General features: G+C 30.1%; 7 protein-coding genes and 5 pseudogenes across 9 annotated transcripts; 7 read left to right on the top strand and 5 right to left on the bottom strand.

Moving 5' to 3' along the window:
• Positions 1-4,871: 4,871 nt before the first annotated feature.
• On the bottom strand, positions 4,872-5,434 carry LOC148194196 (ethylene-responsive transcription factor ERF098 pseudogene; annotated as a pseudogene).
• A 12,269-nt stretch (positions 5,435-17,703) lies between these two features.
• On the bottom strand, positions 17,704-18,417 carry LOC124834280 (ethylene-responsive transcription factor ERF096 pseudogene; annotated as a pseudogene).
• Positions 18,418-24,350: 5,933 nt separating this feature from the next.
• Positions 24,351-25,745, top strand: LOC124834288 (RING-H2 finger protein ATL16 pseudogene; annotated as a pseudogene).
• A 5,113-nt stretch (positions 25,746-30,858) lies between these two features.
• Positions 30,859-34,544, top strand: LOC124834317 (transcription factor bHLH104-like). The gene is made up of 5 exons (XM_047308983.2): positions 30,859-31,032; positions 31,836-31,898; positions 32,217-32,294; positions 32,771-32,933; positions 34,092-34,544. Exons 1-5 carry the CDS (start codon positions 30,941-30,943, stop codon positions 34,347-34,349), a joined length of 654 nt encoding a protein of 217 aa, XP_047164939.1. The 5' UTR covers positions 30,859-30,940; the 3' UTR covers positions 34,350-34,544.
• A 2,587-nt stretch (positions 34,545-37,131) lies between these two features.
• Positions 37,132-39,789, bottom strand: LOC124834328 (CASP-like protein 5B3). Its single transcript, XM_047308994.2, has 3 exons — positions 39,282-39,789; positions 37,900-38,032; positions 37,132-37,729 (listed from the first exon to the last, which is right to left on the bottom strand). Exons 1-3 carry the CDS (start codon positions 39,407-39,409, stop codon positions 37,535-37,537), a joined length of 456 nt encoding a protein of 151 aa, XP_047164950.1. The 5' UTR covers positions 39,410-39,789; the 3' UTR covers positions 37,132-37,534.
• A 2,186-nt stretch (positions 39,790-41,975) lies between these two features.
• Positions 41,976-44,344, bottom strand: LOC124834296 (1-aminocyclopropane-1-carboxylate oxidase homolog 1-like). The gene is made up of 4 exons (XM_047308965.2): positions 44,218-44,344; positions 43,419-44,010; positions 42,908-43,229; positions 41,976-42,333 (listed from the first exon to the last, which is right to left on the bottom strand). The coding sequence occupies exons 2-4, from the start codon at positions 43,916-43,918 to the stop codon at positions 42,085-42,087; spliced, it is 1,071 nt and encodes a 356-aa protein (XP_047164921.1). The 5' UTR covers positions 43,919-44,010; positions 44,218-44,344; the 3' UTR covers positions 41,976-42,084.
• A 5,892-nt stretch (positions 44,345-50,236) lies between these two features.
• LOC124834350 (uncharacterized) lies at positions 50,237-52,399 on the top strand. Its single transcript, XM_047309023.2, has 5 exons — positions 50,237-50,401; positions 51,477-51,591; positions 51,677-51,766; positions 51,931-52,029; positions 52,127-52,399. The coding sequence occupies exons 1-5, from the start codon at positions 50,334-50,336 to the stop codon at positions 52,226-52,228; spliced, it is 474 nt and encodes a 157-aa protein (XP_047164979.1). The 5' UTR covers positions 50,237-50,333; the 3' UTR covers positions 52,229-52,399.
• Positions 52,400-52,776: 377 nt separating this feature from the next.
• Positions 52,777-53,759, bottom strand: LOC124834343 (enoyl-CoA delta isomerase 2, peroxisomal pseudogene; annotated as a pseudogene).
• Positions 53,760-57,755: 3,996 nt separating this feature from the next.
• LOC124834359 (DNA repair protein RAD5B-like) lies at positions 57,756-64,164 on the top strand. Of its 2 annotated transcripts, none has more exons than XM_047309040.2 (18): positions 57,756-58,508; positions 59,101-59,234; positions 59,366-59,501; positions 59,579-59,632; positions 59,785-59,931; positions 60,029-60,180; positions 60,267-60,345; positions 60,440-60,649; positions 60,751-60,894; positions 60,975-61,127; positions 61,289-61,356; positions 61,458-61,580; positions 61,660-61,759; positions 61,984-62,096; positions 62,186-62,834; positions 62,911-62,982; positions 63,079-63,177; positions 63,663-64,164. In XM_047309040.2, the coding sequence occupies exons 1-18, from the start codon at positions 57,804-57,806 to the stop codon at positions 63,783-63,785; spliced, it is 3,261 nt and encodes a 1,086-aa protein (XP_047164996.2). In that variant the 5' UTR covers positions 57,756-57,803; the 3' UTR covers positions 63,786-64,164. The 2 variants fall into 2 exon arrangements, with proteins under 2 accessions (XP_047164996.2, XP_047164988.2); XM_047309032.2 differs by having other exon boundaries at positions 60,264-60,345.
• A 6,122-nt stretch (positions 64,165-70,286) lies between these two features.
• LOC124834308 (uncharacterized protein At4g14450, chloroplastic pseudogene) lies at positions 70,287-70,787 on the top strand (annotated as a pseudogene).
• Positions 70,788-88,745: 17,958 nt separating this feature from the next.
• Positions 88,746-91,631, top strand: LOC124834372 (uncharacterized). Its single transcript, XM_047309048.2, has one exon. It carries the CDS (start codon positions 89,420-89,422, stop codon positions 91,235-91,237), a length of 1,818 nt encoding a protein of 605 aa, XP_047165004.1. The 5' UTR covers positions 88,746-89,419; the 3' UTR covers positions 91,238-91,631.
• Positions 91,632-96,812: 5,181 nt separating this feature from the next.
• Positions 96,813-103,483, top strand: LOC124834383 (bet1-like SNARE 1-2). 2 transcript variants are annotated; one of them, XM_047309058.2, is made up of 6 exons: positions 96,813-96,998; positions 99,521-99,677; positions 100,632-100,688; positions 100,767-100,826; positions 100,922-101,007; positions 103,023-103,483. In XM_047309058.2, exons 1-6 carry the CDS (start codon positions 96,985-96,987, stop codon positions 103,048-103,050), a joined length of 402 nt encoding a protein of 133 aa, XP_047165014.1. In that variant the 5' UTR covers positions 96,813-96,984; the 3' UTR covers positions 103,051-103,483. The 2 variants fall into 2 exon arrangements, with proteins under 2 accessions (XP_047165014.1, XP_087951864.1); XM_088095738.1 differs by lacking the exon at positions 96,813-96,998 and adding an exon at positions 98,685-99,391.
• The last annotated feature ends 8,940 nt before the right edge of the window (positions 103,484-112,423 follow it).

The raw sequence follows: 112,423 nt of genomic DNA, 5'->3' as shown, positions 1-112,423 counted from the left end.
ACACATTTGAAATTTCAAATAAACTTAATAAAATTTTGTTAAATGATTAAATTCAAAATTTTAAAGACAAGAAACTAAATTAGTCCAAAGTTTCAAAGAAGGACTAATTTCAGTTTTAACTGAAAGTTAAAAGACAAAAAAAGATATGTAACTTTTAAAAATATAAGAGATATAGTATAAAGTAACTTGTAATTTAATTATCCATTGGACTCATTTTTTAGTAATCTAAGAATCTCTTTCTTAAGTGTCATTTTCTCTTTTAACAAACCGTAAATACTCTCTTATTGGTAGAGTTATTTCTTGTAATTGAACATAATAATGAAACAAAGGTTTAATTTACATATAAAAAATTGATATTATTTCAATAAATTTATGAATCTTTTATATATGATGTTTAATTTTTTATTTATTTTTATTTAAAGTAGAACATAAATTCACAACTAGATAACCAAATATTTACCTTCTTTATCTATTTTTTCTTTAGCATTTTGATTTTGACTATAGTGAAATTTTAAAATAACGAATTGACTATATAATTTTGTTCCACAATTTCCCATATATATATAATACTACTATTTGTTTGTTTTACATAAACTTTCTCTTACTTGTGTTCATTCAATTGGTAAAAGTACTCATGCATGAGTGTGTAATTAGATTGGGTCAAGCCCAATGGTTTCTTTTTCCTTCTTTTCTTTTTCTTTTTTATTTTCTTTCTTTTCTTTTCATTAAAAGAAACACTTCCTCTTTCTAATGCTCATCTTCTATAATTTATCTAAGTTTCTTACATTAATTTTGACCTTATTCAAAATCAAATTTTATGACTTTAATTGGTAAAAGCATTTATCGGTTACAATTTTTAAGTTACAAAAAATAGAAACTAACAGACAACATATTTCAAGTATATATTAATATATAGATTAATTATAGGATCCAATAAATTAAATTAAGCACTCACATTAGTAATCTCAATATTATAAATTTAGGTACAAAAAAAATAAAAAACCTACAAAATTAAGATAATCAATTTTAAGTTCTTAGATAAAATCTCTTAAATTTGGTAAGAAAGGGTTAGTGTGAAAGGTTTGATTAGAGATTATGTGAAGAGAAAATGAAAAGGACCCTTATTGTTTGTTTTTTCTTTAAATAATAAGTGTGTGATGAAGAATGATTATCCATAGAACATAGGACACATAACTTTCAATCACAATTGAAAGTGGGTGCATTCCCCTTTAGCCCATTTTCCTAATTTCACCAAATTTAAGATTTTGGTTAAGCTTTTAATATTCTCACCAATGGAATCAATGTCTTATTTCAAGGATCTTTCACTGTCAATAAGCATCTTTTGAAATTCATCACTTTTCCCATATCATGCAGCTTCTCAGAAATTCAAGTGCTTCATTTCAACTCATTGTTATCCAGATATTTAAAAAATATCTTATCATTTTAAAAATTAAAAAAAATCATAAATAAATTATATATATAAAGAAAAACAAATCTTATTTCAAACATATAATAGCAATATAAGTCAAATAAGAAAATGTTAAAATAAATTGTCATATAATTTTTTCATTAATACTTTTTTCATAAAATTTGGAAATTTATTTCTTTCAAAAAAAGGTTATACAACACTTCTCTTTAAGGGAATAACAAAAAGTAAGTAATAAAATAAATAATTATTCAGATAAAAAATATATGCTGTAAGAAAAATAAAGATTATAACGAATATCGAAAAGTACTAATAAATATAGTAAATTAATTCACGATGAATTTTTGTATAGTATTTTTTTTTGTCGTGGTCTGAACAGTATATCGAAACATATATAGCACTTTTTGTCAGGATCCATTGGTAACATTGTTAGTATATAACTGGCTTAATATAATGATCTCTATTTTTGTTAAGTATGTTTGATTTATTTTCAGTTTTTTTTTTTCTGTTTAATGTTGTTCTAAAGAATGTAATTTTTGTTCAATTTAGTCCTTTTTGTAGACAGCGTTTAAATCGTTAACGATCGACTGTCCAGCTGTGCAATAAGTGACACATCACCTTTGACACATCATCATCATCTCCTACTTCCAGAAACCCTAATTTTCCTCTAACCCTAACCGTCGTCGCCACGCTCGCGGCCAGCCACCATCTTCGCATCTCCATCATCAAACATTTTGAAACCCTAACCAGATGGTCGCGCTGCCACCACCGCTGTTCATCTTCTCCATCTAGCAACCACCCAAAAACACCACCATGACCATCTTCCCCTTCCTCCACCGTGAATTGTCATCAACATCTTCTCGCGACAACCATGACCATCGCAACGAGACAACGAGCCATGGGCGAGCTCATCTTCTCCGTCAAGTCTTCAACCTGCAAAGGGAAAAACAGAGAACGGAAAAGCCAAATTGAGCATAATCACTGCCGCAAAAGCACCATTCTCCATCAATATTCATCTTCTCCGGTCATCGCGAAGCTGCTCTCCAAACCTGCAAGTAGAAAGAAACCAGAGAAACCAAATCGCAGGCAAGCAACCATGAGCCAGATTCGCATCGCGACGCTCCTACATTTCGAAACCCATTCAATTTTCCTCTCGCGACGGCGTAGGCTTAAGGAAGCCTTTCCCCCTTACATTCATAAACCCTAATTTTTTGGGTGGGGAAGGGACTGCCACGTGACAGTCTCTCATTGGTTGCGTCATGTTTCAGTCAAGGCAGGTCAACAATGATATACACAGCTGCAAAAAGGACTAAATTGAACAAAAATTACATTCTTTAGGACAACATTGAACAGGAAAAAAAAACTGGGACCAAATCGAACACACTTGACTAAAATAGGACCATAGGGGTATTAAGCCTATATAATATCAAGATAATTCTTTTTTTCATTTAAAAACTCTTTTTTATATTTTAAAAACTTATATATTAATCTTCATATTTTTTATTTAAATTTTAGTAAACATATTACTTATTAAATAAATAAAGGAAACTTCGACTCTACTGACAATATAAAGCGAGTACTTCTTTGAAAACTGAAAGAAACAATATAACTATTTTTTTCCTTTTTCTTTGAAAAAAAAGTTCAATTTCTCCCTGTTCGAATAAAAGTTATGTGACACATAAGCGCACACAGAGTAAAAAAGACAAACAAATCTACACTCGCAGACACAAGGAAATATTATTATTTCTATTATTATTATTATTATATATGATATCATTTTTTAAATTTAGGAAAAAAAAAATTAAAAGTTCCATAAAAAATATCGCCAGGCACTTGTTATAAAACTGTCGTTAGAATGTGTGAGTAACAAATTTAAAATATTTTAAAATGAATTCGATGTAGAAAAATACGCGTATGTATACATATTATAAAAAACATTGTGTATCCTTAAAAGAAAAAGCATATATAAATAGGAAATTATTGTAAAATGGACTGTATTATAAAGAAACAAATAAATATTAGAGGTGCTAATTATAGAAAAATCAGTTTGGGCTCTGGGCTTAAAATAAAAAAGGCTATAAACAAAAGGATGAACTTAGTGTTTTAAGGGTGTTAATAGAGAAAAGCCTTTCATCTTCTTCTTCTTCTTTCTCAATTTTGTTTTTCCATTCAATCTCATTCTCACATAAACGAAAATCACACATTCTCTCTTCCATGGTTTCAAGAAATAAACTGATTTTGAGTAGGGTGAAAATTTTTGCATATGTGTGATTGGGAATTTTTTATTATATATATTTTTTTCTTCTGTACATATATTTCATTTTTTACTTAATTTTAAATTTTTATTATATATATTTATTTATTTATTTTAACTTGCTATATTACTTTTTCTTATGGAAAATAAATAATGATGAACGGATAGTATGAAGGAAAATTGAAGGAAGTATCTTGAATATCCGATAAGGGTGCATTTTCCAAATGACTAATATATGACTATTGTGTCATTCTTATATTTTTCCTTATGAGTGAAATGAGTAGTCACCATGACCAATTATGTTATCCCAATTCACTCTGGATGAATTTCATTCTATTTAATATTTATTTTTTTTCTTTTGTATAATCTAGTCCATGTATTCCTATGTTATTTTGCCTGTGAATCATTATTTGATGATATCTGGCTAGAAACAATAATATTTATATATTTGATTAAATTAATTAAATATTTTTATAAATGTTGAAAGTAAATATCAGATAACATTTTTTTTATTTTTATCTTTAGATAATTTATTATTTTTTATCTGTATTTGAATTTAGTTTATATTTATTCTATTATAATTAAAGAATTTTATGCTTATATTTAACACAAAGAATATTAATTTTACATATATTTTTTTATTATATTTAATATGATATCTAAAATCAGATTTTAAAAAAAAAATACTGTTACTTTTGTCCTATCCATTGCAGTGTCATTTATTGTTGCTACAACGCCATCGTAAAAAATAAAATCAATTTATAATATATTAAAAAATATAAATCTACTTTAAGTTTAATTTTCAAAAAGAAAAAAAAAAGCTCCTGATTAGAGATCAAACTTAAGTTTTACTTATCTTTGTCTTTATTATTTAATTTAATTATCTGTCAGAAAATTGTATTCATATTAATACCTTTTTTTTTTAATTTTACAATTTTATCAAGATTTCTTTGATATCAATAACTTGTTAAATTTATTTCCATTAGTGTGCAGAAAAAATATTTTAACTTTAAAACCTTTTTTTTTGGCTTTCCTTAATACGACTTTATTATGTAAAATGTATTTACTTGTTAAAAGTTTCCCTAACATAAATATAATAAAATATTAAAATTAAAGCACCGACAACATCCATCGAAAAGAACATCTCCCAAACACAGAAAATGACTAATACCATAACTTGTTCATCTTTTCTTGTATTTTTCATATTGAGCATCCTCTGTTGAAACACACTATAATCAATATTTTCTTGTTTACAAGGATTAAAAAAAGGAGATTACAAAGAACTCAACTTTCTGTGTTATTCTTCTCTTCAAACTGAAGAAGCTCCTCCAACACCTTATCATCCAAATACTCAAACTCGAAAACCTGTCTTTGCTGTCCACCATTTGCATGAGTAATGGATGATGATGATGATGCATTTTCATCAGTAATGGATGATGATGATGGTGATGGTATATGTTGAGGATAAACCCTAGCATGAGAACGGTACTCATTAGGAAAATTCAAAATTGCAACACGACCCCTCATGGTAAAAGCTGCATGATCATATGCCCTAGCTGCCTCTTCAGCACTCTCAAAGGTTCCCAACCACAACCTTGAACCTTGCTTAGAAGGGTCTCTGATCTCCGCCGCATACTTCCCCCACGGCCGCCGTCGAACGCCACGGTACCTGACTTTTTCCGCCGCCTTTGTCTCCTTCAACTTGTTATGCTCTTCCCTTTCGATCTTCTCCATGGAATATGCTTAGCTTTTTGGTTATCCACATCAATGTTCTTTGTGTTATATATATATTGCTACTTTTGACCTTTTGTGATCGTGTAGATGGAAGTACCTTTGATGAAAAATGTGAAAAAGGAGAATGGTAAGTTGTTTATTTATATTTAATAGTGAAAGTACATATGTTTTTTTTCTAGTAATGATAAATTAATACGCATCTAAATTTATTTGACACATATTATAAAAATAAAATGTTAATTAAAAAAGTAAACTTTTATATTTTTAAAAATAAAAAAATAAAAAAATATTAAAAAAAATGTGAAAATTTTGTTTTTGTTAAAATATCATTTTTATTTATTTTTAATAGAGGAAGTGTTTTTTTTCTTAGTATCCCTACCTATAGAAGTACTTCTATTCTAGAAAAATTATGTTAGATATTTAGTTATAGCTAAGGATTTTTGTCCACTTTCAAAAGTGTGTGAAGTGGAAATCAAGTTCACACTCGTTTCACAGATGAAAAAAAAAACAATTGTCTAGGAATGGCGTTTCTGTCTCACTGTAATCAGTTATATATTTAAGATATATTTTGGTCTAATAAAATCACACTTTAATTATTTTTATTTAAATTTTAAATTTTAAAAGATTTTAGAAAAAATTATGTTAGATGTATTACATTTTATATTATATCAACATATTTAATGAGGTATTTTCTAATATTTAGGTCATAGTTTTAAATTAATAAAGATTAGGTATTAAAGATATATATATTGTTGTTACTATGTGAAAGAAGATAAGATCAAGTTGTTGTTTTGATAGCGTCCATATGCAATGAATGATTTAGAATAAGTAGATTTTAATAGGACATGTGTGTCGAGATTGATCGTAAATTAGAAATTTTATAAAATTAATTTAATCTTATATGAATAAATTAGAGTTAGTTTTAACGCTAAATGAATTAAAATTTAGAAGAAAAATTATTAAAATTACTTTCTTAATAAATGATATTAATAACAATGGATTATTGTTAATATCTTGAAACTATTATTTCTTCTTTGTTTTAATTGATTAATCAGTAAAAACTAAAACATTATTTTTGTCTTTGTATTAATTGAATAAATAACTTACATAATTAATATGAATAATTCTCTTTTTTTTTTAAATAAATATATGTATCCTTTCTTATTTTGAATAAGTTCTTTTTATAAAACTCATGAGAATTTGAGAAATGATGTGTTTTGATGTATTAACAATTGTAAAATTCGTTGATAATCCAAAAAAATCAAGATCAAGTGTTATTGAAAACTTTCTTACTTGGCATTAGGAAAATTGTAATATTTTCACAAATTAGGTAATTTCTATTTTTGTATTTTCTTTGTAATTCTTTCTTTTCTATTATTTTCATCTGTTAGTGATATGTTAGAGTAATTGTGTATAATTTTATTCTTGTTTGTAAATCTTGAAAGTTTTCAAGTTCTTTGTATACTTAGAGTGTAGGTATAATATTAGTGAAAAACTAACTAAAGTTGTTAGATAATTGGACGTAAATTAGTGAATTAGTATAAAAACTTTCGTGTATTATGCATTCTTTCTTTGATTTTTTTTATCTTGATAATAGTTAAAAATACTTATTTAAACATCATCTATATATATTGTTAATTAATTAATTAAGTTTTTGTAAACTGTTTACAAAAAAGTCAAATAAGAAAAACCAATTCACCAACTCCTATTGGTTGAAGATATTAGTTGTAAGCATTTTTAACATAATATTGAATCACTTATTCATAAATTATGTAAATAACATTACTTAGTAAACTATACTTTTTTTTTAATATTGGTTGAAGCATGAATGTTTCTAAATAGTTTTTATTTTCGCAGAAAAAAAAATCATATCATTAATTTGATATGATTTTGATATATTTGGAACATATTAGAATATTTTATGAATAAATTATTATAAAGAGATGAGTTAGTAATTGAATCTAGCAATTTGTCCATATTTTATTTGTATTATTTGTTTATATTATACTTTTATTTCTTTACTAATTGAGAATCATTAATAAGTATTTTCATTTGCTTTTTGCTAATTCTACTTTAGTATTAAGCTAATTCTTGATTGTTGTTCAAAATTTAACTCACCTAATAAACTCCATAATGAAAAGAAGTTTCTAATAAACGCGTTGTTAAGAAAATGTGTCTCTAAATTATTCAGGTTACAAATGTTGAATTAGATTGGACTATGTCACAGTTCATGAATCGGAAATTAATTAATGTGAACAATGGGAAAATATTTGTCACCATATTTTTCCTGTGTAATAATAAAATAATGTATAGAATAATCAGGTTTTTAGAGCTCAGCAAAACTAATATTATAGCCACTTATTTAAAACCTATTTATTTTTATATTTACTCTTTAATAAGGTTTACATCAGCATGAGCTCAAACTCATGTCACTTTAAAACACAAGTTCATTTTTCAATAACTGGATCAGCATCTGTTGCCATTTGCCTTCAATTTACACTTAGAAAAAAAAATCTAGTTATAATTTAAGAAATAGAGTCTTAATCAAATATTAATATCAAAATACTTTATTATTCTTTTTACTTTTGAAACTAAAAATTAAACAGAAACAAAAACTATTAGAAACGAAAAAAACTAAGAAGTATTATGAACAAAAAATAAAATTCAATAATTAATAAGTAGCAAAACCATATTTAAACCTGAAAACATTCTACTAATGTAATTATTTATTTGCTAAACACATTACCAATTTGTTTTTTATTAGACAGATGTTTTATTTACTTATTTTAAGAAGAAAAAGACTTTGAAAAGAATAATCTAACACAAAGTTATACATAAATGTCATTTCTCTTTACATTAAAACATTAAATTTTATGATATTCACTCTATAAAGTTTAGACATTAACTCGTCAAAATTAGTTGGAGATATTAAAGAAAAATAAATTTATAATACAAATTTTCATCTAACTTCCCTCGTATTTTTTAAATTAAGGTAGGTTTAAATTTTATTTCTTAATATAATATCATATTATTTAAAGTCTGTTTTAATGAAATTTATTATTTATTTAATTTATTATAGCATCCGCTATTGAATTGTTATTACATAAATATCTAATTCTAAGTTTCAAAAATATATATCCTAAATATACATAAAAGAGATAAGAAACATTTATATGTAAATAAGTAGAAATTTTATATATCCTAATTATAGATTTTTGAGTTAATTTTAAAATATACTTTTTAATATAATTATGGATTATAAAATTAATATTTTTCGATAATCTCATTATTAATATTGTAATTGACATTTTTGTTTTCCGATCTATTTTTTTTTTAATATTAAATATGAATTTCTTTTAAACGGACATTTTTTGGTAACATCTGTCTAACTAGTACGTATACGTTGATTAATTACCATCGATTGGAAACTGATATAATAAAAAGGATTTTTATTTTCAGATCTAATAAAATTCATTAAAAAGGAATGAACCAGTGATGAACAAGAATAGAATATACATAAATAAGTGAATATTTCAGAATGAATCCATTATTTAAATGTTTTATCAAATATCTTGGAAGAAATTATAATCATAATTATCCTAGACTTGAATTGGTTTTGAGAGAGATTATGTTTGTGATAATTCAAACTTAGGAACAGTGGAATTGACTTGTGCACTGATTGAAAACCAGACACTGGTTTTGTTACTTTCTCTTACGTGAAACACGTTGAACTTTCATGCACATGTTAATCATGAAATCACATTTCCTCATCTGACCATAGCATACTACTCATAATGAACCCTTTGAAACATTATAACAACAATTCCATTAACGAATAACTTCATTCACCACAGTTCTGATTTATTTGCGAATAAAAAAAATTAAATATGATTTTAGTATCTTAAAATAAAAAATAAAATTAGATTATGTTATGAGTAGATACGAGAGACACATCTTTTCTGTTATCATATTCTCTTCTGAATTTGCTCCAACTTATTCAAGTCCAAACCGAACAGTGGATACATGCTAAAGGCACTCTAATGCTCAAGTCAAATTTTATTCAATGAACTTTATTCATAGTTAAGTATCAAAACTCAATTAAGCTAACATTACTTCTATAGCTTACCCCTATATTTATAGGTATTTCGTGGACCTTAAATTGATGTTGGTCCAATAACATAGATATTTCGTGGACCTTAAATTGATATTGGTCCAATACATTAATGTTCGCGTTGGCCCAATTACAGTCCAACACTCACATATCCACTTTGTAACATCCCAAAAATATAACATAAAACTATATACAGGTGTCATCATTTAATAATATGATATAACTCGAAAATAAAGTTAACCTTACAGTTATTACAAAATAACCATAAAATTTAATACTTTACAAAACACTACCTATAATATTATAAAACTAAGATCATAACCGATCGGTCAATACAAGGTTATAGCGGTGACAGAACGGTTCACCCAAAACTATACATAATACTATGACTGAATGGTCATAAACTACACTCCAGGATCCTCGCAGCCCAATTCCTGCTCCAACGTACACTCTTCCCCTTCTGCTCACACCCAAAAGGTGATCATCGCAAGAGAAAAACCGAACGAAAACATGGACAAACAGAAAATAAGGGCAAGCTAATGTAATTTAATTTAATATTCATACATACAGTTTCTACAAGTTCAAACAATGCAAAACTGATTGCTACATCAGATTAAAACCAAGCACAAGCAAACATATATAAATTAAACGTTTATATAGTTAAGATCGATCGTAATACTCATGTATAGACCTCACATCTGACTCGACCATCCGGATCGTATGAATACGTAGCTTGAGGCCGTTCTTGCACCCGGATGGCGTAATAACTGGAAAACCATCAACTACCACCTAATGTTATTTCGTTATAACTCACCCAAGAACCTATGGGCTAGGACCTCCTGTCATTCTCACACAATGCATTACCCATCTCTACTTGAGAATTGGTAATCATCAGAATATCAGGATAAACTCCGTGAATTTCACTGTCTGTATTCATACTTTACCACATCAATACCCATTACACTGAGACATTCCTCCTTGGAATTCTCTTCCACATTACATGAAACATATAACTTATTGGAATATCCATAAAATTCCCCATACACATTATATCAATACTATTATCTCAAATAATCAGAGTCACATAGTGAAAATATCAAATATTCATTCATAGAAGAAAACCAAACACTTAAACTTAGACTGAATACTTATAAATCAAACTGAACTCTTAGTGTAAGACCGAACGGTATTTCACTATCTAAAGAATAGGACCAAACGGTCCATACTGGGTAAGGTTGAGGAAATGGCCGAATACTAAAGCTAATTAAAATACTAACACGAAACCGAGCGCTATAACCTAAGACGACCTCTAACAGTTTGATCCAAACACTTAAGGTTGATTCTAAATACTATTTATAAAATCTAACACTTTTAAGAAACCGAGCGTTACAACAATATAACCGAACTATGTACAGGAACTACTATCCAATTATAATCGAATGCATTTAAGCCTAATACAAGTATGAGGTCTAACACTAGTATAAGAACGATCACTAACAAGAGACTACCCAACCCGATAAGACTGGTCATTATTACAGAATCATAAACCACTAGGATGTCAATCACTCACCTAAGACCGAGCGGCCATACATGGGTAAGACTTAAAAAATCTAACTCTATTGATGAATTATTGACTGACCATGACCGAGCAGTCAAGACCGAACACTCAGGTTTTCTGCATAATTCTGCAGAACTTCTGCTGAATTATATAGGATCACCAAACTTATAAACACAACATTTCATATAACATAACCAAATCATCAAATCATTCAATTTCACACAAACACAGAATCATCACTCAAACAATTAAATTAAATAGCTTCCCTTACCTCTTAACTGGACAGAACACTCACAGTGAAGAACTTGCTCACTACCCAAAAGTCTCAGAACCTAAGATTACTAGTTAAGGAAAAATAGACCAACCACAAGACCAGAAATGTGATCAGAATTTAAGAAGAAGAAGAAGATAAATACATGCAAACAGAAACTTGGCTTGCATGTGCCAGAAACTAGACTTTCTCAGAATAAGAAACACATACCAGCTCAAACCACCACTTGATCGTTGAAAAGAGAACTCTTGCCACCCAGAAAGCTTCAGACACAATCTGATTGATGATCAGATGGAGGAGAACGTGAGAATTTGTAGAGAAAAGGAGGATAATTTAGAGAGAAGTTACAGAGTAGGAGGAGAAAAGAAGGTTTCAGAATTTTAGAAAGATAAGTTGCATGTAGAGAGTGGCATCAGATTTTAAAATTTTTCTTTATATACTACCGTAAAAAACCGATCGGTCCATTCTGTTGCTCACACCTGTCTTCCACTTTCTAAATTTCTATATTCTCACCCCTCCACCTGGCTTCCACTTTCTCTACAGAAATTAAGGGTCCTGACACACTTCACCTTCTTAACTTATAATTTAATGAATAAATTGAACAGTCTTGAATATACGTAGAAAACCGTTCGGTCACTATGTCGTGTTTGTCGTCGACGATAACTTATTGTGTAGCTTACCGATTGGATCCTATAGTACCATACAAATTATTTTTAAAATTTTAATTTAATTTACTTTTTCATCTTTAGAAATACGTGAATTTAATTATTTTAATCAAATTTTGTTAAATTTGTTTAATATTATAAATTAGTTTCTTATTTAACATAAATCTTTAATATTATCATGAAACATATTTGAAACATCAAATAAATTTAATAAAATTTGGTTAAAATAATTAAATCAAAATTAGGAGACTAAATTGAGTCAACGTCTCCATATACATAACCAAAAAAACCACAGGTTATTATGGTTTCTAATAAAGGATAATATATATATATATATATATATATATATAATATTGAAAATATTTAGTATAATTTAAAAAATAAATAAATAATGTATCTACTTTTACTAATATTTTTATGAATTATTAATTTTTTGAATAAATATTGTTTATAGGTAAATATTTTTTTACTTTTATTATATTTATTTTATTTAATAAGATTTATTATTATTTACTATTTTATTGAAATCTGATTTATTACTATTTATTATTTTATTTAAATTATATTTATTTCTATTTACTATTTTTTATTTTCTATTTATAAATTTAATCTATTTACATGAGAAAAAAAATCACAACAAACATTGTAACTCGTAGAAGTGTTCTGTCTTTTGTTTTATGTTGTCTTTTAAAATACTAGTGTTAGTAAGATTTGGAAATTCTTCACTGCATTTAATTGATTTGACGGGTTGTTATATCTTGAGAGAAAAATATATTTTTTTTAACCTATGGATTGTTGACGAGTTATTGTATCTTGAGTTATTGTAACTTATATTACTATATATTGAAATAAATGTTGGATTATATTTTATGAATTTAACTCAATGCATTTAACTTTAAGCAATAACATTAATATATATAGGCACATACACACGTGTGTATATATGACATAACTTAAAGTCACAATACAAACTCATTAGTTATAATTTCTCTTAGACAAACTCTAAATCATATGTAAAATTTCTCTTAATTAATTTTACACGTATTAGGAATAGGTACGTTTAGAATGTCTAAGATAATAATTTATATCTAGAATCATATATTTAAGTTCTTTAATCTTTAATTAAGTTCTAAGCCTTTTTAAATATTTAGATACAACTAAAAGAATAGATTATCAATCATACAACATGCACAAAGAAAACCACAGAAGTCATGAAGAAATTTATATTGCAGAGATGAAACTAAATCAATAGAATATTCATTACATCTAACCATAATGTGTACCATAGGATACCCGAATTCACCAGCGGTCGACTTTTAACATCATAAGTGTTTACGGGTTGATGTCGAGCACCTGGTAATCGACACTCAGTGTCATTCGCATGTTGATGTCGAGCACTTACGGGTTGATGTCGAGCACCTGGTAATCGACAGTCAGTGACATTCGTATGTTGATGTCGAACACCTGGTGATAAACCATGTCGATCATCTGGTGCTCGACAAACCATGTTGATGGGGCAGTTAATTACTCCTGGTACACGTGTGGAACACAAAAAATGACAAAGGAGAATGGTATGATTGAAGTGGAAGTGATTCTAGAATTGCCTTCTGTCTCTATCCTTCTCTTCATCTTAGGTTCAATTTTCCTCCCAAAAACTTTTTCATTCAAAAATTTAAATGGTTAGAAAAGATAATAAAAAATAAATAAATAATAAAAATAATAATAATAAGGCAAAGATGAATATTGATAAAGCTAGACAATTCTTATAAAAAAAATAAAAATATAAGATAAAATTATAAATGAGGAAATAATTAGAAAAAGCTTGAGTTGAAACACACAAAACACTATTTTTAAACACTATTTTTAAAGAGAAAACACTCTTACTATACAACAACCTATCAAATGATCGAGTGTACGGAATGATATCTGGAATGATATCTAAACCCATTAAGATCAATGTTTTAAAGACAATACAAAGGAAAAAGATTGAAAAGGTTTATATAAGTTATTTTTATTGTCCATTTTCTCATGTAAATAAGTAATATTTATAAGTAAAAGGGAGTAAATAAGAGTAAATTGTAATAAATATTATAGTAATTCGTAATCAAATTAAAAACGATTCTTCCTTACATAGTATTTACTCATAAAATTAATAGTCCATAAAAAACATTAGGAACGTAAAATGATTTATTTATTTGTTTATTTTTTAAATTATATTAAATGCTTCTAACAATCTTCCCCATAATTTAAAAAACAAAATAAAACAAAACATATCATCTTTTAAAACAAAATATTGTATTTTAGCATAAGGAACATTCTAGATTTGAATCTTACATCTTGTGCTTATAAGTTTTCACTTAAGAAAATGCGTCTTGAGCTACATCCTTAACCGGATTTTAGTAAATAACACATATTTGTGTTCATTTTATGTTCTAATTAGTGGTTGCACATTACGACCTTATGCATATATTTTGTTTCATGAGTGTCGCTTAGAGACTTGTCCTTATCTCACAATGACGGGCCCATCATCACACTGATTAGGTCAACCCTCAAAAGATGTTTTATGACTCACACCCCTACACTAATTGTTATTAAGTTTATTAAGAAGTATTTTAAAAATAAGCACGATAATTCACATACCTCAACCTTATTATAGTCATAATTTATAGTGTACTTCCTTGTAGGAATGAGACATTACATTTATTCAAATCAGTTATGTACTTTATTTAACAACAACTTCATTATTACCCATTCTATGGTATTGCCATTCATGTTGAGATCGGTGTTCATTATTGCAACTAATTTATGGACTTTAGTCTCATTCTCCTCGATGACTTCATTTGTTGATGCATCAACCTTTTAAGCGGATCCGCAAAATTTCTTTTGGACCTAACAAGTGAAGAAAACAATACCATTATAGATAATTCAGTTTCTAATAGACTTGTGTTTCATTAAATTTTTTGCATATAAAACTTCTCACAATGCATTGAAATAAGAGGTATATTTTTAAGAAATCTTATCTCTATGAGTATCTAAAGTAATAATTTATGTTTCCATGATAGATCGTGAAATAATAGATTATTTAACAGATTTAAGTCAATTAATTTATCCTTTAAATGACACATTTCTAAAAGTGTTACAAATTCTTTTATAAATGTTATTATAAAAACACTTAAAATATAAGATACCGATGAAAATTGATAAAGCAAAACATTTATTACAACAAAAATAAGAATATAAGATAAAATTGTAAATAAGAAAAAAATGAACCCAGGTTAAGACATGCAAAAGGCGGTCTTTAGAAAGAAAACCGTAGAAAAGAATGTCTGAATATTATGAACACCAATTTTTTTAAAAATAATAAAAAACACAAGACTGAAAACAATTTTATATAAACTCTTGTTTTGTTATCATTTTTTTCCTTCAAATAGGTAGTATTTATAAGTAGAAAAAAATAGATAAGAGTACATCATATTAAATTTGATAATAATTCGTAATAAAGTTAAAAATCATTAATATATAAATAGTATTTATTCACAAAATTAATAATCCATAAAAATATTAATAACAATAGGATTATTTATTTATTTATTTTTAAATTATATTAAATATTTATAACATAAACAATTTTTGAAAAGTAATTTCTCGTCGAATAGGTATACCCTCTCTTTGAGAGAATGAAATATCATTCTCGCTAGGCAAACATAAGGTTCTTCTTGTTGGATGATGATTTTTCTCACATATAGGAATAATCCTAAAAGACTTCCCTCCTTAGCTTCAAACCTCCACTCATCTAAAAAAGTTGATGAAAAAGGTAGTCATTTAATATCTTTGAAAATAAATGTTTGAATCCTAAATTTTATTATAATTGAATAATATTTATTCAATTATATATATATATATATATATATATATATATATATATATATATAGAGAGAGAGAGAGAGAGAGAGAGAGAGAGAGAGAGAAAGAGAAAGAGAGAGTGAGAGAAAATATGAGAATGATTATGATAATAAATGACATGTATTTGAAAAAATATAAATCATACCTAAAATTATAACAAATGAATATTGTTCTAGCTTAGGTTTTAAAGTTGTTATTAATGTTAAACCCTAAAATTGAAATATGATTTGATTATAAGAACTAAGGATGGATAAAAGTTGTTTAAGAGCTCAAATTGAGTTTTGTTGTTTTCCTCTCTATTTTTTAAGTTTGAATCCAATATACTTTTGTTTTCTTATGTCCTATTGAAAAGGAAAACGATCTAATTTTTTCATCATAACCAAATAGAAATAACTGTGCTGAAATTGTTGATATTTTGTCACTATTGTTGAGCAAATTATATTATTATTATAATTATTAATTTTTTTTGTCTTCTTCACTCTCTTAGGAAAAAAAATGAATTTGTTAGAAAAAATCTTAGTCTCAATTCCTTTGTTTTTTTTGCCTTTTTATTTATTGTGCCAATTTATTTTTTCTCAACGAATTTGTACTTTATCTCCTCAGCAGTGAAAACCCCAAACCTACATATTTAACATTTTTTATTTTATAAAATAAAAGGATAGACCTGTAACCTTTAGTGACATTAATTGTTTCCAGTTATGCAAATATATATAATATATAAAGTTTTGAATGCCAACTTTTAACATATAGGTCACTCAATCCCTAGTCCAAACCTTATCATCTAAATTATGCTCCTCATCAAGCATATTTCTTCCTAAATTATTTCTATTAGTTATGTATATTTAAAAGATTACATAAGTTATTGTTATGCAAATATATATATATATATATATATATATATATATATATATATATATATATATATATATATATATATATATATATATATCATTTGAACAGAGTGATCAATCATTTGAACACAAACTTAATCAAAGTCTCCTCTTTTTGAAGACAAATTTTATGCATGGTCTGCTTCTCAAACTTGCTAAACTTCACCACACAAAAAAACAGAGGAAACATTAACTCCCACATAAGTTATAAAGTAAGAATTCAAATCTATACATTTTTTATTTCTATTTTAATCTCTACTATTTACATATATTGTTAAATGATAATCTGTCTATTAAATAGCATCTTAAGGATCAAGTAAACTAAATTTGTGTGCTCTTTTTTCCTAATAAATTGTTGCATTTTTTAGCCTTTGATAATTTATTTTCTATTCTGGCTTTCATATATAACATTTTTATTTTAGTATCAATTGACAGATGTGTTTAATTAAATTATTTTATTTCAGAAATTAATGTAACATAAATAATGTTTTTGTTTCATTAATTAAGGATTATATAGTTTCACAATTCTTATTAAGAGTAAAAGAAGAAAAAAATGATACCATTAGAGTACATAATTTCATGGGTACATACTTGACACATACAAAATTTTGGAAGACTCAAGAGAAAGTACTACACAACAGATATCACTAATATTCACTTCCCAATAAAAGCAAAATTTCTCAGCAAACGACAAATATAATAAGGAAAAAACATAGAATTTACTTGATCAACCCTAACTGCTAAAATTTGGAGATCACAACAATTTTTCATCCATAAAAAGAAAAAAAAAAACTTCTACAACATTATATGAACAAGAAAAATCTCTTCAAAATCTAAATACGAGTTAAGCATTCACATAATATCTCCCTAAAAAAAAAATCTGACACTATATCCCAAATATAAACTCACATCCACATTACACATTACAACCTTAAAGGTAATGTCTCACATGGTTATAGATAGATATACGAAGTTTAGAACAGTTTTTCTCAACCTCTCCGTTGGAAAAAATAAAAAACATATATATATATATATATATTCAGACATACCTTGTATCAGGTAAAACTGTATACATGTACCATGTTTCACTTCCCATGCTTACTTTTGTCTTCATCATAACCAAGAAGCTCCTCCAACAATTTGTCATCAAAGTACTCAAACTCAAACACTTGATTTTCATCCTCATTTCTTTCCCTTCCCCTTCTTTCCACGTGTCCATGGCTTGAAGTGGACACAGACGAAGACGAAGAAGACGAAGAAGACGAAGAAGAAGATGATGAAGAAACAGTCGGAGCCGGAGGAGGATATTCATCGGGAAAATTGAGGACTGCAAAGGGACCTCTCATGGCATATGCAGCTCTGTCATAGGCTCTAGCAGCATCCTCTGCTGTGGTGAATGTTCCCAGCCACGACCTTTGACCATGTTTCATTGAGTCACGAATCTCTGCTGCATATTTTCCCCATGGCCTTCTACGTACTCCTCTGTACTTTACATGCTCTTCTTCATCCTTCGCTTTTCCCTTTGAACCTTCTTCTTCCATGGATCATATGTTTTCTTCCTTCTGTGCAAGACACTTTGAAGAGTATATATGCATATGCAATATTTCTAACCATGTGTTATTGTGACATGTGCAAAGGACTCAAGGTGGAAGCTTCCTCCACACTCACATAAATATAAACAATGTTACTTTTCAATTATTTATTACTTACAAATTATTTGATATATCATCTCACATTAACCATATTTGAAAAAAATTAATTACAAGAAGAAAAAAATCTAATAGTTCACACTTTACATACTGCTTTCCCTTTATTTAAATATATTTTTTTCGACTTATGATTCAATTAATTGTATATGATTCTATTTCATATCAGAGTTTAAACGAAGGAAACTGTAGAAGAAAAATAATGAAATCAATAATATCAACTCATTTTCTTGATCAGGGTATAGGTTGCCTAATTTCATTTATGTCTTGAGTTTGAAGGATTTGATTTTTTTTCTCCATAAAGTGTTATTGATATAAATAAAATTAAAAATATTGTAAATGAAATTTCAATTAATTGAAGCATATTTCTTTTATGATATGGTTAAAGCAAGTAAACTTTGTTTACAGTATCTCTTTCTTTTCGTATAATTGAGTTTGGAGGAAGAATATATATGAAATAAGTTTAGTTTTTAGTTTTTATAAATTGGTAGCATTTAGTTTTATGTAATGTTCTGATTTTAGTTTTGTTATTATATTACGTCAACATATATATAACCGTGTTCTTAACTATCTAGTGTGCATGCCCTATTTGAGTCATATCATATGTATTATGTCACAAATGCTAGTAATATATTATAACTTATTTATTTTCATTGCTTTTATGACTTTTGATTTGTTGAGACATGATTGGTGAGAAATGAGAATAGTAAAATAAAAAAAGTTGATAAATTTAGTTGAGGGGAGATAAAGTGAAAATAATTTAGTAAATTATAGATTTATATTGTAATATTTGTATTGATTGTTTTTTATGTTTGCCTTTAATCAAACACGTTTAAGTTCAACGTTAACTTTTACTTGTTTTCTTTGATTTTTACTATGTTTTTCTCCTTACGACGAGGCATGTGAAAAGATGAGTGTTTTTCACCTTAAATGGAGGAGAAATAAGAGTTACTGAGGGGGTTTTTTCCACAAAAAATGTGTATAAAAAGTAAAGTATAATAAGAATATCGTTGTTAAATGTGGAAAAAATAGTAAAGTGTTAGCACGTGACGATGAAGGATGTTGTCTCGTGTGGTTCACGTTGAAAAGTAGAGCGTCCATTGTATCTGGATGGTCAAGGAGGTGGCTCTTGGTTGCTTTCAAACTCTTTCACTTTAATCCTTTTTTTTGTTTCCTCGATTCCATATATATGCAGTCATCAATTCACAAAGGAAATAACTCATCTTAAAGAAAAAACAAACAATCAGAAATGTCAAACACGTGCTTACCTATAGTTGTATTTGTTGATAGGTAATTAAGTGTAGTCAAATGGTTGGTTTCCTCTCCTTTCTTGTTGTTTTATAACACCCAAAACCTAATAATACATACATACATACATATATATATATATATATATATATATATATATATATATATATATATTTTCTTTTTTTTTTACTGTATGATCATATGGTAGGGATGACAAAAAAATTCACAGTCGTGGATAAAATCCGCAACGGATAGTTGGTACCTGCGGATATTTAGTACCATTGGGTTGTCGGTAGCGAACATTTTCATACCTGCTTATAAACGGGTTAGGTGCGGGTATTATACTATCTGTATTCGCGGATATCCGCTACCCAAAAAAAAATAAAAGTAAAAATTTAATTTATATTTTATAAAGTTAAATTTAATTAAAATCAATATTAATTTATATTTTATAAGGTTAAATTTAATTAAAATAAAATTTTAATTTATATTATATTTTATATATTTTTTGTAATTTTATTTAAATTTTATTTTAATAATTTATAAAAATATATTTTTTTTAAATATCTGCGGGTATTTACATGTATCCGCGGATTTTAAAATACTCGTGTATATTTTTTAAGCGGGTATCGTGCGGGTATTTTAAAAAGATGTTTGATTACCTAATTTATAAGTTTGTATATAGTTAGACAAAAATATTGTATAATTAGAAGTTCTTTAATTTTGTTATTGTTTGTAGACTCCTTTGTTTAGCTCTTGATTTGTAGCAGTAAAATGTTTAAGAACAAAGTATTTGTATAATAATATATATGAAATAAAAATCATAAAATGAAACAAAAATCCACAACTAATGGAGATGCTCATCATAGATAGAGAAATAATTCTCCTACATTTGCAGGGTGATAAAGCATCCAATAGAAGAAGATATGGGACATGAAAAATAATATGCTGAAAACCAAAAAATGAAAAAATGGTTGTTGATGTCCGAGAAGTAAAAATTATAAAAAGGTAATTGCGGTTACCCAGTCTCTCTTTATTTGGAATGCTTTGTCAAAAGTGTCATATGATGAAAGTGATAAGTTACAAGTGTTTATCTTGAATCAAAAGAAAATCACTACAAAACAAAAATAATAAAACCTTAACTAAATATTATGAACAGTTGGTTGACATTATGAGAATTACACCATCAATATAAGAAGTTAATCAAAATATTGAAGGTGTATATATTCCTTATTAGGTGTTAGAAGTGGACTTTAAACATAACTCAACCCCCACAAAACTGGCTTATATGGTGAGGTTTATATCTACTTATAAACTATGAATTGGTCTTATCTCTAGTCGATGTAAGACTTTCAACATTAGATTATATAAGATGATTTTGAGTAAGTTTATGAAGAAATATTGTTTAAGGAAGTGACATCTGATTTAGAAAAATGTTCTACATTGATTTAGAGAGAAACAATCCAATAAACAATGTTAGAATCACACGACATATGATTTTTCATTGTCAAGCTATAATGACAAGGAAGTTAGAAAAACAATTTCAAAAAATTCAATTATTGTTATAATAACTAACAATAAGAAAAGAACGACAAAGACAGACATAATGTTAGATACAATTATATATAGATAGTGATAATTCTAATCGTAAGTCCTTAATAAGAACATTCATTGTTTTGAATAATGTATGGATAATTAACTTTGCATGTTGTAAGCATTTCTTTTATGTTGGACACGTTAAAAATCTTGAACCTTTTTCGTAAAAAAGTATTTCCACAAACAACTGTAGTAAAGTCACTATATATTATTAGAAGGAATTGTCTCTATTTTGAACAACCTAAACTTTGGTGTTAATCATGTTTTCTTTAAAATATAACTTATTATCAGTCTTTCAAATAACCAAGAGCTCTGTTATGTGTTGTAATTTTTTGATCTAACTTTTATGTTTTTAAAAACATTAAAATGAGAAAGACATCATGCTATTAAGCAAGGAATGTTGTATTATCTAAATTTGACATAAAAATATTCAGAGAAGCTTTGTCAAGAAGTGAGAAAAAAGCAAAATATTTTATTATGTCATAAGTTTTTTAGGACATGCATCTTTTGGTTACATTATAAAATTATTTCCAAATGTATTTGATTAAATAACACTTCAACTTTGTATTGTAATGTTTGGATTGCAAAAAGTGACAAAACTTATTTATCTATTGGAAAGAAATCACGATGTCAATGGATGTATTATATGAAATCTAATGTAGATGGTACAATTAAGAGATTCAAAGTTAGATTACTGGCAAAGGAGTATACACAGGCATATGAAATATACTACACTAAAACATTAGCTCCATAGCCAAAATTAACTCAATTATTATAATCTTTAATTGTAAACATTGATTGTTCCTTACAACAATTGGATGTGAAAAAAAATCTTCTTACATGGACAATTATATAAAGAAGTTTACATGGAGCTATAAAAAAGATGTGGAATATCATATCCTCATAGGAATAAGGTATGTTTAAAGAAGTCATTTATCCTCGTAGGAATAAGGTATGTTTAAAAAAGTCATTACACAAACTAAAGCAATCACCACAAATATGGTTTGGTAAATTCACTGAGTCTATGCTTACTTTTGTATATCCATATAGCAACCAAGATCATACTTTGTTTCTAAAGAAACAAAACATGAAAATGTTACAATTTTATTGTTTAGGTTGATGCATAATAGTTACGAGAAATAATTTAGAAGAACTCAAGACATTGAAAGATAACAAAGGAATTGAGACGAAGGACATTGGGTCTTTAAAGTATGTACTTTATTGGAATTGAGACCTCGAGATCAAAATTGGATATTTTTCTCTCTTAACAAAAGTTTGCATTGAATTTATTGAAAGAAATTAGGATGACAATATGCAAAACAACAAATTCTCTAATTAAAGGGAGATTGAAGTTGTGTGTTGAGGAAGATCGAACTCTAACTAATAAGGAAATATATTAAAGACTTGTAGAAGATATCAAAGACTTATAGATTGATATTTTTTTCATCAAGGAAAGGTTTGATAAAAATAATTTGAAATTTTCAAATATATAATATAAAGTTTGATGAGTAGATATTCTTACTAAAATTATAGCAGACTTTTTTGAAAAATATTATATAATTTACAAATGTATTGTCTATTTACCAATTTAAAAAAGATATTAATGAATATTTAATTTAAATTATAAATTTGTGTAGTCGTATAAAATATTTTATAATTAAAACTCTCTTAATTTAAATTATAATTCATGTACTTCTGTTTAATTCTTAATTTATAGAAATTAAATATTATAAGAAAACAAATAGTATATAAAAATTATTAAAATACTCATATATTTAAAGTATGTTTTTTTTTATGAATAAAAATTTTTTTATCTACTAAAATTTGATACACTTTAAGAGGTTATACAAGTTAGTAAACTATATATTAACGAAAATTATCAAATAATTCTATTTTTCAATCGATATTTCAAGATACAAATGGTTATAAGCAATTACTTTTACAGGATATTACCTTAGTTCAGTTGGAAGACTTCCAAGAAAAAAATTGCATGGATGAGATTTAGAGGAGTCCCACTATATGGAATTGAAGCTACTTCAAGAAAGTTAGTGACTTTCAAAACTATTGTAGATGTCAATAAGAACACACATCTGGGAATTGGAAGGTTGTGGAATATGCAGGACTTTGAATTCGGACTCTGATTGCTGCATAGACAATTTTAATTTTAAACAAGAAAATGTTCATAAATGGGTGCATTGGTAACATTAGTTTTGAAGGAGAAAATCACCCAGTAACCAAACCAAACCAGTATGTTCATTTTTATGAAAACTGCAAAAACAACAATGACCAAGAAATCTCAAACCTTGAATACTCAATGTCTGTCACATATTCACTCCACAAGGTGCTGTATATTCAATGCTGCAAGTTGCATCGTTCACCTTCCAATTATTTACTCATTCTTTCATTAACATGGGTCACTTAATTTCGTTTCTATAATTCAGAAATGAAGGAATTCAGAAGGCCTCATACTTTCAAACTGAAGACTTTGACACATTTTTCACTCTGTGTTGTTGAGGTCAACAGATAGTTTCATTGGTGAAGACTTGGTCATTGATGAACCACTGTCACCATTCTAGCTGGACCACCACTCACTCTACAGACCCTTCGTTAAAAACTGAACCATACGTTACCCTACATATTGGACAGTCACCAAATACATTCCAAGTCATGCATAACTTTAGGAAACAAAAATATTTTTAGCTTTGGTAAATATGACCAAATTTATTTCTAGTCAGAAACAATAACTCTTTTGATGTAATTTAAAAAGCCTATCACATCATCATTAAATGATTGTAAAAGCAACTTACAGAAACATTAAAACTTACAAAGACTGCTATCATAAAAGAATAGATATATATTTTATATATTTTATATATTTTAAGTCTCTTTTTGTATCTATTTATATATTACAAATTTGTTATATAGTAAATATGGAATCTTCAATACCGTTGTTAGAAATTTTACTTGGTTTGACAACAGTTTTTCATTGAATTTCAAACCCTCTCACGTCTCTTCTCTACCATCCCCTAGTTTATAAGTCTTCTTAGTCTTTCTCTGTTCTCACTACTTACCCTATATTTCATTCCTCTTTACTCTCCAACCACTCCCATTTTCTGTTCGGATTTGGGGAAAAACCATGGCCTACTTCAGTTAGTGCATTAAGCATATACTAAAGATTTTGCAGGGAAAGTGTGATAAGACTCGATTCATGTGAGAAATTCCAAGATATAAGATAACCCTTTTGTTAGCAGAATCTGATATGGATTTTGTTAGCCAAAGACACCTACTTCATTTACCAATACAAGCTGATTCACCTTGCACAGTTCCTCCAAATCATGATATTCCTCATCCTTCTGGTTCAAATCTTCCCCTCTTAGCAATCCTTGTGCTAGGAATGATGTTCACAACTTTCTTCCTTATAGGCTACTACATGTTAGTTGTCAAGTGCTGCTTCAGTTGGCCCCATGTTAATCACACAAGACTATTTTCTCTGTCCAGACAAGGTGAAGATCCATCTGCTGGATCCGAGCCAAGAGGGCTAGAGGAAGCAGTTATCAGGTTAATCCCTGTGATTCATTACAAGCCAGAAAAAGGGGATACAAACTTTGGTGAAAGAAGCAACCTTGATGATTGTGCAGTTTGCTTGAGTGAGTTTCAACAAGATGAGAAGCTGAGGGTTATACCAAACTGTAGCCATGTCTTTCACATTGATTGCATAGATGTTTGGCTTCAGAACAACACTCATTGCCCTCTCTGCAGAAGAATTGTGTCCTTGACAAGTCAGGTCCATGTTGACCAACCAAACCTTCTCGTTCCAAGGCCTTCATCTCAAGACCAAAGCCAAAACATTGAAAACAATGTCAGTGATGAAGGTTTTGTTGTGATTGATTTGGATGGTGAACTCGATAGAGACCGAAACCTGGAAGGAAGACAAGATTTACCTACCATTGCTGTTTCTTCACAGAAGAATGCAAAGAAGCTTCATAAAGTGATCAGCTTGGGAGATGAGTGTATTGGCATCAGAGCCAAAGGTGAAAGCTTTTCATCAGTTCAAGCCATGAGGAGGTCCTTTTCCATGGATTCATCAGTGGATAGAAAGTTTTATGGGGCAATTCAGCAGGTTTTACAGCAACAACAACAGCATGAACATGTTCATGAGATTAACACAGTTGAAGCCTGTGATGGCAATGACAGAGTGAAGAGATCATTCTTTTCTTTTGGACATGGAAGCAGATCAAGAAATGCTGTACAACCTGTTGATTTGGACCCCTGAAATTTTTCTTCAGATTAATTGTTTTAGGTGTCTACTTTTTCATTGAAGTTACTCTTGCTTCTTACAGCTTAAACTTGATGATTTTATATATAGTCTTCCATTTTTTTTTATGATCGATGAACTTGCTTTAACATCTAGTAGTTTAAGTTTCGTCAGAATCAAGAATTATGTCTAAATATAAAGAATAGAAAGAACAAAGTTACTATTTTTGAAAAATGGAAACTAAATATTCACCTGTTTAAGAAATCAAATTCAATACTGGTCTATTTATTAACACAACTTGTTAATAAATTGGATTTAATATTATCAAAGGATAACAATAAATATTTCTTTTTGACATTTGTAAGCTTGTTGCTGAAATTAGGTTAAATTGTAGCAAAATCTAAAGAGATGTGAAGAATTCGAGAAAAAAATTGATAAAAAGAAGAATCGAAGATAATATAAAAGGGAAAAGTGGACACTTTTCCATTAAAAAATAAAATCAGATACATCCACCTTATAATTCTTCTTTATTATTAATAATAATGACTTAGAAGCTTTAATGGACAGTCAAATGAAAAATTAAAAATAAGAATAAGAACTCAAATTAAATAAAAAAGTTAAATATTAACAAATTAAAAAATGAAACTATTTTCTGAAAACAAATATCAATTTTGCCAACCAAAAACACCAACACCACCGCATTTCTTTAGTAAAATAAACATTAGAGAACAGTTAACAATTTAGAGAAAATTTTTATGGAGAATAATTGAATAGGACAATGAATTCACAATTTTTTATTTTAATTTAAATAAATTTCCATTAATATGTGAAAGAACATATTACTAACGTTTCTCATAGTGTTTATAAGAACCCAAAACTTTCTTTGTAGTTATATAACTCAACTATATTAGTAAGATTCTATCTGAAAATTACTAGTTAAAAAATAAATACACTTTTTACAAACTTATTAGTTAAGATAGAAAAATGTGTCTTGTGTAGAAAGTCATCCAAAGACCCTTTCTATGAACGTTGACTCCTTGACCTAATGACCCATGAATTGGGCTCGTTATAGGTTCAAATGTTCACACTAGTCACTTTTGGTATTCTCCATTTTTGGAAGACTTTTGAGTCTTCTTCCTTATCATCTCTTTTTGACTTGGTAAATTTCATCTCTTCACTATTCTAGTTATAATTACATCTGTCTCCTTGTTTAACCACTTTTTCCTCTGCATTTAGTCAAACTCAAGGTTTCTCATGAAATTTTACCAATTGGGTTTTCATCTTGTAGAAATTTCCTATTCCTAGTTGCGTTTTTTTGGGGCCAATTCTACCAAAAGTTCTTCACCTAAACGTGATTTTCGAACTAATTCTACTTTCAATGAATTGTTCAACTTCTGTCTATGTCCTTCGTCACACGGTTAAGTTGTACTCAATTTTTCTCACATAAACATCTGGTTTATAAAAAAATTACAGAAACACGAAAAAAAAAATAGTTTCCTAATAATAAATCATATTTTAGTCAACTGTTTTTAGCTTTCTCGTTTAAGGAAGAAATAAATATGAAAAAGGTGAAAAATAAAAAATAAACTCGATTTTAATCTTAATTTTTTATATTATTTTTCTAGAGCTGTCAAAACGCGTAACTTGACTCGACCCGGTCCGACCCACCACGGGTTAGTCACATAGTGAGTCAATACAACCCGGCTCACTTATTAACGAGCTGAAAAAATTCGAACCCGGCTCGACCCACCACGGGTTGGTGAGTTAAATGGGTTGGCTCACTGACTCATTTAATTATAAGTTTTTTTTTAAATAAATTTTTTTTTTAATTCAAATCTAAATAAATGTCACCCGATGTTAAATTCCAAATACCAACAAATAAGCTTTTAATATTATTAATTTTTGCTTCACTTGTCCATTTATAATATTAGAGTCTTAAATAGATAAATTTATAATATATAATAAAAAAATACTAACTAATAATATTGAAACACAAAATAATAAATAATTAAATTAAATTAGGTGGGTTGTATAATAAAAAAAATGCTAACTAATAATATTGAAACACAAAATAATAAATAATTAAATTAAATTAGGTGAGTTGGTGAATCAACCAGATTCACCACGTGTTCAATCCAGTGAGCCGGGTTGAAAACTAGCCCGCATAAAAAAATTACATTTTATTCAAACCCAACCCGACTCAAACCCGTGGTGAGTCGAATTGATTCATGAGTTACAACCATTTTGACAGCACTAAGTTTTTTATTATTTTCTTTAGATTGGTTTATTTTGATAGTTCCTATTTAATATTATAAATTATAATATATTTTTCAATTAAAAGTATGTGTAAACATAGGAAATACTAAATGCCGACAAATATTATTGACATCAACCTAATTTATATCTCACAAAAACGTAAATTTGAGTCTTGCCACGTCAGTTTTATTTTTTCTTTTTTTTAATGATTTGTAGATATCTTTGTAGTTTTCAGAGCCGTGTATATATCTTAATAGTTGCCTGCCGAACTTTAGTTGACCTATATTTTGTAATGGTAAATTTCTAACAATAAAAAGTAAATAATTATTTTAGAAGTTAAAATTTGATTGTATTATTAATAAATATATTTTAGAGTTAAAATATGTTTTATTCTTTACATACGTAAATTGAAAATTGTTTATATTCTAAATTTTAATATAGTTTGGTCTTTAATGATATTTAAAATTGACATTTAAGTTATTTATATCATTTAATATGGTTTAATTTAATGTCAATTTTAAATGCTAGTTAACATCTTAAAAAAATTAACCTAGTAAGGAATTAAAAAAATTATATCTATTTATTTATTTTTTAAGTTTGATATCAAAATATATGAAAGTTTAAAACATGAATCAATTTAGTGTAGTAGTGAATATAAACATATTTAATCATAAATTTTAAAATAACAATAAATGATAACTTATAAATAAATTATAAACATTAATTTTTTTCTTTTATTTTAAAAGTAAAATAATAATGAATGCAACTATCTAATCTTAATAAATATGGTAAAGAGAAAAGTCATATTGATTCTCTTTCATCACAAATTGATATCACTAAATTGATAATTAATAAGAGACCGTACAAATGTAAAAATCTTCATTAATATAAGGAAAGAAGCAAAGTCACATTGATGATGATATAATGTGTAATCATGAAGATGAGAAATATAAATTGATACAAATTTTTTATATATGATATGTTGATATCTTTATGATATTTTAGTCCTTTTACTAAATGTGTGGTAAGGAGTATATGATATAATATTATAATCTCAGAATGGTGGTATTAAGTACATGAATCCATTAAAAAAATATTTTTTATTCAATGATAATATGAATTACATAAATTAAGATTTGTGATGAGAAATTAAAGAAAGTTTTTGCGGTGCTATATTAATATTATTTAGATGGAGTTTACATGGTAAAAGGACTTCAAATATGTTTGATGTTAGTCTTAACATTTGAGTACAGCATACTTCATATAAATTTTTCAAAAAGATTGAGTATGAAAAAATACTCTATATCACTAAAATACAATTAGTGATTTTTGTATTTTAAAATATAAATAATTGTGTATAATTTATTCTAGCATCTTCTAATATAAAAAAAATATATATATTTTTTCGTTTTAAAAATTTAATTTATCTTATATTGCCAACAATATTTGTAATTTATATAAATAGAAAAAAAACCTTCCAAATAAAAATTAAACAATTTTTTCAGTTAAAAATATAAAAATAAAGCAACTAAAAATTATATGATCAACTATCATTAACATCTGTACCTACTTCTATCACCTTTGTGAAGAAGTCTATACATCTAATAATCAACTTTTTCCACCGTATTAAACATTTGATTTTTCAAGAGAAAACTTTAATCTAAGTAAAACTAATTAAAATAATTTTAATATTATAACAACAAAGATTTAAGCTAAAACTAATGCAATGAACAAGAAAAAAATTATTTCATTATTTAATATAAGAGAATTTCTTCTATTATATTATTATTTTCTATTATGTTAAAATGTATATATTTAGTAAGTGTTAAATTGGATGTTTGAAAGAAAAAAATGAATGAAAGAGGCAAAGACATAAAAAATTAATATATCAAACGTGCTGCATAAAATGTAATTAATATTTCAGTTCATGAATTTATAAGTTGATTTTAGGTTTTAGCTCACTATTCAGTTATAATAGTTTCTAAATAACCATGCTTAAAGCAAAGGCTACTTCATGCACCATATAACAGGGTTGCAGTAAGAAATTTGGTAGGGTGCAGAAAGTAATACCTAAAGCAGAGATAACCCTTAGAAGGGATGCTAAAACTTCAGGGGCCGAAGTTACATTAAAGCAGTCTTTTTCTTGCACCCCATATTTTCTTCTTACACCTCATAGTTATGGTAAAACTATATGTATTTCTACTGGTTCTCGTTCCTTTTATGTATAATAATTAAAAAGTGTTTTTATAAAAAGTAAAACTATATTAGAAAAATACAATATCATCGAATAAAAGATACATAATAAAATATATGCATATATAATATTAAAATATAATAATTTCACTATCATTTTATTGCTATTATTTTTTAATTAAATAATTAGGATAACATATAATCATATTCAACGTCGGATAGTAAAATAAAATACATCATATAAGAAAAGATTAAAATTTCATATATAGTATAAATTACACTAATATCTTTATTTATAAAATTCAAAAAATTTTAAAACAATATTTTAAATAATAAGTTCAATCTCAAACTTGAACTTGTATATTAATCAAATAAATAAATTCTTACCCGTAATTTATTTTATCAAATTTGACCAATTTATGAGTAGCTTAACTTATTTTTAAGATGTATTTTGAGAGATTAGAGGTATAATTTGGTTACAGCATAAAACAATAGTAGAAAAAAAATAGTTTAAAACAAATGGATATAATTTTTTTTTCAATATCTTAAAGTGATATTTAAGTAGAAAGTATTAAATGGTATAAACCACCTAAATAAAAAAACTATATTTAAATTTGAGAAATAAACAAATTTATGTTTCATTTAAAAATGAAAAATATATTAAAAAAATGAAAAATAAGTTAGGTAATATAATCAATTATATGTTTATAATTTGTATATTAAATTTATCATAAATTTGATTTCATGAAATGAAAATTTTCTATGCTAAAAGCCAAAATACTGTTCTTATTATTTGCGTAGGGAATATTTGAAGGCGTTTTGTTGTGAGAGAAGATAGATAGGGCGGTTTGGTTAAAAGAAGTGGCAACCGCAAATGGATTCCTTAGGTGATAGCAGCTGTTGGGATTTTCTCGATTACTCTTTCATCGATCAAGCGCCCCCTGATTTCCTTTGGCCCAATCATAGGTTTCTTTCTTCTTTTTATGAACTTTTCATTTTTAACTATTCTTATTTCTTGATTGCATGTTTCTTTTTTTTGGGGTTCATTGTTGATCTTTATGCTATTGATTATTTGATTTGGTGAAAAATTAAGATTACCCTTTTTATATGTTAATCTGTATCACTGATTGATTTGTTCGTTGTATTTTTGTAGTAGCTCAAGTTCATTCCTTTAAACATTTTTTTTAAAAAAATGTTGTTGATTTGGCGATGTGTGGTGAAAGATTATTGCTGTTTTTTGCGGAATTTGATATTGCATGGTTGGATTCGTATTTTCTGATGTACTCTGATATGGAATTTGATTCGAATGGTGCATTAGCTCCCAGGTTTTAATTGTTGTTGTGTTATATATTTTTGTGTTTTGTTACTTAGAGGGAAAACAAAGTTCATCAGTGTTTTTGTTATTTTTCTTATTGCCCTGATGTATGGTAATGAATAGGATTGATTGTTCTTTTTGGGGTGATTCAACTCCTTTTGTTTATAAATTATTTTGAATTTTGTTGTTGCTTTTGTACTGGGAAATGTAAGATACTGAAAAATTATTTTTTATTTTTTTTTGTATATAGAGCTAGTGGTGTCTATTGATGCATCTAGCCAAATCACACTAGAGATTATGAATATTGTCTTTGCTTAATGTTGTGTAGCAAACTTGGTGTCTACGGATTATTGTAGCCTAATTACATGGTAGGACAATAGATGATGGGTGTTGTCTTTGCTTAATATTTTGTGTGGCATGGCTGACACGTTTTCTTTTTTCCTCTTTTTGCAAGTTTGAGCACTGAAATTGAAATTCCAGATGATGCTGTTGCTTGTGAGGAGAACACCAAGAAGAGGTATCTTGCTTGTTGCTTTTGAAGTGATGTACTATGTGATGATGTAGTTACTGTTATGAAAAGTTGATGAAAATATTGTTTTGACTCCATAGACTATCTTTTTGTAATTTCATTCGTTAACAAAAAGATGCGAACTTTAAAGCATGCATGATTGTTGTACATGTATCTGATGTAGTCTCTCAGACACCCGTTGAATCTCAAGCTTATGCTTTAACAGAATTGGTTGAGTTGCCTTTCTTTTTTGTGTTTTTGTTGGAGTAGTGATGCTGCCTTTTGAATAATTGCTTTTGTGATCAATTTGTTGCAAATCATTTGTAGGGGGCGTACTGATTCATGCTGTAAGGCGGGATCAAAAGCATGCCGTGAGAAATTGCGGAGGGAGAGACTCAATGAAAGGCATGCACGCTTTTATATATTGAATTTATAGTTGATGTCACAGAGTACTGGCTGAACTTTTAGCTTTTCCTGTAGCTGTTGCATAAGGAATCTATACTCTCCCCATTAATTTCTGGTTTCTTCACACATTTAGGTTGTGTTTCACGCATTGTTGTTTTAGATACTTGAGTTAGATGCATCGCATGTATGTGGTACACTGAATGTGTGAAATTTACAACTCTCTCATCCAATTCAAAGATTATCGTTAGGCATATGACTTCTCTGAGCACAAGGCAATACCAACTTGCATTAATTACCAGTTGTTACATTTCTTTGATAACTTTCTATGGTTATTGGAAAAGTGATCTTAGTTTCTAGATACTCAAGATCACCAGGTATGTTAGATACTCATGTAACAATCAACTCTTCCTGCTTTGTATTGTGTTTTTGCTGCTTTTAATGACAAAAGGGAAGAACTTGATTGTGACTTTTTGCAGGTTCTGTGACCTGAGCTCTGTTTTGGAACCTGGGAGACCTGTGAGAACAGATAAACCATCTATACTTGATGATGCTATCAGAGTCTTGAGCCAACTTAAGTCCGAAGCTCAGGAACTCAAAACAAAAAACGAAAAATTATTAGAGGAAATAAAATGTTTGAAGGTCAGTATTGTTTCAGACATATTCTGTAGTGAGTTGAATATTTATTTCTCTTACTGCATTTTGGATTAGTTTTCTTTGAAATGTTGGGCTCTCTACATACTTCATTCTTGGAAAGAAAATGAATTTGACTTTGGTGAAACTATCAGAAGCTTTTCATCTTAAAATGATTAGACTTTATCATTTGTTTTGTTTTCTACTTATTTCTCCCGAAGAAGGCTTAGAGGGCTTCAAGCTTCACGTTACACCAGTGGTTATATCATTTGCACAGCTAAATTTCATGAGTCCTGTTGTAAGTAGTGGTGAAATAATGTGATTTTCGCATACACTTGATGTCAGAATGCACGCCAACAAAGCATTTAGTAAGGTGGTCCTTTTCTGCATGGAGAAGAAAAATAATTAGTGGTTCTGAAATTAAGCAGCTTATGAATTAGTAAAAGTTGATTGAAAAGAGTTGCTAGCGAGGTCTGTTACATTTACCTCTCTGATTATGTTCCTTAAAAAAAACGGGTATTGTAATATTCGTGCAGTGGTTCTTTTTTATCCTTTTAGAGCAAAAGTGGTAATTTTATGCTCATTGCTTTTGGATGCTTGTCCATTTTACTGTTTTTGTCTTAGACGAGGATTATATTTTAAATTAAACCCTCTCAGTAACAAGGTTTATGAATTATTTTAACATAGTCTTTGTAATGTCACTGCATCCTATGTTGATGGAATTATTTACTTCTGATTTAATTTTGTTTGTTTCTTTTGTTGTCTGCATTCAGCTAGCCCTTCCTCGAGTTAGTTATGCAACTTCTGTTGATTCTGCCTATCAATATTTTCATGTTCTTCCAGTTTTATGCATGACTAGCATGTGTAGTTCATGTTTGAAAATAAGTAAATCAGGGATTGTGATACTTCTGCCTTTCAGTTATGTTTTATAAAGTAATATTTTAAATGTAATTTCATGTATAGTTTCTCTTAGTAAAGAGATTTAAACCTTACTCAATTTTATAAAATGTTCAAGTTTATAAAGTGATACTTCTCAATTTCATGGAATTTTCAACCGATTTAAATTATCTTTCTTTGTTTCATTGAAGAAAACATCTTAGGAGTTCAAACTCTCCAACATTGCCTTAGTGTTAAAGTCAAAGTTACAGAATTTATTTGTTTGAACAGGCCGAGAAAAACGAACTTCGTGAAGAGAAACTTGTTCTGAAAGCAGATAAGGAAAGGATTGAGAAGCAGTTGAAATCCCTGGCCATTGCTCCAGCAGGGTTTATGGCACCCCCTGTAGCTGCTGCTGCTGCATATCAAGCAGGGGTGAACAAGATGGCTGTTTATCCAAACTATGGCTACATTCCAATGTGGCAATATCTTCCTCAGTCTGCCAGAGATACATCCCAAGATCATGAGCTTAGGCCTCCTGCAGCATAGTGTTGCTTCTGTTATGCCTCTGCATCATTTCACAACACTCTCAAAGTATTGACATGTAAATACTGTCATTGCTTTGATTCTTTTTCACCCTTTTTACTTGCTATAATGTGCTAAATAGTTATACAAGTAAAACTATGATGGCTATGACATGAAAACTATTGATGTCCAATGTAAATTGCCCAATTCTTTGCTTCACAGTAGCTCTCAAAATTCCACATTTTTTTGGTGACTATGTTACTGATAGGGAGTATGTTTTGTGGATGACTGATCTTCATTTGGAAATCTGATGTTTTGCTTCAGTTGATTAAATTACGATAATCACTATTATTTTACTAGTTTATGTTAGTTATATGGATTACATTATACCACTTAACCTATCATTTAACTTGTTTAAAAACCAAGAAATCATTAACAAAAATTGGTTGATTAGGTTACTTAAAATTTTCTTTTATCTGAAGTTTACCAATGAAAAAACAATAAATTCATGCAAAATAGTTTAGTTTGGTCTGCAATATTTTGTTATTTGCTTTTCTTTTTCAATAAATTTTTAATGTGATGATTAATGATAAATGTTTTTGAGGTAATTAACATAGTTTAGATGTTTTCTGAGCTACACGAGTTTTAAAAAATATTTATTTGATATTATAAAATACTTTTAATTTTTTTTGCAAATTATCTAGGAAAAATACTATAAATTTTAAAGTATTTTATATCTCAAACTTATTACAAACCTTACATATATATTTAGAAAATGAATTATTGAGAGTCATAGTTAGTAGAAAAACCATAGAAAGCCTGAATTTTCTTAATTTTAATACTAGAATGACTTAATTAATCTATAATAAAAAAAAAGCGTACTAAAATCTTACATAAACAAAATTATGGGAATTAAAATTGCAATTAACTACATTTCCTACATTAATTAAGTTCTGGATTTTTTTAACTAAAGCTAAAATGTGTTTTCCATGTGAATAATTTCATTTATTTTTCTTCTTTAAAAAATAATATAGTTTCCATTATAGAATATGTTGATGTGATTCCAATAAAAGGCACTTGGACTTATTAACAATCAACCACTTTATTTTGACTGTTTTAGGTGGTACCTCAACTTTATATACTATTTTATAGTGATTATTCCATTAATGGTTTAAAGTATTTATCAATTATATATGTGGATGATATGATTCTCAACTTCCCTACACCACTATGCTTCATTATGTCAAATGAAGAAATAATTATTTAATCAGGATTTGGTGCTGATTAAAAGTGCACTTTCCATGTGACAATTTTAGGATATCCTATCAAAATTGTGTTTGTGTATCTCTTTTAGAATCATAGATCATAAATCATGATATATAAAATTTAACATAATCTTTATGCAAGTTGTATGAAAAGATAAAAAGGAAATCATTTTAACCACACCATTTTGTATAAATGGTTGGTCTTTATTCATTTTAAAATCTTATATTTCATATAAGTAAAAATGTGAAAATAATATTATTTATTTGATAAATTACAATTTTAATCTAAAAAGTATTAAGTGTTGTCAAATAAGTATAATTCATTAACATCTTTTAGAAACAAAACATAATTTCCCTCATTTTTCTTAAGAGTAAGGTTCCAAATTAAGGTAACTTTATGAGAAAAAGTCAACCACTGATTTTTAAAGAGAATAATTAATTTTGGGTAATTGATAACCAAATATTTTCGTTCCCTATGCCATTTATTGTTTATGCATTCCATGATAAGTCTCAATAATTTATTTTTACGAATCCTTTGACTTTGAATGAGTTTAAATAATCCTTTGTTTTCTTTCCACAATAAAATCTTAATTTATTGTATTAATTACCTATCTATTTATATATTTATAACGGTATATATGTATATATTTCAAAAGAATAATTTACAGGATAATAATGAAACTTTCTGTTAATCTACTTGCTTACTAAGAAAACAATAACATATATGACACTTAATCTAAAGTTAACACTATTTCTAATAAAAATAACTAAAATAATAAATTTATTAAAAAATTTATGAGTTTTAATCATTATATTTATATAACGTTTAATTTTCTTATTTTTATCTAACGTTAGACTCACAATAAATTTTAAAATGTGAATCTTACAGTTAATATATTTGTGTGAAAATTTTTCACATCATCCTTTAATAATTTTGTGCGAACAATCTCATATCATCCTTTAATAATTTTGTGTTAACAATTTCATATCATCCTTTAATAGTTTTGGTCTTTTGATTTGGTTCAATAAGTTAGATGTAATTATGAACAATATACAAAATTTATTTTCAAATAAATATATAATTTTGTCTAAAACTTTGCAGACTGTATGGTTAAAAGAAGGAAGAAACAACAATTTTTTATTATGATTGACTTACATAAATAATAGCATAAATTATAAATATATAATTATAAACATAATACTACATATAATATAATTAATAATAAAGATGTTTCTCACAAAAATTATAAATATATAATTAACTTTTTGAACCATTTCTTTTTTCAGATTACTTTCTATTATTTTACTGTCCCACGTCTTTTCAAAAAATATATAGTCAATCTCGTTCTGGAGATTTAAAATTTCATAAAGCTTGAAAAAAACAGTCATTTTTTTTTTTTAATTTTTCTTTAATCAGTTTTCAAAAGAATTTTTCTTAAGAATTTGTTTAACTTTTATGTGTAAATTTATGGTTTTACTTTAAAGGGAAATGTTTTCTATTTAATGTTTTTTAAGTTATATCCACAAAAATTAGAAGGGGATAAACATAACTGCATCTGCCTTTTCAAGTATTAAGGATCTGTTTGAATACAAGTTAGAAGTAACTTTTGAGAATTGAAAATATACTAAAAAGTGCTTCTAACTATGTATTTGAACATGCTCTAAATATCTCTAACCAATACTTAAAAGATGAAGTAAGTGGAAAATAAACATCTCAAGCAGCTGAATCTAAGCTTTGTGGTAGACACTGGTTTATATCTTAGCAAGGCAAAATCATATATACATTTTTCCTCCCTTTTACAATCTGCATTCTGAAGCTACCCCAGTTAAATTTCAGAGTGCAGAACTAAAGTGATTCCCTCCTATCAACAGCATCAAAAGATAATTTTCAATCAGATGAGAGAAACTTGTGGAAAATTTTCAAGAAAGAGCAACACTTTTATCTTATCTGCCAGCTAGTAGCCAAAACATAATTACAGATGATAATGAAGTTGAAAACCAGCTTAGGAATGCTAGTGCCACAGAAACCTGGTACTTCTGACACTCCTCTCCAAAGTGGCAGTGTCCCAGATCATGAAAGTACAAAACTGTTATGCCAGCTGAGGCAGAAGCTGCTGCTAGAGACAGTGTTGCTGTCACCTGTGGAGCATGGACAGTGGTCAAGGACAAAACTTGTCAAATGATAAACATCATAACTGTACAACTAAGTGCTACTGTCTGTAACAGGCTAATCATACTTTTGAAAGAGATATAAAGATTATCCAAACATGCAAAAGTTGGGAAGAGTATAGGTTGGCTAAGAGACTAACCCAATCTCCAACTACAAAGAGGCTGATTAGTACTGGACTGAGAAGAGACTGTTTTCTCACCAAAGAAAACAAATCCAATAAAGCTAGCAAAAAACTCCAAATGATTTGTAATCCCATTGAAGCTATCAAATAACTGTATAATTACCAATGGAACAGTCAGCTTTTGAGTTATATGATATATCCAACATACATGCATTGCTATTGAAGTATTCATGAACAATGCAAGGTTAATTTCTTGATCACCACTTCATCAGAAAAAGCAAAAAGCTTCATGAGACATGTTTTATTTGTTGTCTAGGAAAAGAAATAACATAAAATTGAATAGAAAGCAATATAATTAGTAGGAGGTCTATCACAGTCTCCCTCCATTGAGGTTCAACTGCAGACCTCCTTTCCATGCAAGCACTTCCTTCATCTTGACCGAGGCTGGTTTCTTAGTTTCTTGTACCAAGCTGCCAGATCAGCCATCATTTGCGCAAAGAGCCAAAGTACATAAAGACACATTCAGATGTTTCTTCAATTCTAGCATTCAAGCATAAAGTCCTCGAAGAAATGCATCGTGATCTTGAAGTGAAATCCATTTCCTCTTTATAGGGAAGAGGAAAAAATTGACGGAGGAGAGCCTCTTCTGAACAAGTCCAGACTCTTTACTGGATTTTTTATGTTGTCCTCTGCTGAGTATTAATAATACAATGATGTTGGTACTTTAGAAATCTTTTTAATATATTTTAAAACATCAAAATTAGTGTTCATCATTTGCTAATCAAAATACCAACTAATTAATTTCCTGCAACAAAATCACTTATTGGACCTAAGTAGTCAGTGGTAAGGCATTTTTTCCTTATAAGGTAAATCAAAGTATACATCTTCGGTGCCTCACAGTAATTTGGAATTGAATAGTTCAAATATCTCCTCACAATATGAAAAACAAAAGCAAGCAGAGTGCAATCTCACGAAGCCACTAATTGCAATTTACTGAATCCACACATTCATAAATCATAACTGTTGGATGAATATCGGAAGATTCAACATCCCATATATGAGTCATTTGTCCAATGGTTCAAATTGGTTGAATGCATTGACATCCATACATATTCAGCAATTAAGATGAAGCAATCAGAAAACAATCTACTAACGTATGACACGATTAATGTCTTTTGGGAACACAACACTCATAAAATCTCTGTCATTCAGACACGTTCAGCATTGAGGATGAAGCAAGCATAAACAATAGAAAAACATATAATATGGGTAATTTATTTTGAGAACACAACAGTCATTCATGAAACTCAGACCAAACTGAAATAAGTGCAGGATGGAGTTTTGCAGAAGAAAAACAAAATCTTGGCTTGAATGAGAGGAGAAGGGAATTGACTGATTACCAAAAGGCAGTCAAATTAAAGAATCTGGATGTGGTGGCCATGGAAGCAATTGACCCAGCAGCAAAAGTGAACTGTGTCATCCTAAGAACCAGTGCAAGAACGGAACCAGGAGCCCCACAACAATTCATCTTCTTTCTCCGCCAAATCAAATCAATGATCAGCCCCTCAATGCCTAACAATGAACACACATTTTCAGATTTCAGTCCAAAGGACAGAACAAACCATCAATGGATCGAAAGGTGAGACTTTTAACATCAACTTCACACCCCCATCACACACCACACAAAGTCACAAACAAACAGAAAGATAAGGCACAGAAATAGAGACCCAAAGGGGAGAAAAAAGAAGAATAGGACAAATCAGAGATTCCAAGTTGAAATTTGAATCTGGCTTAACACAACCCAACAAACTAGACAGAAGAAAGGAACAACACAGACTGAAGAGATGATGGAGCAGAGAGAGAGAGAGAGAGAGAGAGAGAGAGGACTATGAACAATTAATGTTAGCAATTCATCATAAATTCACTTTATTTATGAGGACCATGATAACGATATGAAAGATTTTATCAGTTAAGTACTTTTTAATATGCCATTTAAACTTTTTCATTCAATAACTTGTGGATGCACTTCAGCGTTTCCACCATGCTTATTACCTAATAAAAGGACACTTATGATCTATATATTAGCACAAATGATAGTAATGAGAATTATTCATCAATTTTTTTCATCCAAAAAAGTAAAATTTAAAACCCTAAATTTTAATTACCTGATTTAAGATCAATGTCACTATGCATATTTTAACATTGGATCTTAATTATAGAAAAGAAAAACTTAACTATATTAATATTACAAGTTTTCTGAATTTTACAGCTTTTTCTTTCACTCAAAAAGTGGTCGATCTCATTTCACTAATAATAATCTCTCATGTGCAATTTGATATTTCATGAAAAAGTAAATTTATATCAAGGTTTGAAAAGAAAAATATTTTCTGTATACACAAATTTAACAAACCTAACTCAATGTGTGGTTTCATCTTAAAGATAATTTTGTTGATATTCAAGTCAACAAGCCAAGTTATAGCCTTCCTCCACGCCATAGTTTTTGCCTTAACGGGTTGAATATTGCTACAAAAACATAAGGACTTAGCCTCACCATGTTAGTATCACAAACTTTTTTTTATTAATGATGATGATGAAGAGTTATTAATTTATTGCGTTAAAAGTTTTAAGTTGAAAAATGATATCAATATATAGTCAGACTTAGATTTTAATAATGTTGTATTTTTTTTAATAATCTCTTTCTTTTGTAAACCCAACATACATAAATCTTTCTTTCATATTTTTTTTATTGAGCTTTGTAAGTTTATAATGTTATATTTTTTTCAAAATTTTTTATGTAAGTGAGAAGAGAGATTCTTCCTGCATTTCTTAATTTTCGTCCTACATCTCCAAAGTGTTAACATTATCTCTTTGATTAACCAATAATTTTTCAAAACAGTTGAAACCTTAATCAATTTTCAAAAGTTAGTGAAGTCTTAATTAACTTTTGAAAACCGTTAATGGTTAATAAAAAGGCAATATTAAAATTTTAGAAATGCATGACGAAAATTAAAAAGGAAGGAAAAACCTCTCAAATGAAGAAATCCTAACATGTGTTTTATGAAATATTAAAGAAAAAAAATAAAGACATTTTTAAGGTGAAGAAGACTTCTAATCATGTTTTTTTGTAATATTTCTTAAAAAATTGTGTTCATTTTGCTCTTATTGATTCATGCATTCATAAACACATTATTTATTTCTATTATTGTTATGAAAATTATGAATATGTTGTTAAAATCTATAATTATGTGCCTTCAAAGGGATGAAAAGATTATCCTTAAGCATTTTGATGATTGAGATGTAAAACGAGAGTAATTTACTCAAATAAAACCAAACAGTATTGTTTTTTTGTAAAGAAAAACAAAAGACTTCTAGCATAAGTATATCCTTGATATAATTTTTGATAAATTACTCGTTTGTTCATTAGATGTGAGAGGAATTCTTAAGTCGGAAAAAACTATATAAGAAGTCCAACAGGTATGATTTACTAGTATGTTTCCTAGAACTGTTTTTGCGATTAAAAATGTAATTTTAAGAATTGATTTGACATTACATAAGAGATTATTAAAATAATGTTTTTTTTTTAAATATATATCACCTTTTTAAATTTAATATTTATTAAGAATTAATACAAAATAAGTTAAATTCTATTGAACAAAAACGTATGAATATTATCCAGTTAGTAAAACAAAATTTCACTTTCAATTTCTTACTTTTAAGGTGATTTGGTTTATACAGAAAGATTTGTAGAGTAAATCTACCTATACTTGCATAAACCAACTTATTTTTCTAATTCGCCATTCATGCAATTTAATAAAGTGCATAAATCATATTTAACATGGATCTTTCAGAAAATATCTTATAATAAAAAATTACCCTTGAATAATGGGTTAAGTGTAATTCTAAATAAATAAAAAATGTATGTAAAAAATATTGGGTTTGTCATAAATATATTTTATATCATCATTGATATAATTCGTTTTATATTGGTTCATTGTTCTGCTGTGATCTTAGACAAAAGTTGGTGAGTTTTGAAATTCCACCCATTCAACCTCACATTGCTGGTGAGGATATACTTTTAACAGAAATGAACAATCTTTCAACAATCATGAGAAGACATTGAAATACTTGATGAAGTTTCAAACACGAGAAGAGAAAAAAGCAAAGTATTTGACAAGTACTATCTTCAATACAAATAAGTTGTACTCAAATCCTAAAATGCATCAGAGGAGGAATTTGATTCGCACATTTACGGTAGTGAGCTAAAAACTCTGGAACCGAAAATTCTCTGTATTTTGCAGGATTTTCTTCTGATAATAACTCCTTGATGGGACCATAAATCCTTGCATTTGAATGAGAACTTGTTGTTAGAAAGCATGCAATAGAAACTCTTGGACTAACACGGTTGGCAAGTACTCTATGTTGAGCACTCTTGAATCTGTCATTTGAGAGAAGCTGGTGTTCAAAAATATTCTACATCAGTCATCATAATCATTTACCAAGTCTCACATTAACAAAGTCTTACATTAACTTAACTAAAGTCATACATTAACTAAAGATAAAATCAGTCATTATAATCATTTAAGAAGTCTTACATTAACTAAAATCTTACATTACCTAAAGATTTACATTAACTAAATATAAGACCAGTCATCATAATCATTTACGAAGTCTTACATTAAATTAGTCATCATAATCATTTACATCATTTACTAAGTCTCACATTAACTAAAGAATGATAAGATGATAATTTATAGTAAAAACTGTAAGATAAGATCTGCACTTAAATATGCTATAAATTCGATTTTATCTGTAGTAAACTGTAGGCTAAGATCTGCACCTAAGCACCTAAATATGTTATAAATTCTATTTTATCTATAGTATCTTGAATCATCTAAAATTAAGTTGAATAAAACGAGAGAAACCAAAGTAAAGTTCTTGGCTCATTCACTCTTCATTTCTGCTAATTTATAAGTAATGTTAACTTTTCCTGTATTCAAGTGAAAAAGAAGAAAATGCAGAAGCATACCTGCAAAAAATCACCAATGTTAACAACAAGAGCCTCAGGTAAAGGGGGCAAATCGATCCACATGTCCTGATGAAGAACTTGGAGGCCACCAATTTGGTTTTGTAGAAGCACTGTGATGAAATCAACATCAGCATGCTTTGTTATTCCCATAGTTAATTCTGGTTCTGGACAGGGTGGATAGTAATGCCCAACAGCGTACAGTCCCCCATTGCACCCAATATCAGCTAAGTAAGTTCGATCCAAACCAAGACCTTCTGATAGTAATTCAAACAATAAACTTCCCAATTTTGACACTTCATCTGTGTATTCCACAAGTATGTCTCTACAAACAAACAAAGTTAATACTATTCATAGACTCATACTTCAATTATTTTCAACAAAACTAAAGAATCATTAGCACAAACAGGTGAAAGACAGAAAAAACTGAAACACACACCTGAAAACTAAAGAATCATCAAATTAGGAACATTATCACAAACAGGTGAAAGACAGAAAAAACTGGAACACACACCTGCATACATATGGTAAGTCTCCTAGTGTAGGGAGATCAGTAGTACGGTCACAGATGAAAGTGTCTTTCCAATTAGCTGGAGCATTGGAATATAGATTGAAATTGCTGTTAAAGATAAAAGGTTTCTTATCACGAGTATAAAATTCCTTTTTCACGTCACTATCTTGCTCAAAAAATCTTACCACCCCATCTAACATCTCCTCCAGAGTGCTCACTGGGATGCCATGATTCACAATCTGAAAGAAACCCCATGTCTCTGATGCTTCTTTCACTCTCTCAACCACCCTTTTCCGTTCACCACTATCTTCATGGATCCTTCCAAGGTCAATAATAGGAATAGTGTAATCTTTATGGCCTGATTCTGAGACCCTCTTGATATTATCAAGTGGGTGATGGAATATGCTAGGGATCTTGGTGATGCCTTCGTCAACAAGTCCTTTCACACCAAGTTTTGTATCATCAAAAGCTTTGAGCTCCTCTACTCTTTTGGAATCTTCCATTAGTATCTCTTCCTTTTCACTATAACTAGATAACCTTATTTTCCTTCTTGTTATAGAGACCTTAAACTTCAATGCAAAATGTTGTCTTCAAACTGCACAATACAAGATCATCGTTGGTGATGGAAACCAAACAGTGAACAGTTTCACTTTGATAATAAATCAATGATAAAACTTCTGTGATTATTCTTTCAAAATATTTAAATAAATGACGAGAAGGAAACACAATGATAACACTCAATTAACCCATCTCGGTCCACACTTACTAGAACTCCATAAAACTTTGGTTAGAAATTCATTACCTGAGACTCCCTCTTTCACTATTGTAGCCACGCCTGAGAAAAAATGAGAAAGAAAAGTGTGTTTTTATGTGGAGATCACAACTGAGAAGATAATGATTGAGAAAAACACGTTGCAGTCGTGCACCATATTTGCTGTCGCTGATAAATTGGAAGAATGTGCGGTTTTCACCAGCATATGCCACGTTTACGTTTTGTTTCTATTTCATGTTTTGATCCAAGTTCGTAGAATGACATCATTTATATCAGTATATAAGTATTGCCAGTTTTAAAACGTTGTTTTCATGGTTTTGTCTTAAAAGACGTATTAGAAAATGAAAGAAGAATGTAAACAACGTATGACTTTGATTCCTAGAGTATATGAAACTAAGAAAAATAAGCTTCATTTTCTGCAAACTTAGTTTGAGAATAAGTCCCACCTGAAAATAAGAAAGTTTAACATCGTAAAATTGAAGAAATTGATGTTCAAATTCAACTCATGTATAATAGGTGTTGTGTCTCTTTGATTGTTCTCCTTCTTGAATGACTCATCACACAGTTGGAGCTACTTGCTATAATATTCTTTCATGTGCAACTTTGCTCCTAATTTCCGTATGTCAGAAGATTTACCAGCTGAATGCAGGTGCCTGTGTTGATTTAAACTAAGGTAATAAGAAACTATATATATATCGTATGTTCTTGAACACTCTGTGATCATGGTCGTAGTTCATGTGTGATCATAGTGATTACATAGCACAGAAACGTGCCTTTGATACAGACTCCAAATCTTATGTAATTATTTAGCTTTCTATCTGTTTGCAGATTCATATTTGTAGTGGAATATTTTCTGGTTTTGGCATGTTGGAGTTGGTTTGTACATATTAGAAGAAATTTCTTAATTTTACAATTTCTCAATTTTCCCGTTTAAAATAAAATAAAAAGTATAAAATTTACAATCTTATTTTTCAGTTAAAATAGATTATATATATATATATATATATATATATATATATATATATATATATATATATATATAAACCAGAGTGTTTATGTATTAATTATAATATTCACCGGATATTCAAAAAATATTTTAGATATATCAAAGTTTTTAAATAGGTATATAAAATTTTTAGAAGAGGATAAATATATAAAATGTATTAAAAATATTTAAAATTTAAAAAAATAGTTCAAATCATATATAAATATAAAAAAATTAGGGGCCAAGGCCTCGTGTCATAGCAAATATTTGCGTTGCTTTACAAACTAAACAGATTTTGTTCACACAATTATTTTGAGGGTTAAATATGATTTTAGTCTCTAAACTATCAAACAAATTTGTTTTTAATTCTTCTTATAAGGTAAGATACATTTTAGTTTTCCTCATTAACGAAACTTTAACTTTTGGTCCTTCAAAACTAACCAGCATTAAAGATAAGCTTACGTGGCTAACTTGGCACACCACGCTCATTTTTTTTTTCGAGTTTAACATCTCTTTACTTGCATCTTCACCCTCACCTTCTCTCTCTCCCTCCCTCCATCTTCCACTCTTCCTCACTACTCGACCTCCTCCACCGCCAGCCCCGCTCCGCCTCTTCCAATGGGCCTCTACCCAGCCCAATTACTCGACCCACCCCTAATCTTCCACGAGCTCCTGGGCCAACTAGGTCGAGTCGGCTCCGTCAACTCAATGCTATCTCTTCTCAACCAGATGCACTCCTCTGTGTCCCGTCGACGAGTCCACCTTCCTCATTCCTTGAAACATATGCCAACTTTGAACTCCACGCTGAAATCGACGTTGTCATCCACCTCATGGAATGCGACTTCGCCCTCAAACCCCGCACGCGCTTCTACAATGTTGCCCTCAACCTCCTCTTCAAAGCCAACAAGCTCAAGCTCGTCGAAACGCTGCACTCCAAGATGGTGGCTGATGGCGTCGCCCTCAACCTTTTAATTAGGACGTGGTAGTTGTAGGAAGTGGTGCATTTCTAAGTTTTTCCCTCCCAAGTATAATTGACTGTGTAGCCTAAGGTCATCTAGTTTGTTACTGGATGGAAAGATATAGGAATTTTTGAACCTTTTTTAACTTGTCTTTGATTAAATGTTTCATTACAGCAATTTATTTTTTATTGAATCAAATTTGTGTTTTTTTAGTTTATTATCTTGATATTCTTTTTGCTTAATTGATAGGTTTTAACCATGGATAGTTTTGAGCACCTTGGGTTTCTAATTCAGTTTGGTGACAAGGGATCTTAAGGAAATTCTTTCAGTCAATTTTCTCCCTTTTTTGCAAATTTAGACCCTGACATGCATGTTGTTCCTGTTCCTGCTGCTCAAGTTCATGATTGGCTTCAACAAAATATTGTTGCTGCTTTGTAATTATTTCTGAACAGACTTCTTCTAAGGAAAATGGGTCAGCTTCTCCTTTTGATCACGATGTTGCTATGACTGATGCATCCAGTGCCTCAGTTAATAAGGCCTCAACCAGTACCAGAGGTGCAAGTTTCATTGAAGGGATTTCAAAATCATTGTATATGAAGCATCCACCTAACATTAAAGGTTCAACCACATGCAATTTTATGAACGTTTGCAATTTGAAACTGGCAAGGTTTGTCTGTTTATGTCTGAACAAGCTACATCGTCGCCCTCAACCTCCTCGTCAAAGCCAACAAGCTCAAGCTCGTCAAAACGCTACACTCCAAGATGGTGGCTGACGGCATCGCGCCTGATGTTTCTACCTTCAACATCTTGATTTGGACCCTCTGCAAGGCTCACTAGCTGCAGCCTGCCATTCGGGTTTATGGCCATAAAACTCTTCAATTCATAAAATCACAACACATTAGATAAATTTCCATCTGTCAATTTTGATGGCTCAATACTCCAGAGGATTCGAACAGGATTATTTAGAAGAAATAAAAAAAAATGGATGATGGGCTGTGTGTGGTGGTGGCCAAGGAGGAGAGGTGTGCGACGTCGACAGGGGGTTTGATGAGGAAGAAGAGTGGAAGATGAAGGGAGGGAGAGAAGTTGTGGGTGAAGATGCAAGGATGGATACGTTGAATCGAAAAGAAAAACAAGGACTGTATCACTATATCACCCTACGATTAGCCACGTTTATTAAGGTTTTCTTAAAATATAAGAATTAAAAGGTACCTTAGTTTAAAAGAGGGATTAAAAACAAATTTGTTTGATAGCTTATGAACTAAAAACATATTTAACCCATGTTGTAACAAAATTTTCCTTAACTTTTTTACCATTTAATGTCTTAATATATATATATATATATATATATATATATATATATATATAATAATTAATAATAAATCAATACTATCTTATTTTAATAATAAATTATATGTTTAATATACTATATTCTCATATCATCATAAATATATGATTTGGAAGAATTTGAATCAATATATTATTCATATTACAAACCATTGCCCTCAAAATTGTAATGTGAAATATTAGTTCTAGTTCACAAAAATATATTTTCTAATAAAAAAACTTGATTTATCTTACGATAAAATGACACAAGTCTTTTTTTTCTTCTAAGGTTAGTTATATCAAATTGAAAAACCAGTGACATAAATTAAAACGTATCAACTATAAGACATTATGTTTAGTGATTGAGATCCAACTTAAAACGTATCAACTATAAGACATTATGTTTAGTGATTGAGATCCAACTGACTTGAGACCAACCCAATCACCCATTTTGAAAACAATAGTTATAATTTAAAAGAAAAAAATAAACTATTTTACTATATATATATATATATATATATATATATATATATATATATATATATATATATATATTGTTTCGGATGTGTAGGGCTGTGGGGTTCCAAGTCTTCCAAGTCCTCCCGTAGTCTTGTCTCCTTGGCGGATCCTCTCCTGGCGCTCTGGTTCTCCTCTTGATCCGGAGGGGTGGAGACCTACAAAAGATTCTCCAATGCCAAAGTCAGTTTCGGAGCAGTGGCTATTTTCAGTAGTAGCAATAAATGTGCATTCAATGTAACCTATCTACCACTCACCGTGGACCTGTATTTATAGTTTTCGCTATGGGCTTGGGATTAGTGAAAAGTTAATCACGGCCCAAAACGGCCCGATAGCTTCTAATTTCTACTTACCTTTAAACCAGGCTACTTTTCCTTAAGTCATGTTGATTAGTGTTTTGGCGGGCGTGGACGTCCGCCCATGTGAAATGGGCGTCTGCCTCGCGCGCACGGAGATCCGCCCATGTGGGTCCGCCCATGCGGGCTCTTTGGTACTGCGTCCGGTTTCGCTTGGCCGTGTCCGCGAAGGTCCGCCCATGCGGGATCCGCCCATGTGGGCGCTTCCGTACGGCGTCCGGTTTTGCTCGTCGTGTCCGCCCATATGATATGGGCGTCCGCCTCGTCCGCATGGAGATCCGCCCAATTAGCTTGGGCGTTCGCCCACATGGATCCTTCCGTACGGCGTTCGGCCCTTGCAGATACACAAGCCCCCCAAGTCCTAGTGCACGTAGTGAACGTAGGACTTTAGGTCACCTAACGGACAAGATTTCATGCCGTGGCTGTTGTGCCGGGCTGCTCTGTGATGGTAAGATTCCTTGTGAGTTCTTCAAAGTTTTTCTTATAAAGAGGCTCGGCCCGGTTGGTAGGTGTTCCTCCCTGCTACATGAGGGTTAGGAGAGTTTATACCGGGTCTAGGTTCAATCTTGGGCCGGCTCTTCAACGCATGAGCCTCCGGCGCGCCTTTTACGATTGCGTACAGGCATTGTCGTAAGTACGGCGCCTGGCACTTCGGCGCCCCTCGTACGGCGCCCGGCATTTCGGGCGTTTCGGCGCCCCTCGTACGGCGCTCGGCATTTCGGGCGTCTCGATATTTCGGGCGTCCTTCGTACGGCGCCTGGCACTTCGGCGCCCCTCGTACGGCGCCCGACACTCTCTGGTACATATATATATATAATTTTTTAATCGATAAAAAATTACCAAATATAAAGTGGGAGTTGCCAAATTTTGATGGCCTATTTAGATCATGGGTCAAGAAAGGCTGACATAAATTTTCCACTTTATTGTTGGGTGAGGCCACCCATTTTGCAGGCTCTTATTAAAATGGAGTAACATGTCCAGATATCAAATTAATATATTTTTTTAAACTTTAAAATAACGAGTATTTTGTTATATATAAAAAAATCGTATAAACCTTTTTTGTATTAAATTTGATATCTTAGTTCAATTAATCTTTTAAATATATATAAATTCTCATATAAGTAGTCCACTTTATTTTATTGCGAAAAGAAAATTACATATAACAAAACATCATATACTATATTTAAATGATAAAATTTAAAAGAAGTTATATAGGTGATTATATTGAATCTATTTGTTTAAATTCTTTTTAGAAAAAAAATTTAAATAAATAATTACTTGGTTGATTAGACTTGACCACTACTCTTCAGGTTGACTTCTTTTATGTGCAATTATGTTTGATTTACCATGAATGTGATGGTGGCTAAAGAGATCTAATGAAAGCCAACTTGTTAGTGGTAGTAGGTGACGCATTCAATTAAAAACAAATATTTTTTTAATCCCTATTATATCACTAGGCATGTGAGAAATTATTGATATTTTTTTTTAATTTGTTGTCTTTGTTTAGTTTATTAAATATTATAAATATTTATATTTTGTATTAATGAATAGTGAGATCTTTAAAAATAGTAGTAATAAAGATTAATTTGGTATATTGATAATATCTTAACTTTTTTAAACTAAATCAATTAATTTTATTAGTATGTATAATTATGTTAAAATTATATTACATTAAAACTAAATGAGAGTAAATTAAAGTGAAAGCAACATAATAAATATTTTTTACTTATATATCTTTAATACGATTAATTAACATTGCTTGCTTAACACCCTCAACTTCCTTTAAATTATTCCAAATCTTATTCATAATAATAATAATAAATAATAATGATTTCTTTTAATAATATTGGCTTAACAAAATTGACCAACTTTCACTTGCTCTGTCTCAAATATTATATTTGATTTCGTGTTCCTTGTTTCACTCTCCTTCTCTTTCTCTATAGTCTTCCTCATTATTCTCTCTCCGAGCTTCACTCTGTTCACCTCTGCAAAAGGGAGAAAAAAATGGGGTTTTCTTCCTTTCTGGGTCGCGTTCTCTTTGCCTCCCTCTTCATCCTTTCGGCATGGCAGTTGTAAGTCACCCTTTTGACAGATCTGTCGGATTTGTTTAAAGGAATTCACTTTCCATTTTGTTTTCGGTTTTTGGATGTTGGCTTTTGTTCTTTCCATTTTGTTTTCGATTTTTGGATGTGGGTTTTTGTTTTCTCGCCTTGGTTTCGAGGATTGAGTGTAAAGGGTGCGGCTTTTTAGGATTTGGAGACGCATTTTGAGTCCTTTTTGTGGACGTCATACACTGATTAATGATTGGATTTTGCTTTCAATTTTAATGTGCATTAATGAATGGAGTTGTTGATTTTCTAGAATATAGGTGCCATTGTGGTTGATTGTTGATTGTTTATTGTCTTTTGAGCAAGGGTTTATAAAATGGTTTGTGACCGCAATTTTGGCGTAAGGTTAATGTTTTTGGAGTCTCTTGACTGCCATTGTGACTGCATCAGCAGTATTTGTCACCAATGTCAAAGATCTTGTTAAGACGTTACTTTTGACTATGGTATCATGTTGAACTTTTAAGTGGTTTTTGAATATCCGTGAGTGAATGTGCTTTTAAATTCTTGAGTTGCATAGTTTTTAAGCTGCTTTTCTTTTGAAGTTACTCACCTCGATTCATTGAGGATTGTAATGTTTGCATGAAGTAGTCAGACTTTGATTATATCATGTATAGTATAGAGCCTTAAGCTTATAGATCTAATTGTGGAGTCGGTTTCATATGTCAAGAAACTTCAGGTTTAGGTTATAAATGAATCTAGTTATGAAAAACAAGATAAAATTCATTGTTTCCTTTACTGGCCATAATCCCATTAATGAAAAACAAGATAAATCCCATTGTTTCACATGCTGCAGATCCTGATCCAAAGACCAATAACTGGAATCTAATTTGATTGGATTTTTCAATTTCCCTATACATCACTGGGTTATGATATGTTAAAATTGTGTACCTATGTTGTATCCCTTTGTTTGAAAAAAAAACATACCTAACAAAATGTTGGGTACTTAAGAAATTTTGGTTTGCTAATGTACTACTTTGTGTGACAGAATTTCTTATTATTGCAAGTTTTAGTTGTGTTGACATAGCGTTTATAATGCAAGGTTTAATGAATTTGATGCCAATGGTGGACCCATTTCGAAGGAGTTGATTCCCAAGCTCACTGTTGTGAAGAAAAATTTGTCCTCCAAATTGGGGGTAGCACTACCAGATATTGATGTGAGGCCATGTTTTTATCTACTATCCTTTTAGCTGAATAGATTTCATTATTTAGTACCCTTTCTGACTGAAATACTAAATACAGGCCCGGCAATTCATTTCTGTTATCATATTTCTCAAGGGGGTTGGTGGGATTTTGTTTGTGTTTGGCAGCACATTTGGATCTTTTCTACTGGTAAGGACTTGGTTATATTGTGAAGAAGACGCTATTCTAAATCTTAAGTGTTCTTTTAAAGCTCATGTCATTGTTGTGCTTCAAACGAATTATAAATGTAGATTTTTTTTTTTCTCTTTTTGTAGCTTCTGCATTTAAGGCTTTTGTTGTTGTTTTTGTTATAGCTCTTACATTTGGCGCTTACCACTCCACTTTTGTACGATTTCTACAACTATAGACCTGGAAAGCCCAAGTATAATCATCTGCTGAATGAATTCATGCTGGTTTGTCTGAAACTTTTTTGACTTGATGTCTTGCTAATTGATGTTTTCAATTGTGTGAGAACTTGATATATACTATTGTGGTTACTTTTGATGGCAGAACACGGCACTTTTTGGGGCATTGCTATTCTTTATTGGAATGAAGAACTCAATTCCCAGGAGTCAGCTCAGGAAGAAGACCCCTAAAGCGAAGACAGTTTAGAAAAATAGAGTAAAAGAAGTACTAGTTTGTCAGAGTGCTTAGTTTCGGCATTCAGTATTTGATCTTCAGCTGAGTTTGGAATAGTTACTTAGACTTTATTAAGATGATTTTTGTTTATTTGTCAGATGGACCATATTTTGATTATTGGCATGCTTCCCCTTTTACTTGCAATTATATTCTACTTGACACAGAGAAATTAAAGCTAAGATATGTTCAGATTTGATTATCAATACTTAATGAGTAAATGGATTTCCTTGTTGGAAGCAGAGTGAAAATTCTTACTAACTGAAAGCAGATGTTAATGCATGAGAAACAAACTGAAATCCTCAGTGAAGTGTTGTTGGATCATCATTTAAGGTGTCATTTTGATGGAGACAGGTGCTGGTGTTAACATAGACTCCATCTACCTATAAATTCATTCGGCCCCATTGGGTTCTTGAAGCCACCTCCATGCATGAATGAATCAAGATGGACCGTTTTTATTCATGATGCTCTAAAGGAAAAGAAAAGGTAACAACAATAATCAGCTACTGTCCTAACAGAAAAAATTTCCTCACCAAGTCAATAGAAACATTTAGTATGATGCAAGGGATTTACATGATGGTCTGAAATTATTACATTGATTCACCCTTTTTTTTCTCCTTCAATCTCATACTCCTCCTTGTTTATACCATTCATAACAAAACAATAAATTCATGATGTTTTATTCAAATCTTGGAAACAATGGATTTAGGTGCTAAACCCAAAACATCACACACTTCAGGGAACAAACTTTTTCTGATTTCAACATAAGCCTCACCAACCCACTTCCTTCGTGCCAACTCCTCCCCCAGGCGCATCGCAGCCTCCACGGTACCCTCCGCGCTATCGTGCGCAGAGCGCACAATCCCCATCTCCACCGCTTCCTCCGCCTTCACCTTCCTCCCCGCGAGCACTACGTCACGAGCCGCCGCTACCTTCTCCCTCATGACGGCTGCAAAGTAGTCAGGGAGCGTGATCCCGAGGTCCACCTCCGGCATGTAGAGGACGCCGCGGTCGCCGCGCATGAGGACGTGGTCGTGCGCGAGCGCGAGAACAGCTCCCGCCGCGGCAGCGTGACCGGAGACAGCGGCGACGGTGGGGATGGGAAGGGAGAAGAGTGCGGCGAGGACGGGGCGAAGGGAGTTCGACATAGCGCGGAGGCGGATGCGGGCAGCTTGAGGGTCGGCAGCTGCACGCGCCCAGCGGAAGTCGAACCCATTGCAGAAGAATCTGCCTTGGGCGGTGGTGACGAGGGCGGAGGCGGCGGTTGCTTGGGAGTGGACTTGGGTGAGAGCGGCGAGGAGGGAGGAGAGGAGTGTGGGGTTGAGACGGTGTTGTTCGTCGCTTTCGCTGGTTAGGGTCAGAACGAAAACCGATCCTCTCTTCTCCAACGTGCACTCCATCCTACCTGAGTAGAGTAGTTCTGTATCACTCATGGGTTTACCATCCTCTCTATAAAAAGTCTCGATTTTCTTCTTTTTTTTCTCGCATTCGGAGTTTTTTTTTTTTAAATTCATTGTCCCAAAAATTCTATCGGAACAGAATTCGAACAGGAGAACGGTAAGTTATTTCAATTTCTCATTTTATTTTATAATTCTTTTAAATGAGCTATTAACTTATTTAATTGAAAATTATATATATATATATATATATATATATATATATATATATATATATATGTTTGTTAATTTATATATTTTTTTAAATTATACAAAATTTTAGTTGAGAAAAATATATTCATATGAATTTTAAGTTTTATAAATAGAAAGTTTAAAGATATTTGAATGAAAATTTATTTTTTATTTTTTATTTTAAATTAAAAATAAATATTATTAAATATTCTTATATTTAAAATATTTTTTTATTAATAGAGATTTTAAAATTTAAAGTATTTTTTTATGAATAGATATATTTTGTTAACTAAATTTTGGTAGACTTCAATAGCAAATTTCATATTTTATATATATAAATATAAAAGTTGATAATATTTTTATTATATTGGTCAATTTATCTATATATATTTATTGTTTTAATTGATATTTCGAGTAATTATATTTTAAATATATTATTATAATATTTTAAAAATTAATTATATATTTAAAAACTCTTATTTGTGATTATTTATTATACATAAATCATTACTTTAATATAAATATTAATGAAATATTTAATATTATTAATGTATCATTTATGGACAAATATAAAACTATACACTTTATTAAATAGTTTATGTTGATATTTTATTATATTTAAATTAATATTTTAACATCAATGTTATTAAATAAAATATATAATTTATAGTTTAATACAAATTATAGTAGTTTACCTGTAATATTTTATTTCAGTAGTATTTTACTATTAAAAATGAGATGGTAAAAAAAATATTATAAACAATTTTTGTAACAATATAAGTTTATTTTAAAAATAAAATAAAATGAATTATGAACCTTTTGTAGGTTAGTCCGAAAATATTTTTGTCCAAGGTAAAGTCTCTAGACTGCACCTCCTGCTACTCTCTACTACATAACTAACCATCTATACTTGAGTTGGGGTTATTGAGAGTGTCAAGGTAAACTCTACTATGTAACCTCTCTCCATGAGAGTCACAGAATTACGTTAATCAACATCATTTACACAATCAACTACATATTCATCATCAACATTTCCCTCTCATAATCACACATATACATAGAGAGAGACACACACACAATTCACACAAACATTGCATACTATCACATGAAACTTCTAATTATACATTAAACAACTAGAAGCAATCTTACAAGTCATCAGAAGTCACATAATAACACAATTTTTCTTTATAACATCTTGATACCCACATGAGATAAGGAAAATAGATTGGAAACCCTCGCCAACAGCTTCGAAAGGGTCTAAACCCCCTAAAACGATCTAAAGAAAGTCCAAACCCATTTTTAGTGTCTAGGGCGCCCTAGCCACTGAAAACATGCGCTCAATGCTTGTGTCTTTGGAATTAGGCGCTCAAGCCCCATGACACCACCCAAAACACTTTGAAAATGGATTTTTATGCTCCCGAAGCTTGTTTTATTGATCAAGTTGGTTCCTTAAACATTAGAATTGATAGAGACACACATTTATAAGTGAAAATAAGCATCCATTTGATCATTAAACTCGATATTAGTTGCATCAAGCCGTTTTTGACACTCTAAAACACCTAAACTCAGATTTACACCTTATACACCAAATTTCTACAACCTGACAACTTGAACAAGTCCCAATAGACTCAATAACAGATTACAAATCATCACCTATACTTAAAACTTCTAATTTGAGATCTCACTGGTTAAAACCCCTAAAATTGAACCTAAAAACATATAAAACTCAACATTTCAACTCCTAATTGATTTTACCTCAAATTTCTATTAACTAAGACTTTAGACAAGATTTAGATGACTCAATGATAGTACTAAACCAATTATTTTCTCATTCCAATAACTATCTCTCAAACTCACCTCTCAAAACCTTTTTTTTACCTTAAAACTCAAAAATTGGTTAATCTTCATTCCAACCACTTTGAATTCAATATTAAACCTCAATACACTTCATTATACCCAAACATAACACTAAAATCTTTACAACCACACCATACCAAACATTAAACCATCACATAGGCATTAATCATCATTTAAAGAAACTAATGCTAACCAAAATATCTAGATTGCGATTAAATCAAATCATCGTACATGCAAGCACTAAATTTACACAACAATAATAATAAAAATACAAACAATAGCTTCCCTTATCTCACATTGGTTAATGAAGCTCGAAAACGTCAATCCCTTGCTTAGAATTTAAAAAACTTTGTAAACGCCTACAAAATGCCAAATTGAGAATGAAACAAGTCCTTAAAACCTCATGTTACAAGAGAATTAAAAAAAGAAACACTAAGACGCATACGACGAATAATCACTCCACGTGATTTCAAATTAGGAACGAAAGAGAAAAATGAGTCAAAACTTACTTACTCTATTCTATAAATTGGTCAGGTAGATGTGGAGATTACTCCACTATGATCTCCTGGGAACTTCTGATAATCAAACAAATGATCGAGATGCTAGAATATTTAGAGAGAAGATAGAGAGCTTTAGAAAAATAGTTTTTAGAGAAATAGTACATTTTCAAACAATGAAATTTGTTTATAACAAAACTATTCATAATAAAACCATTTGATATTAAAATAACTGAATCTCGCTATGTCTAAACTATCACCGTTTCTAAACTATCATTTTATGGGGTTTCACATTTTTAAGTTATAAAATTAATTTATTTTGTAAAGACTAATAAATTAATATATTTGGATAATTTTTAAACACTTACAGGAAAACAAAAAACAAAAATATTTTTAAAAGAATTAAAATTAATTTATACGAGTTAACTTTAGTTATCAGAGAATATCTTCTTCTTAATTTCTCCTTTAAAATATATTCATTGCTATATTTACGTCTTACATAAATACTTAAAGACTATTGCCTAAATATATTAATTTGCTCAAGTTTAAAGTAATTTCCATATCTATGATAATGAAGATAAAAATAAGTCAATTTCAATTTTTTGCTATGGTTTAAATATATTTTTAATTTTTATAAAGTTAACTAGTTTTTATTTCATTTTTTATTTTTCTCTTTATAAAATTTGAAATATTGTTTTAGTCTTTGATTCATTTTTTTAAAATTTTAAATAATTACTTTTAGTCTATCAATTGATAAATATAATCTATTAATGAATCTCAATAATTTTGTCCTGGTGTTATATACTAACATCATATTAAAACAGTATGGGTTTAATACCCTATTTTGTCCCCAGTTTCGCTCGAAAATGTCAAATTAGTCCATCCTTTAAAAAATGTGTCAATTACGTCCTCACTTAATAAAATTTGCATCAATGAAATCCCTTCCGTTAAATCCGTACAAACGGCGTTAATTGAGGAAGTAGAAGAAAGAGAAAAATAATTAACGCCGTTTGTACGGATTTAACGGGAGGGATTTCATTGATGCAAATTTTATTAAGTAAGGACGTAATTGACGTTTTTTTTAAAAGATGGACTAATTTGACATTTTCGAGCAAAACTAGGGACAAAATAAGGTATTAAGCCAAACAGTATGATATGTTTTATTTGAAATGATGAATTTACATATTTTCCAACATTAATTAGTCAGACTCATATAATATTAAGAACAAAAAGCTGATTTTTAATTTTGGATAAATAAAAAAATTACTGGGACGAAATTAAAACCCACTTGTCTCCCAACAATTAAAAACATATTTAAACTTACTTTATATTAATAAATTAATTAATTTAGCATGGAAATTAATTATTTTTTAATTAATACATAAACCTTATTTTGAAACCATGAATCAACGGCGCCAAAGGGTGAAACAATTTCGCGCCACTGGAAAACCAGCGCTTACTCCAATAACAAAACCCTCTCTGCCACTCATACCACTCTCACTATCGTCGTTTTCATTTCATTTCTTTCTCTCTTTCTTTTTCTTAGTATTTTGCAACGTTTTTGTATCCATGGAGGAAGAAGAACCTTCCATAACATCACCACCTCCAGGAAGGTTACACAAGTTCCTCTTCCGCGGTGGCAAGCCTGTCATCGCCGCGAAGCCTCTCACTGTGGTCCGCTCCACCACCAGCAACGGCGGCGCGCGCGTTCTTGCCTCGCAGCCAAACCCTAACGAGAACAATGCTCTCCAGGAAGAAGGACAAGGCGAAACCGGCTTCGATGTTTCTTATTTCAAGGCACTGAACAAAAGGCAACAACAACAACAGCAAAGGCTCGAGGAGTTTCTCAAGGGCACGAACACGAAGGTCGCTTCCAAAGGAGAGTCTTTGAAATCGATGGCGCCATTGGAAGAAGAAGTAGAAGAAGAGGAGGAGGAAGGCGATGAGGCAGAATCAACTCCACCGGTTCAACCGGTTAGGATAGTGTCGGAACCGGTTCCACCGGTGCAGACAACAGAGGTTAGTGATGATGTGGAGGTGGTGGCGGTGCGCAAGGATGTGGAGAAGAGGAATATTCCTAATCTCGAGGACGGGGAGTTTCCGGAGGAGGCTGGATGGTTCTTGCTTGGGAGGAAGGCTGAGGTTGCGGTTTCGACTGCCAGAGGAGTGCGCAGATTGGTGGACAATGAAATCGTTCATTTCAACTTTCCTCTGCCGACTTACTCGAGAAAGTCTCAGTTGATCGTTCGTGTTTCAACCAAGCGTTCTGGAGAGGTAGTTGTTGTCATTGATTGTTATTGAGATTGTTTATGATTAGGTGTTTTTAAGATTTAACTGAATGTGGTATATGTTTGTAACTAGATGTTTATTTATGTATGCATACGTGTGTTTACGTGTACATGCATGTATGTATGTACGGGTTTGAATATATTTATGTGTTTGTGTATGCATGTGTGTGTATATATATATATATATATATATACCAGTGTGTGTTTTCCCTTAGTCCAGTGTTATCAGTTAATCTCTTTAATACGACTAATCAATGTTTGAATATCAATATTTAGTGCCAAAAGTGATTCAGGAGTGATTTACGGTGTTACATGATGTGTATATACGTGTGTACTATATATGTAAATATAATGTCTGGGTGTGAATGTACCTAGGTTATGAAAGTTAGGTCTTTCGAAAAGGGGTACTTATAATTTGAGGACTTGATGTTTGAATATTTGCTCGACAAGGTATCTGTTGTCTGTTTCTGATTGAATATACCTGTGCAAGACAACAAATAGTACGTGTTTATTGAATTTGAGTTTATAAGTGAGCATGTAAGAGTTAGGCTTGATGGTGCTTTGTGTGGTGGCTTCAGGTTGGGAGGATGCCAATGGAGTGGGCAAAGATTGTGATTCCACTTATGCGCTCTGGAAAGATCAAGGTTCGAGGCCGATGCATTGCTGCCCCAGATAAACTGGAGATGATGCAAGAGATTCTGTTTTTAGTGAGGTATAATCGTTATATCTCCGTCTGTTGATACAGATAGTGTCGATGGAAGTTTTTTGTGTGTATTCATTTGCCTTTGGATGTCAAATTGTATTGTGTCTGTTGGTAGGTGAATTGTTGAATTTTTCTTGCAGCTTTTATATTCACAATTCTGTGTTTGCCGACCGTGTTGACACCTCTTGGAGGCTAGAGGCTTGTGGTAAAATTGATGATACTATGTACCCAATTCTTGCCCTATTAAAAATGCTAGAGATCAAGCCATCTCGAAAGGTAATCGACTCTCCTCATCTCTCTAATTTTTTTTTTTAATTATGCGTCTGTAATCGGTGGTTGCTACATTTAACTAGGCTGAATTCATGCCAGAAGATATAGATTCTCGAAAGCGGTTGCTCTATCCAAGGGTACGATTTACTATTTTCTATCCTTCTCTTTTAATGTACTATATTTTGCATGATGTTGTCTAAGATAGTGTATTCAGTGTTGTGAATGTTACTTGATCCTGTAAGCAATCTCTTCGTGCAAAGACGGCTTATTATGCTGTTGATTTCAACAGGCTGGGTCAGATGAAGCTTCAGCATTGCATTTGATCAAGCGAAGAAAGGGTAGCGAGCCTATTCCCGAGCAAAATAATGACGAACAAGCCCTTTCAGAGTCAGCTTTAAACAAAATTGTTGGAGCTGCAGAAATCTATGACTTAAAGGTAAGTAGCTTTGAAGTGTTTTATTTCAAATGTTTATATTAAAACTTATCTCAACGGTTACTTTTAATAAATTAATTTGTCTCTTGTATTGCTCTAGGAGAAGGAAGCCCCAAAGACACTTATGTGTAATCTAAAGCCTTACCAGAAGCAGGCCCTGTATTGGATGGATGAAATCGAGAAGGGAATGGATGTTGAGAGTGCAGAAAGAACTCTGCATCCCTGCTGGTCAGCCTACACTATATGCAAGGGGTAAAGTACTAATAGAAAATTATTCAGCAAACACAATTGGGGTTTTCTCCTAAATGCTGTTATGCAACTTAACTTGCTTTCAGCAGAAGGACTATTTATGTCAATACATTTACCGGAGAAGCTTCAAAGAAATTTCCCAAAACAACTGAGATGGCAAGAGGAGGAGTGAGTTTGTTTGAGGCCATAAATTATCTGAAGATTAAATCATTTTACCTGCTTACAAAATTGGTTTTATTTATGTTTTCATCTTTGGCTTTAGATTCTAGCGGATGCAATGGGACTTGGAAAGACCGTTATGACAATTGCTCTGATACTCAGTAATCCAGGCCGAGGCAACTCAGAAAACAAGGATGCAATAAATGGACACGATGATATTATAGCAAATAAAAGGAAGAACGCTTACGCGATGCATAAAGTCGAGGGTGGCACTCTAATTGTTTGTCCCATGGCTTTGTTAGGTCAATGGAAGGCAAGTGTCCTCTGCATTATACCAAATCGAGAAGAAAATATGTCTTTTCTCTTCATAGTTTAAATGGTATATTGTAGTTAACAAGTATTTATATTCCGCAGGATGAGCTTGAAACGCATTCAAAGCGCGGTAGTATATCCATATTTGTTCATTATGGTGGCAGAAGAACCGATGATCTCTTGTTCATCTCTGGGCATGACGTTGTCTTAACAACTTATGGTGTCCTATCAGCTGAATACAAAAATGTAAGAAACATTCCTTTATATTTTGTACCATTTTTGTAGTGAACCTTCTTCATATAAGGTTCTCTGGCTTTTAAAACCAGAATGGAGGCAATAGCATCTACCACAAGATCCAATGGTACAGGGTGGTGCTGGACGAAGCTCATAATATAAAAGCCCATAGAAGTCAGGTTTCCCAGGCTGCTTTTACTCTCTCAGCACACAGCCGCTGGTGTCTAACTGGAACACCGCTTCAGGTTTGTCTTTTTAGTTTTCAGGCGAACATTATTTGTAATCAGATTATAATTGCAAGTTTAAAAGAACACTATTCCACGTGGAATGTGATTTCCATCTTTCCCAGATCAAAATATTTACTTCACCTTTCACCACCTTTTGTGAAATGTCATTTCCATTGCAGAATAGCTTGGAGGACCTATACAGTCTCTTGTGTTTCTTGCGTGTTGAACCTTGGTGCAACTGGGCATGGTACGAAAAGAATGTTATTCTAACTTGCATGTTTGTTTAGAGAAAAAAATCTTTTATTCAGAGAATCAATATTTATTTTGTTGATGGAAACATGTGCACAGGTGGCAAAAGTTGATTCAAAGGCCTTATGAGAATGGTGATCCAAGATCCTTGAAGCTGGTCAAAGCCATTTTGAGGATGCTAATACTAAGAAGAACGAAGGAATCGAAAGATAAAGAGGGAAGGTAGTGATTCTCGCTTCACTTGAATTGCGCATTTGTTGTCAACTCAAATGTATATTTTTTAATATCACACGTTTTCCAGGCCTATACTTCTTCTGCCTCCAATTGACATTGAATTGATTGAATGTAAACAATCAGAGTGTGAACGTGACTTCTACGAAACCCTTTTCGAGCGATCTAAAGTAAGTTTTGTGCCACGGTTTCTGATTTGTGCTTAGTTTCGAATAAAATTTAGTTTCATTTTTATTTCTTCTCCATGAAGTCAGTCTATTTGTTAATAGTAGCTGTTCTCGGACATCGTTTTATCTAGAAACTAATAAATATCTTAAGCACTTTGGATTGCTGTTGGTTTTAATTTGCTCGGAGTGTTTACTATCTCAAGACTTTTATCATCCAAATGTAACAGGTTCAATTTGATCAGTACGTTGCACAAGGAAATGTTCTACACCATTATGCCAATATCCTTGACCTTCTAATGCAGTTGAGACGCTGTTGTAACCATCCGTTTTTGGTTATGTGGTAGGCCTGGCAAAACACATTCAAATGCTCTTACATGTTTCCCTTCCAATTTTTCTGCCTCTGACACTATTTTTCCCTCGTATATGAAGCGGAAGCGATTCCCGTAAGTATGCAGACTTAGGCAGAATCGCAAGAAGATTTCTTCAGTCTGATACTGGTTCACCCAACGAAAGCAATCAAGATGATCCACAGCTGAAAGCAGAGGTGAACAAACTCGCAAGTATATTACTTAATTCCGCTTCTCCGGACTCTATCCAACCTCGTGCATACATTGAAGAGGTTTTGGAGAATATTCAAAAGGGCGATCCTGGAGAATGCGCAGTATGTTTGGAATCTCCAGAAGATCCTGTGTTTACTCCATGTGCTCATAAATTTTGTAGAGAATGTCTGTTCAGTTGCTGGGGCACCCCAGCGGGTGGCCAATGTCCAATGTGTCGTAATTTGCTCCAGAAAGATGATCTGATCACTTGTCCGTCTGAAAGCCCATTCAAGGTCGATATTAAGAACAATGTGACAGAGTCTTCGAAGTTTTCAAAGCTATTCGAATTCCTGGAAGGTATTCTGAACTCACCCGCGGGTGAAAAGAGTATTGTCTTCAGTCAGTGGACTTCATTTTTTGATCTCTTGGAGAATCCATTGAGGCGGAGGGGCATTGGCTTTTTGAGATATGATGGAAAATTGACGCAGAAACAGAGGGAGAAAGTTCTGGATGAATTCAATAAAACAAGGGAGAAAAGGGTAAGTGAAATCAATTTGAACTATTTATTTTCCATTTTAATCGAAAATAGCGCCACTGAATCACTTCATGTTACAGGTTTTGCTGATGTCGCTAAAGGCTGGTGGTGTAGGCTTGAACTTAACTGCAGCCTCAAATGTTTTCATAATGGTATGCTATGCCTATTTCCCTTCTCCATTGTCTACCCTGTCGAACAACTTCAAGCAAACTTCAAGCTTATGTGATAACATTGTGTTGTAAATGTAGGATCCGTGGTGGAATCCTGCTCTTGAGGAGCAAGCCATAATGAGAATTCATCGCATAGGACAAAACCGTAGAGTTAAAGTAAGAAGATTCATTGTGAAGGTTAGCCGATCCATTTTTTCAACTTGCTTACAAACTAAGAAAATAAAAACACATGCAATCATGCATACCCTTCTTAAACCGAGATACCTCTCTTGCCGACTTCCTAATTGGTCAAATGTTTCGGAATGGACTTGGAATATTCAAAGTTTTCTTTTAGCCAGATTTGTTATTAATTGATAAGCCCACACTTCCCTTCTTTTTCCCTGCTTTTCCTACCAACTATGGGTTAACCCTTTGATTATTTTATTTTAAATGGCTTTGTCTTGAAATAGTTCAAATTTGTTCACTATTTTAATGCTCTGATAATTTTTTTCTCCTTGGTATTTTCTCACGTTTTTCACAAGCAGTCTCCCAGCTTTTATCCTTTTGTTGGGTGACTTGGACTAACTTTTCTTTTGGTTTAAGTTGGCACGTTATTTTGACTTTATTTTCCACACATTTTTTTATCAACTATGGCAAGAGTTAATGAGTGATGTGAACAACAGGACACAGTGGAAGATCGTTTGCAACAAGTGCATGCCAGGGAACAGAGGATGATATCTGGCACCCTCACCGATGATGAGGTTCGGTCTGCTCGGATCCAAGACCTCAAAATGCTATTCACGTGAGATAATTTATTGAGCCACCTTTTTATCTACAAAGCCAATTTTTTATAGCTTTTTGAATCCTTTTGTGTACATATATCATTTAATGTTATTTGAACACAAAAGGAAGCCCACTGTTTTTGTTTATATGTAGGCTTCAGTGCTTATGGTAAAAGTGGTTACTTCCTTTTTTGTCATCCTTGTCAGTTTAGAGAATCGGAAACCAGGAATAGAATTTTCCATTAACTTATCACGTTAAAGGTGAATCAATAAAATAATATTGCACCTTTATTTTCTCATAGCTACTGAATAGAAACCAAAAGAAACAACATAGTTCCTGGCGAAGCTTTTGTTAAATATTTGTTGAAATGTGTCTTTAATGAATGAGCACGAAAACATGTTAGGCCACCAAAACTTATGTTGACTTTGTTAGCTATACGATTGTTCAGTCAAATCTTTTAGTCATGTTCTACGTTATTTATTGCAATTTTAATTTCTTTAGTTTTTCAATAACTTTTTATAGGTTTTTTCTGTTGAGTCCAAATATAAGCATTAAGTTACTCTTTTACTTCAAAGAGTTAGTATTTATTTGTCTTTTGGTTTATTTTAATGTCACAAATTGTATTATTCATTATTAATTTGCAGGATATTATTATTTAGCATAACTATTGTGGTCTCTACCAATTTTTTTGTTGTCAATCGTAATCATCCACAACCAACGGGGAAACGTTAGTTGAAACTATTTTTTAAAATCATTTGTCCGCAACTTGATTATGACAGATGAAATTAAATGCTATTTGAATTCTGTTTATATTTGTTTAAGTACCTGTTTAATTGAGTTGAAAAAAAATTATGACAATTTAGAAAAATATATAGGGAAAATTTTCTTTGATTCTTTCATATTTATGTACTTGTCTTACAAATGCTTTTACCATAATCTACAAATACTTCATATTATTTAAATTTTCTACCAGCACATTTTCTATTATCTAAAAATTGTCGCATTTTATATCCATATTCCAATTGAATATCGGTATTGACTCATCATGCAAACAAAATAATCTTGTACTATTTTTAAAGAAACTTCCTACATTTAACAAACACTTGGGTGCATCTAGTGTCAAAAAGATGTTAGAAGTACACTTTTTTCGCGTATTTTATTTGTTAAAATTTATTGAAAATTATAAATTTATGAAAAAGATTTATTAAATAAAATAGTAGAAAAGCTAAATTTGAAATGTGAAATGATATAAATATATGAAAAAGCATTGGGAAACGTACTATGAAACATTTCTATTGTTTTAATAAACGAAAAGATTTGGTCACTTTCATGAAAAGAAAAGCAGCATGGTGCAACAGAAGGGCGTGTTGAAAGATATGCGGCGTGGGATGCAGTATCGGAAATTGGACGAAAGTGCAGCTGGTTGGGTTGGGTTCATTTTCATTGCCACCATAAATAATGGCTTCTCAATTAACATTTTTTACGCAACTTACTTTTCTTATTTCCTTTTGTTTCAGTCTTTTGTTTAATAAATGTATCTAAAACAATACAGAAAAGAAAACTTTCAAGATGGATATATAATTTTAGGAAAATGATACGTGTCAAAATATGAATGGTTCAAATGAAAATGATGTGGAAAGAGAATTGGAGGAAGGGTTTGAAAGTGAAGACGTTCATTTTCTCTTTTCATGAGTTTGAATATGAGGCAAGGTGAGAGAGAACCCAAGCTTAGAGAAAGAAAGCAAACCCTAGAGTGAGTCCTGCTCCCTCCCACCCAACTAACTCGCCTCTTCCTAGAAACGTGTCGGTGCAAGCGTGGTCCCGGAGTTTTGCGTGACGAAGTGATGTTCGTTCAGGTGACCGATAGCGTTGGAAGCTTTGATTGGAACCACCACTGACAAAGACGCGTTTTGAGCTACCGTTGTTTACGTCTACTCACCCACCCAATCATTGTGGTTTGTCTTCCTTAGAGCGTCGCGGTCCTTTGTCTGTCGGAGTGTTGCCGTCAACGTTTACCCACCCATCTTGCTCCGTGCCACCCATCGAGAGACGTTGATGTTCATTAAAACATGGTCGGACTGTCTTTATTCATTAAATGTTATTTTAGTTTGTTTAAATTTGTTAGGGCATTTATGTGTTGTTGTATTTTTTGGGTATTTTTCAAGGTATGGTTTAGTGTCGGTTGAAGTTGTGTAGAAAACTTAGTGATTGATAACGTTTTTGAGTGAAAAGTATGAAGTTTTTTTCTAATACTTTTAACCATTTACTGATTTAGTTTTTTGGACACAATTATTATGCCATTTTTATATAGAAGATTATTTATTGAAAATAAAAATTTCACTAAAAATTTTCAGTTACATTTTTCAAGGATGATTGTCTGTTGAGATTTATGTAACAAATGCTTTCAATTTATAAAATGTTGATATTTAAAAATATTTTACCCTCATATTTTCACGTGGCTTTTTCACGTGGCTCTGGCTACCCTCATGTTATTCTTAGCTTTTATAAATCAAATTTACATTTTATTTTAATATTCTACATATTAAATAAAAATAAAGAGTGTTTCTATTTTTACATAACATTTGAATACTATATTTAATTTTTAATAAAACATCAAAATAATTAAACAAATTATTACAAGATATAACATTATGAGATGTGAATCACCTATAACTTGTTCTTTAACAAATCAATTGATGTTGTTTTTCTGGTTTATGCATTAGACATTGATTGTAAAATAATATATTCTTTAATAATTCAATATTAATTTTCTTTATTCTTCAAAAGCTAAATATAAGCTTAAGGTTAAACATTTAATGTGTCCTAAAGCAACGGGTATAAATGTATTTATAAATTTAAAAACAATTAATATTCATCCTACTGTTTAAGGATGAAGGGTTTTATAAAGTAAGATGGAAGAAAATTAAAATTTCTTATTTAAATAGGTCTTAAGTCTAATTTGAAGATTTAATTATATTTATCTTAACATTAAGACTCGTTATTCCCTACAAACAAAATATAATTTTATCAAAATATGAAATATATATTAACTATTTTTTTAATAACATTTTTATTAGTTAAAGGTATTTTAGATAGATCAAATTATCCAAATTATACATTCTAGATTCTTCACTTACCTAATTCACCTTGTTAGTAAATGTAACATCCAAAAATACAGTATAAAATCATATCATAGAATACTTACAATTAACAATATTACAGTTCAGTTCTGAAAGAAAAAGGAGATACGTTTATGACCGAACGACCTTACAACAATACTCCAGAATTTAAACTTTACAAATCGAAAGATTAAACCGAACGGTTCCAAAACTATGCTTACATCGAACAATTATACAAAATAAAACTAATTCTAACAACCGAACAGTCCTATGGTTCAACTTTAACGTTCACTTCTTCCAAAGCCTCTTCCAGCTAACACTCGTCCCCTTCTGCTCATATCCACATGATGATCATTGTAACAAGAAGAATAACCGGACAGACAACATGACAAGATAGGAAAGTAGGATAAGCTTATGTAATTTAATTAATCCAATAAAACATATAATTCACTCAGATTTAATAAAATCAATAGGTCAATTATGCAACAACCAATCATACATTTCCAACAATAACCGAACGGTAAAACATGCAATGACCGACCACTTTACTTTGATTGTCCAGACTATATGAATTCTGTGTAGTTACGATGTTTGTGCACTCGGGTGATGTAGTAGCTGGGATGCCCTCAACAGCTGCCACCCGAGGTTAGTCCGTTATACCTCACCCAAGTTCACCTTATGGACTAGGACCTCCTGCCATTCTCACACATGATTTATTCCTCTCTACTTGAGAATGAGTAATCACAGAATATCAGGATAAACGCCAGCTAAGCATAACCACATTCATACTATACCATTCAATAACCAATCCTGAGATATTCCTCCTTGGAATGCTCCTTCATATCCATACTATTCCATTCATATCACACTTTAAATACCATCCTACTTAATCATCAATACAGTCAAACCGAACCACGAAAACAAGATCCCATCTTAGAACATAACTGAAAGAGATAACATCAATCTTAGAAGCAAGACCGAACGAGAGAATACTTTTTAGGCTAACATAACCGAACACTTAGTGTAAGACCAAGCGGTCTTTCACTTATCCACAGAACAGGACCGAACGATCCATACTAGGTAAGACTCATCAGAAGCCGAACACTTATGGTAATACTGAACGTTTACTTGTTACTCAACAGTTATGATCGAACGGTCTTTACTAGACAGAACTCCAAGAATGTACAGAATACTATAAAATACATATAATTAGACCTGACCGAAAATCATGAAAGCTTTTACCAGAGACCTAAGAGTTTAAACCGAATAGTAGAAACTAAGGTCGAACACCTTTGAGCTTGGTCGAACACTCTTAATACCTAATACAGATATATTACAAAATATATTATAAGACCGAGCGCTTAGTTCGAAACCGAGCACTACTAAGACCGAGCGCTTGGTTTAAGCACTCTAAAATTACACAACAGGTATAAGTTAGTTAAAAACACTAACATACGAAAATGCTTATTTATAAAATGGGAAAAAATAATTATAGGATCAAAGACTTAATTATCTGTAGAGTAACCTAACTAGACTGACTATTAAATGAAAATAGAAAACTATTAATTTATCAAACTCTTAAATTTCAATTATACTTAATAGATCACCGATCAGTCATTGACTGAAATTGTCTCTACAAAAGGAGAATCCATTCCAAACTGAATACCCAATAGAAAATCGAACAGTCAAGACTGACTTCCGGAGACAATTACAGAATACTGCAGATTTAAGCTCAGGCGCTATTCATACCCAGTTTGCACCATGTATAAACCATCACTCACATATAGACAATCATACAACAACATTGATAAATCATATAAACCAAATAACTAAACAAAACATCATACAAACATGCCAACATTCAAAACAGAGAATCATAATTAAATTACAAGCTTCCCTTACCTCTAAACTCAGTCGAACGCTCACGGTTGCAGTATATGGCTCACCACTACCAATCTTATACACTTAGAGTTTTCCGATTTACGAAACTAGACCAAATAAAAGACCAAAATTGCTATCAAAATTTCATAGAAGAAGATGATAAACTCATGCAACAAAAAATTTGGCTTGCCTGTGGTAGAAAACAACCGTTCTAAAGAGAGAATGAGTTTACCAGTTTAAACTAACACTTGATCGGTGCAATAGAAAGCTCTTGACACCAGGAGAACTCAGGCGTGGTCTGATTGTTGACCAGAAGAAGAAAATGTGAAAATTCGTAGAGAGAATAATGAGATTTGTAGAGAGAAGAAGGATAAAATGAAGAACTCAAAAGTTTTGGAGGAGAAGGTGCATGCAGGAAAAGTGACACAAAATTCTGAAAATTTAATTCACCATCAAAACCGATCAATCACTCTGCTGCCCACGCCTGTCTTCCACTTTCTGAATTTCAAAAGTCTTTGACACATGTTTCCACTCACTGAATTTTAAGAGTCCTGATAGCACAACTTTTTCATTTAACAATGAATTACTTTAGCTATTTTATTCACATCGCACATTTAACTACTTTATTCACGAACATATCTATTGATTATATAAATCCATCAATCTTATACATATCAAATTATTCAACTTAAAATATAATTATATCAATTAACATATTCAGCATAAATATCACAATTTAAAGTTATTTCAACATAGTATCAACAAAATAACGTTAATTTTCTTCATTTAAGAAAAACGCTCTAATTCAAATGTTGTTAACATATCCTCATGATCATAAACAAACAAAAATTTACTTTAAATTATTTTGAGTGACATACATAAACTAGAAATTACATACACTTAAAACAATACATTAACTAAAAAAACTAAAAACTAAATTAATATATTTTGAATTTTTATCGGTTAATGCATAAAGTTCTCAGCAAAAATCCTCCTATAATATTATATTTGATTTTCAAACAGAGAAAAATGAAGTCAGAAATCTAAAAATAAAATAAAAATAATTTTTTATAAAAAATTGTTTAAGAAAATGATAATTTTATAAAATAAAAGAAATTTTAGTTATGATCTAACATTTTAAACAACAAAATAATTGAGTTTTATTTAAAAATCGATATTACTCTTTTATTATTTTCTTGGTCTTATATTATTTTTTTCGTTTATAATTTTACTCTTGCTATGATCTTTAATCCGTTTATATACATCATACTATGTTATATAAATAAAACACAATAAAAATTACTAAGTAAATTTTTTATTATGTTTCTTTAATTTCCCGACAAAGTAATATATCAGAAATAAATGCACAGGAAAAGAGTAGAAAAACGAAAAGCATATGAATCCATAAACCAAACCTAACCCATCCAAACCCAGCCGAGCCGCAAATGAGCCGAGCCGGTTCAATGATTTAAGTTTGAGATTCCAAACGTGTGCAGCGCACGCCCCTCTATTTATACCCCTCAACCTTCACCCACCGTTTTCTCTCTCACACACCACACTACTGTCTCTCACTTTCTCTCTCACCGCCACCAATCTCACACGCACCACCGTCACCATGGCCGACTCTCGCCGCGCCCGCCGTCAGCCCAGCCGCCTGCAGTCTCACGCTCCCTCATCGCTTCAGATAAACCGCTCCGTCCAGTGGAACGTGGCGATCCCGCTGCTCTCCCCGCTGGCTTCGTCGCCACCGCCGCCCCCTCCTCCGCCGCAGAAGGATGAGCCTCCTCAGCAGCAGCAGCGGCCCCCGGAGAAAATCGTCTTCAAAAAGTGGCAGCATCCCGCAGCTCCGTTCTGCTACGAACCACCCTCGGTGGTTACACCCTTCGTTAACGTGTAAATAATTAAAAAAAAATGATTACGTGATTTAACACGCTTCCATTTTCATTTTCAATTTTTTTTTGTACGTGTAAATATAAACCCTCATAATATATTAAGTAATAATAGTATGACCAAGTTTTTTTTTCTTCCTCTGGATTAAATTATGACTTTGTTTATCTTTAATTCCTAATAATCTTCTTCGAGTCTTCTATGTCTCTCTTGTTAAATTATTTATTACAATTTTGACTATAGATTTAGTTTTCATTCATTCTCAATTTGTGAATATAGTTTTTTTTATGTATTTTTTAAAAGCTGTGAAATTGTGGATCGATCTTCAATTATTTAGATATTTTATTTTATGTTTTGATGATTTTTTTGGTTACATTTTAAATAAATATTAGAACTTAAAGTTAAATTAAAACATAAAATATGTAAAAAAAATTAAAGACTAACTTAAATTTGTCGATTTCTTTAGAGAAAAAAAAATAAAGGAAAAATTAAAATGAGTGTTAACCGTAAATTTCATCATTTATGTTTAATTTCTGATTTGCAATATTTCTCTTCGAGATTTTAGTTTTTATAACTTAATCAAAATTGAAACCTCCGTATTTGATCTGCTTTAATTTTAAATTTAACACATTATTAAGAAATGCTTTAACCGATTAAAATGTAAAAATCATAGGTTAGGAAAAATGAAATGAAAATTATAATTTAATGTTAAATAATAGAAGAAATGCAAGAGTGATGATGATGAAGATGAAGATAAATTGGTATTTTATATGTGCAGTGATTGAATTGTTGTGTTGACGAGATGGTTTGAACGTTGAAGGATGACGAAGTTGAATCGTGTTTGGATAAATAGTTGTATATATTTGACATTTGTGGCTCTCATCTTGACACCTCTTCTCTTTTTATATATATATAAACTCTCTTTTTTTTTTCTTTTCCATTCTACTGTATTCATAATTTTCTTTTAAAATAATTTTTTACATTGAAAAAATATGTACAAGAGAAAATACTATATAAATAATTTTTAACTTTGAATCTTATCCATCATAATTTTTTTGTTAAAAAATATCTTGAAATTTTGTTTTAAAGGTGTTTTACCTCAATTCCTAAAAAATGTTAGACTATTAAATACGATAATAATAAAAAAAAAATAAAAATATATAGTCCAATCTTCCTTATTTTGAGTCTCGTCAAACTTATTTCATGCAAGGAAATATGTTTACTTAAATTTTCTACTACTTAGCCTAAAAATGTGACCGAATTATAGGACAATCCTACCATCACCGTAGGGAATGGTGATTTAGGTGTGAAATTTTGGATTACTTTTCATAAGTATCTATATATAATTGTGTAATATATGATAGTATGTTTAGTTTTTCAAGAGAAAACAAAGAGTTTATAAATAATTTCTTACTTATTTTTATTTAAGTAAAATGTTCAAACTAACTTAAAATTCCTAAAGAAAAATGTTAAAAATTTGTTATATCAAGAATATAACTTCTACCAATACACACTTAAAAAGAAAAATAATTTAAAATATTTTTTATAAACTAAAAAATTAAGTTAATGATAGATTAAAAATTATTTAACAAAAACTCTAAAACTTAGTACTTCATAAAAAAATATATTTACTCTTATTGATACTAATGGAAAAACTTGTTTAAAGATGTTTTTTTTTTCATTAAACAAATTTTCAATCTTGAATGTCTCCCTTACCATAATTAATGCCAAGCATACATAACTCAAATTCAATATATGTTACTTAAGTTAAAAAATTTGTACACTAACCATTAATTATCAATGTATAATTTTATATTCAATTTATAATGTGTAGCAATTTTACTAGGATTTTAATTGTGGATTTGCAAACAGATAACACTTTAAGATTTTTTGTTAATTGAAAAGAAGTTTCCTGTATTTATAGGATTAATATGAAACTTGATCTATGTTTTTATTGGAATAATACTTACCTCAAACATATAATAACAATATAATTAATAATAATATAATGATAAATAATAATCATAATACTAAGCTGTTAATTATGATATGGATATGACCTAAATAGATGTAGGTTTTAATCGTTGTTTGACGAAGAGACTTAAAAACTTTTATTAGGTTGTATTTTTTATTGTCTATCTAATTGGATAGAAATATAAAAAAAATTAACAATTTTTCAAATTTATATGAATAATTAATAATGACAATTTATTTGAAGTTGAATTCTGAAACAATATATTGTTTTGAATATACAGAAATTGTTCTGGCAAGTTGCTAATGCATTGTAAAGAAATGGATGGAATTATGAGTTGTCGATGTGAATGCACAATGACACAAAAATAATCTTCTTGTTCTCACAGTTAAGTCATTTTCTGAGTACAAATTATTAGCAGCAGAAAGAGGACCACTTTTTTTCTTGAGAGGCATGCAAACGTAGAAAGACCTATTTAATTTATGTAGCCCTATGAGGCATGTGAAGTTCAGAACAAAACTGATACAAAAGATGTCTATATTACATGTGAAGATATGACACAAGTAGGACAACAACAAATTAATGATGTCTATTACCTATCACTTGCATCTCTGTTATCTTCACATTCTTTTTCATCTTTGTGTTTCTCACTTTCGTAATCAAATTTACACATTAAATTGGTGTGTACTGTATCAATAATACATACTTGCAACAGATAAGTTTTATGATTCTATATTTCAACAAGTGAGATTAAAGACTATTTATGGGGATACAATTATAAATTCTTTTCATATTTTGAAATATAGTATAAAAACTAATTTACAATATCAACATTGTTATCACAAATCTATGTAATTGAATATTGTTCCAACAATATTATATTTTTTATTTATTAAGAAATCGATTTTAAATTTAATTTAATTTTATAAATTTGTTTGCAAGATGGAATTTGCATTTATTTATGTAACATGTTGAAATATATACATCTTGAACATGAAATTAGTTTTTTATGAGTGATTCTATAAAGATATGATAGGATTGACACGGTAGACTTAACAAACAATAAATATCATCATGATAAACTTTTAAATAGTTTTGATACTATATTAAAAAATAGATTTTTTAAGTCTAATTCAATTTTACAAAACCAGTATGTTAAATGAAGTTTGTATTCACTTATATATTTTAAATTTATCTTATCTTTAGTCGATATGAAATCTCTAACATAATCCATCAACCACTTTGGGTTATCCATATTTATTCTAACTATCATTTAAAGTAGTTGTATCTTTTTCACTCAAATCATGATGTGCTGTAAGTAAGCGAGTTTATAACCTATTTTGACAATTGAGTGTAAATATTCGTGTTTTTGGTATCCCAAATACAAAAAGAAGCTTAAGTATTTTATGAAGAAAAATGATGAAAAGAATAGAAGATAATAAGTGATTATTTATGTAGGAAGTTGATGAAAGTGGGTGTGAAGTCAAAGACAAAAAATGGTATAGGCACCAATGTTTGAAGACAGAAGATTGTGGAGATTGATCCCATTTCAATGGCCAAACTTAGAGATTCCAAAAGAAATTAAAGAAGCAAAGGAAATATTCTATGGCTTTCTTTTCTTAGTACGTATTTCTGCATTTTCTTTTCCAAACTATATACTATACATTATGCACATACTAGTGGCTATGATTTTTTCCTCACTTTTAATTTCTGCTTTTGTCGCCACAATTCTCAAATTTTTTATTGGCAAAATAAAAATTGTTAAGCGTAAGTTAAAAAAGGAAGATATATTAAAGGCTTCTAAAATTCTAACTAAACTACTCACATAACAAATTATATATTTTATTATCATATATATAATTATTTTGGAAGCTAATAATATATAAAACCTCAAAATTTAATCATACTACTACGATTATCACTTGTAAGTTACTAAAACATTAATATTTCTCGGTTGATTAACACATGAAATATATAACTCTCCAAACTTAAAAAAGAAAAGAGACACAACCAACTGTAAAGAAAAACAAAAAATTTAATTAGATCAAGATTAGTATTGATCATTTTTATTCCTTACTAATGTAATATAATTTTGGAAAAATAAACGGTCATCCACGAATGTTAGAGAAATAATTCAATATTTATCAGTTGAGAGAAATAAAATTCAAAATAAATAAAAAATAAATTGTTTTAATTTTATTTATTAATATTTTTAAAAAAATACTTTTTATTCTTAGTTCACTATAAAATAATGTCTCTTATCTTAACTAAATTGGTCTTAACCATTTTTATCAGATGATAACATTATTTTGGATCCAATGACTTTTTAAAAATAGTTTAATAATGGCTATATATATTGTTAATATAAAGCTTTTGTCTCATCAAATCAACCAACTTACCATGTATAATTAACTCTAATATAACATTATTTTACACTCTAAATTCTTTTTTTTAATCTAAAAAGTTAATATGTATTCCTTTCTCATAGAAGTTCGCAGAAAAAGTTATCCAACTTAGTAAAAAACCTAATTCAGATTTAACGTTTCCAAATTAATTTCCCTAAATTCTAAATCAAATCAACACTTAATCACGTGAATCAGTAACATTATTCTGTAAGTAATATCAAAATGCTGTTATATATTCGCATAAAAAAAACATTTATTTCAAGGTGTAAGAATTATTAATTCAATTGATAACATAGCTTATTTTGAGTTATATTTCATCAATTCAATTACTCATATTGATAAGATTAATTAGTCTGATGCGTATAAGCTTAAGCAATTAATGTCGTGCTGTAGTTATTTTTGGCTGTTGTTTGGGAAAAGGTTACTTTCCACAGCACAGTGGTATTATTCAAAGTAAAAGGCGTATGAGTGAATGTGCACGTGTGGTGGACAATTGACTTCAAACTTAGGAACATCACATTTGATACCATAAATGTGTTGGACCTACTTGTCGATTGCTTCATGCAACTAAATTTCTCTTTTATTTAAAACATAAATCAATTATTTTTATATATCTCCCATTATTAATAAATTCATGAAATACTTTATAATATAAATGAGTTGGATCCAGACAATTAACAAGTAAGAAGCATATAAGAAAATAAAAGGAAGAAAAGATTAATTGAAATGTGGAAAATTGGTAAAGAAAGAAAGTGGTCAAATATTGATGATAGGAAAGTTAAAAGAGCATATATTCTGCAATCTTTAAAAATTTTGTCACTTTTAGACTAAGTTTCAAAAGTTTTGATAATATTTTTTTCATGTGACATCTTTGGCATCTTACCTTAAACTTATTTTCCACATATTCAACACTAACGTCAAATGCTCGTGGCTTAGCTGCAAGCCAGGTTTTTAAACAATACACATTACATACTTATATATATATATATATATATATATATATATATATATATATATATATATATATATATATATAATAATTATAAGATACATTACTTTTAATCAATATATCATGAACCATCAAGCCGATCATCCATATTAATTGACAAATCCATCATATACCTTTGAGTTGATCATTTTTGGATTCATCATCTTTGAATCAATCACTCTTGGATTGATCATCTTGATTGATCACCTAGACCGATTGACAAATCAACCAATGCACCCTTTGATCAATCACCCAGATCAATTGACAGATTGACCAGTATACCTTAAATCGATCACTCAGATTGACAAATAGACTGATGAATTGCAGAATAAATGTCAGATTACCACTTAGTTATAATAATAACAAATTAACCAACTAACGTTAATTAAGGTATGATTAAGCTATGATAAGATCAATAAAACGGTAAAACTTCACAACAACTATTATAAATAAAAGTTTAAGGTATGGTTGTCCACACACATGCATCACTACATTTAACACTCTTGCGATCGGTCACCTGTTAACTTTAACATTGAAGTACCTTCTGTAGGTACCATCCAAACGATGTTAAACAAACATAAATTTTAAAGACTGACCGAACAAGAGATAAGAGTGACATAGAACAAACTATATGTAGAAACAAGGATGGATACATATTTGATGTATTAGAACATGTGTTTCTTAAGTATAAATGATTTAAAATATTAATATTTAAATTAGAAGTTAGATTTAATTATATAAAATAAATTTTTAGCTATCTATTTACAAATTATTTTCTATATATTCTTCGTACTTTTTTTTAACCTTTTAAAGTTATTATTTTTAATAGATCTCACTTACTAGCAGGTGATTCCGAATAGATGAAGATAATTTTTTTTTATTCTAAATATTTATTTCCTTTTTTTCTTCTCTGGTTTCATGTAAGAAGACCACAAGGTTAACAAATTGAATTATTGGAAATGATTTTTGTTGTTTAGTCTGATTCTTAATCAGTACATGGTTGCTCGATTAGGTGTAGTTTAATTAGGGTTATGAGAATTTTAATGATTTTATGGTTTTTTTTTTCAATTTGAATTATTGTTGCTTGGAAAAAAATGTGTTATGTAATAGAACATACACTATATTTAACCATCGTTCTGTTTTGATTTGATTGGTTGGATATTAATCGAATATTGTTGGTTTGGAACTAAACTTTAATTGTTGAGTTGTACATTTTTGTTTGAAATTGAAATTTGATGAGTCATATTTTGAATTAGTAATGAAAATGTGATTTTTTATTGTATAGGAATCATATAGTATATTACATGTTAGAATGTTAGATTGGTAGTTGTTTTTCGAGGATTTAGATTTGATTCTTGTCTTGTTATTATTTAAAATTAAATTGACTCGATGTAAGTTTTTTTTATAAGATTAACAAATATTTGTTTTTTAATCTAACTAGTGTTTTGTTTTTAAGCTTCTAAAAAAAATCGATTTCATGTAAAAATCATTTATTTTTTGAATTAATCTCACTTAAGAACTCAATGAATTCAATATTTTTTTACTTGAATTTCAATTAGAATTTTATGTATGTCTCAATAATCCAATATGTCTTTTTGGTCCCTTTTTGTTTATTTTAGTAACAATGGAGATGGAACACAATAACAATGAATGGAGTGTAAATTTAAGATTGTGAAATCGGAAATGATACGTATGGTGGCAATGATACAAGGACTACACAAATTACGATGAAATATAAATACCAAAATAAATTACCAAAAGGGAACAAGGGAAGTAGAATAAGTTGTAATTGTTACAACCTTAATTTTCCTCTTGTCATTATAGTCAATTATTATATTTAAGGTATTGTTTGTTTTGTAGTTAGAATTTTATTATGATTTTTTCCATAAAAGGCGTGTAAGAGAGTAGAAAGAGGAATAAGTATTTAAATTGCATTTGATCTCGATTCCTGGACGATGTGAGATTATTTGTATCGAAATAAGTCTTTCAATCTATGGCAATGGGAGTTTTTGTTCCCACGGATGGTGCTAATGTTCCCGACCTTAAGTTTGTCAGCATAATTCGAGTCAATCACTTCATCTGAGGTATTGTCTGCTTTGGAACCTAGAGTTTCATCACAGTTTTGTCTTTAAAAGACATCTTAGATGGTGGAAGGAGAAAGGAGTATTTAAAGTGCATTTGATCTCAACTCCAGAACAATGTTGGATTATTGGGTATATCGGAACAAGCTTCCTAGTCGAGGACAATGAGAGTTTTTGTTTCTATAAAGGACACTGATGTTTCAACCTCAAGTCCGTTAGCATTATTAGAGTCAATCACCGCATTCGAGATATTATTGACTTTGGAGCATAGAGCTTTGTAACGATTTGGTTTTATTATTAAAAAGTGTGAATGTGACATATATTATTTTATGAATAATATTGTAAGTAATGAGCAAAATATTATAATGAAAATGTGTCGGGTAAATTATAAAGTGTGATTGATGGATTTAGTATTATATGGATAGTGTTATGTAAGTAATAATTAAAAAGATATTAACGAGTTATAGTTGTTTATGCATATAGTAAGTTAGGAGATTCAACAACATTACAGGTTATATTGGTAAATTGATTCATACAGGTAACGGTATAAAGTGGTGATAATTAATAGAGACTTTTTACATTACATTAGAGATGTTTTATTGATTATATAGTTATTAAACTCATAAATTATATTATATTATAATTATAATTTATTAAATAGGGCTCCATAACCTTAATTCAACCTCAATTGACATTGAATTTAGTATTCCTTACAAATATTACATTCCAAGAAGATGATTTTAAATTGTAAATATTAAGTGTGTGCTGTTACAAATATTTAGGGCCAAGCCTTATTTTTCATATTGACCTTCAAGTTTGGGTGTTACCCCCCTCCATCACCCCAAGTGCTCCTGTACCTCTCCACTATTTTTTTTATTCTAAAAATATTCTACATCTTTCCACTATTTTCTTTTATTCCAAAATTACCCTACACCTTCCCCACTATATTCAATAATATTTCTTTTTCTCTTTCCACATTAATGGAGCATTCACATGATTTAGATTTAAACTTGTAATATATTGTAAAATTTTATTTACACTTTCCCTTAAATAAGCTTGATTCAATCTTATTTTCATTGTTCAATATTTTTTTTCATCTTCAAATCACTTAATAAATGGTATAAATTTGTTCTAAATTTCTAGAAAAATGTTTATATATATGTGTGTTTTTTTTACATTTAATATCTATAATTTTTAACATTATATTATGTTTTAACTTACCGACATGTTGACTCAAATAACTTGAATAAAGTATTTAATTTATTAGATAAATAATATAAAAATATTATTAAATACTTAAAATATAAAAGAAAAGTTATTTGTTAAAACATATAATATTATTATGTTTATTATTTACTATTAATATTATTATGTTTATTATTTTGTATTTGCATCTAACCTTTAAGTTTATAAAATGGAAGTGGTAGAAGCACTAACATTGAAGTTTCCTCTCAATTTTATATTTTGCAATATATCACAAGTTTAAATCTAAATCATATGAATGCTCCATTAATGTAGAGAGAGAAAAAGAAAGATAATGCTTCATTAATGCAGAGAGAGAAAGAGAAAGATTGTTGAGGATAGTGAGGAGGTGTAGAGTATTTTTGAAATAAAAAAAAATAGTAGAGATGTGTAGAGTATTTTTGGAATAAGAAAAAATAGTGGGAGGTGCAGAAGTACTTGGAGTGATGGAGGGAGCAACACCCTTCAAGTTTGAGTGTTTCATCCTACACCTCCAACATCTCATCCTGCACCTCCAAAAGTTCCATTTTTAACCTTCTGACATATGTACCTTCAACTTTTCAAAAATTTTATTTTTTAATAAATATATTTTTATTTTCTTCTCTCTCTTATTAAAGACACTTTAATAAATACATTTTTATTTTTTTCTCTTTCTTATTAAAGTTCCTCTGCACCATTTTAATAATAATCTAATTTAATTTAAAATTTAAATATTATTTAATATAATTTTATATTTTAATAATTATTAAAATATGATTTATATCATAATAATAGTTATATTAAATATATAAAAATCAAATAACTAAAATAAAAGTAATAATGATAAAAATAAAAAATAAAATAATAATAACAATAATATAAAATTTGCTTTAATATATTCAAATATATTAAATTATATTAAAATATTACAATAAATTAAACAGTTATTAAATTTTGAATAAAAACAAAAATTTTCAAAAACTTATTTATTGGATAGCGTAAAATATGTTAATAGTTTTTTTTTAAATTTACTAAATATTTAACTTAATTAAAAATAATAATATTATTTATTATATTTTTCTAATTTAATATTATTAAAATATTATTTATATTTTATAATAATTTTATTAAAAAAGTAAAATAAAATAACTAAAATAAAGTTAATAATAATGAAAATAAAAATAGTATTGAAAATCACATAAAAGATATTTAAATATATTATATTATATTAAAATGTTAATTTAATTAAATAATTATTAAAGTTTAAATAGAAAATAAATTTAAAATTTGTTAATCGGATATAGAAATCCGATAACATATGAATCGGATATGGATATCCGAAGTTTTCAAAATTTTGTTTTTTATTTAATTTTAATAATTGTTTAATTTAATTTAATAATTTAATATAATTTAACATATTTAAATATATTAAATGTCATTTTAAATATTATTATTATTATTTTTATTATTATTACTTTTAGTAATTTTAATAAAACTATTATAAAAATATATATTATATTTTAAATAAAAAACTATCCAATAAATAAGTTTTTAAAAATTTTGTTTTTATTTAAAATTTAATAACTCTTTAATTTATTGTAATATTTTAATATAATTTAATATATTTGAATATATTAAAGCAAATATTATATTATTGTTATTATTATTTTATTTTTTATTTTTATCATTATTATTTTTATTTTAGTTATTTGATTTTTATATATTTAATATAACTATTATTATGATATAAATCATATTTTAATAATTATTAAAATATAAAATTATATTAAATAATATTTAAATTTTAAATTAAATTAGATTATTATTAAAATGGTGTAGAGGAACTTTAATAAGAAAGAGAAAAAAATAAAAATGTATTTATTAAAGTGTCTTTAATAAGAGAGAGAAGAAAATAAAAATATATTTATTAAAAAATAAAATTTTTGAAAAGTTGGAGGTGCATATGTCAGAAGGTTAAAAATGGAATTTTTGGAGGTGCAGGATGAGATGTTGGAGGTGTAGGATGAAACACTCTTCAAGTTTTGCTGATAAGGTATAACATGATTGGGCTCGGTCCAATACTATTTGTTTTTTGCTATAACATGTGAGGGATGTGTTCTGGGGTGGGAAGAGAGAATAAATAAGGAAAGAAAGGGTAATTAACAATTTACCTATTTAGCTAGTCAAAAGTCAAAGGTTAGTAAAGATATTTAAAAAACTTGAAAAGTACAGAAAGAAAACGTGGTGGTACAAAAAGAAAGCCCCATAAAATACTGCAATTTGCTTTGGGAATTTGATAGAAAGGATTTTACCTCCTGCACCCCATTAAATATCTTTCTACACTCCATCATTTCAGATTTTATGTTCCAAAACATTAAATTACTTATGGAAATATTTTTTGGAAGATACTCACTCGCTTTTATTTTGGGAAAAAAAATTTCCAGAAGCTTTGATGGAGTGCTGGAAGAAGAGACTCCAAACTTAATCTCAATTTTCAATGATTATAGTTTTTCTATTTCTCAATTTCAACAGAACAATTAAAAATCTAGTATATATTAACAATTAAATAATATCAAATCGACTAAATTCAAGTAATATTATTTAAAAAAAATTATGAAAATTTTGATATATCTTGCACAGTTGAATCAACAAATTATGACACCATTATATACAAGATAAATAAATAAAACTTATGCAAAAAAAAAAAAAATTGTGTGGAAGAGGACCCTTATCCTGTGTCCATGCTAACCCCACAGTGTGTGCTTGTAATAAAATTAAATATCTGTTCAATAATTGATTGTTTTCTAAATTTAAAATCATAATTATTTAAATGAAAAAAAAAACTTTACTTGCTATCTAACTTCTAAATGTGATTGTGTTTTGTTTTCTTAATCATAAATCTTTTTCATGGTAACAATCATAATCAACCTGAATAGACCAACACTGTGTTTGTCGAAATAATATCAATTTTAGTTTTTTAGGGTTTTGAATTTCTAAGTATTGGGAAGAGAAGATAGTGACAGAAAGAGAATCTATCCATATTACACTCTTATTTTTTTCTTCATAAAATTGAATAAAAAAATAATTATATATATCGCAAAAATGAGTTTATTTAATCTCCTTTTGAGAAAAAAGGAATCAAAAAGAGAAAATAAATATGATTGAAGACACTTTTAATAGGGAAACCTTCTTTAATATATATGCATCAAGATGAAGAAGAAAAGCACAATGATGAGAAAAAAAGAAAGTGATGCAACAGATTTCGAAGTAGCTGTTGATAAACTCTATAAGTAAAGTCAGTTTCTTTTTCTTCACAAAACAACATTTATCCAATCTTAAACAACAACATGGGACCCATTCGCGTTCTTCATCTTTTAGGGTTCTTTTTTTCCTTCTTCATCTTCATCTTCGTCTTCTTCCCACTATTATAAATATATATAATTGAGTTACATTATATATATATATATATTATCGTGAAGTATTTATTTTAATTTCGAAATTACATATATTTTGTGTGTTTTTCCTTTCATGATAACTATTCAGCTGAATCACTTTCTACCAACTCTTAGTCATTTTTCTTTATATACTCTTAGTTTTCGTTTTCTGTCATCAATTATTATAACCATGATGCCAGATACATGCATCGAAATTTAACCTAAAAAATTATCCTCACTTGTAGACTAATACTTATTTTAATATAACTACCTTTTTTCCTCTTTTATCAACTGTTATATCTTTAAATATTTTTAAAACATATAAGTTGTTTCGGATGTGTAGTAGGGCAGTGCAGTTCTAAATCTTCCAGCTCTTCTTCGATCTTCTCCAGACGGCGGATCTTCTTTCCAAGCTTTGACTTTCCTCTTGATCCGGAGGGGTGGAGACCTACAAAAGATTCTCCGATGCCAAAGTCAGTTTCAGAGCAATGGTCTTTCTCAAGGGATAGCAATAAATGTGCATTGAATGTAACCTATCTACCACTCACCGTGGACCTGTATTTATAGTTTTCGCTATGGGCTTGGGATTAGTGAAAAGTTAATCACGGCCCAAAACGGCCCAATAGCTTCTAATTTCTACTTACCTTTAAACCAGGCTACTTTTCCTTAAGTCATGTTGATTAGTGTTTTGGCGGGCGTGGACGTCCGCCCATGTGAAATGGGCGTCTGCCTCGCGCGCACGGAGATCCGCCCATGTGAGATCCGCCCATGTGGGATCTTTGGTCCGGCGTCCGGTTTTGCTGGCCGTGTCCGCGAAGATCCGTCCATGTGGGGTCCGCCCAATTAGCTTGGGCGTCCGCTCACATGGATCCTTCCGTACGGCGTCCGGCCCTTGCAGATACACAAGCCCCCCAAGTCCTAGTGCCCGTAGTGAACGTAGGACTTTGGGTCACTTAACAGGCAAGATTTGATGCAGTGGCTGTCGTGTCGGGCTGCTCTGTGATGGTAGAATTCCTTGTGAGTTCTTCAAAGTTTTTCTTATAAAGAGGTTCGACCCGGTTGGTAGGTGTTCCTCCCTGCTACAAGAGGGTTAGGAGAGTTTATACCGGGTCTAGGTTCAATCTTTGGCCGGCTCTTCAACGCATGAGCCTCCGGCTTGCCTTATACGATTGCGTACAGACATTGTCGTAAGTCACCGTGGCCTCCGGAGTGGACTCCGGTACATCTGGGTAGGCGATCATTGGGCAACCGGACGGTCCTTCCGTATGGCGCCCGGTATTTCGGGCGTCTTTCGCACGGCGCCTGGCACTTCGGCGCCCTTCGTACGGCGCCTGGCACTTCGGCGCCCTTCGGCGGTTTCGGTATTTCGGGCGTCCCTTGTACGGCGCCCGACACTCTCTGGTACATAAGTCTTTTGAGAAAAAAAAATATTGTAAACACATAACACCAACTATATTTCAGTTAAACTAAAAAGAAACGTTTTCGATTCATAAGAAAATAAATTTATAATTTATTTTTCATAAAATGTTTAATTTTTTTTTATTTTTATTTGATATAAAACTTAAACCTACGTTTGAACTTTTAATAAAAACCAATATACTTATATTTTTCTCTTATTTTTTATATTTTTTCAAAAGACATATTATTTTATTCTATTTCAGATGTGGAGTTGGAATCACTATCAAACATTCATTCACACTTTTTTCTAGTCACTCAGTTTTATTACAAATGTCTTTAGTCAAATTCTTCCACGTTCTTGATGTCTAAACTTCAAGTCGTGTGGACAAATATCTGTCAAATACACTCTGACGCTCAAGTCGGTAATCTAGTCGATCGATTATCACAATAAAATCTTAAATTCACAATAAATGTAATTACCTACATTTTTACCTCATACTTATATTTATAAATTTCAAGATGAACTTATGATTACCATATCTATAATAACGACTCAATGTCTAATAAGTAAGACTTGTCTGTAAGAGTTTGATTAAAGATTGTATTTAAGATTACTTAAAGTTTGTGATTGCTCGATCGTCCCATTCTCCTGATCGACTAGTCTCTTCCTAACTCGAACGAGTGTATGGTACATGCCATATATTTATAATTTTTGTAATTATGTGATTACTGACTTGATAGATTTTCTCACATGAAAGATTAAACAAATCTTGTTTTTTATTTAACCTACCTAGGCTTTGTTTACGTTGTTGTATAAGAAATTTGAAGCTAGTTTATTATAAAGAGTAAATTGGTTTTAAATTTTTAGATGTAGCATAGATGGAAGTCGTTATGAAGATGGATTGCACGAGAGGCCACATGATGAGAAGTTTTAGCAGAAAAGATAAAGAAAAGGTGAAAAGCAAGGATGATCCATGATTACTGAGGAAAAGAGATTGAGTTAGGTTTATCTTTCTTTTTGTCACTATTTGGTTGCCCTTTTGCAGAGTGAATATCCATCTGTCTCAAGCCTTTCTTTTGGTTTTGGTCACCAAGTGAACTAACCTTTTCAAATTAATAATTAATATCCTAATTAAATAAATAAATAAAAAAACAAAACAATGACACCAAATCCCACTATGGCAAACTTTTTGATAAATTTCCCTCGTAGGGTCTTTTCCCAAATTCATTATTCTGTTCGGTCAGTTTTCATCGGAAACACTATTCTTAACAAATCAAAAACCACTCCAATATGTCATATATAATTCAGGCGAGGGCATGAAATGAAAGAGACAATAGAAATGCTAATTTACGTTCTTTAGAGATAAAACCGAAATTTTAATATTGATTATGATAATTGATTTTAATGATGTTATCGATGTACTTACAATACAAAATAATTATATATTTTTTTTCTCATTTTCACATTATCAGCATGAATTAATATTTTATGAAATATATAACTTGGTCTCTTAAGATTCTCAATTCATATAATGATGCATTTCATCCATGTTTACCTGTCTGTGAAAAAAAAAAGCAAGATGTTCCATTGCAAAAAGAAAAAGGGAATGAAGGAAAATTAAAAGGGAAAGTTGGGAAAAGAAAAAGTGGACGAGAAAAGAAAAACAATGCACTCTTATAATTGTTTGTTTATATATATATATATATATATATATATATATATATATATATATATATATATATATATATATATATATATGTGTGTGTGTGTGTGTGTGTGTGTGTAAAATTTGTCAAATAAATTATGGTCACAGTTTTATGATATTCAAAGTATCATGATTGATGTTGGTCTTACCAAAACTTATAATCTAAGTCGTTTCAAAGTCTGTCTTGGTTTAGTTTGTCTAACAAAATGTTAGACTTGAATTTTCATTTTAAAAGAAGTCTGTTTGATTGAATAGGTTAGACTTGGAGTTATGAAAAAAAAACACATTTAGATACATCATCAACATACGTATTTTTAAAATATTAAAACTATCATACATTTTATAATTTAAATTTAATATTTTTTAAATTAAAAATATGGTATAATAAATAAATATCTAAAACAAGAGGTAAGCCAAAACAATATATCAAACATATATATATATATATATTCTAAACTTAAATACAAAATTTAAATTTATTTTATTTTAAACTTTGATATATTTTAATTCGTAAACTTTTAAAATAAAAAAAAAATATAATCTTATTAATTTAATTATAATAAATTTTGTTTACATGTTAAACAACATTTAATTGATGTTAAATTGAGATGTTAGATAACATTATAGCTAACATTGAATTGAAGTGTGTGTTAAACTATGTAAAGTGTTAAAACATCAACCGTTAATCTAAAGTATTGTTTGACATATATAAAATTAATGCAATTGAATAATGACTGCTATATTTATTTATTTTTAAATTTTATATATAAACTATATGGAAAACAAATTTAAATTTGACGTAAAAATTTATAAAATAAAAACATTTAAATATGTATATTTTTATGAATATATGTATAAGTGAATTGATATATAGATTATTGGAGTTGCCACGAGAATCCGTCTTCATCATGATGATGGTCTAAAATTGACATGCATTGTTTGGACCAAAAGTCACGTCGGATCCAACGTTAATGGTTTGTTTGTTTGGTTGGATTGGAAGGATAAAGAAAAGAACACTGTTATGCAAAGAAGTCAAATTTTCCATAGTTGGTGTCCTAACTTCTCCCTTTTTGACCCTATTTATTTCTTTTCCTCAAACTACTTTTCCAACTTCCTTGTCCGTTTCAATTCCTCACATTTTGGGAACCCTAATTAATTCCTGTTATTCTATATATAACTTATGACTATACAACTAATCTACGAATGTATAACTCATTTAAGAATAATGATACTTTAATAACATTTTTTTACAATATTTTAACACTGTTTATGTGTCATTGATTGGTCCAAAATTATTTCACAATCAATACTAATAATCATAAACACCAATATAAACCAATCACAGAATGACACGTAAACAGTATTAAAATGTCAAAAAAATGTTGTCAAAGTATCATTATCCTCGGTCTAAATTACAAAATTTCAAATTCAAACAACACTGTGAAAAAGGTACCAGAAAACATCCACTAAAACCCATCCAATTTTTTTTGAATGAAAATTAACGAAAAAACTTATTGTAAACACTCTATACATCAATGTTGTGATGACCTAAACAAAACTTTGAAACTAATTTACTCATAAATTATAAAGTATTTCTAGCCACTTATTTATTTATTTAAAATAATAGAATTTGAGATTCTATTAAAGAAATTCAAAATTAAAGTCATTTCCTATGTCTTGATTAAATAGATATGGAGATACTATGTCTTGATTAAAATAACTCATTTCCTACATTTTTTTTAAATCTTATCATTTTTAATTATTTTATCTAATAAAATGAAATTCCAATTATGTCATGGTACTATACTTTTGCTTACAAATATACCTAAACTAATTATTATTTAACAATAATGATAATCATGCTATATTCGTGCAATAAAATAAAATTTATTACAATTTAATATCTGTGAAAAAAAAATCCATAATATTTATAAAACGCTTATCCATTTCATGCAACCTAAACTTTGTTTTTAATCAAAGAGCCATAAAAGGCTAAACACATTGGATTTAACTTCGATTTGGATAATTTTATAGTAACACTGTTAAACTTAACAATTGAATTGCATATAAACAAAGATTAATTTTAGTGAAATTAAAAGATTCCATAAAAAAAAAATTACAAAAAAACTTAGTAATATACAATTTTTTTTTACCTAATTTCCCCTGTAAGATGGAAGACATTTGATTGTCTTGCACCTTGATATTCCATTCACTCTTCAAATTGGTATAAGATTAGAATATGACTCGTTCAATAATTTCAAATTTGGCACATAGTCAAAGGGGTTATGATTGTGAGCCACAAATTAAAACCCTAATTCTAATGCAATTTTATCACCATTTCCTAGCAATGATGAGAACTTTAAGTAGATCCTAAAAATTTCTTAGTTTATGACTTTTATGACTGGTTTCATTCCTCACCATTTTTAACCAAAATCAACTTATCTCTTTCACACCCAAATTCCCATGATTTTGGTTCGAAATTTCAATTAGGGTAAGCATCCCTCCCATTCAAACCAACCTCTTTCTGATTTTGCTGATATAAAACGAAGAAAAGAAAAGTATTAAATAAATAGAAAATATCACAAAAATTCAAAGATGAAAAGTTATAATCTTAGAAAATAAATATAAAAGACCACTTTTTTTGGGAACAAATTTCGGTCTCTAATATTTAAAACTTTTACACCCAGAGACAAGATACCATTAGCAACTTTTTCTTCTGCTAAGCATTGAAAATTCAGAAAGTGTAATAGGAAATTTCGTGAAGCAACTTGGATAATTAAATATAATTTTCCCAAATTCTAAAGAATGGGTTAAATAAGATTCACACATTAGAAAATGGAAGAAGGAATTGAATGAATGGAGCAGCTACAATGCTTCCAAATTTAAAAACCCTTTAGTCCACATTCCACTTTCTAAAACTCTGATACCACTTTTCTAAGACCAGACACCAATCATCAAACAAACCAAACTCTCACACTTCAAAAACTAACACAACACAACACTTTTTCTCTCAAACAACCTCTCTCTTGTTATTGCTGCACTGTTCAATCAAGTACACCCATCATCTTCCCTCTCTTCACGCCTGCTATAGCACTCAATTTTGTGGTGCATGCTAGTAACTACTAGTGCTTTTAACTAACCTCTCTTCCCTTGCAACAATTTTCAACCTTCTTCTTCCTCCTCTTCTCATCATGCCACACCTACCTTTCTTCTCTCTCCCAATGTTTTAACTTTCTTCAACACCCTCTGACTTCTCCACTACCTCTTCCATTTACATCATTTCCTTTCCCACCCTTTGTTATTTATCAACATACCCCTCAAACAATTCAACCAAAGTTTGTATCTTCGATAACCCTTTGGCCTTTTCTTCTTCTTCCCCGTAATGGGTCTCTCTCCAATTTCCCTCACAGAGTTTATCCGTTCTTGTGTCTGAGCTTGGGCCTTCGGTATTCGCTGTTCTATGTTCCCAAAGGTTTAGCCTTTGGGGGTGTGGAAGTGGGAGTGTGGAGTTGCTTTTGGTGTTGGGACATCCCATTTCGAAGAAAGTGTGTGTGTAGCTGCAGCTATGGTTGCTGAAGCTTGGATTGTAAAGATGGGTAACCAGGTAAGTTCCAATCTCAAGCATGCCCTTCTTCTTGAAACTTTGACGAAGAGGAAGCAGAACCACAAGAGGTCAGAGACCAAAGAGACCATAGGTATTCTGTCTTTCGAGGTAGCGAATGTGATGTCCAAAACTGTGCACCTCCACCGGTCGCTGTCGGAGTCTGAGATCTCAAAGCTGAGGAATGAGATCTTGGGCTCAGAGGGTGTCAGGAATTTGGTGTCCTCTGATGAGGGTTATCTCCTTGAGCTGGCTCTGGCAGAGAAGCTTGAGGAGTTGAATAGGGTTGCTAGTGTGGTCTCTAGGATGGGGAAGAAGTGCTCCGAGCCTGCCCTGCAAGGGTTTGAGCATGTGTATGGGGACATTGTTGGTGGGGTTATAGATGTGAAGGAATTGGGGTTCTTGGTCAAGCACATGGAGGGAATGGTGAGGAAAATGGATAGATATGTTAGTGTCACTAGGAATTTGTACAGTGAGATGGAGGTGTTGAATGAGTTGGAGCAAGCAGTGAAGAAGTTTCAGCATAACCAGCACGAGGAGAGTAGGAGAGCTTTTGAGCAGAAGCTCATGTGGCAGAAGCAGGATGTGAGGCATCTTAAGGATGTTTCCCTTTGGAATCAGAACTTTGACAAGGTTGTCGAGTTGTTGGCTAGGACAGTTTGTACCATTTATGCTAGGATTTCTGTTATCTTTGGAGAATCCGCTTTGAGGAAGAATACCCTTGTCCTCAGCCTCGGTGGAGGCTCGCCAGTATCACAAAAGGAATCCGGTTTTGTGTCTGGAAATATCAATGTTCAGACAAATTCAGAGAGGTTGAAGCGCAACCAGAGCAGAAGAAATCGAACTCATTCTGGTTCTGTTGGGAGAACTGCTGCAGCAGAGAGAAAGGGAACTACTAATAGGCCTCAGATTGATTTGAGGAGAGGTGATTTAGCACCTCTTCGACCCGAAGATTTTGGTTTTCCATGTGGAACAAGTCCAGGGAGACTTTTCATGGAATGCCTGAGTTTGAGTAGCTCAGTTTCAAAATTTGATGATGCTGATGATGGCTATGTGGTGAACCGGGAGGACCAACATAGTAGCTGTAGGAGTGCTGTGATGGGGAGTAATAGCATGAAGAGGGACCAATTGTGCTATTCTGGTATTCTAAATCATGCTCAAAATGGTGTTCCTTTCACTGGAGATCTTAGACAAGTCAAATCTGGTGTACAAAGTTGCTCTACATTAGGCCCCAAAAGTAGGTTACTTGTTTATGCTCCTCCATCAACACTCGGAGGCTGTGCTCTTGCATTGCACTATGCCAATGTCATAATCGTCATTGAGAAGCTGCTTCGTTACCCTCATTTAGTCGGCGAGGAAGCAAGGGATGATCTATATCAGATGCTACCTACAAGCTTAAGGGTATCCCTTAAGGCCAAACTGAAGTCATATGTCAATAATTTGGCCATATATGATGCCCCTCTTGCCCATGACTGGAAGGAGAATCTTGATGGAATACTCAATTGGCTTGCTCCACTCGCTCATAACATGATCAGATGGCAAAGTGAGCGCAATTTTGAGCAACACCAAATTGTTAGCAGGACAAATGTTCTTCTGCTTCAGACATTATTCTTTGCTGATAGGAAAAGGACTGAGGAATCAATCTGCCAACTTCTTGTTGGGTTGAATTACATATGCCGGTACGAGCATCAGCAGAATGCACTGTTGGATTGCGCCAGCAGTTTTGATTTTGAAGATTGCGTGGAGTGGCAATTGCAATGTGGAGATTCTTTCATCAGTTGAGTACATTTTGGATTTTAAAATCTTCCATATGGTGGTGAGCATTTTCTTGATTCTAAATATCTTATGACGATATCATCTCAATACAAAGTGGAACTAGGAACTTGTTCTTTGAGGATTACTATTGTTGAAGACTTGGAAAGCATAATTGTGTTTATATTACTGTTTGACTTCTGCAGTGGATAAGCAGTCATAGTTATAAAGGGTCATAGAAGTTCATTCTGAACTTGTATATATTTTTATGTACAGATTGCTTATTGCTTAGAGCATGCTTTGTTAGAAACGTTATCATGAATAGCACAGAAACTAGTACTGGTTTCTTAATTTTTAAGCCGGTGTTCATTTGTTGGTGCTTGTATTTCTATTCAAAGAACGAGGGACTTTACATTGCTTGAAATTTGCAGATAGTTCTTACAAAGGGCAATTTTGTACATCAAAGATGCTTGTTCCTGTTATAGACCCTTGAACTAAATCTCAAATATTGGTAACTTAGTTTGTAGAATCTGCTACGTTTGAACCCTCAAAGCTGAGATTTTGTGTCTTTTATAGAAAAAGCTCTCTGAAAATGGAACATTAAATTGGCAACTACTTTTCACAATCATGAAAAGATGCAAAAACAGTAATTCTCCCGAGATTCTGAGTTTCTTTTCGATAAGAAAGAAGAGAGTGGAAAGTCCAACCTTTTGAGATATGTAGAATTTTGTACATGTAAGAGAGAATCAGCTTCGTTCTGCTGTAATCTCTTGATTTGTTTCCATTATGGAGCTTGAGAAGCATGTCCTACAACGGTGTAGAGGCCTAGATGAGATTACCATATTGATGAAAGCAGTGACTTGTGCTGTCACTGCACTGTTTGAAGCACTTTATAACTACTAACATAGGAAAATCACACTATGACAAGACTGCATTGACATTGCTGATCCACCTGTGTCATCTTCATTTATAACAGCTGAAACTTTATTATCTTCTGCTTGATTTTGTTTCATACGATACCTCTCCATTAAATCCATGCATCGACTTTAGCAACAAGCTAATATTTTCATCTGCAAATCATACAACAAATCACTCCCATTTGTCAATGCCCTGCAAACAGTAAAAATTACGTAATATATTTTAGGGTTAAATATGTTTTTAGTCCCTAAACTATTGGCCGTTTTTGGTTTTCGTCCCTCTTTCAAAGTAAGGTACAATTTGGTCCTCATTCTTTAGAAAAACGTTCTTTTTAGTCCTCAAAATTTTGTTTTTAGTCCTCGTTTTAGTCCTCAAAACGTTCGTTTTTTCGACTAAAACGAACGTTTTTTAAAGATTGAGGACTAAATTGTACCTTACTTTGGAAGAGGGACGAAAACCAGAAACGGTCAATAGTTTAGGGACTAAAAACATATTTAACCCTATATTTTATAAAAATAAACTAACTTTTTTAAGAGTTAAATATATATTTGATTTTTAAACTTATATGGAAAATTGGAATTCCTGTTTCTATTTTAATTTTTAAACTTAAAAAGTAATAAATATAATCATTTTAAGTCAATGCTAATTTTTAGGGATACAAAGTGCGGATTCCAGTCTTAAATCTAAAAATTTATAATTTTAAAAATTTATCAAATCTTGATATTAAGCTACAATTTAGTTAAGTTTCACTACCAAATTTAGTAAACCTGAGAATCAATCAACAAGAATAATTTTTTGTACCAAAATTTTTCCAAGCCATTTGAGAACATAAAGAGTGTATTTCAGCCTCTAAATCTCAAAAATTATGACTTTGAAAATTTTTCAAGAAATAAAAATATAGAATACTATTATGAGCTGTTTGTTGAAGTGACTTTTTCATTTAGTGGTGTATTATTATTAAGTTAATGGGGAAACAGAAAGAGTGGCTAGGATGTCAGTTGAATTAATATAATTAATTAGTAAGTCCAGGCTGGGAAAGTAGATGGGTAGAAGATGGCATTGATTCAGTGACTTTGGCAATAAAAAGGGGTTGCAAAGAGTGTGAGTGTGTAGTTGGATGACATTAATCTTTTGTGGGGGTTGGGTTGGGTTGTTTTTGTGGGGGTTCTTCTCTCCTTTCATCACTTGCCTTTTCATTATGTCACAAAAAAAATCAAAGGGCCACGCTTCTTAGATTCTTCTTTTTCATTAACATATGTCTTTGTTTGTGGTCTTCATGAAATAACATCCCATATAAATATCATCAACATGTTTTCAAAATTACTTTAATAGGCTATGTGTTTTTTGGTTTCAAAATTATTTTTGAGTTTTTCTTTTGTTCCTTTATAATTTTTTTTCTCAAATTTTGTTTTTATTTTTATTTTTGTGTTTTTCTTAGCCATGTTAATTAGTATTTCAAATACTTTTTTGGACTTTTCTTTGAGTCACTTGGGAATTTTTATCACATGTTTTTATGTGATGACTGGTCAAGTTAACAAAGCCAGTAATGGAATATAATTGTTTTCCGAGGAAGCTAGAAAAATATAATTATTTTTTACATTTATTAGTATATCGTTAAAATTAAAAAATCAGTAAGGAACAACCCTCGTCCTGTTTATATGAAATTTAATTAGCTCTAAATTTAAATTATTAGAAATTTTATTTATATATAATACTTTTTATACTTTTTTATTTTTTTTTGTACCAAATGATTTTTTTTTCTTTTTTCATTTTAAATTTTAAATAAAAATTCAGTTTATTTATCATTTTAACATTTTGAAAATTTACTATAAAAAATTAAGAAAAAAAATCAATTAAACCTAAGATATATAATCATGTTAATTAAAAAGCGATGTCTGAAAAATTTTGTTTCCTCATACATTATTTCTACTCAACCAATTTCAACCAAACCTTGAAGTCAAATGATTTTAGGGTTCTAAACATAGAGAAGTGATTAATAATAGGTTGTTGTGTGCTTGGGAAGCACTTATAACTTCTTCACCAATATAGTTTGTAGTCAATTTTGAATTAATGGCTTCTTTACAACAATGGGTACTTTTGTACCATTCAAACACTTACCATTGTTGATGTTACTTTTTTTAACCCATTGTGGTAAGGTTTCAAGACAAACTTTGTGTGCAATAAATGTAATAATTGGAACCCAAAATTTAATTTCCAAACTTTGGTAAGAAACTTTAGATAGTGATTTGATATGTGATAATCACAAGTCCTTTTTATTTTAATTAGATTTTTTGAAAATTAAACTAAGTGGATCATGTGTAATTTTATTATGGTCCCTACTAAAACTACTTTAGTAACATTTTTCAATGTGAATATTTAACTCACTTGTGTGTCCTACTTGAAGAAATTGCATGTGCACACTTTCTTATCAAACTTAGAATTTTTTTCCAACTTCAAACTTAGATGTGACTCATTTTTCCTTTATCTCATGCACCCAATTACATCCAATTATATAAGGCTACTTGAGCTTAATCTTCCATTCCCATAAAGTAAATACTTTTAAATTTGGTCTAAGTTAAAAATAAAATTTTCATACAATAACATTATTGCAAAACGTTTTTACAAATTACTTTCTGCTTAAATTAGTTTTAGCTTATTAGTTCAAATAAATCTTTAATACAAGTTATCTACAAGAGAAAAAAATAATAAAAATAAAAAAGTATTATTTTTATATAATTTGGATTACCTTACACATGATGTAAATGTTAAAATTTTAATGTTAGTTTTATTAACAAATTTATTTTGATTTATGTATAAGATAATTTTAATTTATAGGAAAATTATTTTGCTTTTTTAATTTTCTGTTCATATAAATATTTACAAAGAAATGTATTCAACCATACATTTTTATGAATAAGAAGGTTAAGTAGGAGTACCCTTTGTAGCTCAAATAGTTTCTCTAGCAATTTTGCATAGAAAAATTACGTAAAGTGATTTTTAAATTTTGTTTGATTAGGAAAAGTTACAAAACGTAGAAGAGAGAAAAAATAAATGAAAAATGAAGACAGATTCACCATGAATTAATATATTAAAATATATAATAATATCGATAATTTTCTCAGTGTAGAATTTTGAAAAAAAATTATTTTTAAGTGTAATTTAAAACACGTAATCACTAACTTTCTTGCAACGAATCTATCTAACTTTTATTTTTAATATTTCACACACTAAACAATTAAAAATTACAAATTAAAATATATTTTAAAGAATTTATTTTCCCTTTTTTAATTTTTCAATCAGAACTCCTTCAGTCTTTTATACCAAATAAACAATATAAAAGTTGCGTAGCAAATAAAATAAGTAATTAAAACTTTATTTTTTAACTTGTCCCCGTAAATTTTTATAATTAATAAATAGTTAAAATACTAATTAAGTTTTTTTTTTCAGTTTTGTGAATTTAGTGTTAATATATTTTTTAAATAATGTCAAAATTTTAGTTAATTTAATACTTTTTAAAACTTTTATTTAAATAATTAAAAAATTGAGAATAATATATATTATATGTCACTTAATTATTTTTTTAAATTTTAATTATCTTTATTTTTTAATTTAAAATATTTCCACTTAATATAATGTGACGTGGTAGTAACAACAAAAAATATCCAAATTACAATATGTGTCTTAATCAATGTTATAATGTTTTATATTCAGTTTGATTTATATGTATTGATTATATTTGTTCAATTCAATTTTAATTTTTTTGAAATAAAATAATTTTACCTTTTTCTAAATTAAGGTTTTAGGTTGAAATAATATTTTTATTTTTCACGTCTTTTTGTTGTTAAACTATATCAAAATTATTCACATTTTTGTTAAATATTTTTTATTTAAAATTATAATTATAGTGAAAATTGTAGAAGCTAATTGACTAATACCATTTGTTCAAAATGTTAAAAAGGTTAAAAATCACATAAACTATTTAATATTTTATGTGATTTTTAGATTAAAAATTAATTAAACTATTTAATACTTTTTTAATTTTAGGTTAAACATTAATTAAATAATTTAGCTTAAAAATTAGTATAAAATTTATATATGTACTTTTTTAAAAATCATAAAATTGTTTGATTTATTAAAAAAAATTGAAATTAAATTGAAAAAGTTGACAAATAAAAAATTAAGGACAATAAGTAATCTACTATCAATACATCTCTACTATCATGTGAGAAAATACTGGTTTAACACAAACATTTTTTATTAAGAAATTTAAAAAAAAAATAATTAATAAAATAAAATAAAATAATCCCAAGCGAATAACCTATATTATTTACTGTCTGTTAAGACTAAATCGATAAAAATTAATAAAAAATTGAGACCTTATTAAAAAATAATATTACAACTCAATTAATATAAACAAATTAAGATAAAGATTAAATTAGTATTTTAACCATAATAAATTAATAAAGTTACATCTTCAAATTAGGGCTATAACTATTATATAAATAAGTGTAAGAGCTTTTAATATAAAATATCTTAGGTGAGGCTAATCTTGTTTTTTATTATAATTATTCTGAGATCATATATAAATAATTTTATTGATTAACAATGTCAAACACTTTTATTTTACACTCACGCATAAAAATTAAATTCATTAGTAAACACATGAAAAGATACGACACCGTATTGATCTGTTATCATGAGTTATGAACCCATCCAGTTACACACTGGTTTCTTTCTCGGATCTCGAAAAGAAGAAACTTTCTCACCATTTTCAGCACAGATTCTCGGCATCCAAACAAGAACAAGATCTTGCACATAATCGTCAAATTCTCCGCGAGTTCTGAGACTTATTGCGAGCAATGAGTTACAGAAGGTTCGTTCTCGAAAAGACACATTTTGATCTTTAATCTGTTCTTTCGATTTTAATTTATGCGTTTTAATTTTTAAATTGTAAAGCCTAATTCGCGGCCTTGACGATCTTGCGTTCATGTCATGTGTTTGTGCTTTGTTCATTCGCTGATTGCAACCTTGTGCGGTTTGAGGATGGGGTAGTTCGCAGGTTTGAAGATTTTGGGGGCAATGGTGGATCTAGATGTTGAATAACTATTAAAAAGATATAGTAAAAACTTCAGTGAGAGTGCATGCATGTATGGTTTCGACTGGTTTTGCGGGGAAATTGTTTTTCTTTTTAATTTCCCAGTTCGCATTTTTAATGTCGGTGTTGTTAAGGCAAAATAAAGTAATATAATTCCAGAAACACGCAGAGTTTTTGAAATTATGGTTTTTGTTTTTTAAATTAATCCCAACCAAGTTTGCCCAAGTAAATTTAGTAATGTGCTTGAGTCCACACTAAGAGGTAGAAGTTATCATGGCTGCTGGGAAAGATGTGAAACAATTGCTAAATGGTCAATGCTTCTTCTACTGATTCTGAAAAATAAGAGTGAGGATTTTAATAGGGTGACAAGATTTGGAAAATTGGAGGTTTTCGAGTTCAAACAAGATTGTAAACTGTGGTGCAACAGGAAGGTCGTTTCTTTGGGCCGAGGGTTTACATGCTGGAAACTACTTGTAGGGGAAAGGCCGCGCACACACTACACTCCACAATGCATCTACTGTTCCAAACAAGGGAAGTAGGAATGCCCTGGAAAGTGAAAACTATTTTACTTGTTTTTAGATCGAGTTAGCTTAAATTGTGGTTTGTAGTCTTGTTTATGATTATGAACGAACTATGACCTTGAGACTATCTCTTTTATTTCGCATCTTGAGACTACTCTAGGTTTTCTGTGCAGTATAGCAAAAGGTTTTCAGGGAAAAAGACATGGGTTATTTTGATTTGTTAGGAAGTAGAGAGGGTGAAGATATCATTCAATTTCAATTTTCTTTTATCATTTATTTTCATATGTTAATTTTATGTCTGAGTCCGTGTTCAAGAAGAGTATAATTTTTGCCTGAGTCCGTGTTCAAGTAGAGAGGGTGAAGATATTATTTTTGCCTTGGTTGTATGAGAATTTTATGTCTGAGTCCGTGTTCAAGAGCATGGGAGATTGAGTTAGCGGGCTTTTGCTAAAGTGGCTTGTTTGTTAAAATAATACTTGTACTGGATTCATGGCCATTTTGCTCATATAATATTTAACTTTTTTCTAACTCACGAATGTGAGACTTGTTCTTCAACATTTAACACAAATTCAACTAGCTTGACCCAAGTGTGACTTGTCTTTACTTTTCAGCCTGGGCTTGTTAAGTTTTGGGTCTCAAAAGGCTACAAGTTTTGCTTTCATTTATTATAGTGGCTTTGTGCTACACTTTTTTGAGTTTTCAAGGCCTCACAGGCTTGATTTTATTTTGACACTATTCTTTTGTCCTAGCCTTTTAAAATACAAATTTTGGGGCTTTCACTTTCGTTTGTCACTCTATTTTTTGTATGGAAGGATTATTCCTTCTCTTCTTGATTGCAATGATCGAGGAGAGTAAATATGTAGGCAGAATAGAGAACCATAAAAGGAAACGAAAAATATGCAATTTCTAATATTAAACTAGGAACTCTTAAAATACAGAAACTGAAATAAATAAAAAAACAGAATATTGTTATATAATCCCTTAAATTATGTGATGCAGCAGGATCACATAATATTGGAGTTTGAGATTTCCTTCTGACGAGTTCTATACGTTTTTCTCGTGTTATTTCAGATTTCATATTGTCAACGTTTGTTTTAGTTGCACTCTGCTGTATTTTTTTTTCTCTTATGATCTATATGAGGGAATTATTACCAAAAGAAACCTGTAAAATCTATTATCTGAAGTTTAGTTAGGTGAGGAAAATTCATTGGTATAATTCTGTAAGCAAAAGGGTATAGAAAATTGTGTGTTTACACGACATATGCTATCATTTTCCATGTAAAGAGTGTTGGCAGTAGCTTAAGGCCTATCTTGAGATAAATACTCTGTTTGATTATTGTCAAATCGGTTCCCTCCATAGGACCTTGTCTCTAAAACTGCATTTTCTCTTGCTAAATTTGTTTTTTCAAATCTGGAATCATCTTGATTCACACTGCTTCTCATGAATATTTCTTCTTCTTGTTTTATAGTTTTTCAGGAAGTGATTGATTTCATTTATGCTATCAGCAATTATTCATTGCCATTTTTAAAATTTTTTTTAACATTAACATGATTGACTATTGAAATTAGATTGTTTCATGTTTGGAGTTCAAACCGTTGAGAACCAAACCAACTTTTGAGTTACCGTAATCCTATAAAATCTGATATGGGGTAATGCTAATGTTTATTTTCTTCTAGTAGGCTTTGATGTTCTTAATTTGATTTCTTTGTTCTAAATTTTTGTGAAATATTATTACTCTCTTGTGTATTAACTCTCAACTTTTTAATTTTCAAATACAGAGATAATCGTCCTTCCAGATCATCAGTGGTAGATGGTTTTGATAGTCTGGAAGAGGGTGGTCTAAGGGCTTCTTCCTCTTACTCACGTGATATTAATGAGCATGATAATGATAAAGCCATAGAGACTTTGCATGACAAAGTTTCCTTTTTGAAACGAGTAAGTTTTATCTATCCAAGTATTGTTTCTTTTTTGAAGTATTAACTAAATTATGGTCTTCGTGCCTGGCTATATGAAATGGAAAGATTCATGGAACAGTTCTGCCAGTGTTGAAAATATTTCTTGTCATGGCTCAATTTTTGTTGAAGTTTGGCTATACTTTTGGCACATATGTTGTTTCTAATTTGCCCATTACCGTTTTGGATCATTAGGTGAGATATTGGGAAATGTCTGCCTTGTTTCTAATTTGCTGCTCTATTGTAAAACCAAATGTGTTTGTACTTTTTTTTAATGGGCATCAGTTGATTTGTAAATAAGCGGTTCTGAATTTATGTTAATTGCTGGTGCGGTAGTGCTTGTGATTAGTTCATCAAGGTTATGTGTGTGCGCATGTATGCCATGACCTTTGTTCCTTCTTCAATGGCTTTTATGGTTGATATAGGAACTGAGAAGTACAATTAATGTTCTCATTAGTATTAAAATTATGATCTGATTTCATATTATACCATTTACCCCTCTAATTAATTAAATAAATTTCTCCATCTCTTATTATTCGTCTTTTGTGGCAATTTCATGATAAATGTGTAAAATTATTAAAGAGTATGTTATATTTGTCAAAATATAGTAATTAATATTGTCTTGAACTTTTAAAATTATAAATAATAGGGAACAACATTTTACTAAAAACTGATAGTATAAGGCTTGAAGGTAGCAATTGCTGGCGAACTCATCCATTTAAACAAAAATTTTCTTGTCTTTTTCGTATTGGATTTCTTTTAAAGTATGAATGATTGGTCAGTTACTACTTTAATGCCTAAGAAATTATTTAGCCTATGGGTTTCGTTGGATAAGGTTCTAATTATTCATTTACTAATTTGCTTGGAGGAACCACTAAAATGAAATGATCTGTTGATTTATATTTTATTGGACTGTTAATATTTACTTGATCAACAGTTAACAGGTGATATACATGAGGAGGTTGAGAGTCATAACCAGTTACTTGATCGGGTGGTATGTAAACAATACACTTCGTGTGTTTCTGTCAGAAACTCTCTTCCATTATTCTAATTGGCTTCCGTTGTAAATTAGGGTAACAAAATGGATGCGTCAAGGGGTATGATGATGGGAACCATGGATCGATTCAAGAAGGTAATGCTTTTTCTGCATTAATGTGCCTCATTTTGTCTTGTTTTGATTTTACATGATTGGAAAATTATTTAGTGTGCAAAAACCGTATTTTGTAGGTTTTTGAGAAGAAATCAGCGAGGAAAACGTGCTCATATGTGGGTTATTTCACACTTGCCTTCATATTCGTATACTATCTTATTAGGTAAAATGATTCAATTCTCTTTTTACTGTTTGACCTGACATGGCTGAAATTAATATTTATGAGAAAAATCTTAGATCCTGTCTTTAATGTTATACATGTTTATACTCTCGTTAGGTTATTAAACAAGGTAATCTTTAAGAAACATAATTAAACTATCAAGGGCATTTTTTCTTGTGCTCGTCCTTGAACACTAGTGCGGTTGAGTTTCTAACAATCTTGCTAGGACTCGCTAATACAGTTGTTGGCTCAATTCTGCGTACATAAATGATAGTGAGAAATGCAATCTAACACACTTTAACTGCAGATCTAGGACCCCTAGTTAGATGGAGCATTTTATTTAAATAATAATAATAATAATAATTATTATTATTATCATTATCATTAGGGATGCAAAAAAATCCGCGCTCGCGGATAAAATCCGTGACAGATAGTTGGTACCCACAGATATTTACTATCCGTGAGCTGTAGGTAGCGAATTTTTTAATACCCGCTTATAAACGGGTCGGGTGTGGGTATTATATTATCCGTACCCGCGAATATCCGCAAAAAACAAAAATAAAAATTTAATTTAATTAAAATTAACATTAGTTTATATTTTATAAGGTTAAATATAATTAAAATTAAATTTTAATTTATATTTAATTTAATATATATTATATTTTATATATTTTTTGTAATTTTATTTAAGTTTTATTATAGTATTTTATAAAAATGTATTTTTTTAAATATTTACGGGTATCCGTGGGTATCCACGGAAATCTGCGGGTTTTTAAATATCCGCTGATATTTTTTAAGCGGATATCCGTGCGGATAGCAGGTTGGGTAGTGGATGAATTTTTTTTGTCGGGTAGACACTATTCGTGTCCGACCCGTTGCCATCCCTAATCATATCATGGAATGGAATGCAATGCATAGCTCAATAATGTTCAAAGTACCTGTGAAGAGCTGAAATTGTTATGAAATGTAAGAAACAATCTAGCGAACAAAACGAGAAGTGCTAGCAACACCCATTTTTTTTAACACATTTTTTATTATTGACTAAACTTTATTAGAAATTACAATTTTTTTTGAGTCTCAGATTCTTTTTAAAGAGTTTCTATCCTCTGATTTTGTAAAAATTTTAGTCAGTATGAGAATGTATATTGAAAAGAGTGTGTTGGATAGTGGATTACTGGAACTTCTCAAGACAAGTTGACACTGAAATGATAATCTGGGATTAAAAAATGAGGATGCAAAGTTCAAAAATTTCTCTATATATACTTAAAATTTTCTCAGAATGAGAGGGTGCATTTGCACACTCCAAAGTCTCTTAACAGTCTCTCGTAAGCACTCTCTTGTTGGATGAAATTCACGAGACCCACAAAATATGCGGGTCTCATTTACAAACTTGTAAGACACATGATATTAACTAATAAGAGAGAGTGTATTGAAAGAAATAGTATTAGAGAGTCTATTAAACGAATCATGGGATATTGATGTTGTTATTGAACGAAGAATTTTAAAATTTCAGGAAATTTAAAATGTTTGAAATTTCCTATATTTTTTAAATAATTGTTGGATAAATTTGAAACTTAGTTTGGAAAGGATAATTTAATTTCTATCATGTCGAATATATATATATATATATATATATATATATATATATATATATTCAAAATTGAAATTTTAATATCAAAGGTTAGCCACTTTAAAATATTTAATGTGAGAGAAAAACATAGATGTGATAGATAAGATAGTTTGAAGAGTTTCAATTTTTGTTTATATAAAATTTGAAATTATCTAATTTAAGTACTCAGATTATTTATAAACTTTTAGACTTTAAATTTTTAAAATTGTCGTATCCAAATAACATACTTCACCATTAAACACTTTAAATTCTCTAAAAAAAAGTGAATTACCCTGCAAAAATTCCTCATCTATACGCAACATAAATGTATTTGTCTGGATCATGTTCACTGGCACCCCCTGTAACACGAGATGTTTACTATTCACTGATGCAAGCTATGCATTTACAGGATCCTAGGATATTTTACGCTTGGGTAAGAACGTGTTGCTAAAAGATCGTAGATTTGGTCCTGTGATGGATGTTTGGAAGAAAAATGATGGAATCATGTGGTCTTGTGCTGCAAAATGTTGGAACCATTCTATTCCATTTTGGTTGAGATAGTTTGAGACTCACCCGTGATCGCAAAAACTTGTTGCATACATGAAGCTTAAGGAAAGTCTATATTGTATACTTCCTCCGTTGACCTGGTTCTGTATCCATTTTTTCATAGTTGAAAAGTATAGGTTTGAGATAATTTATTATGTAAATTCCTGGTATATGAGATGATTATATTCAATTGTAAGTAGAAAAAGTATATCATAAAACTTTGTTCTTTTTTTCTTTTTGGAGGATTCACTTTCTATCCAAAACCATATAAATCGATACTTCAGGTGTTGGAAATGCTATCAATTACCATGAACTTTTAAATTATATATTAAGCTTTTCAATTTTATTTTGGTACTAAAAAGGATGGTCCTGCAATTCATCCTTGGTGAATTTTTTTTAAGAGATCATGTGATGAGTATACCTTGCATAATGCGATCCTGTCATCAGATAGTGTTCTTCATTTATCATCTTATTATAACTTTCTATGCATCAATCAAAATTTTATCATTTTTTCTATAAGGTTGATACAGTCAAATTAACTATATAAGGTATATTAAACGAAGAATGGATCATAACTCGAACAGTTTTACACTTTGAAGCACATCGAAAGTAAATTTTGAACACTGACCTTGACATCAAACATTTGCATGGACATAAAGATTGTGAAAGAGATTATGAATAATCTAATAATCAATAACATCATAAATACAAATGAACACTTGCAGTTTTTCTTATAATATCTTTGATACTTTGATACCTTAAAGCATGGGGAGTACTCTCTTTGCTTGATCAAGAAGTATTTCAATTCAGGTGTGGACAGTAACTAGTGTGATAAGAAACATCAACGGCAAAATGGTGAGAAAGTCAATAACATCTTTCATGCTTTGTTGATTCAATTTGAATGTTCATGCTTGTTTTTGCTACTACTTGCTTCTTTCATAATTTGTCTTTTTGGATGGACATAATTTGTTTATTATGTATTTTATTTTCAGTAAACGTTCCTATATGATTTCTGTTATTATTAAATTTTATTTCTTTTCTTCTATACCATTATGATGTAGCACTCCAATCATATATGAAATAATCAAAGGGAAAGTCATCTCAAATGTATAATCCAAATTTCAACAAAAACAACTTCTTAGAATTGATATACATTGTTTTGGAAAGTAATTTTTAACAATAATGTGAAGAATGAAATTCAAATTACCTCAAATCATTAAATGTTTGTTTAAACAAAATTGAAAGTTATTAACTATCACACATTTACTTAAATCCATACTTATTAGACATTGAGAGCTTGATAAATTACAAAATGTACACTTCTTGTAAATTGAAAATGTACTTTGAAACACATTAGAGAAGAGGCCTACACTAAAAGGAGATTCACTCATAAATTTGATGAAAAAACACATCACTTATAACATAGTAATGCATCAACAGGATTTATGAAAAAAAGTGAACATGGAGTTAATTAAGATGAAAATTAAAAAAATAGGATTTTTAATAATATTAAAAATGAGAGGTGCAAAAAGAGGATTTATGGGGGAAATGTAAAAAAAGTGTTTAAAAGTAAATAAAAAGGAAGAAGGGTGCACTCAGTAAATAGGAAAGTGTAAATATCAAAAGCTCTACAACTACACCCTACCTACAGTTGAATGGACCATATTGGCCCATCAGAATCCTAAGCTTAGCCCAGAATACTGCTAAGAAACCAGTCTCAATCAAATCACATGCCTAACAAAAACCAAAATAAGATAAAATCATAAAACTAAAAAAATAAAATAAAATCTAAGTTTAGTGTTTGTTTCTAAAGAATATTCTTGCCTTACTTACGTATCTTTTATTTATATTTAAGTATTTAGATTAATTAAAAATAAAGTTAAATTATAATATATAAAAATAAATTTTATTTTATAAGTTAACTTTGTAAGATTGTATTATATTTAAAATATATTATCTTAAAATGATACAAATTTTTTTATGTGATGAATTTCTCTCATAAATTTTTAACCTTCAACAAATAAAGTTGTAATTTATAATAAGTGTGTTAACAAATATATTACTAACTCATCTACCAATATTAAAAGAAAATTATGTAAGATGCTTTTAATTCATCTTTCTACTTCGCTAGTTAAGTTGTGCCATAATTCATGCCCTAATTTCTTACCTTCATTAACTCAAAATATTCAGAGTAGGTTTGTTTCTCCTTCAATTAATTCATCTCAATTATTGAATTATATATAAGGATGTAATCATAAAAAATAAATGCACAATTTCACATTTAAAAAGTCTAAAACAACTAAGTTTTGAAAAGAAAAATTAAACATCCAAAGTTTTAAAATAGAGGGTATAAATATTAGTTTGATGACTTAAATATGTTTTTATTTTCGTAAATTATTATAACAAATTATGTTTCATAATTATAAATCATTTAATTCATGATGTAAAATATTCTTTCCATACATGAAATGTTTCTTATTTAACAAATGAAAATGAAATTTTATAGTAAAATATATAAATTTTATATGTAATTCATTGAAAAATATATTTTACAAAAATAAAATATTTTATAATTTAATTTAAAACGAAAACACATTTTTTCATAATAATATATAGGGTTAAATATGATTTTAGTCCCCCAACTATCAAGCGATTTTAGTTTTCGTCTTCCTTTCAAACTCTAGTAAACTTTGATCCTTATCCTTAAGGAAATTATAATTTTTAGTCTTCCATGACTAATGACGTTAATTTTTTTCTTAGGTGGCTAACAGTGTGCCACATCATTTTTCCTTTTTTCGAAACATGTCAATCCTTCTCTACATCTTCACGCCGAGCTTCTCTCCCTCCCTTTCCCTCCGTCTCCGGGTGGTAAACTATCTCCCTCTCCCACTCTGTCTCCATCACTGGCGAGGAGCCCACCGCACTCACCAAGATCGGTGATCTTTGTGAGATAGACCCTTATCACCTGAGGAAAATGGTGACCTTGAAACCAAGCTCTGAATAGAATCACCTTTGCTTCTGTTGAGTTGTTCACGATTTCGATCTCGGTGGCTCTATGTTTTTTGTTACAGGTTTTTTGTCTTATTTGTTGATCCGATGGGAAGGTGATTGACAAGAGGGAGGCGAAGACCGAGGAAATGTCGAAGTAAATACCAATTTTTTTTGGTTGATGGGTATTTTTGTAAGGTGATTTGTTTTTGAATTTGGTGAAACGTTGATGCTAATTGTAAGTGGTTCAAGGGTTTTTATACATTTTTTATGTATGGATTTGGAAGTAGTTCCATCTTCCAGGGATTTGTTGAAATGTTGCAATTGTGGATTTGGTTAGACAGCACGAGAAAGTTGTATCAAATTCGTATGAAAGAGAATTAAAATATGAGACCTCTAATAGTAGTCCAGTTTTAAAAACACCATCTCTCTGCTTTTCTTTGCTCATTTTGGAATTCCTTCCTTCCACAGGTTGAATCCTGTTTCTCTAGCTGTGCTACCATCACCGTTCGGCCAAATCTTACCGTTCGGTCCTCTTCATCATTCGTTTACAGTAATCGTTCGGTCATTACCCAAACACTGTTCGGTCTTTCATTTATTCCACTTCTATTACGTTGTTTTGTTGATCGTCATTACCACACCGTTCGGTTCTTCATATATTCCACTTCTATTGCATTGTTTGTTGATTGTAATAGAATGAACGTTTACTTATATATATATATATATATATCCAGACTCGGTTGAGGCAATATTCAATAAAACTATTACGTTTCACATAAATTCATGTTAATCTTTTTAAAACTGATGAATCAAATGAGAAATGACCCTTGTTTCCCTTCCTCTAAAAGGCACTATCGGCAACTCCCCAAAGACGCACGACCTTTGTTTCCCTTCCTCTGAAAGGTGGCTCGATGGTCATCACCTCCGTGGCAAACGCCTTGAAGGAGCCCCTTGCAGCGTCTGAGGCGTCATCCTCGTCGATTGTGGACGAGAGAATGGCGGTCGAGATCCAGAAGAAACAGCAGACGACCGTTTGGGTGGTGTCGCCAAACATGGCTGACTTTAGATTGAGAATGGTGGTTTCGTGGTCGTCGGTGACGCCTTCAGCCGATTGGAGGAGGTGCTGGGTCGGTGGGTGTTGCTGTTCTCACTGAGAAAGAAGAGGGGATGACCCCTGTGTTGCCCAAGGAAGAAGAAAGGCAACTAACGTCATTTTGGTTTAAAGCTGTGGCGGCCGGTGCGGATCGAAGAAGGAGACATTGATGTTTGCATTGAAAAACTCAAATGTGGCAAACGTTAGAAAGAAAAAAATGTCTTCACACGTGACCAAACGTTAGCCACCTTAGCTGATTCTTAATGCCGTTGGTTTTGGAAGAACAAAAGATAAAATCACTTGATAGTTGAGAGATTAAAAACATATTTAACCCTAATATATAGAACCATGTTGAAAATCTCTCATTACATAATAAATAATGCAAACAGCTTGATAGAGAAAAAAAATTACATTAATTAAAAAATCTTGAAGAGGAAAAACCAATTTAAGAATGTGATGTGAATCAGTGACCTACCTATTTAGGACAGAATCAAAGCAATCATTGTCTTTGTTAATTAATCACTTGCATTTACTGCTTCTCGAACAATCATAGAAAGAAATTCTTTCACTTATTATATACTATTTCCCAACTTTTGTGTTTTTTTCTATATTTATTTATTTATTTTATTTTTTTGAGAAAGAGTAATCCACACTACACTCCATTCTTTTTACAATTACCATGTTGTGTTAAAACTTTTCAATCATTGTTAACAGTTTATTAATTAACACCGACAGAGACTGACCCACTAGCAGACTAATATCACAAATGAGGAACCATAATTACCCATAAAAAACAAAACAAACTACATCGTTAAACCATAAATCATAGGATAAGTCTTTTCATTAATATGCTTACATAAAAGAATTTTTTTTTTTATGTATGATTAAAATGTTTTTCTAATCACATTTACTTACCTGAGATTATGTTTAATGTATAAACTTTTTGAGTAGAATTTGAATTCTAATAAAAAAATAAAATTAATACTATTTAGGGTAATATAACTTACCTATATTCAATAGAAAAAGAAAATTTGTCCTATTTTATATGTCTATGTCTAACATCAACCTCGGATTCAACTGTTAATGTTTGATGATACTTTGCTATAAAAAAATATATAAACTTTGTTACCGTGACACATGTTAGCAGCAACTTTACCTAGGAAGATTCAAATTCCCACGAGACAGATAACTTTTTCCAAGGCGAATATCACGGTCACCTAAAAATCCAATTACATTACTTTATCCATATTTATCTATATTCAAAGACCATATATAAGCATTTTTATATCTATAATTCTTCTTAACCAGTTCATGTTCACAAAATCATGAAAACAAAAATATAACAATTATATAATTATATTATAGATTGACTCTTGAAAACATGTTCTTGTCAATCTCTCACTCAAACAAAATTAGACCTTATAACACATCAAACTTTTCAGAATGCAAAACTCTAACCCTTAACTTTGTAGTTATGTTTGCCCCTAATTTTATAGTTTACTCCTAAACTAGGCAAAATTGTCCCTAACCTTATTTATTTAGCTATTTAACCTATTAAGTTTCTTCCATGAGTTCCATGAGAGATCGATCACCTTATTGTTTGATGAACTTATTTATCATTATAATTTCTTTGAAGTTAATAGCCATTTATAAAATAAATAAATAAATCCTTCATATTTTTTACATATTCACAAAATCATTATTATATACTAGATAGTAAGTGCTATTTATTGAATTTATAGTGTTCAGCTGATCTACAAGTAAACTCTATTAGTGTATTATTTTTTCTACAAGTACTACTTTGTTTATTTTTATTGCAAACTAGTCTAATGATTTACAGGAAACACTTTTGTTTTTTCTATTTAAAAGGTTTTTGTGTTATAATTTCTTTTTTCAAGTTCTTTTGTGTTTTTTTTTTCGTATTTACAAAAATGTGTAGTATTCTTTTTCTTTAGTTACACTACTAAAATAATATTATTTTGTGACAAAATATTTTTCAAAAAATAAAACCTTTTTCTATAACTATATTAACACGGAAATGTAACAATATACAATGACATTGTAAAAATAAGTATTATGAAATGTTTCTGACAAAAAGTTTTTATTAATAGTGAAAAGGATATATAATTACCATTTTTTTAATCCACCGCAAAGATATACATACAAGTTTAAATAAGGTTTAATTGCTTGCTTTGTCCCCAGTTTGGCTGCAACATGTCAAGTTAGTCCACCATTTTAAAAAAGTTTCAATTACGTCCAAACTTGGTTTAAAAGTGTCAATTTCGTTCAAACGTAGTAAAATTTGCATCAATCAAGTCCCTTCCGTTAATTCTACATAAACGGACGTTAATTTTTTTCTCTCTCCTCTGCTCCTCTGCTCTGTTTCTCTGCGCAACAGCAGACCCTCTCTTTCTTTTGAATATTTGCATACACTAAAATTTATTTTAATATTTGAATTTAAATGAATAGTTTAGATTAAGAGATACATATAATGTAATTGTTATATATAAAGAGGTTAATTAAAATAGGAAGATAATCAAATGGTTCACATTTCTGGAATGGAAGAGTCTCCATTTACTGTCAAAAGAGAAGGATCCACTCCATAAAAGAAAAGTTTTATTAACAAACTATTTAATTACTAGTTAAAACTGAACTTGATTATTATAAAACAATAATTTTTTAGTTAAACTGTATTTATAAATTATAATAGAAACATGTTTTAAATAGTTTGGAGAGTTATGTATAGACCAATTAAATTAAAAATTATAATTGCAGAAATATCATTTACCTTCTTTAAAATGATGTTAAAGAAGATTTTAATATTATGTGTGACATTTATATGTCCTCTAGATTTAGAATTCACATTCGTCTCAACTATAATTTTAATAAAAATAAAATTAATCTACGTGATATATTTAGTAAACAACACATTTCTCTTATTTTATTTAAAGATATAATATTGAATAAAAATATAAAAAGGTAAAAAATAAAGTTTTAAAAATATAAGCGTATGTTTTATATAAATAAAATACGAAAAAATATTTATTAAAACATAAAGAAAGTAATTTTATTAAAATAAAAGATATTGAAAATTATTTAAAAGTTTTTCGTTCTTTCAAACTTTTCATTGAAATGATTATTTATTTTCTTAAAATATTGATTGACCAAATTAGACACTACCATATAGAATATGATAGACAACTTTTAGTGCAAATGCATTATTTTCATCCCTCAGAGGAGAGGAGCAGAGCAACAGAGGAGAGAGAAAAAGAATTAACGTCCGTTTATGTGGATTTAACGGAAGGGACTTGATTGAAGCAAATTTTACTACGTTTGGACGAAATTGACACTTTTAAACCAAGTTTGGACGTAATTGAAACTTTCTTAAAATTGTGGACTAACTTGACACGTTACAGCCAAACTGGGGACAAAACAAGCAATTAAACCTTTAAATAAATATGTAAATTATTATGACAGAAAAATCTGTCACAAAAATAAAAAATCACTGAAGTTAGTAATTTTGAGTAACAATTATTACAAATGATAGAATTATTTTACTTAATTGAAATAACATATGTTTAAACAGATTAGACACTACAAATATGTTCAATTCTATTAGACATTTTTTTTCACATAGGCGATTTTAATTCCGTTTAAATTTGTTTTCTGCTGTTAAGAAAATTATTGGAAAAACAATGTTGCTAATTGTTAGAAATATTATATCTTTTATCTTTATCTTTTATCTTTCGGTTAGTTTGTTATTATTTCTTATTTGTATTTTGGGTTTAGCCCATATTTCTTCTATTATAAATAGAGAACCCTATGTGTGTTTAACACAAGGAAGATTAATCCCATATATAATTTTCACTATATTTAACATGGTATCAGAGCAGGTTTTCTGATATCTTCCGGTGGTCTTTGCTGTCTGCCGGCGGTCGGCCATCATGGCCGCCGGCAGCCCCTAAAAATTTCATAAGATTCATTTTCTCTTCTTCTTAAATCTCAGCACCCAGAATCAAAGAGACAAGTCTCCTGGGAACCACTGCCTCCTCTGAACCAGTCGCCGCCTTCTCACCGGCCACCGTCACAGTTTCGACCGGTGACCAGTGGATCTGGACCGTCTCTTCAAGCGCGACCTTACCCTGGCGGTCGCCGTCTTTGTCTCGTTTGCATGCGCTGTCACGCGCCTCCACTCTCCGAAAGTAGATCTCGAACGCGTGTTCATCACGCGCCGCCTTCTCGGCGTCAGTATCAAACCGCGCCGCTGCCAGTCGTCTCACCGAACCTTCCTCTCTCTGTTCAGACCTTCCAGAGCAGCCATTGCTGCCATAAACGTCTGTCTTCTTCTCGCCGCATGCTTCCGCATCTTCGGACCTCCTTCTTCTTTCTGCGTTTTTTTGTGCTTCGTCTCTGTTGTAGAGGGTTTCGCCTCTGTATTGCTGTTCTTGCCTTGTTCTTCCTTTCTTATTGTATCTGCCGCACAGATCTGCTGCGTTTATTGCCTCCTTCTCCGCTGCTCTCCTTCATCCACTTCTGAAGTTGAAGTGTTTATTGCCTCCTTCTCCGCTGCACTCCTTCATCCACTTCTGAAGTTGAAGTGTTTATTGTTTCCTTCTCCGCTGCTCTCCCTCATCCACTTCTGAAGTTGAAGTGTTTATTGCCTCCTTCTCCGTTGCTCTCCTTCATCCACTTCTGAAGTTGAAGTGTTTATTGTCTCCTTCTCCGCTGATCTCCCTCATCCACTTCTGAAGTTGAAGTGTTTATTGTCTCCTTCTCCGCTGCTCTCCTTCATCCACTTCTGAAGTTGAAGTGTTTATTGCCTCCTTCTCCGCTGCTCTCCTTCATCCACTTTTGAAGTTGAAGTGTTTATTGCCTCCTTCTCCGTTGCTCTCCTTCATCTACTTTTGAAGTTGAAGTTTCACAAGCTGCTGTTTGTTCATTGACATGTGATAACCCATCTCTGTTTGCCTCACACTCTTGAAGACAAATCATCTAGTTCAAAACCAAGTTCAGTTATTTCAAGCTTGGTTCATACAATTTGTATGCTCCAGCTTGAGGGGGAGTGTTAGAAATATTATATCTTTTATCTTTATCTTTTATCTTTCGGTTAGTTTGTTATTATTTCTTATTTGTATTTTGGGCTTAGCCCATATTTCTTCTATTATAAATAGAGAACCCTATGT

This window comes from Vigna umbellata, chromosome 8, assembly GCF_029865625.1.
Source record: "Vigna umbellata cultivar VRB3 chromosome 8, Vumbellata_1.0, whole genome shotgun sequence".
Lineage (NCBI taxonomy): Eukaryota > Viridiplantae > Streptophyta > Magnoliopsida > Fabales > Fabaceae > Vigna > Vigna umbellata.
Note: the sequence above shows the minus strand (reverse complement) of the source record. Positions and strands in the feature narration are given on the sequence as shown.

Bases quoted from the DNA above. Each gene is read 5' to 3' on its own strand.
- LOC124834317 (XM_047308983.2), top strand. From the start codon at position 30,941: ATGGATTCCTTAGGTGATAGCAGCTGTTGGGATTTTCTCGATTACTCT. The intron at 31,033-31,835 runs GTTTCTTTCTTC...TCTTTTTGCAAG, and splicing joins TTCCTTTGGCCCAATCATAG to TTTGAGCACTGAAATTGAAA. The intron at 32,295-32,770 runs GCATGCACGCTT...GACTTTTTGCAG, and splicing joins AGGGAGAGACTCAATGAAAG to GTTCTGTGACCTGAGCTCTG.
- LOC124834328 (XM_047308994.2), bottom strand. From the start codon at position 39,409: ATGAATTGTTGTGGGGCTCCTGGTTCCGTTCTTGCACTGGTTCTTAGG. The intron at 38,033-39,281 runs GTAATCAGTCAA...GTAATTATACAG, and splicing joins TTTAATTTGACTGCCTTTTG to TTATTTGATAGCTTCAATGG. The intron at 37,730-37,899 runs GTTAGTCTCTTA...CATGCTCCACAG, and splicing joins TCTTTGTAGTTGGAGATTGG to GTGACAGCAACACTGTCTCT.
- LOC124834296 (XM_047308965.2), bottom strand. From the start codon at position 43,918: ATGGAAGATTCCAAAAGAGTAGAGGAGCTCAAAGCTTTTGATGATACA. The intron at 43,230-43,418 runs GTGTGTGTTCCA...GTTTGTTTGTAG, and splicing joins GACTTACCATATGTATGCAG to AGACATACTTGTGGAATACA. The intron at 42,334-42,907 runs GTATGCTTCTGC...TTTGAACACCAG, and splicing joins ACATTGGTGATTTTTTGCAG to CTTCTCTCAAATGACAGATT.
- LOC124834350 (XM_047309023.2), top strand. From the start codon at position 50,334: ATGGGGTTTTCTTCCTTTCTGGGTCGCGTTCTCTTTGCCTCCCTCTTC. The intron at 50,402-51,476 runs GTAAGTCACCCT...TTATAATGCAAG, and splicing joins ATCCTTTCGGCATGGCAGTT to GTTTAATGAATTTGATGCCA. The intron at 52,030-52,126 runs GTTTGTCTGAAA...TTTTGATGGCAG, and splicing joins TGCTGAATGAATTCATGCTG to AACACGGCACTTTTTGGGGC.
- LOC124834359 (XM_047309032.2), top strand. From the start codon at position 57,804: ATGGAGGAAGAAGAACCTTCCATAACATCACCACCTCCAGGAAGGTTA. The intron at 59,235-59,365 runs GTATAATCGTTA...TTTTTCTTGCAG, and splicing joins GAGATTCTGTTTTTAGTGAG to CTTTTATATTCACAATTCTG. The intron at 59,932-60,028 runs GTAAGTAGCTTT...GTATTGCTCTAG, and splicing joins CAGAAATCTATGACTTAAAG to GAGAAGGAAGCCCCAAAGAC.
- LOC124834372 (XM_047309048.2), top strand. From the start codon at position 89,420: ATGGTTGCTGAAGCTTGGATTGTAAAGATGGGTAACCAGGTAAGTTCC.
- LOC124834383 (XM_047309058.2), top strand. The intron at 100,689-100,766 runs GTATGTAAACAA...GTTGTAAATTAG, and splicing joins ACCAGTTACTTGATCGGGTG to GGTAACAAAATGGATGCGTC. The intron at 101,008-103,022 runs GTAAAATGATTC...ATGCATTTACAG, and splicing joins TTCGTATACTATCTTATTAG to GATCCTAGGATATTTTACGC.